The sequence below is a fragment of the Neomonachus schauinslandi genome, chromosome 13, assembly GCF_002201575.2.
Source record: "Neomonachus schauinslandi chromosome 13, ASM220157v2, whole genome shotgun sequence".
Classification (NCBI taxonomy): Eukaryota; Metazoa; Chordata; class Mammalia; order Carnivora; family Phocidae; genus Neomonachus; species Neomonachus schauinslandi.
The window spans coordinates 81,654,240-81,798,418 of record NC_058415.1 but is presented as its reverse complement, the minus strand read 5'-3'; the positions used below and the strand labels follow the sequence as shown (position 1 = coordinate 81,798,418).

General features: G+C 40.2%; 5 protein-coding genes, 1 non-coding gene and 1 pseudogene across 9 annotated transcripts in view; 5 read left to right on the top strand and 2 right to left on the bottom strand.

Annotated features, from left to right (window-relative positions):
- Positions 1-16,946, bottom strand: part of RABGAP1 (RAB GTPase activating protein 1) — a 155,411-nt gene extending 138,465 nt beyond the window's left edge. Inside the window, exon 1 of one of the 4 annotated variants that reach the window (XM_021691691.1) lies at positions 16,819-16,946. The gene's annotated coding sequence lies outside the window, so the exon portion shown is untranslated. Of the gene's footprint in view, positions 1-8,249; positions 8,803-13,674; positions 13,740-16,818 lie in introns of those variants that run through there. The other 3 variants (XM_021691689.1, XM_021691692.2, XM_021691690.1) reach the window with 3 other exon arrangements.
- A 7,176-nt stretch (positions 16,947-24,122) lies between these two features.
- Positions 24,123-32,075, top strand: ZBTB26 (zinc finger and BTB domain containing 26). Its single transcript, XM_021691538.1, has 2 exons — positions 24,123-24,162; positions 30,559-32,075. The coding sequence occupies exon 2, from the start codon at positions 30,569-30,571 to the stop codon at positions 31,892-31,894; it is 1,326 nt and encodes a 441-aa protein (XP_021547213.1). The 5' UTR covers positions 24,123-24,162; positions 30,559-30,568; the 3' UTR covers positions 31,895-32,075.
- Positions 32,076-35,916: 3,841 nt separating this feature from the next.
- ZBTB6 (zinc finger and BTB domain containing 6) lies at positions 35,917-38,836 on the top strand. The gene is made up of 2 exons (XM_021691494.1): positions 35,917-35,958; positions 37,325-38,836. Exon 2 carries the CDS (start codon positions 37,334-37,336, stop codon positions 38,603-38,605), a length of 1,272 nt encoding a protein of 423 aa, XP_021547169.1. The 5' UTR covers positions 35,917-35,958; positions 37,325-37,333; the 3' UTR covers positions 38,606-38,836.
- A 4,651-nt stretch (positions 38,837-43,487) lies between these two features.
- On the top strand, positions 43,488-90,072 carry RC3H2 (ring finger and CCCH-type domains 2). Its single transcript, XM_021691200.1, has 21 exons — positions 43,488-43,594; positions 50,602-50,899; positions 53,891-54,008; positions 56,956-57,189; positions 64,196-64,371; positions 67,978-68,178; positions 68,665-68,797; positions 68,911-69,029; positions 70,714-70,826; positions 77,660-77,968; positions 82,189-82,403; positions 83,220-83,653; positions 84,248-84,418; positions 86,645-86,791; positions 87,121-87,334; positions 87,789-87,873; positions 88,141-88,222; positions 88,306-88,440; positions 88,692-88,799; positions 88,896-89,044; positions 89,681-90,072. Exons 2-21 carry the CDS (start codon positions 50,669-50,671, stop codon positions 89,874-89,876), a joined length of 3,570 nt encoding a protein of 1,189 aa, XP_021546875.1. The 5' UTR covers positions 43,488-43,594; positions 50,602-50,668; the 3' UTR covers positions 89,877-90,072.
- On the top strand, positions 68,466-68,577 carry LOC123326575. Its single transcript, XR_006541191.1, has one exon. It is a non-coding gene; the product is annotated as a small nucleolar RNA SNORD90 (small nucleolar RNA).
- Positions 90,073-105,450: 15,378 nt separating the features above from the next.
- PDCL (phosducin like) lies at positions 105,451-113,726 on the top strand. Its single transcript, XM_021691506.1, has 4 exons — positions 105,451-105,467; positions 106,919-107,095; positions 110,479-110,660; positions 112,413-113,726. The coding sequence occupies exons 2-4, from the start codon at positions 106,924-106,926 to the stop codon at positions 112,962-112,964; spliced, it is 906 nt and encodes a 301-aa protein (XP_021547181.1). The 5' UTR covers positions 105,451-105,467; positions 106,919-106,923; the 3' UTR covers positions 112,965-113,726.
- An 11,586-nt stretch (positions 113,727-125,312) lies between these two features.
- On the bottom strand, positions 125,313-126,260 carry LOC110581850 (annotated as a pseudogene).
- Between the last annotated feature and the right edge of the window lie 17,919 nt (positions 126,261-144,179).

Below are 144,179 nucleotides of genomic sequence, written 5' to 3'. Positions count from 1 at the left end.
ATTATTCCAGAAGCTATGCTCTTTCTGTCAGATTATGATACCTTTCCAATGCCACAAATCTGGGCTTTGTCCCAAAACCCTCAGTATTGGGTTTTGGAGAACTAGTATTTTAGGCAAGGTTTTTCATGCTTAATTAGATTTCCATTCTTTTAAATTGTGATTAATAGGATAGCAAAGTGCCTCGGAAAGTTCTCTAAAGCTATGATCTGAGATACTGCTTTCTATAGTACTCTGGACTCAAAAAATAATATACTTTGGTATTTAAACACTATGAAACTGAGAAGACTTGTCCGACGCAAAGTTCAACCTATTTCCTTTGAGGAGATGACAGGAAAATACACTTTATAAAATACTATTTGTTTTGGCACCTGTAAAGAACTGAATCACTCAGTGGGAATGAGGTTTATCAAAACATGCAGTAGTACAGGAAAAGTTATACAAGATTCCCCTTCTCTGGCCTCCACGATAAAGAGGTGTCCCAGAACTTGGTGTACTCCTGGCAAAACTGTATTCATAATCTCTCTCTTGAGACCACAAGGGGTAATTGTTTTGTTTTTAATCCCTACTTATATCATTTACCACAAGAAGCCTCCTACTGTAATCCTTCATCCTTCAGACTGCAATTCTAGATCTAAACCTCATGGATAATAGAGAACAAGCTTCTTCCCCCAAATATCCTGCACTACCATCTCTCTTCCTACTTTTCCCCATAATATCCATCACCATTTGACACACTTTATGTTTTAATCATTTGTTTTTAAATATCATGTAAGCTAGAATCTAAGTTCCACCAGGGCAGAGATTGGTGTCTGTTTCATTAACTGCTGTACCTTATCACCTGGAACAATGCCTGGCACATAGTAGGTGCTCAAATATTTGCTAAAAAAATTAGGATAAATGGCAAATAAAGATGGAAAAGAGCAAGAGGCACCCAATGAAAAGATCTTTTACTGACTGACAGTAAGAACAGAAGTCATACTTGTAATGGTAAAGCACACAATTAAGAGAAAAAACCCAAGTTAGAATACTGGTTGCACTACCTAATAGTGTGAGCTTTGTCATAATAAGCCTTAGTTTCCATAAGTGAAAATGATGTACTATCTACCTCACAAAACTATTATAAAAATTACTAAGGAACACATGTACATCTCATTTAATAACAATCATAAAACATTGTAAGCACCCAATAGTTATAGCTTTTTAAGCTAACTTCCAATTTTAAAAGAATTAACTATCAGGGCACCTGGGTGGCTCAGTCAGTTAAGCATCTGCCTTCAGCTCAGGTCATGATTTCAGAGTCCTGGGATCGAGCCCTGTGTCAGGCTCCCTGCTCAGCAAGGAGTCTGCTTCTCCTTCTCTCTTTGCCCCTCTCCCCTCTCGTGCTCTCTGTCTCAAAAAGTTCAATAAAATCTTAAAAAAATAATAAAAATAATAAAAATTAACACGTATCAACTGATTTTGGTAATTCAGTTTAGGAAACACAATACTAGGACAAAAATATATAGCTTTCCTATTTTCCACATTCTAATTTCTTTATATCTAAATAAATGTGAAGGAATACTCTGAATAAAAAAATGTTTTATCTTTGTATAATACTTTACAGATACTAGAACATACACATTCTTTATCTCATTTTTATCATCCTAACAATTCTATAAGGTAGACAGAGTAAGGATGTTTATCCCATTTTAATAAGATAATATACATATATGCACCCTGGTATTGGTAGGCACCAATTACTTCCTTCTTTTATACAACTGACGACATAGACCCTAGCATGTCTAGTTACCAACAGGGCCAGATTGGTGAGTCAAGTTCAAGGATGTTTCCTTCTCTGTCTCCTTTAATAAGTCAATAAGTCACTTTTGTTTAATTATGCAGCCTCCTGCATCAAACCCAAAAGTTCAATTGTTATATTTTTCATAACTTCTTTCATTACTTTTATCCTTATTGAGATATAAAATATCCCTAGAGATCTTCTGATTGAAGATTAGTCTCACGGGGGAGCCTAGCTGGCTCAGTCAGTAGACATGGTCGGTAGACATGTAACTCGATCTCAGGTTGTGCGTTTGAGCCCCATGTTGGGCACAGAGATTTAATAAAAAAAATTTTTAAAAAGGGGTGCCTGGGGACACCTGGGTGGCTCAGTCGGTTAAGTGTCTGCCTTTGGCTTAGGTTATGATCTCAGGGTCCTGGTATTGAGTCCCACATTGGGCTCCCTGCTCAGCGGGGAGCCTGCTTCTCCCTCTGCCTGCTGCACCCCCTGCTTGAGCGCGCCCTGACAAATCTTTAAAAAAATAATAAAATATGAGCGCCTGGGTGGCTCAGTCGTTAAGCGTCTGCCTTCGGCTCAGGTCATGATCCCAGGGTCCTGGGATCGAGTCCCACATCGGGCTCCCCGCTTGGCGGGAAGCCTGCTTCTCCCTCTCCCACTCCCCCTGCTGTGTTCCTCCTCTCGCTGTCTCTCTCTGTGTCAAATAAATAAAATCTTTAAAAAAAAAAATTAAAAAAATAAAATAAAATAAAATAAATAAAAAATAAAAACAGGTGCCTGAGTGGCTCAGTCATCTGAGCATCCAACTCTTGATTTTGACTCAGGTCATGATCCTCAGGGTTGTGGGATGGAGCCCTGTGTTGGGCTCCATGCTCAGTGTTGAGTCAGCTTGGGATTCTCTCTCTCCCACTCCCTCTGCCTGCTGCTCCCCCAGCTCGTGCTCTCTCTCTCTCAAATAAATAAATCTTTTTAAATTAAAAAAAAAATAAGTCTCATGATGTCGCAACTGTTTACAAAGTTTTTGCCTAAATTTACTGTTTTGCTCCCTAAGTGACAAATTGATGCTTAACTATGTACTTCTGCAAAGATCATGGCAAATAATGCACCTCAGTCTGCCAAAAGAAGATTAATTTCCATTCTCAATCTCCTCTTTCTTAAACACTTAAGAGACCCAGCTAATGGAGAGTAAAATGGAGAAGAACTGGGGCGCCTGGGTGGCTCAGTAGGTTAAGCATCTGCCTTCGGCTCACATCATGATCTCAGGGTCCTGGGATTGAGCCTCATATCCGGCTTCCTGCTCAGCAGGGAATCTGCTTTTTTTTTCCTCTTTCTCCCCAGCCCCCCCCGCCCCTCCCCACTGCTTGTTGTTTCTCAAATAAATAAAATCTTAAAAAAAAAAAAAAGAAAAGCACTGCCCATGATAAAGGCTCTTTTGATAGTCCTTCAACAGCAGTGGGCTCTTGGATAATCAGTGTTTACTTTTAAAAAACTTGAACTCTTTTTTTGGACGGAGTACTATCAGATATTTGTATTGTTTCTAATTACTAACAGAGTAACATAAACAGTGAACTTGCAGCGGCATGAATTTGCTAATGTGCAATCAGTAGAGGCAAAAATCCCAATAAGTGACCTACCTAAAGTGATAAAAGAGGTATGAGTGATACTTGTAATTGAACTTGACATGCTTGAGACAAAATGTGCTAGTTCCCAGCCACTATTCTAGGGCTCTAATTCATCTTTATTTCCTGAAACTCTTTCTTCCTAAAGTAGTATTAACTGCCTCCACCTCTACCACTTTCAATAGGACACTCCAAAGAGCAGTCCCTCTCAAAAATCTGGCTCCTCTATCCCTCACCAACCCTTACTGAACCTCCTCTTTTAAAAACTTAATTAAAACTCATCTGTGGGGGTGCCTGGATGGCTTAGTCGGTTGAGCGTCTGCCTTTGGCTCAGGTCATGATCTCGGAGTCCTAGGATCAAGCCCCATGTTGGCTCCCTGCTCAGCAGGGAGTCTGCTTCTCCCTCTCCCTCTGCCCCTCCACCTGCTCCTTCTCTCTCTTGCACACTAATAAATAAACAAAACACCTCATCTGTGGCCCTGGGTATTTTGTTTACCCTCTGAGCGTCTTTTTAAAAGGAAATAAATCAGTCAAGGTCAGTACAAACTTTCAAAACCCAAAGAATTTTTTTTCAGTTTTCATCATCTTCTACCGCTGAAATAAATGAAAATGCTGACCATTTCTTTATTCTAAAACTTTTTTCTTGCTTCCATTTTCTACCTCTACCTTTTCTCAGCTGTCACTTAGTTTCCCTTTCTTCTGACCTTTTTTTTTTTTTTAAGATTTTATTTATTCATGAGAGACAGAGAGAGAGGAAGGCAGAAAGAGAAGCAGGCTCCCTGTGGAGTAGGGATCCTGATGCAGGACTCGATCCCCCTGGGATCATGACCTGAGCTGAAGGCAGACGCTTAACCAACTGAGCCACCCAGGCACCCCTCTTCTGCCCATTCTTTAAGTTCTACCCTGCTCCTCTTCTTTTTCCACTTTTCCCTGGCTCTCTTATTAGCTCACACAGTTATGACTTGTTTTTTCTTTTGGTATGCTGACGATACTCAATAGCTCTCTCTCTCCTCTCTAATTCCATATGGGTATTTGTTACATTTTTCTTTTCTTTTTTTTTTTTTTTAAGAGAGTGAGGAGGGTGAGGGGAGGGGCAGGGAGAGGGAAGAGAGAATCTCAAGCAGGCTCCATGCCCAGCACGGAGCCTGGCGCGGGGCTGATCTCACAATCCTGAGATTATGACCTGAGCTGAAATCAAGAGCGGAACGCTCAATCGAATGAACCACCCAGGCACCCGTGTTTTCCTTTCTATTTAGTATTAAATGTCTGACATGTGCCAGGCACTATGTATAATGTTATGGTGAGGAGTAATAGGTAGTCTTGACCTAGGATAGGCTTACAGTGGTACAGAAAATGGGACAGATGAACAGGTAATTATAATATAGTGCTTGGTATAACAGAGGTATGCAAAGGATGTATACATAGGATAGCTCTGCTACATGTGTTCATGACCATCTCAAAATCAATTCCATGTAAACCTGTCAACCACACAAGGACATTCCTTCTTCCTCATAGGTTCCCTATCCTGGTTAACAACCATTGATCCAAGACAGAGATGTCAAAAAAGTCCTTGACTCATTTTCTCATTCTCCCCTGGAACACTAATGGATTTTAGTTCCAAAACATACCCCAATCTTATTTTTTCTTTGCCATCCTTCATGTCACTGACTCGTGAGTACTTCATTCTCTTTCAACTTTGCTAAAACATGGAGGGGCAGAGGGAGAAGCAGACCTTTTCTAGACTCTCTCTAGTCATTATCAAAGTCCTGTAGCTAATATCTCAAATTTAGATCTGATCATATATCCCACCCCTTCCTCAAAACCTTTGACTGCTCCTGACTGAAAATAGAATAAAATTCAAACTCTCTATATCATTAGTCTTCAAAATATGGAGACAATCTATCATTCTAGTCTTATCTCCTTCTATCAAACCATACCAGAAACGCACCAAATATGTCATGCATTTTTATGCTTTCAAGCCTTTGCTCACATTGTTTGCTAATATAGGAATATGTCTTCACTTCCCCACGTAGTCCTTCTCCCTCACCAGCAATCTTATGGTACAATCAAATATCCAAACTCCCCCCTTCCCTTCTGCAATATTCACTATTTCTCTCTAGGGCTCCTAAGGTTTTTGTTTGCTTTTTAATTCTATCACAAAATTACAGCATTTATCACACAGTAAAATATCATACCTCTTCCCTGCTCCACTGTATTGGTTGATCACTCATTCCAGAAACAATTACTAAGTACAAACCACTATAGTAAATGCTGGGAATACAATGAGCACAGACAGTCCCTGCGAACTATCTGTGGACTGGGATCTTGGATTTTATTCATATTATCTTTATATCCTTGTTTACTAGCAGCACTAAATAATTTTGGTTGAATAATACTCTTTAATCAGTGTTTAACTGGTAGGAGGACAAATGACAAATCTGCTATACTACATGCATGTGACTTGGGGATATGGATATGGATGGCAACTAGAATAAAGAGACTCAAAAAGAACTACCTTTGAGTGTGCCTCCCTGACTCTTCATCAAGTTCCCAACTGTCAAGCTCAAAACCAGTTAACATCGAGTCAGAAAATATACCTGAGATTCCCTTTGGACCAAAACACTCTCTTACCACTTCCTTCCTAATACCCATCATTTTTGTTGCTCAGCCAGTGAGCAAATGAGTACAGCTTTAGGGAATCTTAAGGGGGATACTTAAGTCATCTTGCTAAATATAAAGAGATAATAGTTATTAGTTCCTACTGCCAATTATATGGCCAACATGGTACTAAAAAGCTTTATATGCATTATTTCTAATATTCACACAAACTTTGACAGATAGATATTGACTTCATATGACAAACAAACTGAGGCTTAGACCGGTTCAATAACCTGCTTAAGTTCACAGATAAAACTGTAGGTGCCTCTGTCCTTTTCTGGAATGCAGCTCTTCTCCTTGGTGTCCTTATCTCCATTCTCTCCCCATTCTAATCCACTCTTTATGTTAGATACCAGTTGTATCTGTCTAAAACACAGATAAGATTACTCTCTATTCAGAAAAAGACAAAATAGGAAGGAAGAGAATCAAGTCTCAAAGATGCTGTAACAGGCCAATTCCTCTCGGTTTGTAACCCTTTAAAATCAAACGGCGTACAAAGAAGTTTTTTTTTTTTTTTAATAACACTATATTAATCTCAGCTTTTTCTTTTTTCCTTGGCTCAGATGTTTGTTTCCCTGCACTGGTTTTCACATGAATTTCTCACAGCCTAGCCCTGGGAAGGGTGGAACAAATCTAACAAAACTCAATGGAAAATCATCCCTTCTTTATAAAAATAAATTCCTTTCCACCACTACTAATTGCTAAACAATAGATTGTCTTTGTTGAAGTCTAACGCTGAATTTGGAGGCTGTTTCTTTGAATTATTCTAGTGAGCTAAGAGAACCATATTAATTTAAGCCTTATGAATAATTTCAGCTTCGCTTAAAAAACCAGAAACAAAAGAAAACAAAACAATCGTCTTGGGCCTACAGCACTTAAAAGCAAGAAAAACCAGCTTACCTAAAAGTCATCATCAGGCAAATTTTAACCTGCAATGCCTGTGACAATTTACTTCAACGATAAAGTGATTCTTTTAGTTCAATTCCAGATAAACTAAAAAGGATAACTTAATTATAGGAATACAGAAATTTGTAAGATAGAAGGGTTTACTTTTTTTTTTTTAAAGATTTTATTTATTTATTTGAGAGTGAGAATGAGAGAGCATGAGAGGGGGAGGGTCAGAGGGAGAAGCAGACTCCCTGCCGAGCAGGGAGCCCGATGCGGGACTCGATCCTGGGACTCCAGGATCATGACCTGAGCCGAAGGCAGCCGCTTAACCAACTGAGCCACCCAGGCGCCCCAGAAGGGTTTACTTTTTAAAAAAGACTTTAAAGTTTCAATCTTGTTAAATTGTGGTTAAATATACATTACTATTTTAGCCATTTTTAAGTGTACAGTTTTGTGGCATTGAGTACATTCACACTATTGTGCAACTATCACCACCATCGACCTCTAGAACTCTTTATCTTCCCCAACTGAAATTTCCTATCCATTAAACACCAACTCCAATTCCTCCAGGCAACCAACACACTATTCTTTCTCTATGAATTTGACTATTCCACGTACTTCATAAAAGTAGGGGAATCACACAATATCTGTCCTTTTGTGGCTGGCTTATTTCATTTGGTACAATGTCTTCAAAGTTCACCTAAGTTATAGCATGTGTCTGAATTTCCTCTTTAAGGCCGAGTAATAGTCTATGGAATATACGTACTAAATTTTGTTTATCCATTCATTGGACAATACAAATTGTTTTTTCTTAAACATTTATGGGGGGGGGCATGTTGGGCTCCATCCCAAAACCCTGAGATCATGACCTGAATCGAAATCAAGATTAAGATGCCCAACTGACTGAGCCACCCAGGTGCCCTGGTTAATACAAGTTTTTAAAGTCCGACTGTAACATGATATGATCTTTAGGGTAAAACTCACAAAATTAGTAAAGGGCCCAAAGAAGACAACTAGTATTTCCAGAGTTACTTCTCACTTTGTCATAATAAAGCTTTATTAAAGTTAATAGTCTGGTACAATATTAAAAAAATGAACTCCTTGGTCCTTCTGGATGTGACTTAACCGATGTTGTAGCTTCAGTTTTCTCATATGTGAAATGAATGAACATTTTCTATTCTTTTGTGATTGGGAGTAATCAGGAGGGGGGGGGATGCCAGGTGCTGTCCAATTCTAATCCATGATGTAAGCATATTAGTTCCATTTCCGCAAATGAAGAAACAGAGTCTCAAGAGGTAGTAGTAGCTCACCTTCAGTCATATAGAAGTACAGGACTTGGGATATCTATAAATTTCTGATTCCAATGTTCACACTCCCCTATATCTTGAAAGGTACAAGAGGTTAAGAAGAGGGGAAGAAATGCACATAAAACAATTCATTTAACTCTGAGTTAATTATTTGAATGCAGTACTGTTGACAGCTAAAAATAAATAAATAAACAAACCATGTAGGTGATTTCCCCATGTTCCTGTGGATATTTCAGGAAATACCACTTTAATTTTTTTCCAGAACTCAAGGTATGCTGACTTTATGCCACCTCAACACAGTATCTCCAAAACTAAATATTTAAATTATTTGGATGCCATTTCCACACTAGAAACCTACCTCTGGGAACAATAAAAGTTAGCTCATTCACAAAGTCAGATTATATGTCTGACCTCCCTAGTACAGATTTGAAAAAAAAAATGTTTTTTCTTTTTCTGGAACAGATTCCTAAAGCATAATGATTTATATTAGTGTTTTGTAAATCTAAAATATGAATATTTTTAAAAATTTATTTGAGAGAGATAGACAGTGACAGAGATAGCGAGAGAGTGCATAAGCAGGGAGGAGAGGGAGAAGCAGGCTCCCTCTGAGCAGGAAGTCCAAACAGGGAGCCTGACATGGGGCTGGATCCCAGGACCCTGGGATCATGCCCCAAGCCAAAGGCAGATGCCCAGTCGTCTGAGCCACGAAGGCACCCCTAAAAATGTGAATATTTTTAAGCAACACAGGATTGTCCAAGGACTCTCCCTCATTTTAGGAAATTAGTCAATATAGTTCCTTCTCATCCACAGTGAAGAAAATGAATCTATTCCACTTAGAATATCAACCTGTCTACACTTCAATATGAAATGTTTATATTATTCATTTCTCCTTAAACTATGTGAATTTAATGCCAAACAAGCAAATTATCTGACAGATGATCAAAGTCTAAGAGAAATACATTAAATATGGCTTCTCTTTTCTATAACCCTCACCATCCCCCTTTTTAAAAGATTTTATTTATTTGGAAGAGAGAACACAAGTGGTGGGGAAGGGCAGGGCAGAGGGAGAAGCAGACTCCCCGCTGAGCAGGAAGCCTGACTTGGGACTGGATCCCAGGACCCTGAGATCAGGACCAGAGTCGAAGGCAGATGCCCAACGAACTGAGTCACCCAGGCACCCCCTCTTCTATAACCTCTTTTTTATTTTCAGGGAGAAGTGTGTAGGCAAACCACAAATGTTTGGCAGATCCACACCTGTTTTCTGCACCTTCTGATATAAGGTAGCCAGAATTACACAAGGGTGGTGGGACATGGGACAAGTGTGTTGAACAGGGGATGGGCAAACAATAAACATTTCTTACACATCTTCATTCACAGCACTGGAATAGGCACTGTGTGAGAATATTAAAAAATGCACAAATATTAAGTTCCACAAATGTTTTTAAACCTCTGAAAAGATTGTTTCTCACAACCAAAAGCAAAAAATTAAGATTTGTTCCTGCTAGGGAATAATTTTTGTAAAGAAATATTGGCTTTTGAGGGGCACCTGGGTGGCTCAGTCGTTAAGCGTCTGCCTTTGGCTCAGGTCATGATCCCAGGGTCCTGGGATTCAGCCCTGCATTGGGCTCCCTGCTCCATGGGAAGCCTGCTTCTCCCTCCCCCACTCCTGCTGTCCTGCATTCGCTATCTCTCTCTCTGTCAAATAAATAAAATCTTCAAAAAAAAAAAAGGAAAAGAAAAAGAAATATTAGCTTTTGAGGTTAGAGAGAGTTCAGATTTTTCAATTCAGAGAATTCAACAGGTAACTATGATAAGGATATAACCATTTCTCTTCTATAGATATACCAGAGGTCTATTCATAGAAAATCGTGTGTCACAGAAAAAGAGATTTACATGACATGTTCCTACCCTTACATTGCCAGAATCCGTTTATCAGCATACTTCAAGGGTGTAAAAGAGTTTATTACCTCTACAATAAAAATATTAAAATGATTAACTCATGGCTCTTCCCAGTAGTATTATACAAATGCCCAACATTTAATCCAATTTAGCCTTGCATGCTGTCTCTTAATACCCATGATGATACTTAAAATATGCTTCCAAAGAAAAATTCTGCACATCAATTCCTTTTTCTGATACAAGGGCCATCTTCAAAAAAAGGAAAACAAGATTATAACCACAGGTTGTTGGTTTTAAATAACAAAATGTATAAATAAGGGAACATATAGTAAATTTTATATATCATATATAAAATAATTTAATGTATATTTATAATTTTGTATAATATAAATATTACATATGAAATATAAAATGTTATATATTTATAATTATTTTTATATAATATAATTATAAAATATACATTTTGTATACATATAAAATATATATGAAATAATTTTTATATTATAATAAATTTTATATATACACAAAATAAATCTTTAAAATAGTCAAATTATTGTTAATCTTTACAGTTAATAACATTTTGTTAAAGTTATCACAGGCACTAGTTTGCTAATGTACCTAAAGAAATAACAGATTTTAGCACGGAGAAAAATGTATTCCCACATAGATTAATGGATTCCAAGGAGTAGTGATTTGTAACATAAAAAGCTGATGCAACCTTAATTGGAGATATGTAACAACCATACATGAACTCTTATGAGAGATGTGGACCTCCCAATCTGGCAGCACAGCCATACAATTAAGAAGATACACCTCCTGCTTTAAAGGCATGGTCATATATACTATTTAATATCAGGTATGAACTTAAAAATAAGAGCTTTAGTTTTACTGTTTAGTGATCCACAAAAAAAAGGAATTTGGGGGAAAAGTCAGGCCTGATAAAACTCTACTGTGCTGGAAAGAACAATCTTCAAGAGTCTCATTGATCTACCTCAGAGATACTGGTTGCTTTGAAAAGAGGGAAACCTCCAGGCTAAATTCTATACACTAAAGTGTTCGTCGTGACTTGCAAACTGCCATATTTGTTCAGTTTTTGTATAGGAAGAGAAACAAGGCTGTTAGCGTCAACAAGAGTGGTTATAAGTTTAAATGTATATCCAGTATTGTTTTGACTTAAAAGTTTTCTAAAGAATCAAGATCTCTCAGAAACAACACAGAACAGGAGATGCGGGGTGGGGGATGGAGCAGGTAACCAATTTATGTAAAAAAGAAACAACTTTTAAGTTGATACCCACTGACTTTGAGTCCTTGGCCTTGGAGTTTCTTTCTTTGGGATCTAACTATGGAAAACCAATAAAACAAGGCAGTTGCATACAAAGCACCCAAATGTCAGCCAAACCCTTCTTTATGTATGTTGGTTAAATCAGCACTTCTTCGATATTTGAGTTTTAACTCCACGAAAGATTATTTATGAGTTCATTTATTCCACATGCTTGAGAAATCTAATCATACCTGATTATACTGAAAACTACAAAGATATTATGGGTAGCCTATGTCAGAACTTCAGCACACCACTGTCTGTAAAGACACTCAACAGTAGCACTGATTTAAACTAATTATTTTCTGAAGCCTGTACTCAATGATCACTTGTTAAAACAATCACTGTGAAATGATGAGACCTTCAAAGTAGGTTACACATTAGCTGGAAACATGCTCAATAACAATGACTTCTTAAAAAGAATGTGGGCTGTAAAGTTCAGCTGGAAATGTACGCAATAAAAGAAAATGACTTCTAAAGAATCTGGGCTGTAAAGTTGAGATATATTTGGAGAAACTCATGTCTCTTCATGTAGGTAATGTGAACAATACACTTCTTTCAATATGTAATGTAAAAGATAGGAAACAGGTGTCTTCACTTTTATAGTGTCCCACTAAATTACCATTTAACCCAAATTAAGCATGTGTAAACTGCTAATAAAATACTACGCCAATAAGACCAAAATGCATAGAGTTGGTAGGTTAACTATCCAAACATATACCTTAACACCAATGACATAAGTTAATCAACTGTAAACTGAGTTATAAGATTGAAACAATGAAAAGAAGTGCACTACAACACAGCAGTTCAATTTTAATTAGTAATTTGAGTTAATTTGTATTAACTCAAAATTAATTTGTACATGTGAATTTTAAATGTTACTAGTAAATACAAATCAATCATGGATGCAAATATAATGCAATCTGAGGTCTATAAAGAACATAATGCTCTCCCACATTCATTTTCAGTTTTTGTAAGTAAACTCTACTTAAAAACCTTCAATATATATAAAATAGCACCCTATACATGTTGAATTAAGGCCAACAGGTCCTTCGTCTAAAAAAAAAGTTAAATGTATACTTCCTTGGCATCTAAGCTTTTTTTCAACTTTTCTAACATCAGTTTAATGTGATAAACACAGTGCAATTCACCCTCCATTGTTTTCTTTTTAAATAAACAAAGCAGCTGGAAACACATTTACTACACTATTCCAGTCACATGTACATGAACACAGGTGTTTATATGGATGAAAAAATATCAAATGAACGGTGAAAACCTGCCCCTGACAGTTTTCCCCCCAACTAATGAAAACCACAAAAGCCAAAAGATTTCAAATTCAAGTTGGAACACGATTTTAAACTAAGCACTAGTAGCATGATCACTTAATACGGTCTTCTAGGACATTTGCTTCCATGATAAAGTAATCCCCGAGAAAGCTTAAATACGGAGATGCCTGTAAAAACAGGTGCAGATGCTAACAGTCATTAGAACAGTAGCGACCAAAGTAGTACTAGGCAATGGACAGCGAACTATTCCAAGTCTGGGATTATCCTCTGGCTCAACACCAACCCTGAAGGTTGCTGAGAATCAAGACATAGCAATGAGGTATTGGGAGCAGATACTTAAAGGACATGGGGAGAGTGAGACACTTTAACTGCAGGTGGGGAAAATGAGACAGAAGGATCAGTACAAGTTGGCAGGCCAGCAATAAAAGAAAGCAAGTCTTTCAAATTTGGCTCAGCCCAGGAAGCTAGCTTGAGGCCCAAGCCAGCTGAAGTCACAAATACAGGCCCAGCTGGCAATGGGGAGAAACTGAGGCCAGATTCCCAAATAGGACTTGGCCCCAAACATGAAAGTCAAGAGACAATCCGGCTTTGCCTGGGGTTAGAGGGACTGCCGCCAGCGCAGGACTCGGTAGACAGACACCCACCCAGACAGGGGGAACCGGTTTGGGCAGGGGCTGCGAGAGCGTTCCCGCCTGCGCATGCGCCCTCTCCCCTCCGCCACAGCTCCCCCTCCGCCACAGCTCCCCCTCCCCCCAATCACGGCTCCCCTCAGAACCCGGCTCGTCGAAGGAGGTGAGCGCAGTCTGGCCGGCCCAGCCCCGCGGGATAAAAACACAGCCTGGCCCCGAGCAAGGGCTGTCACAGGATCCCCCGGGGCTTGATGGATAGGATGGTGGGAGGAGGAGGAGGGGAAACGCGGCCCTACCCGACCCGCCGTCTCCTCCTCCGCCGCCCGCCGTTCGCCGTTCGCCGTCCGGGAGGCTCCGCCGCCTGGGCCTCCCCAGCCGCCCTGCCCCCGCCCTCCCCGCCCCCTACTCACGTGAGAGTAGCTTCTTCCGCCCTCCGCCCCGCCTCCCGCCCTATTTCATAGGCCTGCTGCTAAGCCGAGCAGCCCCATTGGCCCAACAGGCGGCGAGGGCGTACTTCCTTTCCTCGAAGCTCCACCTGGGCTTTTACCCTGCCACGGGAGTCTGCGCCTGCGCCGAGTGTGCACTCTTTAAGGTGGAGTAGCACTGTGATCTGTGTTTAGACTTGGACGGGCAGTGGCTCTGTGACTGCCTCAGGGACTGGAAGCAGGATGGCAGCGGAATCAGGCTAACTAGCACCTGTTACGCCTAAAAGGAGGTACACATGCAAAGACCACTGGTGCTACAGCAAGAAATCTGCTCACCTTTCACGTTCAAGTACTATTTCAAAAGCAGCCCTTAACAGCGTTACTCAACTCACCTGGCCTTTATCGAAGGCGTGCATTATGATAGGTCTTTTTATGGGTATCTCATTGGCTTTACCACAAACCTGTGAGAATGTTCGATTTTTCTCATTTTATAAAGGAGTCCAACCTAAGTAACAGTTCAATCCAAAAGTCGAAAACTTTTGACTCAAGTCCAAGGGCCACTGGCTGCGACACAGCTGCCTTGAGGTACTTGATACACACAGCCCCACGTTGCGGTATAGAGGTTACTTAAAAATAAAATCTTAAATCATTCAAAAGGGATATATAGAGCAAAAGCAATGAGATTTAAAGTCCTGAATGAATTTACAATGTAGTTGGTAACAGAAACAATGGCTACTAAAGGTGCTAATAAGTCATAACTTATAATTCTACAGCCTATCCCTTACTCTTCCCCTTTCTTTATTCAAATAGCCTATGCTCTTTTCCTGGTGAATGAGTCATGTAATGTTTTCCTGTGCATAATGTATCCAAATCAACCAGAGAAAACACAAAAATGTTGTGCTCTGTTGCAGTCCTTTATGTGACTTGTCTACTATTACAATAGACTTGGCTGCACTCCCACAGGAAAATAGCTTTGTTCCTTTTCTCCTTATACAGTTACATAATAATACACACCCATTTTAAAGTAGTAGTATCAAATAATAGATGCAGTATTATGAAACCCCCTGATATCCTGATGCACTTTTAATATGTTGGTGACTATACAATCAATGATTCTTTGATTCATATGTATACACCAAATATGTATGTAAATCTTAACATAAATTTTTTAAATAAAATTTTATTACAGATTGTACAGTATATGCCTTGGAGAACAGAAAACAGAGACAAGCTACAATAAAAAATAAAACATCACATTCCCACCACCAATGTTAATACCATAATGCATATCCTTCTTTGTGTGCCAACATATTGTTCTGTAAAATGAGATCACATGGTTTAGCAATCTGCTTTATTCAATTAACAATATCTACTTTACCATTTCAGTATATTTCCCTCACATCTAATTCCTAGATCACATCCAATTTTCCATCAACCTGAAAGTATTTTTACAGTTGGCTTTCCCAAATCAGTAATATTTCAATTAAGTTTTCCTCTCATCTATTATCTACTATAATCAAATATTCTGTTGATTGAAATATATTTTTTTAAAGTTAGTTTTCCTAAATCAGTATCCAATCCAGGACCACACACTACAACTGGTTGTTCTATCCCTTAAATATTTTTTACTCTAGCACTTAAGAAAAATACTAAGATACTGGCTTACTGAAGAAATCAGGCCACTTGAAGTGCAAAATTTCCCACTCTCTGGATCTGAATGATTGCTTCCCCAAGAGGTTACTGAATTTGTTCCTTTAGACCTGGTATTTCCCAGAAACTGGAAGTTCTATTTCAAGGCTCAATAGATTAATGTGGTAAGTTGGAGCCAGAATGGGAAAATCCACGAATGCTAAAATTAAAAAAAGGAAATTCAATCTATAAACCCATGGGTGCCCTCAGAGGTTTTTAAGGACAGTGCCAATATCAGATTTGGATTTTCTAAAAGATTATTCTGGTAGCAGTAGAAAAGGCAAAATGGGGTAAATGGAACAGTTTAGAGGCCGACTAAGATCAGAAAGATTTGAACTAAGGCAGAAGGGGATGGGGTGGGAGGGAACAGGGTTCAAGAGACATATGAAAAAGAAATATCTTCAAGTTTGCTGATTTTCTTCTGCCTGCTCAAACCTAATTTTGAATCCCTCTAGTGAATTTTTCATTTCTGCTATTGTACTTTTTAACTTCAGAATTTCATTTTGGTTCCTTTCATAATTTCTATATCTTTAATACTATTTCCATTTTTTTTTCATAGTTTTTCTGACTTCATCCATGTTTTCTTTTAGCTCAGTGAGCAACTTCAAGACAGTTGATTTAAAGTCTCGTAAGTCAGATGTCTCATCTTTCTCAGGGAAGGTTTCTGTTGATTTATTTTGTTCCTTTGAACAGGCCATACTTTCCTATTTGTATGCCTTTTGATTCTTTGCTAAAAAATGGACATTTGAATCTTATGTGATAACTGTGGAAATCAAATTCTCCCCCTATCCCAGGGATTGCTGGTTTTTGTGTGTATGGTTTGTTTTGTTTTGTTTTGTTTTTTTAATTGTTGAAGGGTATCTCTATGCCAGGAATCAGGATCAGCCTAAGGTGAAAGCTTAAGGTCTCCTCAGTTCTTTTCTGAGCCTGCATCTTTTCCTGGTTATACACAGTGGCTTTCTAATTTTCCCTATGTAAGTGGTTGCTTCTGAATGTCCTAAGCCTTAAATTTCTGGCTCCCAAATGGGGTAAAAGGGAAAACAAACAAACAAAACAGAAGCTGTTCCTTCAAATCCCATAGAAGCCAGCTCAGCCTATGGGGGCTGAAACAATGGCAGTGACTCTGTGCCTGAATCTCAGAACTCAAAAGGCATAATCAGCAATCAAAACACAGAACTCTGGTATTTGGTGAACAAAATTCTTATTTCCCACCACAGCTCCAGCAAGCCACACCAGGAATGTGAACATGGCTGCCTGCCACAGGGCTGAAGGGTAGGAAGCAGGGAGGTGCTATCATGCTAAAGGCTGACATTGACTGAAACTAACCTCAATTTACCAACCAAACTTTCTCCTGGAAGGTGCAAGAATTCAAACAGACTCCAGAGTTACTTCAGACAGTTTCTGCCAGTACAACTGTTGTCTAGGTAGAGAGATGGATTCCTTGTGCTTCCTACTCCATCTGAGGAACAGAAAGAAAAGAAAAAAAGAAATGTGAACAGTGAATGGAGTTTAAGGGATCTGTGGGACACTATCAAGAGAAACAACATACCACTGTGGGAGAAAGAATAATAGAGGTGCCTGGGTGGCTCAGTCGGTTAAGTGCCTGACTCTTGATTTCTGCTCAGGTCATGATCTCAGGATCCTGGGATTGAGCCTTGCATAGGGCTTCACGCTCAGCACATAGTCTGCTTGAGATTCTCTCTCTCCCTCTTTCCCTCTCTTCCTGCACTTGTGTGCACACTCTCTTTCTCTAAGATTAGTGAATAAATCTCAAAAAAAAAATAAGATTCAAACTGTAGAAAGCCAAAGAAAAGAGAGACTCTTAAAAGCAGCAAAAGAGAAGTGATTCTTCACATACAAGGGATCCTCAATAAGATTATCAGCCAATTTCTCATCTTAAACCTTGGAGGCCAGAAAGCAGTAGGTTAATATTATCAATGTGCTGGAAGAAAAAAAAAAAAAAAACTGTTGACAAAGAATTCTGTATCTGGCAAAACTGTCCTTCTAAAGTGAGGGAGAAATTAAAATAATCTCTGATTTTAAAAAAGCTAAGGGAGTTTACCACTAAACCTGGCAATCAGAAGTGCTATAGGCAATCCTTCAGGTTGAAATAAAAGGCTGCTCAACAGTAATTTGAAGCCATACGAAGAAATAAAGATCCCTAGTAAAGATAAATGTGTGGGGAATTATAAAAGTATTATTATAATTCCAGTTTGTAACTCCACCTTTTATTTCCTATATGATTTAAAAGACAAGTGCAGGGCGCCTGGGTGGCTCAGTTGGTTAAGCGACTGCCTTCAGCTCAGGTCATGATCCTGGAGTCCCGGGATCGAGTCCCGCATCGGGCTCCCTGCTCGGCGGGGAGTCTGCTTCTCCCTCTGACCCTCTCATGCTCTATCTCATTCTCTGTCTCAAATAAATAAATAAAATCTTTAAAAAAAAAAAAAGATCCCTTGTTTAAAATAAATAAATAAATAAATAAAAGACAAGTGCATTAGATATTAATCTATGTTATTGGGTACAGAGTGTATAAAAGATATAATCTGTAACATCAATAACAGAAAGAATGGGAAGAGCTATACAGGAGAGGTTTTGTATGCTATTAAAGTTGGTATCAATTCAATTAGATTGTTGTAACTCTTTGGTGTTAAATATAATTCCCATGACAACCACAAAAAAAATACCTATAGAATATTCACAAAAGGAAATAAGAGGTGAATTAAAACTTTTCACTAAAAAAAAAATCAAATAAACACAGAAAAGGACAGTAATAAAAGAAATGAAAGGCACAAAGGCCTACAGAAAAGAAATAGCAAAATGGCAGAAATAATTCCATCCTTAGCAGTAATTACTTTAAATGTAAATGGTGTAAACTCTTCAGTCAAAGACAGAGATGAGCTGAATGGATTTCAGAAAAAAAAAAGATCCAACCATCTATGGTCTAGAAAAGACTCACTTTAGATCCAAAGATATAAATAGGTTAAAAGTGAAAGAATTTTTAAAAAGATATTCCAGGGACTCCTGGCTGGCTTTAGTTGGTAGAGCATGCAACTCTATCTCAGGGTCCTAAGTTTGAGTCCCATGTTGGGCCTAGAGCTTACTTTAAAAAAAAAAAAAAAAAGTTCCGTGCAAATACTAATCAAAGAGAGCTGGGGTGGTTATACAAGCGTCATACAAAATAGACTTTAAATCCAAAAAAAAGGTTACAAGAGACAAAGAAGGACACTATTTATTAATAAAAGGTTCAATAAAGCAAGATTATGTAAAAATTATAAACATTAACATACCTAGTAAGAGACCCTCAAAATATATGAAGCAAAAATGACCAGAATTAAAGGGAAGAATAAACAGTTCTACAATAGTTGGAAACTTCAATACTCCACTTTCAATAATGAATAGAACAACCAGATAGGAGATAAGTTAGGAAACAGAGGAACATCCTGAGAAAACAACTAAACCTAACAGATATATACAGAACAGTCCACCCAACAACAGCAGAATTATTTTTACATTTACATGGGACATCCTCCAGGACAGGCCATATAATTAGGCCACAAAACAAGCCTCAATAGATTTTAAAAGACAGGTATCATACAAAGTATCTACTCCAACCACAATGGAATGAAGTTAGAAATCAGAAACACAAATACATGTAAATTACACAACATGCTCTTAAACAACCAATGGGTCAAAGAAATCAAAAGGGAAATTAGAATATATGTTAGAAATGAGTGAAAATGATGACACAACATACCAAAACTGATAGAATGCAATGAAGGCACTGATCAGAGGGAAATTTATAGTTGAAAATGGCTACATTAAAAAAGAAGAAAGATCTCAAAATAATACCCTAACTTTATACCTTACAAAACAAGAAAAACTAGAAAATAAACCCAAAACTAGCAGAGGGAAAGAAAGAAAACAGATGAGAGTGGAGATAAACTAGAAAACAGAAAAAGAGAAAAATCAATGAAACTAAAAATTGTTTCTTTGAAAAGAACAACAAAATCAACATGCAAATAACTAAAATCAGAAATGAAAGTGGGTATTACTTCTGACATTCCAGAAATAAAAGGATTATAAGAGAATGCTATGAACAACTGTATGCCAACAAATTAACTTAGAAAAGAAACAAATTCCTTGAAACATATAAATTAAACTGATTCAGAAGAAATAGAAAATCTCAACACACATATAACAAGTAAAGAGATTAAGTGAGTAATCAAAAAACTCCCAACAAAGAATAGTCCTGTCCCAGATGACCACCAGAGAAATGTACCAAACATTTAATGAATAACACCAGTCCTCCTCAAATTCTTCCAAAAAAATTAAAGAGGAAATATTTCCTAACTCATTCTATGAGACCTTCATTATCCTGATACCAAAGCCAGATAAAGTCATCATAAGTAAGTTACATACTGATATCTCCTATGAATATAGATGCTAAAATCCTCAACAACATTTAAGACAATCAAATCCAACAACATATTAAAAGGATTATTCGCCATGTCAAAGTGGGATTTATCGCAGGAATGCAGCATGGTTCAACATAAAATCAATCCATGTAATATATCACATTAATAAAACAAAGAGAAAAAAACACGATCATCTCAATGGATGCAGAAAAGACATGTGACAGACCATAATGCTTTTCATAATAAAATCTCTCAGAAAACTAGTTATAGAGGGAAAATTTCTCTACACGATAAATGTATTTGTTAAAAACCCACACTGAACACCATACTCAATAATTCAGCTACCCCTCTAAGATCAGGAACAAGTCAAAGATGTCTCCTTTCACTGCTGCTATTAAACACTGTACCTGAAATTCTAGCCAGAACCATTGGACAAGAAAGAGAAATAAAAGGCAAATTGTGGAGAGGAAGAGGTAAAACTATCTCTATTCACAGACAACATGATTATATGGAGAGAAAACCTCAAAGAACCCACAAGAAAGCTACTAAAGCAAAAACAAAACAAAAATTCAGCGATGTTGCTGGGTATAACACCAACACACAAAAATCAGCTGTTTCTACACACCAGCAATGAACAATATGAAAAGGAAATGAAGAAAGCAATTCCATTTACAATATTATCAGAAAGAATACCCTGAAAGCTTGAAAACATTGCTGAAATTAATGAACACCTAAGTACATGGAAAGACATTCTGTATTCACAGGTAGGAAGACTTAGATTTGTTAAAATAGCAATGCCACCCAAAGTGGTCTACAGATTCAACACAATATCAAAATTACAATCCTTTTTTCCTCAGAAATGTAAAAGGTCATCCTCAAATTTATATGGAGTTTCAAAGGGCCAAAACAACCTTGAAAAAGCATAAAGTTGGAGGACTCACACTTCCTCAAATGTGATAGAACAGAGAGCCCAGAAATAAACCGTCACATATATAGTCGAAGGTGTCAAGACCATTCAAAGGGTAAAGAACAGTTTTTTCAAGAACCGGTGCTGGAAAAACGATATCCACATAAAAAGAATATGAAGTTGGGTACAGCTGTGGTGACTATTACACAACACTGTGAACGTACTTAATGCCACCGAACTTTACACTTACAAATGATTAAAATTATAAATACTGTGTTTGACCACAATAATACCTTTCCCCCAAGAAAAAAGGAGCCCAGCGAGCAACTGAATTGGCAATGAGAAGGAAAAGGACTCTAGAATGATGATCAAGTTTTCTGGTCGGCAGGACTGCGTGGATGATGCCGTTTACCAACCAACCTGTGGTCTAAGGGCCATAAGAAGCAGGTCTGCATTTGAACTTGAGATAATTAAAAGGTACATTAAGATTGGGCCAACCAATTGGAGATGTCTTCTGTGCAGCTGGCCCTGGAGCTCAAGAGACCAGTCTCGGCTGGCGAGAGTGATTTCTGAATGGTCAGCACGCTGTAGGTAACGGAAGCCACGGGAATGAAAGAGATCTCTGGGAAACACCAACATCCAAAAGCGAGGGGGAGTAAACCCCCTTCTGCTTTCAGGGCCCCGGCTCCGCGAGTCCACATCCCTGGGCGGGAGGGTCTTACCAAGGCTTAGTGCGGAGGCACCCTTCAAGCCCACGCGGGCAGCAGGCGGCGGAGGCCCAGCTCCAGAGGAGCCGCTGCAAACAGGCGAAGCGCGCAGAGCAGAGCCCGGGACGCGAAGGAACCGCCACACCTTCGAGTCGCCGGCGAGGAGCTCGCAGCAGGCTTCTCGGATATTCTGCACCCTTTCCTCCGCGCGCAAAGTCCCTCGCCGGGCCCCGTCACCCTCCGACTCTTCCGATTGGTGGAGAGGACCAAGGGACCTGGAAGTTGTTTTGTCCGGCGAGGGCTGCCCTTCCGGTTCCGTTGGGTCCCCCTTTGGCTCGGGTTCCCTGCCCCTCCCCCTTCCCGGAGCCCCGAGGGGCCGGAGCTCCTGGCGGTGCCGGATCCTGACGGTGGCCTTCCCCCGGGTCTGTAAGTGCGGAGGCGGCCGGAGCGCCGGGCAGGGGTACGGGGTCTCTCAAGAGGGAGCCCCCTTGGGGCCCTGGATTGGCCGGGACCTGCTCTGGGATGGGGGCGAGGAGCTGGCCTAGGCCCGCTGGGACTTAAGGAACCCTTGGTCCGGCCCACGCTGTGCCCCGCCCCTCTCCCTTCCTTGCGTCTGGAGTCGGGAGCCTAACTATGCCCCAGGGACCTCCTCCTGGGACCCCAGCCGAGGGCCCAGCAGTTGGCTTGGACGCCTGACTCTGGCATCTTGTAGGAAGTGCCAGAGCTGAGGCCCTGGCAAGGCCTCAGTGCCGGCCCGCTAGGCTCACTATGCGTGCTGACCGAGGTTACCCTTTTGCCAGGGTTTCCCCCAAATCGGCCTCTGGCCGCAGCACCTTTTCTATTACTGGCGCTATGCCAGGTACTGGGGCTTCTTAAGATACCCTTCCAGTTTTCCAGGGTCAAGTTTGGGAGCCAGATATAAACATAATTGCTCCTGCGATTTATGTATCAGTCATATATGTGTGAACTACCCAACGAGCAGTTGCTAGGAAGGCTGAAGAAAGAAAGTGAGGTCTGAATTATACTTCTTGGAGAGGATAAAGTGGAGAGGAGCTTTTCAGGCAGAAGGAGGAGTTTGCAAGGCTCTGAAGGAATGACTGAGCGTAACTTGGGTGTGAAGAGGGGGAAATTGGGGGCTCTGGTGCGTAGGATGAGATACGAGGCTGGGAAAGTAGGCTGAGGTCCAGATAGTGGAAGGTTTAATCCTAAAGGAGATGGGTAGTTTTAGAAGAGTTTTAAGCAGGAGACTTACACAGTCAGATTTGCACTGTAGAAAGCCATGTTGTTCTAGAAGTCAGCCTATAGAAAAGAAATGTCTATAAGCTGATTATGGACACTTCAACTAATGTCTGGGTACTCTTACTGGAAATTCTTTTGAAGGAGTAATGGAATCAGCCTAGTGAAAGTTAATGAAGGCTTAAAATGGAGTTATGACAGTGTTACTGGAAAGAAGGGAGGTATGCTGGAGTGAATGGTGTGAAAACTCTGTAATAAATTGGATGTTGAGGGAGAAAGAGATCGCAAAGCTGATTCCTAGGTTTTAGGCCTTTGGCATTTGGAGAACGTTGATGCTATTATCAGCAATAAAACCATAACCTTGTATATTACAAATTTATATTTTTGGACATGTTTAATTAAAGTTATAATGGAACAGCCACATAAGACTGTCCAGTATAGAGTTGGAAATGCAAATCTGCAGCTTAACCTCAGTGCTGTGGCTAGAGGTAAAAGTTCGAGTCACTGGCATAGAAGTAGAAGCTGTAGTAATATTTGGCATCAGGAAGGAAGTATTGAGAAAGATGGGAATATTTTGGGGGAATGGTTGCATTTATGAAGCAGAAAGGGGAATGAATTTGTGGGATAGCAAAGACAGAGGTAGGGGATACATATAAAAGTACAGGGTTCCAGCAACCAAGAAGACCCAGAATCAAGAGAAGGGAATTTTGAGGAGGGTCCATTGAGACAATTCATGCAGAGCATTTGGGGAATGAGAGGGGGGAAAAAAAGATTGCATTTCCGTAGTAAGAGATAATTAGTGGGGCACCTGGCTGGCTCAGTCAGTAGAGCATGCAACTCTTGATCTTGGGGTCATGAGTTCAAGCCCCATGTTGGGCATAGAGATTACTTTTAAAAAAAGAGATCATTAGAGACCTTTTCAAAAGCAATTTTAGTAGAGTGATGAGGTCACGATTTATGAAATAATGGAGACCTTAACTGGTTTGATGTTAAATGAGAATGAGAAAAGGCCACATGTGAAGTGTTTCACGAAGAAAATTGACGGGCTTTATTTGTTTATTCACCTAACATGCTTATCAAGCACATTCCAGACACTGTTCTAAGCTCTTTTAAACGTTAATTTAATTTTTAACTTCCCATAACGATGCTATGAATTAATATTACTATTTGACAGATGGGAAAAATGAAGCACAGAAGGGGTTAAGTAACTTGCCCAGGGTCACACAGCTAGTAAGTGGTTGAGCAGGGTTTTCATCCTAGGAGATATGGCTCCAGAATCCATAGTTTTATCCACTGCACTAAGCAGTGACTGAATGTAGGAGTGAAAGGAGTGGGAAAAATTTAAGCAAAGATAGGTTCATTGATAAAAAATGGAGAGGCTTGGAAGGAGAACCTAATTGAGAAGGTAAGTAATGGATGTATGTTTATATTACATATTTGTTTTTTATTTCTCTCTGTCTTATATCCTCTTCCAATCAATGCCACTTTAGGTCAATTTCTTTCACAATTAGGTCAATTTATGCCATGCTTTCATCTGTCACTTACTATCTATAATCAGGTCTCCTCTTCAGCTTCAGACTCATATCCAACTAGCTAATAAATCTTCCGCTTCATGTCATGTAAGATTCTCTGACTAAACATTTTAAAACCAGACCCATGATCATCCCCTCCAATATTCCCTAGCTTATTGAGTGACACTGTGTCAAATTAATCCAGTCATTCAAATCAGAGGTCTTGGAGTCATCTCAAACTATCCTTTCTTGAACCCCTCTTGGTCACCAAGTCCATCAGTTCTTTGAAATATCTCTCAAATCTGGTTTCCTCTCTCTGTCCATATGATTGTTGTCAGTATTCAGGCCCTCATTATTTCGATCTTGATCTGCTAGAGTAATAGCATACTACAGGTATCCTTGCCTTCATGTCCACTGTTCTTAGAGCCATTCGCCATTAATTTTTATTTTTGACTTACTGAGTTTTAGACAGTGCAGGAGTTTAGACATCACACATTTCAAGCAATAGAATAGTGGCCTAGGGCAGGTATTGTTGAGTAACTTGAAGGAAAGTTAAGTTTGGCCAAGGTTGGCCATGAGGATGGAGATTTAGGGATTTTTTTTTTTTTTTAAATAGAGCATGTAAGTAAAACATGGAGAAACCAGATGGGCTTTCTGAGAGGAAGTAAGCTTTGAAAAAACAGCAAAAAATCAAGGACTAAGTTTTGAGAAGGATATACTTACCTTTACACAGTTTATTGGACCTTGAAGAGCAAACAAGCAAAAGAATGGTGGAAAGCTGAGGCCAGTAGTTAAGCAACTTGGCCATTTCTGTACAACAGTTTAAAAAGAATGAACTAGATCTCTATTCAACATATATAGCTGTCAAAAACAATATGTGAAAAAAGAAAGTTGCCAAACCGTATGTATAGTTTATGTGTAAGAAACATAGTCTCATATCTTCTGGGGCTAGGCATATAGAAGTATTGTTTTTCAAATGGAAGGAAGGAGAGTCAAAAAGGACCAAAGTTAAACTCAGTAGTAAGTGGAAGATGGTTGGGAAAGGAGACTTTTACAGTATCTGTGATGTTGAAAAACTTTCCAGGAAGGATATATTTCTGTATATATTACTTATAGTTAAAAGTAAAAACAAAACAAAAGATTGATAACTTGGAGAATGTTGTGTCATGAAAGTTACCCAAATGAAGAAAAAGATTGAGGTTTGTAAAGAGAAAGGTTGTGGTGTAATGCAACCTTTTTGAAAAATGGAGTATGGTGTTAATGAGAAACAAAGAAAGATTTCCAGGTAGTTATGAGTGCTAAGTTGAAAGATAAGGGTACTTTTATGAGGTAGATGACAAAATAGACTGACCTTTAGCTTGGGAGTTTATTATGTAGAATAGAAAAATTTTCCTTATAAGTAATTAGAGGTATTTGAAATAAGAAACTTGGGTATTTTCTCACTGCCTGTAGCATAGCAGTAAACATTGTCCAACTTAGAATATCCACTGATCCTTTTTGGTTACTCCTGTTTGAACAAGGGGAAATTTTCAGATCAGTTGGCACATTTGTTACAGAGATAATTATGAAAGAACTGTATAAATATAACAAAGAGAAAGTGATCTTAAGTGAGAATATTCCTATTACATTGATGTTTGAGAAATAGGTCATTCAAAGCTTGCTAATAGGGGTCCGTGGGTGGCTCAGGTCATGGTCCCAGCAGGCAGCCTGCTTCTCCCTCTCCCTCCTCCTGCATGCTCGCTCTCTCGCTCTTTCTAGCTCACTCTCGCTCAAATAAATAAATAAAATCTTTTTTAAAAACTTGCTAATAGAAACTTGGCAGTATGCAGATTTAATTGCAGTCACCTAGGTAATAGATAAGGGCCTGAACCATGGCAATGATAGAATAGAGAGAGAGAATTTGGAAGTCATTCTGAGGAAAGAATCAACAGAATGTGGTGACCAAGTCTCTATTCTACCTGATAAGTTCTTTACTTTCTTTCAGTTACTCAAAGCTCTTCTATAATCTAGAATTATGTGAGTTATTTTTATGAAACTTATGAATAACTGCTACTATACTTAGAAGTTAATTACAGTTATTTGCAATGGCATTCAGATTTAGTATAAAAATATAAATACACAAAAGATGGTAAAAACATAAAGTTAAAATAGGTGAGAAACAAAGGTTAAACAAGGATAAGGCAATAAAATGCAATCAAGAATATGTCTAGTACAGGGGCACCTGGGTGGCTCAGTCGTTAAGTGTCTCTGCCTTCGGCTCAGGTCATGATCCCAGGGTCTTGGGATCGAGCCCCACATCAGGCTCCCTGCTCGGCGGGGAGCCTGCTTCTCCCTCTCCCACTCCCCCTGCTTGTGTTCCCTCTCTCACTGTGTCTTTCTCTGTCAAATAAATAAATAAAATCTTTAAAAAAAAGAAAAAGAATATGACTAGTACATAAAAGGCTTACTGTTAAAGTCCTCTAGACTGGACACAAATTTGGCTTTACATCGTACTCTTTGTTTTTAAACAACCTTTTATTGAAGCATAACTGAATACACAAAAGTATGAAAAACATTAAATGGACAGCTGAATGGATATGAGGAGGGAAGTCTGAACAGTTACACAGTTAACATTATTCATCAGGTAAAACTTCACCTAGTCTTATTGTTTCATACATGGACTTTGGCATCATGTAGCTTGGGCCCAAGTTGCACCTCTAATACTTAATACTTTCCACCTCTCATAAGTTGAGCAAGTTACTTATATCCTCCAAGATTGAGTTTCCTCATATGCAAAATGGGGATGCTAATAATGCCTACCTCCTAAGGATTTTGAGGATTAGGTGGGTCAATTTAGGTAAAGCACTTAGCACTATACCTGGGACATAGCAAGGATTCAATAAAGATTAGCTATCCTTTTTCTTATCATTAAGCCAGTTTATAAGAAACACAATTATTCTTTTTCATTTTGACATTTTTACAAGTAAAAAAAAAAATTGTTTAAAATTTGGTTTTACATTGTCAAAACTATTTTGGTAACAAACGCTAGAAAGGAATTTTCCCCAGGACACTCAAACGAGGGCCTCTCTATCATAGAACAATAATAATTTCATAGGGGACGTTAAAGAGTTAATTATTCTGCTGGTTTTTGTTGAATGAGCTGTGTATAAAGTAACACTTGGTCCTTGCCCTCAGATAACTAATACTGTATTGAAAAGAGAAACTGGTGGCAGGAATCGATTAAAGGGATAAACTATGTGGTCCAGAAATAAGAGTTTATCAAAGACAGCCAATAGAGTGCACTGACATATATTAGGCAAAACCTCTTAAACAGAACAAATTTTACTCACATTCTTGGACTATAGCAGAGAAATCAAAGCAAGCACTTTCCTGGGGTACCTACTTGTTGGGCTGCTCCCACTGTTAAGTTTCTTGAGACTGATTGATAGGAAGTACTCCAGCTCCTCATCTTTAGAGCTTCAGGGAACAATTATCCCTAAGGATAGTTTGTCTAAAGCACTCTGAGTATTATCATCCTATAGATGAAAGGAATCAATGATCATTTTTGTGTGTGTAGGAAAATACTAACCTGAGGGTCGACTGAGGACAAGCTAAACTCTAAAAAAGAATGCCCCTTTTGTTTGGCCACTTGAAACAACAGTCATTTTTATAACTTCTGGTTATAAATCAGGGCCTTCACTGTTTCCAGAATGAATGTATGAGGCCACTGTAATTGCCGAAACTAACCAGTGATAATACAGTTTTGCTGCTTTCTTTATTGATATGTTTCTTGTATCTCCTAGATTTTTCCTTTTTATTTGATATTCACCATCTTTTCTCTGATGCTGCATTTGCTTCTCTATATCCTTCCTTTCTCATCTTTATTGTGATTATTCATTACCTATACATTCAGAATGCCATACAAAGGAAAAGCTTATAATTTCTGTATGTCTGTTTTTGTTAATAAAGCATGCCATTTCTCCCTCCTACATTTCACCTTTCTTCCAGTGACATTTTCATTCAGCTGAACTCTTAAGTTTGGAACCTTTACACATTCCTTTTTTTTTTTTTTCCATTCTCTGTATCTAGTAAATCACCAAGTTCTTAAAATATCTTTTACTATTTTTTCTTGCTCCTTATTCCCATTTTCATTCCTTTCTAGGCTCTCATGGCCTCAGACCCATAATGCTTTTACAGACTCTGAGCTGATCTTCCTAACAGCAGGTCTTCCTTCCTTCCACTGTCAAATTCTATAGGTTCAACAAACACAAACTGAGCACCTGCCGTATGTTTAGTACAATATTAGGTGATGGGAAGACAGACCAGTTTGAACAGAAGAGGGTCTGGCCAGTAATGTGGCTGTAGGAAGTAGAATTTGAAGCAAAAGGAAAAAGTGTTTTGTCCTAGAAGATGCAGGTTCCCAGCATTAGCCTCATTGAGTGAGATGGAGATGTTTCCCTCAAATGCCATGAAGCTTGCAGTTTGGAGGGGAAGGAACAAGTACTTAAAATATTTTGAGTGTTACGGTAGAAGTGCTATGCTATGGGTCCAGTAGAGACAACTGTTCTAGTCTAAGAGGTTAGATAGGGGCATCTCAAGAAATAAAGGAGCGATGGAGCACCTGGCTAGCTCAGTTGATAGAGCATCACACTCTTGGTCTTGGGGTCATGAGTTTCAGCCCCACATTCGGTGTAGAGATTACTTAGAAGAAAGGAAGGAAAGAAGAAAAAAAAAAAGAGAGAATTAATTAATTGTACTAAGGCCTGGAGTCAATAGAGTGCTGTCATGCACCAGGCACTGAGCAGTATGAGTAAGACCTGGACTCTGCTTAAGGAGCTGGTGTTCTATGAGCCTTGGTCAGTTACTGTTACAAAAGATAGAAGATTATAAAGATTGGGCTTCAGGATCTATATGTGGCCAATTACAGCTGATTGTCTCTTGTGATTCTCAGCTATGGAGTTGATAAATGCACAAAGTTCAAGGTGAATTTATTGATGCACTGAGATTGTAGAGCTGTTTTTCAAGGGTAGAGTTGATACACCTACTGATCTTCCAGAAGGCTGGTATATAAACATTGTGCCAGTTTATTATTTTTACAATGACTGGTGGACTGGAATTATCATGTTCACATAGGTAATTCATCCTTCCCTTTAGAGAGAAACATGGGAAGACAAATTATCAGAAAATCATTTAGAGAGTATAGAATCAGAACATAGGAACTTTCGCCAAAGGAATTGCTATATAAAGGGACAGATAGGGAAAGAGTTTGGCATACACCTTCTCCATGGTTGAATGGGTTATGCCAATGTTTACCTTAATTATTACTTGGTTTATTTCATTAGTTTATCCTCAAAGGTTAGTCTTCATCTAGGAGACAATGGGAAATCACAGAAGGATTTTAGGCAGGGGTTGGATATAATCAGATCGAGTTTTTTTGAAAGTTGACATTTGGTATAGAAGTTGGATTAGAAGGAACAGAAGCTGGAACCCAAGAAACATTTATGAACCTGTTCTAGTAGTCCAGTTGATGAGTAATGATGGATAAACAGGAATAAAAAGAAAGAACAGAATCTATAAGCTATTAATTTGATTGACTTTATTCCTACTCAGATTCCCACCAAGTGCCTCATGTTTTTTCTATATAAAATATTTTATTTACTTTCTATATCAAGAAATCTTGCTTGAGAGTTTAGATTTGTCCAAAATGCACAGGATAAAGACCTGTGCCTTTGACACTGTCTGAACATTGTTCCTTTAAGTCAATTACTTTCAGTTTATTGCAGAAATGCTTGTATGAATAAATGCACATCAGTTTAAATAGAAGAGATTTACCCAGGAAATGGGGCAAGCAAGGTCACTGCAGTTCTTTAAAATAGAAAGCAAAGGAAAACATTTTGTCTTTGAAGAAGCAGGTTCACAGTATCATGTTAAAGAAAATAGTTACTTTATTACTTGTTGGGATGTTTTTAGTTTGTTTTTGAAACCTGATCGAATTCTCATTTGAGAAGCGAAAAAATGCTCTTAAAGTAGCTCAAGCTCTATTCTTGTATTAAGTATCTTAAAAAGTTGAATGGATGCCAAACTATTTACACTGATACAAGTCTACTCCTTAGGTGCAATTGACACTTGATGTGGAATAATTTTTCACAGCCTTTGAAAGCTGTTACACTAGCTTCCTCTTTCAAGGAAAATCTCATTTGGATACATACGAAGAGATATGACAACACAAATTGTTTTTGGAAGGAAAAATCCAGGTATCTTAATTGTTTGAATTTTCTTAAATTCATCCTTTTTACATTTCTGTTCTTTAGGTCTGCCAAAATGTCTGAAAGATCAGATCTCCTTCACTTCAAGTTTGAAAATTATGGAGATTCAATGTTACAAAAAATGAACAAATTAAGAGAAGAGAATAAATTTTGTGATGTTACAGTTCTCATAGATGATATTGAGGTACAGGGGCATAAAATTGTGTTTGCTGCAGGTTCCCCCTTCCTAAGAGACCAGTTTTTACTGAATGATTCCAGAGAGGTGAAAATCTCCATATTGCAGAGTTCCGAAGTGGGGAGACAATTGCTCTTATCCTGTTATAGTGGTGTGCTGGAATTCCCTGAGATGGAACTGGTCAATTACTTGACTGCTGCAAGTTTTCTTCAGATGAGCCACATTGTAGAACGGTGCACACAGGCCTTGTGGAAGTTTATAAAGCCAAAACAACCAATGGATAGTAAAGAGGGATGTGAACCGCAGAGTGCTTCTCCCCAGTCAAAAGAACAGCAGGGAGATGCCAGAGGCTCCCCAAAGCAGGATTCACCTTGTATTCATCCATCTGAAGACAGTATGGATATGGAGGACAGTGATATTCAGATTGTTAAGGTAGAATCTATTGGGGATGTATCCGAGGTTAGAAGTAAAAAAGATCAGAACCAGTTTATTTCTTCTGAACCCACTGCTTTACATTCATCAGAGCCCCAGCATTCCCTGATAAATTCAACTGTGGAAAACAGAGTAAGTGAAATAGAACAAAACCATCTCCACAATTATGCCCTCTCTTACGCAGGCAGTGATAATATCATCATGGCCTCAAAAGATGTCTTTGGGCCTAATATTCGAGGTGTAGACAAAGGCTTACAGTGGCATCACCAGTGCCCAAAGTGTACCAGGGTGTTTCGTCACCTGGAGAACTACGCCAACCATTTAAAAATGCACAAACTCTTTATGTGTCTACTCTGCGGCAAGACTTTTACTCAGAAAGGCAACCTTCATCGACACATGCGTGTGCATGCCGGCATTAAACCTTTCCAGTGTAAGATCTGTGGGAAAACCTTTTCTCAGAAGTGTTCCTTACAGGATCATCTTAACCTTCACAGTGGAGATAAGCCCCATAAGTGTAACTATTGTGACATGGTTTTTGCACATAAGCCAGTTTTGAGGAAACATCTTAAACAGCTGCATGGCAAAAACAGCTTTGATAATGCCAATGAAAGAAATGTGCAAGACCTCACAGTGGATTTTGATTCTTTTGCATGTACAACAGTCACAGACTCTAAAGGGTGTCAGCCACAGCCTGATGCAACACAGGTCCTGGATGCAGGTAAACTGGCCCAAGCTGTCTTGAACTTAAGAAATGATAGTACTTGTGTGAATTGAGTAGGGGCTTTATGCTTTCAACTTAGAATGGACTGAAAACATGGCAATAGTCTCGAGTCTTTTTAGGAGTGATTTTGCTAGTTTGACTTCTCCAAAGCCTCTGTGCGGGTTATAGGGGTGAGTCAAAGCACTAACAGACCAGGCAACTTACCACTTGGAGTGGTCTTGCCTTCCTTTTGCCCTCTCCCATTTTGTGTTTTGAATTATTTATCCTGTGATGTCTGTTTTCCTTTTTCAAGGAGTATTCCATTTGTCTACCTAACATTGACTTTTGTCTTAGACTGAAACTATTTTAGGCTTTTCACTGGGCACATTCTGAAGGTACTAATACGTTAATAACATCACCTACAGTCCACTAATAGATGCTATGCTAAGAGAAGTGAATAGTATTTTTCTTTGGCAAAAAATAGGCTGAGATATAAATGCTTTTGGGCCTGAATATGTGCTAGAACTTCTGGTTGCCTATTGTTAATTGCCTACTGATAATGAATCTGCCTCCTACTATTTGTACTTGTCGTGGAGCTGGTATGAAGTATTTTGGGTTGTTCTGTACTCTTCAACAGTATTATGGCCCAACTTCATGTCACTGAGTAGTTCACATAGACCAGAGTACAATCTTTTCAGCAAGATGGATCAGCATGAGGAACATAATTAACAAAGGATAGAAGTACAGTTGTACAATAGCACTTACATAGGAGTTCTTCCCAAAAAGAAGCCAAATGCTTATAATTAATGTGTAACTTCTTGTGGATGTTTTTAAGTCGGGATTGCTCCAGGCACACTTAAAATGTGCTAAAGTATAATGGTCTCTCTAAAAAGGGGCTATCTGGGAGTCCATCTCTGGACTTTGTGTTAGAGGCTAGCCATCAGAAAGGTGAGTTTGGCCTTCAGAGTTTTGTCTGGTGTAATGTAATCTCTGAATTCTCATTTCTTCCTGTACTCCAGTTTCTAAAATGGATGAAAAAAAGTGGATCACAGAGGAGCAATCAGGCTTTTGCATTCAGATATTCCTATAAAGGTACACAGTCCCATCTTGCCATGTTTTATAGATCACTAATACAAAATTGATCTTCCAAGATGGAAAAACACAATTGTTTTTTCTAAAGCACATGTTAGAGTTAAGAAATAAAATTTTGAGTCTCAGTAGCTTTTGACTCATGAGTTAGATTTAGGTAATAGGAGTCTTAGAGTCCTTAGAGAATCTTAAGAGATCATCTCCTCCACCTCTTTTTTTTTTAAGTTGGGGTATCCAACGCTCGAAGAGGTGGCCTTGGCCAAAGTAGAGAAGTGACTAAGAATGAGCTAATGTCTTCTAATTTCTCACTATCTCTTGGCTTAAAAAGATTTAGTACATGATCAAAAGTATATTAACAAAAAGCTCCCAGTTTGTGCTTCACTTTTGGGAATCCCTGTTGGCTTTTTGAGACAGCCCGGATTTGGCAAACAAAACATCACAGGAAGGATGTGTTTTTGTCAATTAATTATTTTTTGGTTAGAATGAATATTACATTCTTCTCAAGCAAGTGACTGACTTGCTAGGTGGTGGTCAGGGAGGGAAAGGATGAGTAAGAATAGTGTGAGAAGGATCCAAATGTGAAACTGATTTTTGTCTGAAAGCAGTGTTTGTTTAGTTTCCATCAGGATTTTCTGGGGTTTTTTTGAGCTATGAGAATGCATGTACAGATAAACCAAAACTGAAGTTTAACTTGAGTAATCACAGGGAATTCTTAAAGTTGTTATAATTTGATGCATTGACATGTGAATCTGATTTGAGCTATAATTTCTACCTTTTGTTAAAACACTTACAATGAGAATAAAATTGAGTGATAAGATTAATAGGTATCTTATGCCTAAAGTCACTCATTTTTATGGTCTAATGATGCTACCTAGCATTCTGATTTTTATATTATCCAGCCAAAGAGTACCAATTCTATGCAACAGTGAGACATTAATATGTTAACCAATACTTCTCTGAACATCATTTCATCATAGGGAAATTTCAAGTTGGAGTGCTTCCTTTGCTTACATTCATGTCCTGTTTTTGTTACTGGTTTGAAGACTAAAAGGCGTGGGTTCAAATAAGGTTGGTCTCTTTGGTTGGAGACTTTCTGGGTTCATTCAGTAGTTGAGAAGCTACTCAATTATTGGGCACCTTTGTTGCCAGGCACTATGCTAGATACTGAAGATATGAAGGTAAGATTGCTGAAGTCCCTGCCCTCACAGAGCTTATACGGTCTATTGTAGTCTTAGATAAGGCGATTTAAACTAGGAATAATAAAGAAAATGCCTTGCTTCCTTTGATCACTTAATCACATAAAATCAGCATCTTGATGGTTTTTTATCCGTAAAACTTCCAATTCCCACCTTTTGCAACTGCAAACCACTGAAGTGATTTAGTCTCCTCCATTTCTTGGCTGGAGAGGTGTTCTGTTTCTGTGAGACATTTTCTTAATTTGGTGGGACCTGACTTTTCTTCTTTGTTTATACATGTTTCTTAGATTGTATTGCAAAGTGCTCAAGTTAACTGATATCAACTACATTTTATAAGGGAAGATGACTTTCAAAACTAGTCATATTCTTATAGAGGAGTAAATTTTTTAAAAATCTTAGTCATTCTGCATTTGTATTTTATGGATCCCCAGGATAACTAAAAAGGACTCTCTTTACCATAGTTTGGTTTTTAAAAAATTACCACGTCACCGTTATTTATTTATTATTTAATTTTAAAGACAAACTCCAAACTGAAGTGGCTCTGAGGTAAATCAGATGTGGTTTTGTTTTAGTTTATTAGAAGATCTATAAATGGAGGGTGACCAATGTCACCACTTCTAAAATATTGTCCTAAACAAACAAACCAGAATATTTTATTTCAGCTGGTGAATAGCTGTTCTAAGTCTGTTGTATGTTAGACATACTATGAACTACCTCTTCACTTATTATGGGGAAGTTTCCTTAATAAAAGTGTGACAATTAAATCTCTGGTGTCAGTGGTTTCTTTTCTCTCTCCCTCCTGCTTTCCTTTTCAGTTGCCTAAATTTGAATAAGGAAAGCTTTCTTCACTCCTCTTGTTTAAACACATATTAATCAGGCATTCTGAGCATAGCTTCTGAAGCAAATCAGGTTAACTAGAAATTGTTAGTAGGGTCAATTACTGAGGGGGTAGAGCTACTGCTTTTAAGAACTGGTTCAGACATTCCTTCATTTAGCAAATATTGATGCCTACTCAGTGCTAGACTTCGGTAATGCAAAGATCGTAAATCACTGTCCTAAATACCTCCGCCCAGATGGGTCACAGATTTCAATACAGGTATGATAATTGCAATAATAAAGGCAGCCAAAGGGCTTACAGGCTCCCAACTGGGGGCCAACTAATTCAAGGGCAATTCAGGATGGCTTCAGGGATGACGTGATTTATGAACGAGATTTTGAAGGATAAGTGGGAGGAGAGTTAGGGCACGTGGGAAGAGGCAGCCCCAAGAGTTTAGATAGGCCTGGGTTTGCCTAGAACTGGCGGGGGGGCGGGGGGGGGAGGGGGCCGGGGGACGGTGACGCCACAGATGGGTGAAATGAGATCCAGAGGTAGGGGCCAGATCCTGATGGTCATTAGCTAGGAAATCTCGAATGCCGATCCTTATGGCGGTCTCCTTTCCTCTGCCACCTTTTAAATTGTAGATGGCCCAGTGAGGAGAGAACCCGGCCCGTAACAACCCATGAGGGCCTCCCAGTGGTCCCGTTGCAGGGTATTCCGATGGACGCGCTGTACCTCAGCCTCACAACCCGTCTGCGATACGGACGCTGGGGAGAACTCACGAAGGGGACGGCTTGCGTGCCGAAACTGGGGCAGGAGAGATGGGATTTGCCGGAATACGGGTGCCTCTCTGCCATTCCAGGAGCGGGGGTTGTGAGGAAGGGAGAACGTCTCAGGATGTCCTTCCGGGACGCCAAGCGCACCCCAGTGAGGAGTAAAGCTAGTTGACACCGGATGTGTTTCCTCCCAGGCTAAGTCCACCTTCCGGCCTGGGCCGCCGCTGCTGCGGAAAGCTGGGCTCTGGCTCTCTGAGTCGGTGAGTGAGCGCGTTGGAGACGGGCAGGTGGGGAAGCCGGAAGAGGAGGAGGAGGAGGTAGAGGGCAGCTAGGCGCGGACTGGGAGGCTACCCTGGTGCTGCGACCACCTGGCCGACAGGGCCTATGGGAGGCTTACTCGGGAAGACCCGTGTGTGGTTGAGTTGCAGGATCTTCCAGGCCACCTTGGGTCCCGATCAATTCAACAGATGTTCCCTCCGCTGTGCCTGCCCCTGTGCTCGCTGCAGAAACTCAGAGGAACCAGGCACCTTTTCGTGGTGCTCTGGGAGCAACTGACTCTCTGTTGGGGAGACAGGAGGGGGAGTCACAGCAGTCTTAATTGATTTGGTTCTGAAAGGAGCCAAATCACTAGCTGGAAAGAGGAAGTGAAGTTTTAATGTAACATGTACAAAAGTGTATTCCGGTCTTCTTGCCTGGGCAATGGTGAAAATCTCAATGTCGAAGGAGCTTTGATGAAAAAAAGAATAGAGGATACAAAGATAAAGCCTTAAAGATGGTTAGGACCAAATAATGAGGGATCTTGCATTTGCTAAGAAGGGTAAGCTGTCCTGGAGGTAGAGGAGAGCAATGGAGGATTTAAAGTAGAAGAGGGGGGCTCCTGGGTGGCTCAGTTGCTTAAGCGTCTGCCTTCAGCTCAGGTCATGATCCCAGGGTCCTGGGATCAAGTCCCACATTGGGCTTCCCGCTCAGCAGGAGGTCCGCTTCTCCCTCTTCCTCCGCCCCCTCTTCCCACTCGTGTTCACTCTCGCTAGTGCTCTAGCTCGCTGTCTCCCTCTCAAATAAATAAAAAGATTTTAAAAAATAAAGTAGAAGAGAGAAATTTTTTTTAAAAGTTTTGAAAGATGTTAATTCTGGTGGCACTTAGGAGGGTAGGTTGGAATATGGGAGAGTGTGGTATCAAGGAAACCTGTTGGAAGACCTTGCAATAGTCCAAGGGAACAGAATGAGGACCTGTAGTAGTGATGGAGAATAGGAAACTTGGAGATTACATTAAAGTTTCTAATGTGAGAAACTATGTTAAGTCCCCTTAGTAGTGGGTATTAACAGTGTCTTGGACCACAGAACAGATAAAATTTAGCCAAGGAGAAAAACAGAAACCATTAAGTACAACTCAGTGTAATAAGTACTGTAAGAAAAATATGAAGAACAGGACATGAAGTCAAAAAGAAATGCATTTTCATTTTCTCAGTTTTGAGATGGTGGTATAGGAGTTCACTCTTTGCACCTAGATTAGAATTTGAATTTTCTTTTACCCAATTCAGGTTTGGGATTTTTTGTTTGTTTTTACCATCACAATGTAGGAAAGCATTCCCTTTTACATCAACGTTTGTGTTTTATTTTGCGTAGATTGTGACCATGGCTGCTGAATCCGATGTTCTGCACTTCCAGTTTGAACAGCAAGGAGATGTAATCTTGCAGAAAATGAATCTCTTGAGACAGCAGAATTTATTTTGTGATGTGTCAATTTATATTAATGACACCGAGTTCCAGGGACACAAGGTGATTTTAGCTGCTTGCTCTACTTTCATGAGAGATCAGTTTTTACTCACACAGTCAAAACATGTCAGAATCACCATCTTGCAGAGCGCAGAAGTTGGCAGAAAACTGTTGCTCTCTTGCTATACTGGAGCACTTGAAGTTAAAAGGAAAGAGCTTTTGAAGTACTTGACTGCTGCTAGTTACCTGCAGATGGTTCACATTGTGGAAAAGTGCACAGAAGCTTTGTCAAAGTATCTGGAAATTGATCTTTCAATGAAAAATAACAATCAACATACTGACCTGTGTCAATCCTCTGATCCAGATGTTAAGAATGAAGAAGAAAATTCAGATAAAGACTGTGAGATAATTGAAATTTCAGAAGATAGTCCTATAAATATAGATTTTCACGTAAAAGAAGAGGAAAGCAATGTTTTACAGTCTACAGTAGAGTTGACATCAGAGAGAAAGGAAATGAAGTCACCAGAGCTGTCTTCAGTAGATATTGGTTTTAAAGATAATGAAATTTGTATCCTCCATGTGGAATCTATTAGTACTGCTGGTGTAGAAAATGGGCAGTTTTCTCAGCCTTGTACCTCTTCAAAAGCAAGCATGTATTTCTCTGAAACACAGCATTCACTGATCAATTCTACCGTTGAGAGCAGAGTGGCAGAAGTTCCTGGGAACCAAGATCAGAGCTTATTTTGTGAGAATACTGAAGGAAACCAGGGTACAGTGAATGAAATTCAGAATCTGGAGGATGCTTATTCACTGAGGCACCAGTGCCCCAGGTGTCCTCGAGGATTTCTTCATGTTGAAAACTACCTGCGCCACCTTAAGATGCATAAGCTGTTCTTGTGCTTACAGTGCGGGAAAACATTTACGCAAAAGAAAAATCTCAACCGGCATATTCGAGGGCACATGGGCATACGGCCCTTTCAGTGTACTGTGTGCTTGAAGACATTTACTGCTAAAAGCACACTTCAGGACCACTTGAACATACACAGTGGAGATCGCCCATACAAATGCCACTGTTGTGACATGGATTTCAAGCACAAATCTGCCCTCAAAAAGCACTTAACCTCTGTCCATGGCAGAAGCAGTAGTGAAAAACTACCCAGGCATGATCTCAAAAGGCAAAATCTACTATAATTAGAACCACACCTTGCTACGTAAGCCTTATATAATTCTGTTAGGCAAGTTTTTCTACAGAAATGCAGCATCTGTTATATTGCATCCCCCCCCCCATCTTTGGGTCTTAATTTTGGTCTGCCTACACATGTTATTCTTTCTGAACTTCTACTAACAGTTCTAAAGTGTGGGAGACATGATAAAGCTAATGGGATGCTGTCTTATCTCATATAGTATATGTAAGTCCCAGTGGTATATCTAGAGAAATAATGTTCCTCTCTTAAATATTCTTGACTCTAGTGACAGAGGATCCAGCAGTATTTCTAGATTCTGATTTTGACTCTCTAGATAAATAATGTACGTGTAAAATCCCAACCACATAATAATTTTAATGAATTAGGATAACAGGAAGAGAAAATAGACTTAAAAACATGCTGTAATCCATTATTAATTCTTTGTAGGACTAGTGAATTTGTTTTTTTTTTAAACAAACTGCGGTTGGATTCTAAAGCTAAGCACCAAGGTACTTGTTTTAAACTGTAAGGGAACACATTTCAAATTCACTTGGGAGTAGTAGAATTTCCTTCTACATGGGCTAATATTCCTTAAAATAATGGTTCCATGATTTTTTAGTATACATATTTTAGAAATGATTAATCAAGCCCAAGTTTCTTGATTTTATTTCATGAAGTTGTATTTAATAATTTTTTGACCAGTGAAATTATACCACTGGCATGAAACTCTGAAAATTTTCTTTTAGAAATATCAACTTTACCAAAGATACTCTACTGTTTCCTTTTTAAAATTTATTTCATTTTTATTTTTTAGTTAACATATACTAAAACTGACCTTTGTTTTTGGTCTACATTTCCATGAATTTTAACACATGTAGATTTGTTCAACTGCCACAGCAGTCAGGATACAGAACATTCCATCATCCCTAAAAACACCCTTATGATGCTCCTTTATAATCAGCTCCTCCACCTATCTTTAAATACTGGCGACAGTTGCTATTGCTATAATTTTGCCTTTTTTGGAATGACATGAGTGGAATCTTGTAGTATGTTCCCTTGTGAGATGATTTTTTTTACCACACAGAATGCCATTGGATTCATCCATGTTGTTGTGTGTATCCATAGTTCATTTCCTTTTTTACTTTGAATTGGCAATATATACTATCTTGCTGCCACTAGATGAACAGTTTAAATATGGTTGGCTATTAGTGTTCTCTTAATTATTAACTTTTTTCATTTACATTAATGCAATTTGCATTTACCACATGTTGACAAAAACCCTAACCATCCCTAGAGTTTTATTCTGTATTTCCAGAAATGTGCCAAAAGCAAAACCATGACTATATGGTTATTTTAGTGAGAGTAATATTTCTGATTGTGTTATGAGCCATTGCTCTCTGCTATCCCTGTGTACAAATAACACAAAACTTTTGTTGTCAAAACAAAGATTAAAATCTATTGCAGGGCAAATCATACTCTCTAAAATGCAGGAACTACTCTTAAAGAAGGCTGACTAGATGCATCTTACTTTCAAGTTGTTCTATTCCTCCTCTACTCACCTCAGCTTTATGTAGAATTTCTGTTATACTTAGGTTCTGAAGCCCTTCCACATTTTAAAATGTAATATACTTTGTACCATTTATAAGAATTTTGTGATTGATCACACGTTGATAGTTATAAATGTTAAATATCCTTTTTGTGATACTTTTGTGAAAAACATATTCTCCATAGAATTTTAACTCTGGGAGACACTTTAAGGAATCCACCTCTCATCTTTGATAAGAAAACCAACTTCATAACCCCCTCCCTCCCCATGTCACTTGTTAGTGACATTGGACAGGTCACCTCTCTATCAATTTTTCTTAAATTTATGTGTGAAACAGTAACTTTGAACTTGGTAATTTGTAAGATAATTTCCAGGTCCAAAATTCTATGATTTTATACTTAAATCTCCCTGAGTTTCTAAGGACAGAGAAGAGGGGAAAGCAAGAGAGGAGAGTTTTGTGTCTTTATGAATGTTGCTATCTGAGTATTACTTTGGAGACATAATTTTTCTAAAGTAAATAGTGTTTTTCTTCCACTGGAGAACATGATAGTTCAGCATTTAATTTTCTTTCCCATTTGACCTATGATTGGCCACTTCTAGGTATGAAAACATTTCCCTTTCAGAAATAGTTTGTGCTTGAAGTACTTTTCTTTTTTTTTTTTTTTAAAGATTTTAGTTATTTATTTGACTGAGAGAGAGATAGCGAGAGCAGGAACACAAGCAGGTGGAGTGGGAGAGGGAGAGGCATGCTTCCTGCCGAGCGGAGAGCCCAATGCGGGGCTCGATCCCAGGACCCTGGGATCATGACCTGAGCTGAAGGCAGTCGCTTACAGACTGAGCCACCCAGGCGCCCCTGAAGTACTTTTCTTATTTTTGTTTCCTAGGATGAAATTTTTTGGGGAAGGGATGGAGATGGGAGGGAAGGGTAAAAGAATAGTAATAAACTGTTTTTTTAGGCATTGGTATCTACTATCCTTGATGTTTGAAAAAAATTATGGTTGAACTATGTTTAAGTTTTATGTGTGCCTTGTAAGATTCTTGTGACATTTTTTGTAAGCACTTTGAGATATTTGCTTGGGGGGGGAGCGGTTGTTTTGTGCAAGTGATGGTTGTTATTTATTTTTATTTATTCCTGTCCAGTAGTAGCACAGAGTGATCTCAGAACATTCCTAGGACAGTTTCTGTTTGCATGATGTATATAAACAGTTCCGGGAAAATGGAATCTTTTTAAAAATGCAGGTATGGCAAAGTAAAGTGTTGAATTTATTCATTTAAAACATTCACTTTTAGTTGTTTGTGTTTCTGATATGATGGGGAAAAATGCAACATGTTTGAGTTCAGCCTCTTCATTTACTGCATTTATGTATAAAGGATCTTGGAAAGGTAGTTGTTACTTTGGTATAAGAGAAAACCCGTGCTGTTTTTCCTTGGATGTAACTATTCTATATCTTTACATAAAAAAATAAATAAATAAACTGGAGATGGGAATGGAGAACTTTGTGTTTTGTCTACGTCTCTGAATTTTAAAGAAGGAAACTATTTCTTCTGACCATTCATTCAAGAAATATTTACTGAGTCTTTACGTAGTATTAGAAGTTAGATACGCAGACCAAAATCCCTGCTCTCATGAAACTTGTATTCTAGTGGAAGGAGAAAAACAGTAAACAAGTAAAATCAGTGTATATGAAATTTTGAAAACAAAGTTGGAGAAAATAAAACGGGGATAGAGAGTGCCAGGGAATGGAAATTGGGATTGTAATTTTAACTGTGATGGTCAGGCCACCTTTGAAAAATCTTAGCAGACTGTCATATACACTGTGCAGTAGAATAAAACAGATACATATATATTTGTGTGTATATATATATAGGTCTTTACAGTTTATAAACTACTTGTTCATATGTTTTTTAATTCATAGTGGATATATTTTCATACATGCCTTTGTTGGACATCTGGTTTCACATTGGAAAGTGCCTTGAGTTTAATTACAACTCATGGCCATTTTCTTAATCTGTGTTTTTCAGTTTCTAAGTAACAGAGTACGTAGTATCTGCCTTTTAGGATTATTTTGATGAATGAAATAAAACTAAAATCAATAGTAGAAATGAAATTTTTATTACCTTACACAGGACTTGGCACATGGTAAGCACTTCATAAATGCTTATTCCCTTATTTCTTACCAGGCTGTTTCTTCATATGTAAAAACATGATAATTTCTGCTTTCCAGTTTGCTGTGAAAAATCATTCAACAAAATTTTTTTTAAAGACTTTATTTATTTGACAGAAAGAGACACAGTGAGAGAGGGAACACAAGCAGGGGGTGTGGGAGAGAGAGAAGGCTTCTCGCTGAGCAGGGAGCCCGATGTGGGGCTCGATCCGAGGACCCTGGGATCATGACCTGAGCGGAAGGCAGACGCCTAACGACTGAGCCACCCAGGTGCCCCTCATTCAACAAATATTTATTGAGATATTAATTGAATTTTGATCCCTGCCAGCTTCTGAGGAGCTTTCTTTTTATTTTTTTTATTTTTTTTAAGATTTTATTTATTTGCGAGACAGAGAATGAGAGACAGAGAGCATGAGAGGGAGGAGGGTCAGAGGGAGAAGCAGACTCCCTGCTGAGCAGGGAGCCCGATGTGGGACTCGATCCCGGAACTCCAGGATCATGACCTGAGCCGAAGGCAGTCACTTAACCAACTGAGCCACCCAGGCGCCCGGAGCTTTCTTTTTAATAAAGAGATTTGTGTTAGTGCCTGCCAAGCAAATGCTTTTCTTTTTCTTTTTTTTAAATAGGGAGTTTGCTTGGCAAATATGTGGAGGGATTGAGGAAACGGGTCAGTATTAATTACAGGACAGTGCATAGAATATAATACAGATGTATCAGATTATGCTCAATGGAGACCACTTTTTTCACAAGGAGAGTCAGACACTGCCTCACATCAGTGTCTAGGAGGCTGGCTCAAGACGCTGATGAAGGTGCGGGGAGTTTCCCATCAACCCTTTCGGCTTGCCTAAGCTTCCTAACAGCACCTCCCACAGTGCTCCGGGGCTCCCCAGTCACGTGACAGGGGTGGTTAGACTCGACCAGAGGGAAGCTGATGCGCAGTCCAGGTGGCGGGGGCTGCTACTCTTTCCTTCCACCTCCTTTACTCCCAATCCTGCGTGATCTCGCGTGAAAGGGGGAGTATCTTCTCGCGAGAGCTAGGTCGGGATCCCTCCAGGACCGCCTCCGTGGAGAGGAGGAGGAGGCGGAGGCGGAGGGAGGAGGAGGAGGCCCCGTCGCGGCCTCCGCCGCCGCCAACGGGGCTGTCCCTATAGCTCCCGATGGAGTTTGAGGTCGTGAAACCGCCGCCGAGCTCTGCCCCGGCGAGACGAGGCGCCTCCGTCGCCGAGCCGCGCCGTCGCGGGGCTCCCGGGAGCGGCCCTTAGCGACCCCGCCCGGGCCCCCACAGGTAGGGCGGGGGCGGGCACGATGCGGCTCGGGCCCTAGCTCGGGTCCCTAAGTCCTCGGCGGTCGGGCGGGAGACCGGTCTCAGCCCGGGGCCTGTGTGCTGTCGTCGCCGGTGCCCTGAGGGTTGGGAACTGAGGGCCGCACCTGACGCTCGGACAGGGCCCGGAGTCCGGGGCCTACGGAGGCCCCTCTCTCTGGTAGGGCTTTTTCAATACCGAGCGCCCGGCGCAAATGGCCACCTCCCTTCGACACCGGCGGAGGGGAAGCCTCTGACCCCTGAGGAACCTACCCAAGCAGAGGCCAGGGTTCTCTCTCCCTTTTCTACACCAGTTGGCAAGAGGGGTTTTGGAGGAGGTCCTCGAAACCAAGCCCTCTCCTAGCTTTTCGGGTTTCTGTCCTGGGGCTTCCCGAGATCCCAGAGCAGGGATGGTGGAGGCGATCTGAGTGGTAAATAGGGACCGCGGCCAAACAATGCCCTGGGAGGGCTTAACCTCCTGGGAACGAAATGGCCGGACCGGAGTGGTTGCACAGTGGATGTGACGGAGCAATGGCATGAAACACGGCCAGGGAATTCTGCTGTGGCTTTCTTCTTTCCCTCTTTCATTTTTCCTTCTTGGGGAAGCCTCTTAAGGAGACTCTTCCACCATCTTAGAAGAATGGTAGAAAGCATCTTTGTTTCTCAGAAGCAGCTCTACTTTTCTCTGCCCTTAGCTTTCAGGAAGGGAGAACATGAGAGTAGCTGTCATTTCCATCCTTCTAATCACAGAGGAGTTTAAGATACCGGCAAGGTAGAACCTTGACACCAAAATAGTCTCAAGTAATCACTGACATGAAGTAGATCTAATCTCGTGATTCCCAGCCTGTTTTATTTTTAAATAACCACCTAGGTTCCCTTCTTTTAATTCCTACTCTCTCTTTACCTGGGCCCCTTTTTAATTCCTACTCTCCCCCCAAACCGCTGTGACTAGAATAACTTTTTATTACAAAGTGCTTAAGTAATCTTTTTTCTATTTTTGTATTAGTCTATTAACTTCCAATAGGAACTTTTGATTAACCCGAGAATGCAAACGTTGCTACTACACTGATATAATTTCACCCAAAAGCAAAGAAACAAATGTTTTAATTACCCTGTGCAGCCTTTTTCTAGTTAAATACACAAATTTAGTTAAGGCTTTTGAAACATTAAGAAAAGTTCATGTATTTTGCCATTATTACCTTCTTTTACTATCTAAAAAGCAACACCACTGTTATAACATCCTTTTCCTGTGTTCATTCCACATTAGTTTTTGAAGGAATAGAGGCCATTAAATCCTGTCAAATTTTTTAATGTTGCTATTATTAATTTGGAGATGCATGTTTTCCAAATTTTAGAGTTTGGAAAATTGCTAGAAGGACAAAATGTTAAGCGTATATTCCAAACATGTTTAGAAAAAGCAGATGTTAAAATTCAAATTGCCTCCTATTCTTTGAAGATTTAATTGCAGTTCTGTTCATTAGTGGATCCTTTGAGTTACTCCTGATCTGTTATTACTGTTGTGTTGACCTGACATATAAGACTTAATGTCTTTTGTTCATATGTTTTCATTAATTCACTTTCTGCTTTTGTAATTTGCTATATCTTCCAGTCTGAAAAAGCTAACAAGAATTCTTTTGGGGGGAAGTATTCTTTTAACACAAAATTTTGTGTTCAGAAATGAAACTTCGAAGCTATATGCAGTATCTAAGAATGCTAAATAAACTTATAACAAGGCCTTATTATAATAAGCACTTATTGTTTTGGTTGGACTGCATTGAAGTTTCACTTTCTAGTTATTGAAAAAGGAAGCATGTGGTAAAATAAAGCGAGCTGAAAATCAAAAGTAATGTTTTGCATCCAGTCTCCTAACTGTTGTAAGTTACATCTTTATATTTCTCAGGTTTTCTAGTTTTATGAAAACTTCTTAAGTGTGGTTGTGACTTTCACCTCAAATTCTTAATAAAAGTTAGTTTTGATTATTACTTTATAATTTTAAGTACTCTGGAGTTGCACTGTCCCAATACAAGCCAATAGCCACATGTGGCAATTGAGCACTTGAAATGTGGCTAGTGTGAATTGAGATGTGGTATCAATGTAAAATAAAATACACACCAGATTTCAGAGACTTAGTGCAAAAAAAAATAATTAAGCTACTTTAATAATTTTTTATATTGATTACATGTTGAAATGATACTTTGGATAAATTGGGTTAAATTCTATTATTAAAATTAATATCATCTGTTTTCCCTTTTTTAATATGAATACTAGAAAACTTTAAATTACTTGTGGCTCACATTGTGTTTTTATTAGACAGCACTGTTTAAAACAGCACTGCTCTTCTGAGAAATAAATTACCTGAATAAAAGTAGGCACATGAAAACCAAAAATTTCCTGACAGTATCATCTTGCAATCAGAATAATCAAAAAGCTAAGGACTTTGATAATATGAAGAATAAAGTTATCCAGTGGCCATTATTTGATAGGCAGAAGTGAGTAAGTTCTGTCTCAAAAATAAATATTGTTCATATCTTGTCATCACCAAAGCAAAACTTTATTGGATATGCTAATTAAAATAGAAAATTATCCCATTAGTGTTACACTAGAAGACATGGGAAATTAAATCTTATACTGATTAAAAAACTGAGTTCAGGCTCAGGGTGGATTTAAGAAAAAACTTGAGTCCTGTATCTTTCCTAACTTATACTAAAGTCACTTATAATAGCAGTCTTTTTTTTTTTTTTTTAAAGATTTTATTTATTTATTTGAGAGAGAGAGAATGAGAGAGAGCACATGAGAGGGGGGAGGGTCAGAGGGAGAAGCAGACTCCCCGCTGAGCAGGGAGCCCAATGCGGGACTCGATCCCGGGACTCCAGGATCATGACCTGAGCCGAAGGCAGTCGCTTAACCAACTGAGCCACCCAGGTGCCCCTATAATAGCAGTCTTTAAAACTGTACTTCAGTTCCTTTTCCTCCAGTCCCTTCAGTATGTTTGAGTGCCGAGTTTTAGAGTTTGCAGATTATTTCCATTGGTTTTGTTTGCTGTTTTATAGGCTAAGGTCTCAATTGTACCTGATGCTTTAAATAATAACTTTTGAAGTCCAAAACTGATTATTTGTAAGGTTTCTGAACTAAGAAGTACTTTTCAGTACTTTTCATTTCAGGAGCTTAAATTCCTCACATGGATGAACTAAAATGAAAACAATGAATGTCTTAATTAACAGACTTGAGCCCTAATGTCTAGATTTTTATGAAGAGAATTGTAAAATACTAGATATTTTTTATTATACAATAGTGAAAGAAGCATAAACTTTATTCTGGCACTTTAAAATCAGGTGGCATAGTCCAGAGCTGGCTGCATAATGTCATGGTGGACTAATAACAAAAAATGAGAGTACTTAGCTGGTATGCAGTTTGCTCTTAATAAAGCAATGCATAATTTGCATCATATCAGAGATGTCTATTAATTACTCTTTCTATTTTACAAGTTAGTATTCATAACAAGGAACTTACAGCCTGGAAAATTACTTGAGGAAAATCTTTAAGGTCGCACCTATAATGTAGTGTTTCTTCTCTGCTTTATCTTGTTATTCTTCTTCAATTTTACTAACTAGTAACTGAAAGTTACTTCATTATTATAAGTAATTTAATTAGAATGTTTTTTTTAAATAGTCTCTTTATGTATTTAGACTTGTGGGCTTTTTGTTTGTTTTGAGTTTTGCTTTTTAATCCATTTTATCTCACTTTGAGATGTTTTGGGACTATCTTCAGGTTTGATACTTGACTGTTAACTCTAAGTATTATTAGCAATTTAGAATTCCAGAGAGTCAAGTAAGTTACTATGGAATTAATACAGACAATAGGCTATTTATCATTTTTGGTTATAAAAATACTTCCTAGGTAAATGTTTACGAAGTGCCTTTTTTATTTTTTTTTAAATGATTTTTTTTTAAAGATTTTATTTATTTATTTGAGAGAGAGAGAATGAGAAAGAGCACATGAGAGTGGGGAGGGTCAGAGGGAGAAGCAGACTCCCCGCCGAGCAGGGAGCCCGATGTGGGACTCGATCCCGGGACTCCAGGATCATGACCTGAGCCGAAGGCAGTCGCTTACCCAACTGAGCCACCCAGGCGCCCCACGAAGTGCCTTTTTTAAAGAAATCAAAGTCAAAAAAAAGGAAGAAATGAAAGTCACTTTTGCCATCCCGAATTAAAAATTTCAGTGGACTGGGCGCCTGGGTGGCTCAGTTGGTTAAGCGACTGCCTTCGGCTCAGGTCATGATCCTGGAGTCCCGGGATCGAGTCCTGCATCGGGTTCCCTGCTCGGCGGGGAGTCTGCTTCTCCCTCTGACCCTCCTCCCTCTCATGCTCTCTGTCTCTTATCCTCTCTGTCTCAAATAAATAAATAAAATCTTAAAAAAAATAAAAAAAATTTTGGTGGACTATATAAGCTGCTTCTGTGTTTTAGATAAAATTTTATTTTGTCTTTATCTTAATTGAGGAATCTAAAATTTATTGATAATGGTACTGAAAAAAACATTTAAAAAAAAAAACTTTTCCTATGACTTATTATATAAGGAGAATTTAGTACATACTTTTCCTGTCAGAAAGTTAGACTCTGACACATAGCAGGAGAATTTGGCAGAATTACTGACCAATTTTGGCAGAATTTTTCTTTTTTTTTTTTAAGGTATTCAGTTTCTATTAGAAATTAAAGTTCTCAGTATTAATTATATTACAGCATCTGGTGTTTGTAGACCTAGAAACACATGGGAGATACTATAACATAAAACTATCCAGTATATTCTGGAGTAGTTTGAAATACTTGAAAACTAACACGTGAAAGAAAATATGAAAGATAGCATTTTTATGTTTAGTTCAAACTTAAACGGCTTCTCCCACCCCCGACTCATTTACTAATGTAAAGCATTTCAGGGTGATCTTAGAAAACGAAATGAGGAAAAAGTGTTTCCTACTAGTTTCCTATTACACAGTGTGATACCCTAACCCACAAAATTAGCATTTCCAAACAGGTGGCCATTATGAAAAAATAGATGCAGTGTCTTGTTTTGATAAATATTTTATTAGTTCAGGTTATTAACTAAATTAGGCCTCTCAGTAGATTTAAGATAAAATGCCTTCTCCCTCAGAAGCCTTTTCTTGTATAATCCTACAGCCTAGAAAACTGAACATTTCAAATGTTAAATAGCTTCAAGAAGTGATGTGTTCACCTGTTCAGTGCTCATCTCTAAAGTTGGAAGCAGACTAACTGGGTTTAAGATTGATGGCATTAATAGATGTGGCAATGCAAGGGTAAAAAGTATAAAATAAGTATAACTTGCAAGATTTGGCTAGTTTAAACATAAAGATATTAGATACTTTACATTAGAACTGTTTGAGGAGAAATTTGTACAGGGTGCTTTTTATATAACAAGCCCTGTGATTTATTTACCAAGATATTTTTTGAAACCTTAGTTTTTGTGAACATAAAAGCAAAATAAAAGCTAACAGAATTCTTCATTTGGATGTGGGGATATTAGAGAATCAGTTATATACTTTTCTGTCTTGAATCTGACTATAGTCTTAAACATCTAATTTCTGTGGAACTAAGATATTTGGATTGGTAAACATTCTTATGAAATAAAGTAGTGGCTATTCAATTGCCCTAAATACCTAGATATCTGTTCACCAGAGAACCTTTGTCAGACTTATGTAAGTTTTGAATTGGAAAATATGAAAAATTTGTGAAATGTGGAGTGTTCAAGTTAGGTATCTAAAGATTTTAGAGTGCAGTATAGTTTTTTTTTTTTTTTTAAGATTTTATTTATTTATTTGACAGAGAGAGACACAGCGAGAGAGGGAATACAAGCAGGGGAATGGGAGAGGGAGAAGCAGGCTTCCCGCGGAGCAGGGAGCCCGATGCGGGGCTCGATCCCAGGACCCTGGGATCATGACCTGAGCCGAAGGCAGACGTTTAACGACTGAGCCACCCAGGGGCCCCTAGAGTGCAGTATAGTTTTGATGCCAAATATTTTATTACAAATCATGGAATAAATATTTTAATCTTAGGAAAAAGAATTCTATCATTTTTTTCCATGTGCCTTTTAATCATATGTAAAGATAAAAATTTATATTTTGCTTTTTTTTTTCTGTTTAGAATTATTAGGTGAGAATATTGCTTTATTCTTCCATATCTTGCTCATTGGACCTGACAGTTTGGGGTTGTGTATCTGTATACCTCTCTCACTAAAAGATACGTTTTGTCAAAAGTATTGTAGGGGACCACATTCTAGATTTGTAAGACAATTTTTTTTTTTTAACTTTGGCACTGTATTTCTATATTTTAAGGTTAGCATCTTTTTTTTTTTTTTTTTAAATTTTTGGACAAACTGCTCTGTCATCATCATCTCATATACTTTGATTTTCAGTACCTTTGTTAGCCTCTTAGTCAAATCTTGACCAGAGATTTCCTCTTTCGTGAAGCTGCCAAGTTGAACATATCCTTATCTGACTTGGTCATTTCAGGTGGCTGTTTCTTCACACTTGACTCACTATAATATTCTTTGGATCAATAGTTTTCAAAGTCCAATAACCCTTAGACCATTTTTTAATATATTTGGCGGTAGTAGCTATCCAAAAAACCCAAGCAATCCAAAGTAATTTGTGTTCCTAAGAATGAAACGTGGAAAGTTAATCTACTTATTTGATGTGGTCATTAAGAAAAATACATAAAAGCTTTGATAGTCGACTATTCTTTGAGCAGCCAATATAAATATGTTTAGTTGAAAAGGACACTATACAGATATTGTTTCTGGACAAAATTTCAGAAATTTAACAAATTCAGCAAATAGATTAAAGAAAAAGACATCCAAAGCATATAAAATTATTCAGAGTATTTTAGGTTTTGAAGCTGTGATGGTTGACTTAAGCAGTTAACTCTTAAAAGGTGAATGATGAATATTATGTGGGTTAATTCTTACTTTTGTCCATTTCCAGCTTACAAAACACTACACAGCAAAATAATGATCTGCTAGACTGCTAACCCGAGCATCCAGCTTCCACAATGCCTGTGCAGGCAGCTCAATGGACAGAATTTCTGTCCTGTCCAATCTGCTATAATGAATTTGATGAGAATGTGCACAAACCCATCAGTTTAGGTTGTTCACACACTGTTTGCAAGACCTGCTTGAATAAACTTCACCGAAAAGCTTGTCCTTTTGACCAGACTGCCATCAACACAGACATTGATGTGCTTCCTGTCAACTTTGCACTTCTCCAGTTAGTTGGAGCCCAGGTAAGCTTTCAAGGTTTTACTAATTTGGTGTATGTAATAATTATAGACCTTTGTTCATTAAGGGGTACAAAGTGTGTCTAGTGATACTTGAGACCTCAAAAAACAGTATATCTGATGTCATGATTATATTCTGCAAAAATTTTCTTTAGATAATGTCATAAATCCTTATGCAAAACCATAAATTCCATTATAGTTATGTGCTTCTTTGTGTTCAGTGCAGTGGTCAAAATTTATGTTTATAATTTATTTTGGTGGATAAGGAACATTTTTTTTTTAAAGATTTTATTTATTCATTTATTTGAGAGAGTGAGAGAGAGAGAGAGAGAGAGAGAGCACACGAGAGGGGGGAGGGTCAGAGGGAGAAGCAGACTCCCTGCCGAGCAGGGAGCCCGATGCGGGACTCGATCCCGGGACTCCAGGATCATGACCTGAGCCGAAGGCAGTCGCTTAACCAACTGAGCCACCCAGGCGCCCAGGATAAGGAACATTTTTAAATAAGCATATTCATTAGGTGATATGAAAAGAAATATATTCAAAGCTTTGGCTAGATACTAATCAACTGGGACCCTCAAATGGAGGTTTTGGAGTCTTTTTTTAACTTCACTTGACTTTCAGGATAATATTACAAATGAGAAAGTAAGGTCTATTTAGGGATGAACCAATTTCCAGAGTATCAGTACCAAATTCTTCACAGTTTCTTATGCTCATGTGTTATAAAATTAATATTTCTTGTTTATAATCATTTTACTGAAATCAAACCAAGACCCTAGACTTATAATAATTTCCATTTAATAAAGTCTTACTTTGTTAGGTATGATAGTAAGTATTCAACAACTATTATTACTAATTCTTTCCATAGCTCTTCAGATAGTTATTTGCATTTTACAGGTAAGGAAGAAGATGAAATTCTGTACATCATGCACTATATATTAAAGCAAGAAAGGACTTTTCTGTTAAACCACTTCTTAGAAAATTCAGTGAATTAAAAATATCCCATTCTTTTAGTGTCTTGATATTTGAAGTTTTTCTTTTAAAACATATTTATTTTCAATGTTCATAATCCAGTTAGACACTGAAATCAAGATGCATCTATAATCAATAGTATGTCATAATTGGCAGCAGTTTTTCTTTTTTTTTTCAATATTTTATTTATTTATTTGAGAGAGTGAAAGAGAGAAAAACAGCATGAGAGGGGATAGGGTCAGCGGGAGAAGCAGGCTCCCTGTGGAGCCAGGAGCCCAACGTGGGACTCAGTCCCAGGACTCCGGGATCATGACCTGAGCCGAAGGCAGTCACCTAACCAACTGAACCACCCAGGCGCCCGGCAGCAGTTTTTCTTAATGGCATGTAAAATAACAGTGCCTTTTGCAAAGAGTGCCATCTTAGATCCCTAAATACTATACTAGCTACCTGCCATTTATTTAGCGTCTGCTATATAGGTCAGGTATTATGTTTTGTCATTTATAAATGTCCTCTCAATTGGGCTTAATAGCCTACAGGCTTATACAGTGTGATTTCTGTTACCTTTAAAGCCCCACCTGCTACTACTGACGTCATTCTTTCTGCTTAAGCTATATTGCTTCCTAGCCAATTGTTAAATATGTCAAACATGTTCCCACCTGAGGGATTTGGTAGCGACTGTTATCTTTGCCTAGAATGTTTATTACCTCTCCTCTTTCAAGTCTTTATTCAAATGTCATGATTCCCAAGGAAGCCTATCCTGACCACACCTGTTAAAATTGCAGCCCCTCTTCAGCACTCCCAATCCCCCTTATCCTTGCTGTGTAATTTTTACTGATCACTTTCTATCATACTACGTATTTATTTATTATGGTTTTTGATTTATTGGCTCCATCCTCTCTCTTCACGAGAATGTAAGCTCTCCAGGGGCAAGAAATTTTGTCTGTTTTGCTCACTGATAGTTGTCTAATGCCCAAAACTGTGTTTGGAACATGTTAAGTACTCCATAAATACAAGTATTTTTTTAAAGATTTTATTTATTTATTTGAGAGAGAGCAGAGGGAGAGAGTGAGCACACGAGTTGGGGGGGAAGGGCAGAGAGAGAGAGGGAGAAGCAGGCTCCCCACTTGGGCAGGGAGCCAGACACGGGGCTCAATCCCAGGACCCTGGGATCATGACCTGAGCCGAAGGCAGACACTTAACTGAGCGCCCTAATATACTTAATAAATACAAATATTTGTTGGATTAAATGGAATTTTCATAGTGGCAGTATGAAATAAGGATTTTCATCTCCATTTTTCAAATAGGAAAACCATGAGTTGGAGCAGTTAAGTGATTTACTCAAGATCACTCATGGAAGTGGCAGAGCTGCAGTTTATGCCCAGCTTTTGACCTTTCATTAAGGTCTTGGAGCTCCTGGGTGGCTCAGTCAGTTGAGTGTCTGACTTTTGACCTCAGCTCAGGTCTTGATCTCAGGGTCATGAGTTCAGGCTCCACATTGAGCTCCATGCTGGGCATGGAGCCTACTTAAAAAAAAAAAAGTACTGTGTCTTGTGGTGTTTCTATTCTACAAAAAGGGGACAGACCATTATCAATAAATATAATAAGTAAATTACATAGTGAGAAGGTGCTAAGTACTTTTTTTCCAGTTATCTTGAAATACCTTTTTTTAAAGTTGCAAAAAATAATGTACAGAGAACCTGTATAACTTTCTGCAACTTCCCCTAATGTTAATATCTGTCAAAATTATAGCATAGTTATCAAGCTTAAGAAATTAACATTGATACAATATTATTAACTACTTGCTGCTTTTTCCATTTATTAATACACCAAGCCCCTGCTATTGAGTATAGTAACCTTGGTTCTTGGAAAGCAGTTTGGCTAGGTGTTTGGCTTTAATTTTACTTAAACTACTTTGATGTATTGTCTCTGTATTATAATTTTTATACTCACCAAGATTATTATCAAATATATAAATAACAGTTCCATGAGCTGGATGAATGTATTTCCTCGATTTTTCTTTGTTTTTAGGTACCAGATCATCAGTCAATAAAGTTAAGTAATTTAGGTGAGAACAAACACTATGAGGTTGCAAAGAAATGTGTTGAGGATTTGGCACTCTACTTGAAACCACTAAGTGGAGGTAAAGGTAAGTTCATAAAAAGTCTTTTTACTGGTGAGCAGGATTTGGTAATATACCCTATTAAATTTTGAGATTTATTTTTTTAATTTTTTAAAGATATTTATTTATTTGACTGAGAGAGAGAGCACAAATAAGCAGAGCAGCAGGCAGAGGGAGAGGGAGAAGCAGGCTCCCTGCTGAGCAGAGAGCTCAATGTGGGTCTCAATCCCAGGGCCGTGGGATCATGACCTGAGCCGAAGGCAGACGCTTAACCGACTGAGCCACCTAGGCGCCCCTAATTTTAAGTTTTAAAAGTTTGGACAATTCTTGGAAACTGAAAATAACCAATATTGTTACTATTTTAAGAATTCATCAGACACTACATACTGAGATTTCTGCAGTTTGTATTCATTAAAATAATAGCAGAATATTAATTTTAATAAGTCCTACTAAGACAATTTCATGTATTCATTCAATCATTCAATTTTATTGAGCACTTAGTCGTGGTTAGGGTCCCTGCCTTCACAGAGCCCACAGTCTATTGGGGGAGATAGGCATATAAGTGCAATAAATTATTTTAAGTGTTGTGACAGAAACGGATTTCTATTTTGTTCATCATCACATACCCAGTGACCCACGCATCATAGATGAATCTATCAAGTATTTATTTTATATCTGCTCTGTGCTTTGCACTGTTGCAAATATTGAGGACATAGTGATTTCCTTGAGAAACTTAGTTTATCTACCTCATTCATTCAGTCATTCATTTACTGAACAGATATCTAACAAGCATGTACTAAGTGCTGGGCACTATTTTGGTATTTGGCATACATGAGTAAAATGCTTGCCCTTATAGCACTTAAGGTTTAGAAAAGGGAGAAAGTATAGTAAACGATAAGCATAATAAAAAATTATATAGTATGTTACAATTGATAATAATACATTTAGAGGGATCAGAGATGTCAGGGTGAGGGGACAAGGGCAGGTTGCAATTTTACAGAAGGTGGTTAATGTAGGACTCATTAAGAAGGTAGCTTCTAAACTTGAGATGAAAGAGGTGAGATAGTTAGCCATGTAGATTCCTGGGAAAAGAGTGTGCCAGAGAGGCAATAAGGATCGAGCACCTGGGTAGCACAGTCAGTTAAGTGTCCGACTCTTGGTTTTGGTTCAGTTCATGATCTCAGGGTCCTGAGATTGAGCCCCGTGTCAGGCTCTGTGCTCAGCAAGGAGTCCGCTTGGGATTCTCTTTCCCTCGTAGTCTTTCTCTCTCAAATAAATAAATCTTAAAAAAAAAAAAAAGTTCCAGAGAGGCAATAGCAAATTCCCCAGGGCATGCCTAGTATCTTCAAAGAACAATAATAGGAGTGTGTCTGGAGCAGTGTGAGTTAGGGGGAGAGCAGAAGGACATAGATGAAGGAAGTGGTAAGACCAGATAATATGCAGACTTGCAAGCCATTTTAAAAACTTGAGCTTTTACTGCAAGTGAAATTGGGGAGTCACTCTAGGGTTTTAAGCAGAGGAGTGACACAGTATGACTAATGTTTAAAGGATCTCTCTAGTTGCTCTCTTGAGAATGCGGTGTAGAAGGGCAAGGGTAGGAGCAGGGTATTGGCTTATAGGCTAATGGGCCAACAGTAGCAGTGGAGGTAGTAAGAAGTGAATGGCATGCGTATATTTTGAAGGTAGAGTCAAGAGGATTTTCTAAATTATTGCGCGTAGGGTATGAGAGAAAGAGCAGAATCAAAGATGACTTCTGGGTTTTGGGGTCTGAGCACCTGGAAAAAGAGATTGCCATCAACCTAGACAAGGAATACTGAAGGTAGATCAAGTTTAGATGAAAAGATCAGGAGTTCAGTTTTAGTCATATTATGTTTGAGGTGTCAAATCTTCATTTGGATGCTATTGTGTAACCAATGGATATATGTTAAGGAATGAGGTATAGAAACTGTACCTTTGGGAGTCATTAACATATGGGTAGTATTTACAGCAATTAATAAAGTTGGCTAAGATCATGTACATGATAAATGTAGATAGAGAAGAAAAACTGGGTCCTGAGGCCCTTTAACATTAAGAAGTTAGGAAGAAAAGATGAAATCAGAAAAGACCTGGAATAAAAGGAAAGAAGAAAAGCAGGAGGGTGTAGTGTAAAGAAAGTATTTAAAGGAATTAGGAGTGGTCATCTGTGTTGAGGGCTGTTGAAAGGTCAAGTAAGGTAAGGACCGAGAATTGACCATTGACTTAGCAGAGTAGAGGTAATTGTCATGATGGGCAGTTTTGATGAAGTAATAGTAGCAACAACTTGATTGGAGTAGGTTTTAAAGATTGTGAAGCAAGGAATTTGGAGATATTGAATCTATATTCAATTACAATACAATATTAGAGAATTTGCCACAAAAGAGAAGAAAGAAATGGGGCAGAGCCGGTAGGCAAAGAGGGATGAATAAAAAGATTTATTTATTTTTAAGATGGATGAAATAACAGCATGCTTGTTTTTATTGTATGCTGACGGAAGCAGTCAAATAGAAAGGGAAGAAGTAATGATATGGGAGAGAGGAAAGAATTGCTGGAGCATATCTGTGAGTCAGGGAAAGGGATTATGATCTAAGAGCTTGCCATTAAGTTGTATTTCTAAACGTCATGTATACAATAAAATTTGAGCTGTTATTAATCATTACTTTTGACTAAACTTTTCATTAATTAACTGGATGAAGAACAGACTAAATAAACCCAAAGTACTCTCTTGAGAGACACATGCAACCCAGAGAACAGGATACCTAAATAAAATTTGAAGTAACTGCAAATTAGACTCCTATTACCACAGAATAGTAATAAACAGAATCAGAATACTCCTGTTGTTAAAACAGTGGAAGGACTCATTACAGATTATGGCTTCATAGTTAAGTATGGGTAATGAAAAGTAACTTGTCCTATTTAATAGAAAAAACTTTACTTTGTTTCCTTTCTCTTTTTAAAGGTGTAGCTAGTTTGAACCAGAGTGCACTGAGCCGTCCAATGCAAAGGAAACTGGTGACACTTGTAAACTGTCAATTGGTGGAGGAAGAAGGTCGTGTCAGAGCCATGCGAGCAGCCCGTTCACTTGGAGAAAGAACTGTAACAGAACTAATATTACAGCACCAGAATCCCCAGCAATTGTCTGCCAACCTGTGGGCTGCTGTCAGGGCTCGAGGATGCCAGTTTCTAGGGCCAGGTAGGATAGATCACTATCTTGTCTCTCTTACTATCAGGGCGAGAGGATCCCAATTTCTAGAGTTAGCTGAGAATCCCCAGACTCAACCCATCTTAGTTATACACACAAATCTTGACATAATTAAAGATAAACCAGTTTTTGTAATCATAATCCATGTGATAGTACTGTAACATTTTAGAATAAATTTCTCATTTAATCTTTAGCAGCCTTCAAAAGAAGTGACACAGATCCGCTTTCACAATTTAAAGAACCGAGTTAGAGGCCTAAGATTATACAGGTAGTAAGTAAAGGAAAAGTAAAGTTTTTTTTTTAATAAAAAAAACTTAAAAATTGTCTTTAAAACTTGGAAAGCAGAAATTACACACACACAAAAAAATCACTGGGGTTGAGGCCTTCATAGTTATTACCATCCAAATTCTATTTAAAAAATCTTTACCTATAACAAGGTTATGAATGAAGTACACTTTTCTGTTACCTTTTAGAGCTTTATTATTTTACCTTTCTGATTTAGAACTATAGTCAGGTAGAATTTTGTGTGTGAGTGTGTGTGAAGGAAACTTTTTAAATAAGTGACATTGGGACAACTGAATAGATGTGGAAAAAGATAAAATTGGATATATTTCTTATACACCATAGCTACTTAAATTCTGAGTAGGTCATAAATATTTGTTATTAAAAAATACGTCATACAACTAATAAAGAATACAAGAGTGAATTCCTCTATAACTTAGTATAGGAAACACTTTTTTTTACTCCAAATGCAGAAGCAGTAATAGAAAAGCATGGTAATTAACATAACAATGTGCCACTTAGTACTCCCACTGTTACTGGATGAAAGTACCTGTTTTCCCACAGCCCTGACAACAAAATATACTGTCAAACTTTTTAATTCTGCCAATCTGATACATGAGAAACAGTCAATATAATTTTCGTGAATATTTCTCTTGATATGAGAAACACTGAATATATTTTATATGTTTGAGGGCCATTTACATTACTTTTTCTCGTGCATTTTCTGGTTATATCTTTTGCCAATTTTTAAATTGGGTGGTTGGTATCTTTCTCTGAGTTTTTAGACATACCTTACGTATTAGTTATATTAGTCCTTTGTGATAGAATACAAACATTTTTCTAAGTTTGTAATTTTTTTACTTTGCTGATATTTTCTGTGATGCAATTAAAAAAATATTTAGTCATATATCAGTCTTTTCTATTACTGCTTCTGCATTTGGAGTAAAAAAAAGTGTTTCCTATACTAAGTTATAGAGGAATTCACTCTTGTATTCTTTATTAGTTGTATGACGTATTCCATGATTCATTGTTTGTAAGTGGCACACATTTTAAAGAGAGATATTCCACAACGTCTACCAAAATCACCTATGCACTTATTCTTGGGCCTGACAGTTCCATTTCTACAAATCTATCCCAAAGATACAGCAAAAAATACAGAATGCATAGTTATTTTTTTTTAAGTTTTTATTTAAGTAATCTCTGCACCCAGCGTGGGGCTCAGATTCACAGCCCTGACTAAGGCAGGGCTGTGAATCTGAGCATCTAAGCCATGCTCTTCTGACTAAGCCAGCCAGGTGCCCCCAGAATGCATAGTTACAAAAGCACTATTTGTAACAGCAAACATCTGGAAGCAACCTGAATGTCTATGAAGAAGACACTTGTTTAATAAACAGGTATATCCTTTGAGTGGAGTACTCTGCAACTGTCGAAAGGAATGAGGAAGATGTATATGTTCTGCTAGGGTGTGATCTCTATACGTTAAAAAAAAAGCAAAAGGGGCACCTGACTGGCTCCGTTAGTGGAGCATGGGACTCTTGGCCTCAGGGTCATGAGTTCAAGCCCCATGTTGTGTGTAGAGCTTACTTAAAAAAAGAAGGAAAAGAAAGAAAAGAAAAAAACAGGTGCACCTGGGTGGCTCAGTCAGTTAAGCGTCTGCCTTTGGCTCAGGTCATGATCCCACGGCCCTGGAATCGAGCCCCGCATCAGACTCCCTGCTCAGCGGGGAGCCTGTTTCTCTCTCTCCCTCTGCTGCTCCCCCTGCTTGTGCTCTCTCACTCTCTCTGTCAAATACATAAAATCTTTAAAAACAAGAACAACAAAGTGCAGAATAGTGTGTTATTATAATATTTTTTATCTAAGAAAGGGAGATAGAACCATTGTCTACTTTTGTTTATATTTTCCAAAAGAAACAATGGTAGGAGATACTTAAAAGTAATAAACTTATATAGAGGAAGGAGGCACCAAGAGAAAGCAGACAGGACAGAACTAGACCTTGTTGAATGTACCTTGTTTTATACTTGAGACCCATGTAAATGTTCTATGTAATTATAAAACAATTTTTAGTAAAAATAAATTTTAAAAGTTTAATTAAAAAGAATAAGACACAATACCTAAAAACAAAAAATTTAAAACTACATTAAGTTGGTAGCATATTCATCAGGAATGAATTATTACAGGTGACTTTGGAACACAGTGTTTTGATTTTTATATCCCTAGTGGGATATATAATCCTAGGGTATAATCAGGCACACAGTAGGATAAAGCAAGTAAGTAATTATGTTAATGCCATCAGGAACCAAGATTTTCAGCATTTAAAGGAAAAGATATAAGTATGAAATCAGGGCACTGGGTGGCTCAGTCAGTTGGGTGTCTACCTTCGGCTCAGGTCATGATCCCAGTGTCCTGGGATCGAGCCCCATGTCAGGCTCCCTGCTCCTTGGGGAGCCTGCTTCTCCTCCCTCTGGTCCTCCACCCCCTCTCATGTGCTCTCTCTCTCACTCTCGCTCTGTTCTCTCTCAAATAAATAAAATCTTTTTTAAAAAGTATGAAATCAAAGAATTTATGTAAGAACCCTGTAGTTTTAAATTTGAATTGTCAATGTAAGTACAGGCTCATTTACTTTTCTGTCTCTAAAAACACGTATTCCCTAGATCTGTCCACTGAAAGGGCTTAGAAACAGTGAATAGCCATAGCACCCAGATTATGACTCTTAATAAATACCATTGCCCATTAAAAAGAAGCAGGGCTGTTTAGTCTTTAGATAATGCCATATTCCAGTTCTAGGATAGCAAGTACGAGTTGAGCCTGGGAATTCTTGGGCTAGAAAGCAAAAAAGCTATCAGAGATCATTGGCATCTTGTCAGAATTAGAAGTAAATTTGAAAGGGCTTCCACTGGCCATGAGTGGCACAGTTCGAACACCAAAATGAATAATGACTGTAATGGATTGAAACATAAAATATATGAAAATCCATGATTTTGTAATGATGGTACAGGAAAAATTAATCGGTTATCTTTGGCAGTTGCTAAATAATGCCAACACATTATTCTAGAAATTGCAAAAGAGTAGAATAAAAATCAAGCATGTTTTTTCTGCCTTTCCTTTACAAACTTTTCAAGGACAGTTTCTCAGGGTGTTGAGTGTAGCTTCCTCTTTTAGCAAAATTCCAGCTAATAAATTTAGAAAAAAAGTGTCAAAAGTAGAAAAAAAAGTGTCAAAAGTAGAAAAATCACACATTTACAACCACAAATGAATTAGTGGGTCTACACAAGAATTATTAGTAGCTATTAAAACCATTAGATGTAAGGTTGCTGGGAAAATTTACTATAGATGCATGAGGCCTGAACACATTGATCATTATTACTAAACCCACTAACATTACTAAAAATGAGACATCTAGGCCTTAAGTATCTCCTTATGTAATATACGGAATAACAAGTATGGCAGAAAAAGAAACAAAACCTCAAAAAATAAAAACTCATTCTGAATATAATCAAGCCTATAGTTTACATGAAATAAGGAGGCTAAATGAACATATTTAGAAATACTATAAGCACAGGGCGCCTGGGTGGCTCAGTTGGTAAGTGACTGCCTTCGGCTCAGGTCATGATCCTGGAGTCCCTGGATCGAGTCCCGCGTCGGGCTCCCTGCTTGGCAGGGAGTCTGCTCCTCCCTCTGACCCTCCCCCCTCTCATGTGCTCTGTCTCATTCTCTCTCTCTCAAATAAATAAATAAAATCTTTTAAAAAAAAAAAAGAAAGAAAGAAATACTATAAGCACAAAATTAGCCAAATCAAGAATGTCGGGAATTGTTTAGAAAAATGATTGTTTCTTCAAAAAATTCAGAGAAAACCTGAATTTTCTCCTAAATGGGAAAGTGAAGGGTAGTGGGAAGCTAGTATAGTTTGTTTTTTTTTTTTTTTTAAGCTGAAAGGCATATTAACCAAAAGCAATATGGACTTTATTTGGGTAATTACTAAAGAAGCCAAGTATATAATAGAAGAAATTTTTGAGACCGTGGGAAAAAATTCAACGTGAACTGGATATTAGATGATAGTAAGGATATATATTACTTTTTTAGAATGTGATGATGGTGTACAATTTTTTTTGAAGTCCTTACATGTTAGAAATATATAATGAATTATTTAAGGGTGAAATGCTATGTTGTGTGGGATTTACATCAAAACACTCCAGCCAAAGCAAACTAGAAGAGTGGGTAAGAACTGGCAACAGCTATCTTATGGGTTCATGTGATCTCTACTTTTACGTATGTTGAAAATTTACCATAATACAAAGTTAAGTTAAAAAATAATTTGAAAAATTCACATTTATATGTAATTTAAAAATGCTGTTTTTGGATATTTCCTCATATTTATTTACCTGACCCAAGAAGCACTAGATAAGGTATCAAATATCCTTTGTTCTACCACTCAACAACAAAAAGACAACACAACGTAAAAAAATGGACGAAGGGCGTGAATAGACATTTCTCCAAAGAAGGTACACAGATGGCCAAAAAGAGCTTGGAAAGATTCTCAGCGTCATTAGTCATTAAGGAATTGCAAATCAAAATCACAATGAGATATCACTTCACACCGGCTAGGTTTGCCATAATCTAAAAAATGGAAAATTGGTGAGGATGTGGGTGAAACGTGGGAAGCAGAACGGTGCAGCCTCTGTAAAACGACTTGTCGGTTCCTCGTAAAGTCAGAGTTACCGTATGACCCAGCAGTCCCACTCCTTGTGTATATATCCCAAAGAACTGAACAGGGATTCAAACTAATGCTTGTACGCCAGTGTTTACAGCAGCATTCATCACAGTGGTCCAAAGGTGGAAGCAATCCACACGTGCATCAGCTGATGAATGGATAACCAGATGTGCTTTGTCCATAAATAGAATATTATTCAGCCACAGAAAGAATTGAAATATATAAAATATTTTTATTTCTATATAAAGTCAGCATAAAAATTAAAAAAGGATTGAAATTGATATATGCTACAGTGTAGGTGAACTTCAGTAATATTATGTTAAGTGAAAGAAGCCAGGAAAAAGGTCACATATTCTATGATTCCATATATTTGAAGTATCCACAAAGGTAAATCCATAGAATCAGACTGCAAGCTAGTGGTTGCCAGAGGCTGGAGGTAAGGCTATGGTAGGTGACTGTGTAATGGCTGTAGGTTTCCTAGATAGACCTGATGGTTGTTCATGTGAATTGTATTCTCTAAAGGGGTTAATTTTATATCAAGTTTACCTCAATTTTTTTAAAAAGTCCTTGGTACAAGTACAGTTTTGCTGCTATCTAGTTGTGAACCTTGACCTTAGTGCCTCACTTGTAAAAGGGTTTTATTTTTATTTTTATTTTTATTTCATTTATTTTTTTTACGGTTTGATTTTTAATCCAGATTCTAGATGCGCTCTCAGTTTTGAAGTTCCACTGTTTTAATTGAGAACCAATGCACTTTTAACTTTTAATTTTAAAATAATTTCTGATTTACCCAAAAGTTGCAAGAACAATGCAGAGAATTCCTGTATACTCTTTATCCGCAATCACTAGTTTTTAATATTTTGTTATATTTGTTATGTTATTTGCCCTTTTCCTCTTTTCTGAACCATCTGAGAACAGGGTGCATATTTCAGTGCCCTGTTATCCCTTTATACTTCAATGTATTTCCAAAAAACAAGGATACCGTCTTATGTAACAACAGTACGTTCATCAAACTGAGAAAATTTAACCTACATACCATACTAAAATCTAGTTCATATTCCGATTTTGTCAATTATTCCAAAAATGTCTTTAATGGAATTTTTCTTTCAGAATACAGTCCAGTCCAAGATCACTTATTCTATTTATTTGTCATCTCTTTTTAGTCTTCTTTTATCTGGAACCCTTCTTCAGCCCTTCTTTGTCTGATGTTGTTATTCTCCAAGAATACAGGCAGTTGTTTTTTTTTTTTTTTAAAGTTTTTTTTTTTTTTTTAGAAAAATCCCGCGTGCATAAGCATGGGGGAGAGGGAGAAGCAGGCTCCCCACTCAGCCGGGAGCCCGACGTGGGGCTCCATCTGAGGACCTGGGATCATGACCTGAGCCAAAGGCAGATACTTAACCAGCTGAGCCACCCAGGTGCCCCTACAGGCAGTTATTTTATAAAAAATTCCTTAATTTGAGTTTGTCTGATATTTCCTCATGATTAGATTCAGATTATACTATATACATCCCTGGCTGGAAAACAACATAAATTAATACCTTCTTTAGGTATTGCATCCACAGGTTAATACCACTTTTAAATCGTACAAAATTGTTGTCAGGCAAAGTTAACAGTCCCAAGCATTAAAGAAAAATTACCATTTACCATAAGGCTACTATGTGTTCTTTATATGTATTTAATATATCAGTATCTCCATGTATTTTGTAAATGAGGATTTTTTTCTTTGCACTGTAACATTATTGTTATCTAGTTGATTATTAAATATCTGCAGGAGATATGTTTTAAGTTCTGTTGATTTATGTTCTAAATGGTTGTTTAGTAGAAATTACATTTTGTTTGATTGCTTTTTAAGTAAACTGTATTTTTGTATGTGTGGTGTCCTCTTTTTGTGCTAATGAAATACAGACTGTGGATAATGGACCGCCATGAACCTAATACCCAAAGAAGTCTGACAGACATATCTGCAGGGTTTCTCATTTATTGTGAATTCATGTTTCTCACTTCTAGCTATGCAAGAAGAGGCCTTGAAGCTGGTGTTGCTAGCATTAGAAGATGGCTCTGCTCTCTCAAGGAAAGTACTGGTACTTTTTGTTGTGCAAAGACTAGAACCAAGATTTCCTCAGGCATCAAAAACAAGTATTGGTCATGTTGTGCAACTACTGTATCGAGCTTCATGTTTTAAGGTAAGTAGCAAGCAGCCATCTAGACATTACATGCCTTTGTATGAGATAGAGGCTTTCTGGAATGGATGTTACCTGGTCTAGAGGCTCCAGGAATGCAGAATGCTTCTAAGAGTTGAAAGGAAACTTTGTTTTCCTTCTGCATTGTTTGCATCTGTGATACTACCTGTTGAGAATAAACATGTGAAGGTGTCAGTAACAGAAAACAGAGCATAAGGAAATAGTTTGGTAAACTTGACTCTTGGGATAATGAATGTAGACTAAAGAAGTCTAATTCAAATGAATTTCCCATCTTAAAAGGGAAAATTATATAAAAGAACGTAAGAAGTTGGTTTTTCAATTTCCCATTGTTATTTTTATTTTATTCCCTGTTGTGATTAGATTATGACCTTTAATCTGAAGATGGCCTATAATGTTGCCTTCAGGACAAGAGAGTGAAGAGTTGAGGTACTTGCCCCACTCTGCATTTAGGAGGTGTGATTTTTTGTGTGTGTTTTGTTTTGGTGGAGAAGACAGAAAAACCCCAAGATACTTAGAAATGTGGTTGCGTTGTCTTATAGACCTGTGCGTGGTTACAGGTACTGAGAGAGGTGGAAAGTAGGCTGAATCCTTAAAAGTTTCTGCATGTTACAAGAGTAGGGACTGCTGGCTGGATCTTGAGAAAAGCCCAGATACTTGGAACTAGAAAAGTCCATTGGCTTCTATAAAAGTAAAACATCAAAATTTGAGAGCCAAAGCTATTTTGCTGGTTTTATAGCCCACTAGTGAAAACAGTACAGACAGAAAAAAACTTTTCGGCAGACTGCTTAGTTTGAAATAACAGGTAATTGCTGATGGAAATATGTTCAAATGAACTCACTTATCTCCACTAATGAGGCTTGGACACTATCTCCTTGATAGTTATAGTGCTTGATTTTGTGCCCTTAAGGGCAAAAATAGAAATGAATCCCTGGTTCCTCAAACATTATGTTTTTGGCTAAGCAACCAAATTACAGAGATCATTTATCGTCCTCAGGTGACTGACTAGGTTCTCACACTGTGTATTCCTGATTTAATGTGTTTTTTCTCTCATAGGAATCGTACTAATTTGTGGTTTATGATAGTCATCTACAGTTGTTTCTAACATCTGATATTTGAATAACACTAGTATAGAAAGTGATTTCAATTTTATGCTCTCATTTCATCCTCACTGCACTCTAGTTTAAAATGTTAAAGCAGGGCGCCTGGGTGGCTTAGTCGTTAAGCGTCTGCCTTCGGCTCAGGTCATGATCCCATGATCCTGGGATCGAGCCCTGCATCGGACTCCCTGCTCAGCAGGAAGCCTGGTTCTCCCTCTCCCACTCGCCCTGCTTGTGTTCCGTCTCTCGCTGTGTCTCTGTCAAATAAATAAATAAAATCTTTAAAAAAAAATTAATAAATAAAATGTTAAAGCAGTGTTTAGATTAATAAAAGGATAACGTACTGACTTAACTGCCAAAAGGCCTCTCTTGGGTGTCATTTACTCTAGTAAAATCACAATTGTCAAAGGTCTTTCCTTGATTTTATAGGCTTAGAGATGTGAATTTTTGTGGGTGCATACAGTAGATTCTTTCTTCAGGAATAGAACACCCTTACCAAGGTCACCCACAATGGATGATCTGTTTTATTAATTTGTAATGAGAAGTGCAATTCTTACATGACTTAAATCATCATATTGTAGATATTTTCCTGCCGAAGATATCAGACCTTTGCTTGAGTAGCCTGGCTTCAGCGCAAGGGAGTTAATCATTCCAACATTTGATGCAGTGATTCCCAACTAACGATCTACATCAGAATTATTTATGGGTTTTTTAAAAGTATACAATCCTGGGTCCCATCCCCGGATATATTCTGATTTGGTGTATCTGATGTTGGACTTGAGCATTCATACATACTTTTTAAATCGTGTGGTCTTCAAAGCCAGGAATTGTGATTACCTGAAATTGTAGTTTTTAATGCTTCACGGGTGATTTTGATGCATGGTAGTGAGAACTTTAATATGACCATGCTCTGTTAGCCACCTGTGTATGTCTTTACTACTCAGGTGAATAGATGCTTATGCTGCCTATGAGGCACCCTTGTAGCCTACGTGGTAGTTGGGTGATGCTACCGTTGTCTGGTTCTTGGGTTTCTTTCTTCTGTTTTTTAGGTGGTTAATTTTTTTTTTTTTTTTTTTTAAGATTTTTATTTATTTATTCATGAGAGACAGAGAGAGAGAGGCAGAGAGAGAAGCAGGCTCCCAAGGAGCAGAAAGCCTGATGCGGGACTCGATCCCAGGACCCTGGGATCATGACCTGAGCCGAAGGCAGACGCTTAACCACTGAGCCACCCAGGCGCCCGGTTGTTAATTTTTTCTTTTGTTTCCTCAGTGTTTCTTTAAATAGGTTGAAGTAGAATATAGATTTTGGGGACTTCTAAGTTACTCTGCTCCCAAATTATACCTAAGATTATGTTTAGAATTTTGGATGTCCCACACTTTTCTCTAATGTAATTACATATTCCCAAAGAGATTTTGAACTGATACTATTAATTCTCAGATGGTAACTTGATTTTCCCATCTTCATATTCTTGGGGTCATATTATTGTTGTCTCATATGCCAACAATAGAAAGAACCAGTGAGGTGGTTTGGAGATATTTTCATTTTGCCAGTGAGAAAATCATGATTTTGAACAGTTTGAATGATTTGTTCATTCTGAATTATAGAATCTGTACTAGTCCTAGGTATTCTGAATCCTAGCCAAGTTTCAAATTTCATTGTGCAAGTTTTAGATAAATGATATCTATTGTGGAAATTATCTAGTCATACACTTGCATGTTTGGAGAATTAGACAGTTTCAGTAGGGTATGTGAAACTGGAAGCTTTTGAATTTATGTTTTTTAAATGACTTAAGTCAGGTACAAATTAAAGCTGTATAAATACCCTAATGATCATTTTTGTGGTGATAGAAAATTTCTTAATCATCACGTGGCAGTGCTAATATATGTCTACCCATTGGACTGATCTCTCATTCCTCGCTTAAAAGTCCTCAGTGGCTTCCCATTCCCTTCAGCATAATATATAAATTTCTCACCATAGTTTATAAGGCCCTCTATGATTCTTCTCTAGCCTCTTAGTCTTTAATTCTATGTGCTCTGCTCTTTCATTTTTCTATTTCACCACTTGCTACTCTTGTTAGGATTCTGTTTCTTACCTGGAAACGCCTATTCATTCTTCAAGACTCAGTTCATGCGGCCTTCAAGATGGGGAAGCCTCCTCTGTTATCCCTTCCTTCTCCCCCAAGTCAGATTTAATTGCCTTTCCTTTATGTTGCCATGGAGCATTATAAGAGCACGTATACTATAATTTTTTGTTTACAAGTGTCTTCTCTATCAGCTGCTGAGTTCATTGAAAGAAGGAAAAACTATGTACTGGGTTATGTAAGGTCTGCTTTGTTCCAAAAAGAGTCTGTGATAAGGACATTCTCCTCTTTGCACCTTCTTTTGTCTGGTGTCTGATATCTGTACTCTCCCCCACCAAAAGAATTGATTGGAGAAGGAGGGAGAGCAGACCAATTCTGATGGGGTTTTTTTTTCTCCTTTCTATTTCTTAGGTTACCAAAAGGGATGAAGATTCTTCTCTGATGCAGCTAAAGGAGGAATTTCGGAGTTATGAAGCATTACGCAGAGAACATGATGCCCAAATTGTTCATATTGCTATGGAAGCAGGACTCCGCATTTCACCTGAGCAGTGGTCTTCACTTCTGTATGGTGACTTGGCACATAAATCACACATGCAGTCTATCATTGATAAGGTTTGTGAAATTAGTGATGTTTGTTTTATGTCATTGCTGTTACTTAGAAGAGCATTGCAATCATCTAAAGGAACTAAAGAGATAACTAGTTGGAGATTCCTGTGTTTTAAGTATCAGACTGTGTATTATTTTATCTTTATTTCTTTTTATTATTTTTCTAACTTTCAAAATAAACGACGGGAGGCAATAGGGAAGCACATATAGGATAGTAGCATAAAAGCAGCCTGGCTTTCAGAGTCTGTTGTTTATCTGTGTTTTGACCCCAGAGAGCTAATATAGCTTATAATAAGTAAGTTTTCTAAGTGTCTAATGATGAATTTCATAGGGCAGATTCTGAGGTGAAAATTTCATTCATCATTGATAACTCCTACTATGGAATCTGAAGGCACTTGAAAACCTGTTTAGTATGTTGACTAAATGAAGCATTTGAATATAGATGTGTCATAAGAAGCAGAGTAAAAGCCATTCTCTTGTCTGTTTTGTTAGCTGCAGTCTCCAGAATCATTTGCAAAGAGTGTCCAGGAATTGACAATTGTTTTGCAACGAACGGGTGACCCAGCTAACTTAAATAGACTGAGGCCTCATTTAGAGCTTCTTGCAAACATAGACCCTAATCCAGGTATGTGAAAAAATATTTAGTTGCTTATACTTTTTCTGCCCTTGAGGTAAATAACACAAGAGAATTACTGCTAACAAATTCTTCCCCCCCATCCCCTTGACGGCTTATTTTAGATGCTGTTTCACCAACTTGGGAGCAGCTAGAAAATGCAATGGTAGCTGTTAAAACAGTGGTTCATGGCCTTGTGGACTTCATACAAAATTATAGTAGGAAAGGCCATGAGACACCTCAGGTAAGCACATTCATTGCACTTCTAACTGCTGTTACCTCTTAACAGAGCTTCATCCTGAACATCTTGAACAAGCTTTTCGGTTAATGGACTTCTTACGTGACTCTGCTCTTTTAGGTTTCTATTATCTCTGTTCTTTTGAGAGAAACTCAAGTTTTAGTATACCTGATAAATAATTCATAGCATGGCACAACCATGGGGAGAGTATTTTTTTTTTAAGATCTTATTTATTTATTTGACAGAGACACAGCAAGAGAGGGAACACAAGCAGCGGGAGTGGGAGAGGGAGAAGCAGGCTTCTGCTGAGCAGGGAGTCTGATGCAGGGCTCAACCCCAGGACCCTGGGATCATGACCTGAGCCGAAGGCAGACACTTAACGACTGAGCCACCCAGGCGCCCCCATTGGGAGAATATTTTGAATATGAGTTCACTGTCAATGTTTTGACCAAGTATAGCTCAATGATTCCTTCCAGATATTTTGTCTAATTCTTTTCTAATGTAGGGAAATCGTCACTTTTTTCTCCATTGCTCTCGTACAAATGAATATCTGTTTGTAAATGTGTGGAGTTAGAATTTTTAAAATATTTGCAATGTACTTTAGAAGGAGTTGCTTAAGGCATAATCTTTTATTCTAATAATTATGCCCATTTATTACGTCACTGTGAGCCAAGTTCCTATGTTCAGTATTTTATTTATATAATTTCTAATCCTCACAGCCACCTGCAAGATAATTGCTGTTCCCAAGCTAAAGTTTAAAGAGGTTAAATAACAAATCTAAGGTCCTGGTGACAGTAAGTGACAGAGCTGGGATCAAATCTACTCCAAAGTGATCTTTGCACTCTTTTACCCTTATTCTATTAGAAGACATTATAATATTCAAACATTAACTGACAGATAAATGTTTCGTCTTTATTAAGGTCACAGAAATTACAATGCCATCTTAAATTTTGATGCAGTTATAGCTGTTATGATGAGGCTTTTATATTTTGCCTCATTGTTTTTATGAACTTAAACAGCTCCAAGCCTAAGAAGAGAGCTGTACCCTCAAGCTGACAAATAAATTAGTTTCATAAATTTTCACTTTCAGGGGAAATTATATTCTACCTCTCCTGGGAAAGTTTTAAGTGGACAAAGCTTATGGCTTTTTTTTTTTTTAAAGATTTTATTTATTTATTTGACAGAGAGAGACACAGCGAGAGAGGGAACACAAGCAGGGGGAGTGGGAGAGGGAGAAGCAGGCTTCCTGCCGAGCAGGGAGCCCGATGTGGGGCTCGATCCCAGGACCCTGGGATCATGACCTGAGCCGAAGGCAGCCGCTTAACCGACTGAGCCACCCAGGCGCCCCAAAGCTTATGGCTTTTTAAGTGCTTTTTAAATCATTTGTTTTGGTATCATTTTAAGACAGCAATGAATTGAGGAGAAAATCTTGTATTTTGGGGGGCATTATGTTGCCTGACAAATAAATAGACATAACATTTGAACCAGTTTCAGATAATCCCCAGAAGGAATATTTAAAATGGCAGTTCAGAGTTACCCTGTGTAATGCCTAATGGGAAATGGTGGAATGGCAGTTGCTTCAGCACAAGAATTACTTCTCTAACATGAAAAAGAATTAAAGCGGTAAATCATAAAACTCTGAAATCCCAAGAGTCCTCACTTTTCCACACACCGATTTTCTTTTTTGTAGCCTCAGCCAAACAGCAAATACAAGACTAGCATGTGCCGAGATCTGCGTCAGCAAGGAGGGTGTCCCCGAGGAACAAATTGTACTTTTGCCCATTCTCAGGAAGAGCTTGAAAAGTAAGTTATGAAAATTCTTTTTCATATGGGTTTAATTTGGGGTCATTATGAAAGTGTCCTGTGTAGTCTCAAAGTTTATGGTGGGTTTTGCAGATGTGATTAAGTTCACATTGTAGAGTTCCTTAGATTGCAAGATAATCTTTTCTTTTGAAACTATACCTTCTCACTTCTGGGAGCAAGATTAACATGATAAGTGATTTAGAACCTTATTCAAGGGTCATACTTTAAAGCATTGTATAGCTGGAATCCATGTTTTTGTTAAGCACCTGTGCAGAACAAAACACCCCTCCGTGCAATCTTATTTGTCAGGTTCAGTTGAAGATAACGGCAAAGTCCCAGGTAAAACAGTACAGCAGATACATTTTCTTTTTATGGCTTTTGGTCTTTTTAGCATAGGTATTGTCCAAGTTTCTGTTTTTTGTTTTTTGGGGTTTATTTCTTTATTTGAGTGAGAGCGAGAGAGAGAGCTTGAGCTGGGGAGAGGGGCAAAGGAGAAGGAGAGGAAGAAGCAGTAGTTGTCCCATCCCCCTCCCTCCGAGCAGGGAGCCCAGAACCTTGAGATCATGGTCTAAGCCGAAGGCAGACACTTAACCAACTGAGCCACTCAGGTGCCTCTGTTGCCAAAAAATTGATTCCAGCCTTTCTATTGAAGCAACCTGTGTATCAACTCTTAGTGGACATCTCCCTTTTGTTTTTAGACACTTGAAGCTCAAATTGAGCTAATTTTCTCCTCCCATACATCCTCTCCCACCTTTCATTCTGCTCTCCCCCAGTGTACTGGTTCAGCCAGTTATACATGTCATGTTAAAGGCACCATCTTTGTCACCTTTCATCTGCTTGTCTTACTTAGTCAACAAGTCAGTTCAGCTTCCTGCCTGTATGTTTCTCAATTCTTCTTTCCATCCTTATAGTCCAAATTATCATCCCCTTTTCTTGATCTGTGATTGCCTTCTAACTAGTCTTCTTACAGCTATCGTTGCCTACCCCCAAACCCATCATTCCCCACAAAACAGGGAGAATTTTGTACATTAAGCTCATTGCAGATAATGAGAAACAGGTGGTTTCTCATACCCTGTGGATAAAGTTATAAAATCTAGATTGTGGACCCTGCATCATCTATATGCCTACCTTTCTGATCTCATCTCACAGTGCTGCTGAATATATTTTATACTCAGGCCACGCTTACCTTCTGACAGTGCCTGGAATGCATCATGTTCCTTCCCACCTTAGGTCTTCTACGTCATGTTGTTCCTTGGGGCCTTGCCTTTGGAGCTTTTCTTTTGCCTAGCTTATCCTTCACTTTTTTGGGGGGTCTTCCCAATATTACATACTAAACCAGGTTCCTCTTTATCATGCTTATCAAAATTATGGTTAACTTATGGTAAATTTTATGTCAAGGTCCAGATAGTAAATATTTTCATTTTGGCGGATCATGCAGTGAACTGTCACAACCGCTCAATTCTGCCATTGTAGCAAAAAAGCCACCATAGTGCATAAAACGGGCATAGCTATATACTTCATTTACAACAGGCAGTTTTGGCCCACAAGAGGTAGCTTGCTGACCCCTCATCTATTGACTGTCTGCCTTGTTGCTGTGTAAGCTCAATGGACTGTATCTATCTTGTTGATTACGGTCTCCTCTCCTCAGTTGCTGGCACTGGGCCCTGTACGTAATGAGCTCCGCAGCAGCAGCAATATGATAGGTGATATGTGTGTGTGCATTAAAAAGAAGAGTAGAAACATGCTTCTCTTCTCTGTTTTCCCCCCTACTGGAAGAGCCTAGAGAGGTTATAGGAGTCCTAAGACAAAAAGATGCTGTTTGCACCCAGTCTAAGCATCTCTGTATATAGAGTTTTATATTGGGCTGGTTTTTGAGATTCTAGGAGATCTATTGAGCTTGCCCATACCTGAAATAGAGCTTCTTAGCGAAAGTAGAACTTTTTAGGGGACCTTGCTTGGGTGTACTTAGACTTAACAAAGTCAGAGGAGAAACTGTGATTTCATTGCCATTCGACCCATAACTGGTACCCCAGCTGAAGATCCGTTTTATCTCTTACGTCTTCAAGCTGGCTTTCTACTCTCCATCTCCATTACCTACTTCAGAATTTTATTATCTCTTGTCTGAAATTATAATAGTAGTAGTATAAAAATAATAATCATAGCCAAATTAATTGGTCTCATTTGGTGTCAGGTACCATTTTTAGTGTTTCACATGTGTTTACCCAATTTATCAATTTAGTACTCTAATGGCCTTTAACCTGGCATCTCCTTATGTTCAACCTGGCTATTTCATTGCTACCAAGATTTTCTTTTGCAAATAAGCATCTAATCATGTCCATCTTCTGTTTTACATTCTAAATTGGTTCCTCAGTATATCACAGGATCTGGTCGTAATCTAGCTTTCCAGTCTTACTCTACCTTTTGCAGTTTTTATTTTTTTAAGGTACATCTTGTTAATCACTGTTTACTACTACACAAATTCTTTCATTCTTTCCCTTGCACATGTTGTTCCTCTATATCATATGCTTTTCTCTTCTCTATTTGGAGAGCTCCTATTCCTAGGCATACTCCGATGTCAGCTTCCTTCTGAGGACTTCCCTGACTTCCCAGGCAGTCAGTGTTAGTTGCTTCCTTCACTGTGCCGGTGTAGTGCTTTATACTTTGTAACATCCAGTTCTCTTGTCATACTGCAATTATTTATTTGCATGTGTGTATTTTCACTGGACTTCATTTATCCTATGGGTAATTAATCTTGATATTTTCTTCACTTAGCAAGTATCTGATACGTAAATTCAGTATATTTATGTTGAAAGAGCAAATAATCTATAATTCCTATTTCCAGCCAGCCTCACAGTCTCTGTTGGTGTGTGAAAAAAGAAGAAAAAACAGGATGATACCAAGGATTAAGGAGGTGGAAGATGTCACTACCCTACTGGCTAAAAAAATACATGTTGCTACCTATCTCTGAGTTTTTGAGGGTAGAACCTTTGTCTTATTTCACATAATACACCAGGAGCAAACATTTGTTTTACTTAAATAAATTTTACTCCAGCCTGCTTTAACTACTATGCATCTCTCTAACCAAACTAAATGTAAATTCCCAACAGTCTCCTGAGTATTAGAATTGTGTTTCCAAGAGTTGCTGCATTCTGGAGAGTGTCAAAAGCCTGGGATCAACCAGTTCAACAGATATTTATAAAAATGATTGTTAAGTGCCAGGTACTATTTGAGATGCTTATAGTGGAGGAAGAGGAACAGTAAACATGTAAATACAATTTCAGTTACTGATAAAATACTTTAAGAACGTCTGAGGTGGAAACAAACTTGGCATGCGTGGGAACTAGAAACAAGACCAGTGTGTCTGGAAGATGGAGAATGAGAAGAACAACAAAAGATAAGATTGGAGAGGTAGGCAAGGGCCAGATCATACTGGCTTTATGGACCATGGTGAGGAATTTGGAAGCCATTGTAGTGTTTTATTCAAATAACAATGATGAGGATTTTGGTTTTTTTTTTTAATCTTATTTATTTATTTATTTTTAAAGGTTTTATTTATTTGACAGAGACACAGCTAGAGAGGGAACACAAGCAGGGGGAGTGGGAGAGGGAGAAGCAGGCTCCTGGCTGAGCAGGGAGCCCAATGCGGGGCTTGATCCCAGGACCCTGGGATCATGACCTGAGCTGAAGGCAGACGCTTAACAACTGAGCCACCCGGGTGCCCCAAATCTTATTTATTTTTTAAGTAAGCTCTATGCCCAACATGGGGCTTGAACTCAGGAGCCTGATCAAATCAAGAGTCACATGCTCTACCAACTGAGCCAGCCAGCCAACCCGCAACAATGAGATTTTAATTTTGTCTTAGAAATGTCACTAAGTGCATGGCTGGAGACCAATTAAATTACTACAGTGGTTGAGGCACAGGATTGGTATCTTGGTCCTAGGACCATAGTAATGAAAATGATGAAAAGTGATCAGATTGGGGATGTATTTCGGAAGTAGAGTTGATAGAACTGATAGATTGAATGTGGACTTTAAAAATCAAGAATGACTCCAAGGTTTGGGACCTGCATAACCAAGTAGTGTATTTTACTGAGATGGGAAATGCTTTTGGGGTAGAAAATCAGTAGTTTGTTCTCTTGGCCATACGAAGTTAGAGGCTTACTCCACATTCATGCAGCAAATATTTATTGAACACCTAGTATGCACAGGTACTGTATGATGTGCTGAAGGTAGAGTGGTGGGTAAGAAAGGCAAAAATCCTTGCTCTCATGGGGCTTACATTGTAGTAGAGAAGATTGACATAAAGCAAATAATTAGAAAGCATGATATTTGGTACTGATTTGTGCTATGAAGAAAAATAACACAAGGTATGGAGAAAGAGAACGATTGGGAAAGGGGAGATATTTTAGATAAGATGGTCTGGGAAGGTATCTCAGAGGATATGACATGTACGGAGACACCTGAATGAAGTGATGATGCCCTAGAACAACAGATCGTTACAGGAGTGGAGTCTTTGCAAAGGCAGATGGGCTTGGGACCTGGGGCTCAAGTGGAGATGGGCCCTTGGTAGAACCCAAGCGGCAAGATTGGCCTGAGTTAGGAGCCAGGAGCTCTTCATCCCTTTTTCAGAGGAGCATGTGGTTACAGATGCAGGAAGGTTACTGGCCTTGGTGGTGAAAGAAGTAATTCTCCTCTGGTTTCAACTGTTTTCTCTGTGAAGTGGGAGGTGGTATCATCAGTGGTGGAGGAGCTGTGGAGAGTGGAGGTGGAAAGGATGTTAGAGATGGGAAAGTGAATTTAGTAGAGAAGTGTATTAATGTATTGCTTGGCCATTTTAAATAATTGATCATAATTTTGAAGGGAGTCTAGAGAGCCATGATGGCATAGTTTTTCTCCACCAACATTCAGCTGCCAGGGAGCAGGCCCAGAATAAGAGAGTAAGTGAAGAATCAGATTAGGGTTTTACCAGGTGAGTTCCAACAGGGGGAGTTGAAGGTACTTACAAGGGAGGAATTAATGGTAGATAGTGGATTCAAAGCTGGGTGAGGCAGGGAGTGAGTACTTCAGGGAGCTCAAAGATGATTTTAAAAGAATAGGAAATAAGTGGCTGTTTCAAGCGTGAGGGCCAGATCCTAAGTCCAAGTCTTTAGCTTCCTAGTTGCTAGAAGTCCAATATGTATCCTGACTTGTCACTTACTTTACCTCCCTTGGTTAAGGTTTTACTTCTTACAACTCTTCTCTTTTAAGGTACTCACAATTAAACCTTTTGTTTTTTGCCTGCCAGAGTAATCTTAAGGATAGCTGAGATTTGTCCTTTGAGGATGGAAAGCAAGGAGCAGCTGGGTATTTTGTGCAAGAACCTTTGAGATGAAGAATGAAGAGCAGGTTTCAGAGAGCATGTTGAGGAAAGTGCAGGCCCCTCCACATCACCAAACTGCCTTTCTAAAATATAGGTCTGCTTGTACCCTACTCATAATCAGTGGTTCCCCAGAATATCTCTGAGATGACATATGTAGATTGGCTATAACTGTTGTCTTCTTTTTTTTTTTTTTTTAACTTTGGGTTCTGTCACTGCACCCCCAGCCAGTCTCGTCTGGGGACACTTGTCTTTTATTGAGCTCCACATGCCTCTGTCAGTGTGTGTGTGTGTGTGTGTGTATGAGAGAGAGAGAGGGAGAGGGAGGGAGGGAGAAGAGCAGAATTGAATAATGAGGCTGTTTGTAGATATTGAGGGACTGAAAGGGAGGGATTGTGAAGGCATTGCTCATCACTAACGCTATTTATATTTAATTACCATGTTTGATTATGTATAACATTAATATCAGATTAATTTAGGCTTATGTAATTATGACTTCAAATGTGTGTAGTCGTTTTTCTTTTCATGTAACAGTTGTTCATCACTTTAAAGTATTAGAGGAAATATTGACTAGGACTACATTATAATGAAGTTTTTGAATTGTACAAGTGAAACAAATTTTCTTAAATCGACTCCAAGATCAAATTGCTTTATATATTAAGAGTGTTATATTTGACCACTATAGATAAAACCTTGAAATTAATATCGGAAAAGTCTTTAATCCAAATCCTTTTTACTTCAGGCATAAACTTAATCTGAAAAATATAATACTAAATTTCCATATTTTGGTATAACGTTTAAGAATGAGTTTTGGTTTCATAATTTTTTTAATTTATATAATGCTCATCATTTGGTAATAACAGAACTTTGCCAACTTTTTCATACCTTTTCTCTTCATTTTGCATTGCTAAGTAAATTTGGTATGGTTCCTTTCATTTTTTTTTTTTTAAAGATTTTATTTATTTATTTGAGACAGAGAGAATGAGAGACAGAGAGCATGCGAGGGAGGAGGGTCAGAGGGAGAAGCAGACTCCCCGCCGAGCAGGGAGCCCGATGCGGGACTCGATCCCGGGACTCCAGGATCATGACCTGAGCCGAAGGCAGTCGCTTAACCAACTGAGCCACCCAGGCGCCCGGTTCCTTTCATTTTTATATAATGTACTGTATATTCCAATTATATAAAATTTTCAAAAGAATCTCTTCTTATTCCCTCAAAAGGTTTCTTTGAATACATGTGTATTTTGCTTGCTGTATTAATTACGTGCCTACATATATGTTTGTGGAGGGGCATATGTATTTTCATGTGGCATCTATCACAGCAGAGTTTGATGTAGACTGTATTTGATATTTAGCTGAAGAAACTTTTCTTTAAAGCTGTTCCTCCTATTTAAATCTTTTCCCATTGTCTTTTTTTTTTCTCCTTTCAGGGTAAGATTTAGTGAAATATTCACTGATATGTTGATTGTTTTTGAAACAGGTATCGATTAAGGAACAAAAAGATCAATGCAACTGTAAGAACATTTCCTCTTCTAAATAAAGTTGGTGTAAACAACACTGTCACAACCACAGCCGGAAATGTCATTTCTGTCATAGGAAGTACTGAAACAACGGGGAAAATTGTTCCAAGTACAAACGGAATTTCAAATGCAGAAAACAGTGTTTCCCAGCTAATCCCACGTAGTACTGACAGTACGTTAAGAGCTCTGGAGACTGTGAAGAAGGTGGGGAAGGTTGGCACTAATGGTCAGAATGCTACTGGGCCTTCTGCAGAATCCATCACTGAAAAGTAAGTATTAGGTAAAAATGGTTACTTTGAGTTTTTTAGAAATGCTTGAGTATTTTTATTTATCCCAAGGAAAAGAAGTTAATCAGAATTTTTATGCAGAATGTTTCACATAGTAGAAAAAGCACTAAATGCCAAAAAATTTGAGTTTTAGTCCTGGTTCTGCAGTTGAATAGCTCTGTGACCTTAGAAAGTCACTTCAGCTCTGGGTTTTGTTTTCCTCGACTATAAACTAAAGAGGCTGGGCCAGAATTGGTTTTTGGTTTTTTTTTTTCCCACACTTACTTCTTTGAACTATAGGATTGAGTCCATAGAAGGGCCGGAAAGGAACTAAGTAGAAACCTAAGCAAGGTGAGATGCTGAGCCTCCAGCCTCTGCTGCAGTCAGAACAGTTCCTCTCTGTACTCCATAATGATGTGTGGTAGTTAAGAGGGGCCTCTTGAGAGCCGAACTCTCTGGGTTCAAATTCTGGCTCACTGTTTTCTAGCTGTTTGATCTTAGGCCAACTAATTGGTCTTCCTCGGTTTACTCATCCATAAAATTTGTACAAAAATAGCAACTACTACATATGTTGGTTGTGCAGATTTGTGAATTGTTAAGTGTGATGCTTTGAACAGTGCCTGCCCAATAGCACTCAATAAATATCTGTTGTTGTTATTATTATTACCAATATTGTTGGGTTTCAGCATAAGAAAGGGTTTTGGTGCTTTAAGAAAAAAGTTTTACAACTTTCTAACAATCTGAAAAGTTATTTCCACCTCTAAAATCTCATGCTTTGGTATTATTGTAGGGTCTTAAAATCTGAGTTTTAACATGTTCAGATTTTGTTGCCCTTGTCAGTGTTTATTATATGCCTTCTAGAAAATTATATGTAATATGATAATGTAATACTAGGTAATTATATGGAATATTGAAGAGACCAGCCCTTTAGAACTGAAAGTTTTGTTAGGGACTGGTTAAAATAAGATTAGATAGATAGGTTGGCACCAGATTATGGAGACCTTGTGTTACATATATGTTTAGAAAACGAACTTTTGAAGGGTTTTGGCAAGGTAACGTAGAACTGTTTTATAACCATACAGTGGAATGTATTCAGCCATAAAAAAGGAGTGAAGTACTAGTACATACTACAGTATGGTGAACCTTGAAAACTATGTTAAGTGAAAGAAGCTAGATATAAAAGGCCATATATTACAGAATTCCATTTATGTCATTGTCCAGAATAGGCAAATCCATAGAGACCTAAAGTAAATGAGTGGTTGTCGGGCTGGGGAGTGAATGCTAACAAGGAGAGATTTCTCTCAGGGCTGATGGAAGTGTCTCAGGATTAGTGGTGATGGTCCTTGTACATCCTTGTGAACATACAGAACATCACTGAATTGTATACCTTCAAAAGGTAAATTATATCTCAGTTTTTTAAATGATAAGACTAGGGAAAAAACTTTGAAAAATTTTAATCAGGGACGCCTGGCTGGCTCAGTTCGTTAAGCGTCTGCCTTCGGCTCAGGTCATGATCCCAGGGTCCTGGGATCGAGTCCTGCATCAGGCTCCCTGCTCCGCGGGGAGCCTGCTTCTCCCTCTGCCTCTGTCTCTCTCTCTCTCTCTCATGAATAAATAAATAAAATCTTAAAAAAAAAAATCTAAATCATTCATTCAAAAATTATGGATATTCCACGTACCCAACACCAGCCACTTGGTGGAAATGTAATGAAAATGAACTAGATAATACTACTCCCTGCTTCTAAGATGGGACTTACAGTGTGGTTTGGGATGCAGATGTAAACAGACCACACAATATATTCTGAGAGGTACTATAATGGAGTTGTGTTCCAAGTATTATTAGAACACAAAAAAAGAATACCATTCTGCAGGAAGTCACTGTGGAAGGCTCCTTAGAGAATACCTGGCTAGTTCCAGAAACATGGATAGCTGGGAAGGAAGGACTCCTCAGTACAGGAAGCATCACAGGCAAAATCATGTACGCAGGAGAGGCATGCTGCGGAAGAGCCTAGAATCCTGAAAGTCCTGTAGGCTACAGCTGTAGGAATCTAGCTGCCTGACTGGAATGTGACTGAAGGCTAGCGTTTTCCTTAAGTCTGATTTTTACAGATAGTTTGCACGATTTCATGAGGCTATGAATCTATGAATCTTGTCATGGATTTTAATACCTTTTTGCTGACAAGTCTAAAAATTTGCCATTTCAAAGTACTTATCCAAATTTTATAGTATATAACATTTTGATATGGAAGGACCAGAAAACCTGTGTAAAGCACATTGCGTAGTGCCTGGAATGTGCTCAGTAATTGCTCAATAAAAGTTAGTATATTACTGTTATAAGGAAATCCTAATTATTTTCCTTGTTGCCTTTAACTGCAAAGAATAAACATAGCCTTAAAATATCTTTAAACTGTAAGTCAGTAAATTTGTATCTACTATTATTACCCACAGTTCCTTAGTTATTTTCATTTTACACATAGAAGTAAACATCTGCTAGACTAATCTGCTGTGTTAGACTTAAAAGCAGCCCATACTCCTTGTTTATATTCTAGCTTTAAAAGGGCTTCTCTAGTTTGAGAAAAACCCTCTACTCTACTTGGGATGCAGCATACTGAATTCCTGCATCATTAACAAGTGCATTTTCTGGAGCCACCACATATCTAAGCTCTTAAAGTTGGACTTTTTTTTTTTAAAGATTTTATTTGAGAGAGGGAGAGCACAAGCAGGGAGGAGGGGCAGAGGGAGAGGGTAGAAGCAGACTCCCCACTGAGCAGGGAGCCCAATGTGGGCTCGATCCCAGGACCCTGGGATCATGACCTGAGCCAAAGGCAGATGCCTAACTGACTGAGCCACCCAGGTGCCCTAAAGTTGGACGTCCTTCTTAATAGGACATAAGAAAGCCATGATGAGATCCTCTGGAGCTGATTGCTTGGTGACTCAACAAAGAAAATCCTTTGTTTAAAAAAAAATAATAAGTTTATGTATTCAGTTTAATGAGTAACCATATATTGGCATTTTGATCATTCACTAGTTATTTACTGACTACCTACTATGTGGCAGGAACTGTTTCATTTGTTCAACAGATATTTACTGAGGAACTACTGTGTGCCAGGAATTCTTGTAGATATAACACTTAACAAAAATCTGGAGAGACTGCAATTAACAAACTGGACAAAAATGAGGCCCCTGGGTGGCTCAGTGGGTTAGGCATCCAACTCTTGATTTTGACTCAGGTCTTGATCTCAGGGTTGTGAGATTTAGCCTCACGTCAGGCTCTGTGCTGGGTTTGGAGCCTGCTTAAGATTCTCTCTCTCTCCCTCTGCCCCTTCCTCCCCAAAAGGACAAAAATGGCCTTTTCTCAAGGAGTTTACATTTCAAAATGTCTATCTAGCTCTTAATAGAACAACCTTTCTTTTACAGTCTGTCTTCTTTGTCCCAAAGAATTCTGGTGGACTGCAGTGGGCCCTTGAACAACACAACCCCTGTGCAGTCCGAATTTCGAGTGCAAGTTTTGACTTCCCAAAAACATAACTATTAATAGCCTACTGTTGACCAGGGGCCTTACCGATAACATATTGTTGATTAACACAGATTTTATAGGTTATATATACTATGTACTGTATTCTTGCCGTAAAGTTAGCTAGAGAAAAGAAAATGTCATTAAGAAAACATAAGGAGGGGTGCCTGGCTCAGTCAGTAAAACATGCAACTCTTGATCTCAGGGTCATGAATTTGACCCTCACATTGAGGGTAGAGTTTACTTAAAAAAAAAAAAGTATTTAAAAAAAAAAGAAAATACATTTATAGTACTGTATTCATTGAAAAAAATCTGCATGTAAGTGGACCTGTGCATTTCAAACCTGTGTTGTTCAAGGGTTAACTGTATATTGCTTCTGTTGAGAACTGAGTAATTTTTTTTTATTTTCTCTAGGAAAAATATGTTGTTTAAGAATGAGTAAAAAGGGATTGATGGGTCACATTAGTGCCTGGGATTTGTTTGCATTTCTTTTTGCCTTCACCAGAATATGAGATCTGTTACTATGATTCTATGAATGAGCAGTGGAAGGTGGCAATGAAATTCATTGCCTAATTTTTCGCTATGGAAGTACCTAAAGTTTTTCCTATTAGTGGTTTCACTATATAATTTTATGAAAAATTCCTTCTGAGGAAGACAACAGTTAACAGACAGTGATTTATTCTTTGTTCTTGATAAATTCTCTCTCCAGTAAAATTGGCTCTCCACCCAAGACTCCTGTAAGTAATGTAGCGGCTACCTCAGCTGGGCCTTCTAATGTTGGAACAGAGCTGAATTCTGTGCCTCCAAAATCCAGCCCATTTATAACTAGAGTACCAGTATATCCTCAGCACTCTGAAAACATTCAGTATTTTCAAGATCCAAGGACTCAGATACCCTTTGAAGTCCCACAGTACCCACAGACAGGTAAGTAATTTTAGATAGTTCTAAGAAAAAAAACTGTAATATAACATTTGTTGTCCTTAGGTAAGTAAGTGAATCACTTAATCACGTACCTAGAATATCTACATTAAGAAATTAATTGGGGTGCCTGGGTGGCTCAGTTGGTTAAGCGTCCAGCTTTAAATCTCAGGTCAGGTCTTGATCTCAGGGTCATGAGTTAGGCCCTGTGTTGGGCTCCTTGTTGGGTATAGAGCCTACTAAAAAAAAAAAAAAAAAAAAAAATTAATGCTTTGGACTAAGTTTTCTTTCTGCCCTAAGAATTGATGATTCTACATGTCAATAGTTTTAAGATTCTCCTTCCTATGCATCAAATTTAGGGTCCATGGATGAACTTCAGGGAGTTTTGTGAATCCTTTGAAACAGTTTGCAGAATGTTTGGCTTATATATACTTATGTATAATTTCGGAAAGACAATGCACAACTTACATAGATTTTGAAAGCTCTTTAATCTCTGCTCCCCAAAAGTTAGGAGTCAATAATGTAACTAATTACTTAATCCAAAACCTGTGGCAATAGATGCCCTAGAAGGAAACTTACCAGCCATCTGTTAATAGCTCTGTCTTGGGTTTTTGAGGAGCAGTTTAACAAAATAGTGAACTTTAATGATTTTCATATAGTAGTTATGTCTTGAAAGTATGTAGTTTCTTTCTAAAGCAGGGGTAATTAAGGTTCAAAGCTTACTTTCTTTTCCCACATTAAAGGCTGCTTTAGACTTAAACCTTTGTAAAATGTTGGATTTTACTGAGATTACATTAAGTATTCCTCTTTCTGATTTTCAAGGCTACTACGCACCCCCTCCAACGGTGCCAGCCGGTGTGGCTCCCTGTGTTCCTCGCTTTGTGAGGTCCAGTCATGTTCCAGAGTCCTCCCTCCCACCTGCTTCTATGCCATATGCCGATCAGTACAGCACATTTTCCCCTCGAGATCGAATGAGTTCTTCTCCTTACCAGCCCCCTCCTCCGCAGCCATACGGACCAGTTCCTCCAGTACCTTCTGGAATGTACGCGCCTGTGTATGACAGCAGGCGCATCTGGCGCCCACCGGTGTACCCGCGAGACGACATTATTCGGAGCAGTTCCTTACCTCCAATGGACGTGATGCCCTCGTCTGTTTACCAGGCGTCCTTGCGAGACAGATATAACTCACTAGATGCATATTACTCCGTGGCTTGTCAGCCACCAAGCGAGCCAAGGACAAGTGTGCCTTTACCAAGGGTAAGTGATGACGGAAATAGGAGAGCACTACTGTCATGTGGTGGGTAAGAGCCTGCTGTCACACACAGGGACACCACCCTGGTACCGTTTCTGGCTCCTCCACTTATGAATTGTGTGACGGACAGAAGTTACATGACTTCTCTGTGTCAGGTTCTTCACGTCTGGTGGCAGTGATAGTAGTACCTACCTCATAAGGCTGTTGTGAGGATTAAATCAGAAAAAGCCCTTAGAATGGGACCTGATACATATTAATGCTCAATAAATGTTATGCTTGGATAGGAAACTGAGGGCCAAGTAAAAAGAAATCTCCAAAATAGGACAGAGCCTATTTTCAGTAACCCCATGTAGGTAGAAATGACTTCCCTAAACCAGAAAAACTGAGTGCTCGGATATTACTTTTAACATCACTGGACTCAGTATTAACCCTTTCATTTAAATGTGTGGAGAACAGACTAAAGTGACTTCCCTACGGTATTTTTTCTTTTTTTTGGTCCCAACGATATAATAAACTGTTAACATTATTTCCGCAGAGCATAGTTAAATTTATTTACTGCTCCCTAGATGATTAAGATTGTTTCTTTTATCCCCCCTTAGGAACCTTGTGGTCATTTGAAGACCAGTTGCGAGGAGCAGATAAGAAGAAAGCCAGAGCAGTGGGCACAGTACCACACTCAGAAAGCACCTCTTGTCTCTTCAACTCTTCCTGTGGCAACACAGTCACCAACACCACCTTCTCCTCTATTCAGTGTAGACTTTCGCACTGATGTAAGAAAGGTCTTAATCACTTCATGTTGCAAGGACAGGTCAGACACCTGACCTCAGAGCACTCCTTCAAACCAGGCTTAGCTGTGTTGGCCATTTTGCAGTGGTTTGGTGTGCAGTCGAGTCTGCTTAGTTCCGTGAACACTGAGCATGTAATGAGCAGTACAGTTAGGCATTGTCAGACTCAGAAGACCATGAAATCACAATCCTCTTCCCACCAAGAATTGAGTCTTTCCAGCAGTGTAGTTCTCATTGTTTTTCTGGTTTTAATTAATAAGATGTATATCTACCATTTATTGAGCACCTACTTGTGCCAGGCACTGTACTAAGCATTGACATAATGCTATTTTATTTAATTCTCACAAAAATCTTAGGGGGCAGGTATTAAATCTCTATTTTTTTTTAGGAATCTTACTCAGAGAAATTAAGTAATTTGCCCAGGTAGTAAATCTGGCAGAGGCATTTCTTCCCTACTTCACAAAAGGTGCAGAAATGCCTACTGTTTTATTTGTGCAGTTTTCCGTCACTGTTAACTGTTGTTCTTGTTACAAAACAAGTTTTTGTACTAGGATCATTTCAGTGTGCCCTTTGCCCTTTTTTTTTTAGTATTTTTTTTTTTTTAAAAAACCTTTTTTTTTTTTTTTTTTTTTTTTTTACTTCCTCTAGTTTGGTTTATTTCCCATTCCTACAGGCTCTAATATAAAAAACTTCTTAAAATCTTATTATGAAAAATTTCAAACACATAAAAAGTAGAGAGAATAGTATATAATAAACCCCATGTACCCATCACCCCTAATTATCTGCTTAGCCAGTCTTGTTTCATTTGTACAACCCCTCTTCCCTCTGTATTATTTTGAAGTAATCCTAGACCTATATTTTCATCCATAAGTAGTTCAATAAACCATTGAATTTTTAAACTAGATCCAAATTTCTCATCAAACTTAGACTTCTTTAGGGCACTTGGATGGCTTGGTTGGTTAAGCATTCAGCTCAGGTCATGATCTCAGGGTTCTGGGGTCGAGCCCCTTGTTGGGCTTCCTGCTCAGTGGGGAATCTGTCTCTCCCTCTGTCCTTTCCCCAACTCGTTCTGTCTCTCAAGTAAATAAATTTTTAAAAAATCTTTACAAAAAAAAAAACTTAGACTTTTTCAAAGCAGCTAAACATCTTGACAACAGTGTAATATGAGTTGCCACTTACTTGATACAAAAATGTATTTACATTTTTTTATACTTTACTGTAAGAAATAAGTATTTCCCTGGGGAGCCTGGCTGGCTCAGCCGGTAGAGCATATGACTCTTGATCTTAGGGTCATGAGTTCAAGCCCCGCATTGGGTGTAGAGATTACTTTAAAAAAAAAAAATTATTTCCCTGACACTCAGCTCAGCTGTTTGCTAGCAATATGACTTCGTATAAGTAATTTAACCTTTTTGGCCTTGGCTTTCTGTATCTGTACAATCAGTAAACTAGATTTAATGATTATTACAACTTTAATATTCTGATCCTATAATAATTTTGACAGTCCCTTTAAAATTTGTCCACTTCTAGTTCCAGAAAGCTGCCTTTGAGTGTTGTTGTTTTTTTTTTTTTTAAATCCTGCGTGGTTTATCCGTTATATTCCCATAGTTTTTTTTTTAAGATTTTTTAATTTATTTATTTGACAGAGAGAGACAGCAAGAGAGGGAACACAAGCAGGGGGAGTGGGAAAGGGAGAAGCAGGCTTCCCGCCAAGCAGGGAGCCCGATGCGGCGCTTGATTCCAAGACCCCGGGATCACGACCCGAGCCGAAGGCAGACACTTAACGACTGAACCACCCAGGCGCCCCTATTCCCACAGTCTCATGTTGGTCTTTTCTCAAGAGAATGATAAACTACCACTATGGACTGTGGTGTGTGTATGTGTTTTCTTTTGCTTTTTTCATTTTTTGGAGTACCTTGTCCATATTTGAGGCATGCTGTAAATATTTGTTGATTGGTTTTGATGGTATCGGTCAGGAGTTTCTTATGAGTACTGAAAGAACAAAGTAAAAACAGAAGTCATTCTATTTTCTATTAATGAATAATGTAAACACAAAGAATATAGATACTACTTGTTACTAATGACAGTTTTTTATATTAATTATGGAAGGTTTAATTGTTCAGTATGAAGTCCTGTATATTCTATAATTGTTACTTTGTATTAGTTACAAGTTTGATTTGTACCAATTGACTATGCCTTTTTTTTTTTAATCAGTTCTCTGAGAGTGTGAGTGGTACAAAATTTGAAGAAGATCATCTTTCTCATTATTCTCCCTGGTCTTGTGGCACCATAGGCTCCTGTATAAATGCCATCGATTCAGAGCCCAGAGATGTAATTGCTAATTCAAATGCTGTATTAATGGTATGATTTGGGGGGGCGGGGGGATATCATGCATGTTGACTGAAGTTTTAGAGTGATTGAATGCTTTCGTCTTCATATTGTTGCTATATAACTCCTCTGTAAGCAGCAGAGTTATATTTAGGTAAGTCTGAAATAAATTGCATTTGATGTTTAAATTATTTGAGCATAGTTCGGTGGTTTAAAATAGATGTTGGATTACCATTGAGATCTATAGCTAGTGTTAAATTTACCAGAAAACTTAATTACATGTCTTTTGAAAGCATTAATCTGTACTACTAGCTGAAGTAATTGCCAGCAATCCCTTTATTGATTTTCTTTGGTTTATGCAGGACCTGGACAGTGGAGATGTTAAGAGAAGAGTGCATTTATTTGAAACCCAGAGAAGGACAAAAGAAGAAGACCCAATAATTCCATTTAGTGATGGACCTATCATCTCAAAATGGGGTGCAATTTCCAGATCTTCACGTACAGGTTACCATACCACGGATCCTGTCCAGGCCACTGCTTCCCAAGGAAGTGCCACTAAGCCTATCAGTGTATCAGGTAATCCCCCTTTAACTAATACTGATATGTTCTAACACTGTGCTTTTTAATCCTCATTTTGTGAGGTACAGAACATTTCCCTCCATTAATAATCCCAGAAAACTCAGAATTACATGGTTTAGCCAGAAGAATATGGCTGGTTAGATAAAATAGAGATCCTTTCTTAAAAATATATGTTCACAGGGCACCTGGATGGCTCAGTTGGTTAAGCAACTGCCTTCAGCTCAGGTCATGATCCTGGAGTCCCAGGATCAAGTCCCGCATCGGGCTCCCTCCTCAGCGGGGAGCCTGCTTCTCCCTCTCTCTCTGCCTCTCCCCCTGCTCATGCTCTCTCTCCCATTCTGTCTCCCAAATAAATAAATAAAATCTTTAAAAAATATATATATATATATGTTCACATTTATATACTGATTTTTCACTTTTGTGATCATTATTTTTTTCTGCATTTCTATAGATTATGTTCCTTATGTCAATGCTGTTGATTCAAGGTGGAGTTCATATGGTAACGAGGCCACATCATCAGCACACTATATTGAACGGTAATGTTACTCTTAATTCTCTTGGATTCTCTATTCTCAGACTGTACGTTATCCTCAGAGTATAGATCCTACCCCCCAATTATTCATGAAGTATGCTTTGATGATTTTAGCTATATAACAAATTTCTGAAAAAAATTTACATTTGGAATGACAACTGAAACTTTCAGGGTTGATACATTACTGAAAACACATATGGCATATGGCCATTACTGCTTTAGGTGCTTCCTGATTTCACTTTTATAATTGTAAACATGTTTCTCTTTAAAGGGACAGATTCATTGTTACCGATTTATCCGGTCATCGAAAGCATTCCAGTACTGGAGACCTTTTGAGCATTGAACTTCAGCAGGTAGGCTCTGTGTTGCTCAGCTTTGAATTCTTTAAAAATGGCAGTTAGAAGCTAACTTTACTTTTTTTTTTCCTTTCCTGTAGGCCAAGAGTAACTCATTGCTTCTTCAGAGGGAGGCCAATGCTCTGGCCATGCAACAGAAGTGGAATTCCCTGGATGAAGGCCGTCACCTTAGCTTAAATCTTCTAAGCAAGGAAATTGAACTGAGAAATGGAGAGGTAAAGCTTCTCCCAGCTTCATGCTTAATGTATTTGCTGGTTGCTGTTGTGTTGGTTTCTGCCATTACTTAGTGCATGTTAGTGTGCCTTTTTATGGTGGATGATTGCTTTTAAAACTCTGAATAGAAATAAAATTGTAGTACCAGATTTCTTATATAATTCTTTATTTCAATCATTGGGATTCCCATTTTAATCTAAAAGGGAAACCCCAGCCTCCACAGGTATAAAATCAGCATTTTTCTTAATTACAGAGTGATTATACAGAAGATGCAAGCGATACTAAGCCTGATAGGGATATTGAGTTAGAGCTTTCGGCACTTGATACTGATGAACCTGATGGACAAGGTGAACAAATTGAAGTAAGTACTACAATTAGTATTTAGGAGGCTTTATTCCACTGGAAATGAAAGTATAAAGTGCTTTCATAGTGAAGGATTAACATTTTATTTTCTTAGGAGATCCTGGACATACAGCTTGGTATCAGTCCTCAAAATGATCAATTGCTGAATGGAACAGCAGTGGAAAATGGGCATCCGGTCCAGCAGCACCAAAAGGAGCCACTGGAGCAGAAGAGACAGAGTTTAGGTGAAGACCATGTGATTCTGTGAGTGTTAGATAGATAATTCCTAACCAGTGGACATAGGCTCTGAATATTTAAAGAGAAATAGATGCAGTGTTAAATGCATTTTTGGCTTTATCCTGCAAGGGGAAGACTCTGTGTAATAGGACAATGATTGGGTCAGTCTGGATTTTTAGGAAAGAAGAGGTAAATTTGAACAAACAAAGTAGCCCACTTAAGTCGCCTGAAACTTGCTTTTCGTTGGGATGAAAGTTTGTCCTCATGCTCCAGCATCAGGTTATACTTCTCAGTCTGGTAGGCAGATTTCTAGATGGCAAAATGGAGAATTAAAACCTAGATGTAGGGTTTCCCTTTTTAATAAATTCATGTTAAGATATTCTTGGATTTAATATTGCCATTTTATATAATTACTGCCAAAAATATGGGTTAGTCTTGAACTTGATAGTTTGTTGGCCTTAAATTAACCAGTACTTTAATTTTTTTAATACGATTTTTGGAAAATGGAACTTTTTTAGTGAGTGCTGATACTTTTTAGTGATAAAGACATGCTTTTGCTAGGGGCTCTTAAGGTTGTTACAACTTGTATTAAGCATGTATGGTTGTTCTTTAAAGTTTTCACTTAAAGCTAATTTGTTTTCAATGTCATTTATTTTCTCCCAGGGAGGAGCAAAAAACAATTCTGCCGGTAACTTCTTGCTTTAGCCAGCCACTCCCAGTGTCCATTAGCAATGCAAGTTGCCTCCCCATCACCACGTCTGTCAGTGTTGGCAACCTCATTCTGAAAACTCATGTTATGTCTGAAGATAAAAACGACTTTTTAAAACCTGTTGCAAATGGGAAGATGGTTAACAGCTGAAAGGAGGTTCATCTTTCAAATTTGTGACCATACCATGGAAGCATTTACACTAGCTTTTTATATATATAATATATATTATATAATGTATATTTTTTTTAAAAAAAGATATTACGGGGGGCATCCATTTCCTGTGGACTCTTTGATACTTCAAGCCCTCTTGCGTTAGCATTATGAAAAAAAAAAGAAAATTTACTTTACTAGGGTAACACGTTCACTTTCCAGAGGTGATTGGAATTTGGACATTTAACTTAAGCTTCAAGCAGCTTTTTATGAGTTTGTAGCAATCCGGTGCAGTAACTGAGCCATTTCCTATTTTAAATGGCTTCTATAGAAAATTAACAACTCAGTTATTAAACTAGCAGGATCCTACAATGATACATCTAGTGAAAGTAGACTTAATTAACTTATTTATTTCTATTTTATGTTTTGCTGAGAGAAATTTCCATCTCATTCCAGCTGCTTTATTTATCTTTTTCATGGGACTTTGCATGGATTTTTTTTCTTTTTCTTTCTTTTCCTTATTTCTTCCTTTCTTTCTTTCTTTTACTTTGAAGAGTGGAGTTAGATGTTCTTACCATAGAATTTTACAGGGTTATATACTAGCTTTCTTTACTGCATTATATGTAGGAGTGTGGTGCAGTGCTTTTATCTGTAGCATTGAAATTTTTTTAAATTTTCCATTTTTCAAGAATAGTTTCTGCTTTGTTAATATTTATACACAGGCTACTTGTTGAAGTAAGTAATTAAATATATAACCAAGTGCCTAAGTCTTTCAGCTGATGTACTAGATATTAAATTCTCCTAAGTTATGCAGAATCGTTTTTACAATTTTGATAAATTATGCACTAATGTAATGGCAGTTTTTTAAAATGCAGATTTAAGCCTGTACATTATTGAATCTGATGACTTGGCAAAAGAATCAGGTGCTTTCAGCTTTCTTGAGAAAACCCTGTATGTAGCGTTTGCACTGACTAACAAGATGGTATTGCTGGTTTTTTGTTTTTGTTTTTTTTTTTTTAATTTAAACTAATTAATTTGGATGTTCATTGCAATATCTTGGTTAAATATTGTTTATTGTTACTTCATGTTGGGGTTAATTTTCCTTGTTTTCTGACTGTTAGGTTGATAAGACTATGAACCATGTAATAATAGAACATTGGCTAACCTTTATTCATACTTAGAAACATGAATAATTTCTGCCCTGCTAAATGTGACTGAAAAGTGTTTGGACCTGGCATCTGGAAGTATGCAGTATGTTCAACCAGCCATGCCCCAGATTTGTGGGAGGTATTTTACTGAAACCTAAATTTCAGTCAACATTTGGAAACAAAAGCTGGGCATTCCTTTCTGGTGATCTTACCTATAGTTTGTCTCTTTGTTTTCCCCCTGGTTTCTTTGAGATTAGTTTGACTTTTATTATTATTTTTTTAATTAACTTCTGTGAAGTTGTTTACTCTGAAAATTGTACTGGAATATTTTAAGCCAAGCTGATCTTTCACCAGGTGTACTGTATGTAAGGGCTTTTCCTGCTAGCAAGATGCTTAAACAGGATCATGTTATTGGTCGTCTGAGCTATTTAGTTGTTTTACAAAACCACAGCATTGTATCAGATAAGATTTTGATAAAAAGTTTTGTGCACATTTCCAGGGGCGGGAGGGTTGACATTTCCCTGAAATTTCTTGATCAGAATGAGTAAATACTGGTGTTTGATACCTGTCTTAATGAACATGCTCATAAGGTGACTGATAAGTTGTAAATATACCTGAGAAACAAAGGGGTAGTTTTGATATTCTGGTGTCAGTATGGAAGATCTTACACATTTATTTAATATTCAGATGTATGAAGATGTTTGTTTGTAGCCTAACAGCACAGTAGCCTTGACTTCGTTTCCTTCGGTTAGTACTGTACCTTTTTGCCATGGCCAGTGCTCCCTCTCCCTACAAAACATTTTATTTATTTCACTCTGTAACCTGAAATGAGTAGGAACAAGAGTTTTAAACCATGTTACATTAACTTATTTCTGACATTATAAATTAGCCTAGGATATTACAGGAACATGATTGTTATATAATTTATATCAGAACCCTTCTATAAATATGCGCTTATTACATTTAAAATGCTTCCAATGTACTTTATTTGCTGTTTGTATTTCCAAAAAGGATATGCAAACCAGTATGTCTATTTCATGGATATTTAAATAGTGAGATCTTCCATGTTGAAGGTAATGTATTTTTTTTTAAGATTTTAAAATTGCTATTTTGTTACAAAATAGAGACCTATTAACAGTTTGAGAGCTCCTTATGTGCCCTCAGGGAAAGAACCCTCTGTGCAACAGAACTACGCAAAACATCTTCAGCACGTTCTGAGGGTGAATATATACTACATAAATTGATCTTGTGTATTTAACCTTATCTTTTTAATTTTAAAATTGAAATTTTGAAACTTGGTTGTGCTCTGCTGGAGGGGTTTGGGATAAACTGCTTAGGTGTTTGCCTACTTGTCCAGTGAAATTACATTTGCATCAGTGTATGTATATACCTGCCAGGTATGTCTCAGAACATTTATATTAAAATAATGCTTGTCTTGCAGCAGGTGATCCCATAAAACAGTAACTCCCTGTTCTTAAAAACTTACTCTCGTTCTCACTAACAACATAGGAATTGTTTCTGTGTTGGGATTATTCTGTATTGCATCCTTTATCTGTGTAGTGACCATCTTCTGTTTCTCATGGTGGGTTTCACATAAGGAAAGACATTGGTTCTCTGCCCCTTTAGAAGAAAGAGCAATTTTTCTGATCCTTCTTCAAAAAGTTACTCCCTGATGTCATGGAGGAAAAAATATATATATAAATCAGACCGAGGATGTGACTTTTTAAAATTGGGTGCATTCCTTGTCATTTGACCCTTTTACCAACATGTTGTGATGTACATATGTTTGAAATCAGTATATAAGGCAATAGAGGAAAGGTGTAATGCTGGTAATTAAACTGCATATGGTGCCTGTGGTCTAATTAGGAAAAAGTAGTCTGAGGTCTGGAAAGTGGGAAAATGGTGGGGCGTTTGTTTTACTTTTTGTGTTTTTGTTTTTCCATTTCTGAGTCCCACTCTGAAGGCCGTGTGCCTCATTCAGGTTCTGTGAATGTAGCCTCAGTAGTTCTCTTTTGTAGTGTCCAATTCATTTTCTAAAACCTGAGAAAATGATGTATGTATTTCGTCTAGTTGGTACCTGAGCAGAGCAGATTCCCTTGCCTTTCCTGCCATGACTTCCTTTCGGTACCATCTGATAAGCCAACGTCATGCGTGGAGTTTGTGTGTTAGAATTTTCAAGAGAAGGTAGTACTTCACTGGGTCAGTGCACTGATTTTTTTCCTAGTAGTTATTTACTCTCACAAGAGAATAAAAGAAACCTCACCTCCTATATGAGAACTGAAATACCCCATTTGTATGGATCTAGTCACTTTCACTCAAATTTCGAGTTGATTCAAAGTATATAAAGCACATCCCAATTTTACATGCTGCCTTGAGAAAATCACAGGATGCACAGCAATTTCTAGGAATTTAAAATGGGATCATTTAAACATTTGAAAACATTGTTCTAAAAACCATCTAGCTTGCTCTTGCATCTTAGATGTTAAAGCCCATGTTGTTTGGTTGACGGGTGGAATTGTAATGATCAGGTTCAGCATATGATTTTAACTTTGAATCTGAATATTTCTTCCCTAGCCTCTCTGTGTCGTTTTCTGAGCAGACTGTCACCAGTATTGGTAACTGAGCAGTTAAAGGGAAAAGTTGCGTTGCAACTATGTACTAGTTTCCTGGGAGAACTTTCCTTGTGTTTTAGTGATTGAAGAGTATTGATGGGATCACTTACTGTAACTCCTTCATAAGAACCCCTTCTGCAAGCAGAACACAAATGAACGTGCTCAAGGAGTATCCCATTTTCTGGATAAATTGAATACATTTGCTAGTTATTCCTTCATACTAGCAGTTTCTTTGTATCCCTTTGCTGGCAAGGGAATACAAGGAGTCAAGGCGACTGATGAGAACACCCCACATTTGAGTGGAGTCTTATTTCTACTCCAAGAGCAGTTATCTCCCCAAATCCGAAATTGGCAACTTTTTCTTTTTTTAAATAAAATTTTAAAAATATCCTCAAACCAGTGGAACATAGACACTGGCTGCACTTAGTACTGCCAAAAGCCAAGGTCATTTGCATATACTCCATCAATCTGTCGAGAATTAGGCCTCACTTTATAACCCAAGGCATGGAAGTGCATGCATTCTCTTAGCTGGGCAAACAATTATACTGTAGTTGTGATACAACACACGTGGCTTCTATTTGTACTGCACATACCCACTGTACAGCCACTGGGAGTGTCGTGGTTAGCTTGCAGCAACTGCTGTCTGCATTTATACTGTTCATTGCATATTCTTTTCCCTGGAAGTGAAAGAGAAATGTTTTTCTTGTTGCATTGATTACATTTTATAAATTTGCTTAGCTGGAAAGTTCGGGAAAAGAGGCCTGTTTGTCAATTGTACAACCGATTGTGAAGCTCTAGTGTGAATATTTTTACGTCTGTATTAGACATTTTCTTTGCAAATCTATTGTTCGATTGAAATGTAAATGAAATTAAAGATGGTGTACACCCATCATGTAAAAAGCAGGCACCATCTCTAAGATGGATTTAATGCTCATTTTTAAGGCATATACTCAGCTTCTATTTAAAACTATAATTTAAAATAATTCTGTACAATGAAATGGGGAATATATATGGGAATAAATTCTATTCCATTTATTTCAATTTGAATTCCAAATTGTAACGTTTCCCTTTGTGCTATAGGAATAGGATTAAATGGGGCAAGGCTAGGATTTATAAGGCCTGTATATGGGGGGAGGGCAGAGATGGAACAATGAGGGTTGTGATGATAGTGAATAGCAAAGAGTGAATTCTGTGTGTTTTTGCTGTAGCACTGAAGTGAAGAGATATTAGCTTTGGCTGTTCACAGAATAGAGCATCATGATTTTCAGTGTTTGAGAGAAAATTGATGGAAAAGTTTGCAGTACTTGACATGTATTTGCATGCACAAAATAAAATTATTTGTCCACCTTAAAAGTTGTTTTAGTGTCAATATTAAGTTCATGGTGCATTTTAGTTATATTGATATCCTTGGTATACTTCTTGGCTTAAATAAGCTACCAGGATACTCCTTGAGATTTAAATAATCACCTGCCTTGGGGTGCCTGGCTGGCTTAGTCAGTAAAGCATGGGACTCTTGATCTTGGGGTTGTGAGTTCGAGTCCCACATGGGGGGTGGGTTGTACTTAAAAATCTTTTTTTTTAAAGATTTATTTATTATTTGAAAGGGAGGGGCAGAGGGAGAGAATCTCAAACAGACTCCCCACTGAGTGTGGAGATCCATGCGGGGCTCAGTCTCACAACCCATGAGATCATGACCTGAGTCGAAACCAAGAGTCAGGTGCTTAACCGACTAAGCCACCCAGGCACCCCTAAAATTAAAAATCTTTAAAATAAATAAATGAAATAAATAAATAATCACCTACGTCATGCATACATGCCTGGGAAGGATCTCAAAGAATGAATAGATCAGGGAGGTTGAAATATTTTGTAATCCAATCAGTCAATTCAATTATTCAAATACAGATAAAGTACTTTCTATATGGCAGATGAGGACATAGATAATACTAGCAGATCACAATCTAGGGGAGGAATGAAATAGGACAAATTCATAAATAACTAATGTGTCATAGAAGTACAAAGACACTTCTGTGGAACCTCAGAATATGAACAGATATTGGCCTGAGTGGATTGAAACACCATTTTCACTGGGCCCTGACTAGTTGTACTCACTCACTCAGCTGATACATTTTAAGCCCCAGTGTGTGCTGGTCATTAAGGTTAAAGGTCAATAAAACACGAACTCTTCCTCTGGAAGTTCATAGTGTGGAAACTGGGAAAGACAAATCTGAATCAGCAGCTGAGGGGAGCTATGTTCTAATGTAGGCTGTATGGAAACTTGAGAAGGGACACTATGGGGTAGTGGTGGTGAGCCAGGGGAGATGCTTCTTTGAGAAATGATCCCTGGCTAGACTTTGTAGGCTGAATAATATGTCACCAGGTAGAGAGAGGGAAACACCTACTCTACCTTCACAACAATCCACTCTGTATCTTAACAGTCCTTCACTGTAGATCTTATGATCCCTATTTTGTATCTGAGATGTTAAGTAACTTACCCAAGACCTCCTAGCTAGAAAGTAGTGGAGTCCGAATTCAGGACTCAAGTCTGTTCTACCTCCCGAAAGTAGTGATTGATGGTGGGGGTTGGAACTGTTTTAGCTGTATTACAGTGGAAGGAGTGTTTAAGGAATAGCTTAACTAACTCTTAGAGCACTTACCATATTCCAGACACAGTTCCAAGCACTATAGGTATATTAAAATCTAGGACCATTTACTGTCACTGTTTTACAGATGAGAAAACCAAGGTAGACACCTTAGCAAATTTACCTGAATTTACATGGCTGGATGAGGTAGGTAGGGATCTCTATGAAGGACATTGAATATCATAATAAAAAGACTTAGGGAGTCTTGGAAGTTAGATGATCTGAACAATCTGGGGTTTAAGAAAGATCACTTTGGTGGTAGAGTGAGGTGAAGCTGGAGATAGACCACCAGCAGGGAAGCCAGGTCAGCAGTCTAGGTAAGAAGTGTTCAGAGCATGGCCCAGCAGGGATGGAGGGAGAGGTGGATCTGAGAAGCAGGAGAGAGCAATTGACAGGATTTGTTGTAGAGAGAAGATACTAGAAATCTACACATTACAGTGGATCAGATTTGGCTTAGAGTCCCAGACCTCATTGCTGAGAAGAGAGCCGTATTTGTGAGACGTGTAATATTGTGTAAGCCCTGGAGTGACAACATAGATCAGGAAGAGGAAGAACCAGGGATAGTGGATCCAAGCAAAGGAGAGGAAACTTAAGGAAATGAAAGTCCAGGAAGATTTTATCTCCTCTGTTGTACCTATTGGAGTAATGAGCATGCACCGTAACAAAGAGGACGGTAAAAACCTTAATTGAAAGTTCCACAGTGCAGTGGTTCCAAACTTACTTGCATGGTGCAATCACCTAGGCATTCTTTAAAAATCCCAAAGCCCAGAACATAACCCCAGACGGATTAAATCACAATCTCTGGGGGTGGCACCAAGGCATCTGTACTTGTAAAGCTCCCCAAGTGCTTCCAATGTGCAAAAAATTGGGGAACCACTGCTGTAATGAATGAAAATGGATTTGGGACCTGTCTTAGCCGAGGTATTAAATAACATCCGTTAGCAAATGTTCAGGCCCGTGTGGTTCTCGGAGACATTCAGCAGATATCTTTATGAGAATCCACTACGTAAGGCCTAAAGGATACAGGAGTGAGCTAGTCCCTAACTTCATGAAACTTACATTACAGTTGGAGGCATAGACAAAAGATAAATGAAAGGTGAATTTAGATCATGAGGAGTAATACAACCAGAATGAATATAATACAACCAGCTGATGAGATATTGTAAGGTGGGAGTGGTAATTCTCAGGACTGTGGACAGTTTCAGGCAGAGCAGGCTGCCCAACATCCCTGTCTGGATCCCTGATAAACATCTCAAACTTAACATGTCAAAGACGGAGTGTCTGGGATTCCTCCACTCCCCAAACTACACCTCCAGTCTCTCCCCCCTCCCCTGTTTCAGTTACTTCCCCCTAGATCACTGTCCCTCCCACTTAGTCCAGCAACAAATCCTGCCAGTTCTACCTTCAAAATATATTCAGAATTTGACTCCTTCTCACCACCTAGGTCTGAGCCACAATTATCTGTCACCTGAATTAGCCTGAATGGCCTCCTGTTCTCTCTGCTTCTGCCCTTGCCTCCCTTCAAGCAGCTAGAGTGATCCCTTTAAACTGTGAAGTCTGATCATTTCACTCCTGTGCTCAAAACCCTTCAAATGCATCATCATCAGAGTGAAAGCCAAAGCCGCTTCTCTGGTTTTTTGCTATGGCCGCACTGGCCACTTAGGTGCTCACCACGCCAGGCGTGCTTCCATCATAGGGCTTTTCTGCTTGTTAAGGATAAAGCCTTCCCCCACCCTCACTGGATATCTTCATGATGAGATATTCCTTTTCTTAAGGTCTTTACTCAAAAGTCAACCTCAGTGAAAACTGGATGGAGAGCCATGGCAGGGGATGGGTTACCTATTTAAACTAGATATTTTAACCCAAGAGACTGGGTGAGTTCAACTGGGGTTTTTATTTCTTTCAAACTTTATATTCTGAAGTAATTATAGATTCACAGGAAGTTACAAAAATACTAGAGGACCCATGCACCCTTCACACAGTTTCCCCAATGATAGCATCTTTCATAACAGTACAATAGCAAAACCAGGGAATTGACATTTGTAACAATCCACATACTTTATTCAGATGTTATCAGCTTCACATGCACTCATTTGCATGTATGTGTGTGTGTGTAGCTCTTAGCACATAGATTTGTGGAACCACCACTACTCCCAAGATAACAGAACTGAAAAAAAAAAAAGGTAACAATGTTCGCTCAATGATCCCTCATGCTACCCCTTTACATTCATATCCATTCCCCTCCCTTATCTTCATTCATCCCTAAGGTCTGGCAACCACTGATGTGTCTCTCTCTATATAACTTTGTCATTTTGAGCATATTGTATAAATGAAATTATACAGGATGTAACCTTTTGAGATTGGCTTTTTTCACTCAGCCTAATTCCCTTGAGATCCAACCAAACTGTCACATGTATTAATAGTTTGTTCCTTCTTATTGCTGAGTAGTAAATGTACCACTTTGTTTAAACATTCACCCGTTGAAGAACATTTGGGTTGTTTCAAATTTTTGACTATTATAAATAAAGCTGCTATGAACATTTGTATACATATTTTTGTGTGGACATACGTTTTTTGTTTCTCGTATTTTTTTGAGCAAATAAATTGGTGTACTTGGGCTACCTCTGAAAGAAATGGATAAATTGGACTTAGGTAGTCTTAAAAATGGACAAATTCCTTCAAAGTACAATTTACCAAAACAGATACAAAATCAAAAGGAAAATTGGAATAACTCTTGTATTAGTTATCTATCGTCACCTGACAAATTACCCCAAAACCTAGTGGCTTAACGTAACAGCCTCTATTATCTCACAGTTTCTGTGGGTCAGGAATCTGCGTGTGACTTCAATGGGTCCTGTGCTTCCGGTCTCACAGGTGTTGGCTGGGGCTTCAGTTATCTCCCTACTCACCCGGGGAAGTGTCTGCTCCCAAGCCTACTTCCTGGATTGTTGGCAGGATTCAGTTCCTCTCCAGCAGTTGGAATGAGGGCCTCAGTTTCTCGTTGAAGGCTACCCTCAGTTCCTTGCCACTTGAGCCCCTCACAATCAATATGGTAGTTTGGCTCATCCAAGCAGCAAACAGGAGGAGCCTGAGATGGGGAGGGGAGGGTGGGGACTGGCGGGGGGGGGGGGGGGTGGAGAGGGGATGGGTAGAGAGGTGGGGAGCAGGGCGCTGTAAAGAACTCACAGTCTTTTGTAACCTGATCTTGGAAGCACCATCCCATCTCTTTTGTCATTATTACTTAGAAGCGTCATTTGGTCCAGACCACAGTCAGGAACTGGTATAGCTCCCCAAGACCCCCACCTCCTGTTATTCATGCTCTGTGTAATCCCCTTCCCCTACGTGTGGACTAGACCTAGTGACCTCTTGATCTCTAGACAGGAGACAGAAACCGTACAGGGCAAGTTTAATACAAAGAATTATTAAGATTTAATAAATGAATGAATGTAAGATAAAAGGAAATTCCATATGGAACCCTATGGCTTAGAGGAATCCATATGGTACCCTACCTAAGGAAGGACATACTTGGAAAGAGGCCCCCTTACCAAGACTGTGGTACGGACCTCAGTGCAGAAGGTGAAGTTCAGCCCACCACACAGCAGGGAAGTCTGCTGATGTGTCCAGGCTGGAACTGGTTGCTGGCCAGCAGAAAGCAAGTCTCTGGACCACAGGTGAGCTACACAGGAACCCATGGAGGTAATGGGCACCAGTGCAGACAGGAAACCTTCAGGTGACTACATATGTAGACAGCAGGTCTTGAGGGCACCAATTTTCATGTTGACAAGCCCACGGGAAAATTATTGCTAGACCAACCAAGGTTACATACGTATAAAAAGTACAATACATCATATCCAAATTGGGTTTATCTCAGGAATGTAAAGTTAGTTTAGCATATGAAAGTCAATCAGTGTAATCCACCATATTAACAGAATAAAGGTTACATCTGTTATAAGGTCTCAAAAATTAGCGGAGCTCCATTCTGATTGGCTTATAGAGATTAAAAATATATATGAAATAAGAAAAACTCAAATATTTCTAAAAAAGAGGAAATTTGGCTCCATACACTTAAGTGTAAGAAAAAAATGTTACTAAAGCTGCGAAAGCAAAGAGGTTTTCTGATTTTTCTCAAATCCTTTAATCAAAACTCTAAAAAGAAATGTAATTGCTCCTTAAAGACAACCCAACATCTAAAGAAAATTTCAGTTAACAAAATTAAAGCCCTCACTAAAGATAACACTTTTAAAACTTAAAGAGAAATGTATCTAAATATTATATAAGGAAGTATTACTGATTTTATATTTATTAATACAAGAAGAAAAGGCTGTTTAATTTCTAAATAAGAAAGACATTGAATTGCCACAGACTGGCTCCATACCCCCAAAAAAGAGGGAAGGAAGGGAAGGGGGGGGGGAGGAGAGTGGAGAGAGAAAAGAAAGAGAAAGGAAAGAAAAAGACTAGTTATTCCAAACAGTGCTCATACTGCTTAATGTCACCCCAAACTGTCTCTAGACTTTTAATACTTCTATAAGAAAAATCCCAGTCGTTTAGGCATCTGACTTTGGCTCAGGTCATGATCTCAGGGTCCTGGGATGGAGCCCCACCTCTAGCGCCCCGCTGTGGGGCTCTGCACTCACCAGGGAGTCTGCTTGTCCCTCCTCCCTCTTCCTCTACCCACCCCCATTGCGTGCTCGCGCTCTCATGAATGAATGAATGAATGAATGAATGAATGAATAAATAAATAAATAAATAAAATCCAAGTGAAATGCCTCGGTGGCAGAGCTGATTAAGCCTCCAACTCTTGATTTCCGCTGAGGTCTTCATCTCAAGTTCTTGATCTCAAGGTCATGAGACTGAGCCCCGCCCCTGAGTTGGATTCTGCAATTAGTGCTGAATCTGTTTAAGTTTCTCTCTCCCTCTCCCTCTGCCCCTCCCCACCCCTATGCTTGCTCGCTCCCGCGCTCTCTTTCTCCCCCCTCCCTCTTAAGTAAATAAATAAATCTTAAAAAAAAATCAAAAAACCAAAAAAACCCAAGCGACAGGGACAAATTTGTTCTAAATTTACAAAAATATTGGTGGGAAACACAGTGGAAGACCAAATCCTGTTTTATGTCTAATTATCATCATCTGGAAAAAGTCTAAGGGTAGAGGAAGCCTCGAAACCCATGCCTCAAGGCATTTAAGAATTTTTATATGAATTTCATTCAGTTACTTCAAAACTTCAAATATGTTTAATAACAGTTTGTAAATCTTTTGGTTGGATCAAGATTTTCCCTTGATAAAAGGCGAATGCTTTAATAGTCACAAAACAGCTATGGATTTTGTCCTCCCGCTAAGAAATACTTTCAGTATGCTCTATGGATCAACAAACAAAAACCTTACAGGTAAAATACTTTAAGAACTATAAACTACTGGGGGGCCTGGGTGGCTCAGTCGTTAAGCATCTGCCTTTGACTCAGGTCATGATCCCAGGGTCCTGGGATCGAGCCCCACAACAGGCTCCCTGCTCAGTGGGAAGCCTGCCTCTCCCTCTCCCACTCCCCCTGCTTGTGTTCCTTCTCTCGCTGTGCCTCTCTGTCAAATAAAATAAATAAATTAAAAAAAAAAGAACTATAAACTACTAATGGGAGTACCATTAGACAGAAATGTCATTATCCACACCATCCCCAAATTCTGCTACGCTGAGCAGTCCTGTTGAATATTGTTAGGTAACTAACTCATATATACAGTCACTCCTAACAGATGCAAACTATATTCCCAACAAGGACACCACTAGATATATCCCTCCATCATATACAACCAGGAGAGTGAATATATTAAAAGAGACATCATTGAAAATCAGCCTTAAAACTGTACCAGAAGGGACAATTTCAGGTAGTATTAACTACAAAAAAAAAATTATTATTATTATTTTTTTTTTTTGAGAGAGAGAGAAAGCACAAGCAGGGTGGGGAGGGGCAGAGAGAGAGGGAGAGAGACTCCCAAGCAGGCTCTATGCCTAGCCCAGAGCCGGACATGGGGCTGATCCCACAACACTGAGATTATGACCCAATCCATAATCAAGAGTCGGATGCTTAACTGACTGAGCCACCCAGGTACCCCCCAAAAATTATTCTTAAACTCTAGAATATACACATACAAAGTTATATATAAAAAGTCTCTCTTCCAGGCCTGACTCGCCTCTATCCCTTGAAGATAACTATTCTATTTCTTGCACATTTTTTAATGCTTTTCTTTATGCAAATATAAGCAAGTAACACTTTTTCGTTTTTTTTTTTTTATGCAAAAGGCAGGAAACTAATACATAATGTTTTCCACCACCTTGTTTTTTTTTTTTTTTAAACTAAATACTCTGTTCATGCAAGTATATTGATAGGATGAACTTCCAGCATTGGAATTTCTGGGCTAAAAAAATATAACAAGGTGTTTATATATTTTTTATACTACTGAATATATTGAGCCAGATTTTTCTGAGAACTTTAGCAGGTCATTCACTGTTCCCTAAGTTTTTTTTTTTAAATTAACGTATAGTGTATTATTAGTTTCAGATGTAGAGAGTTCAGTGGTTCATCAGTCTTACGTAATACTCAGTGCTCATTCTATCACGTGCCCTCCTTAATGTCCATCACCCAGTGACCTCATCCCCACACCCACCTCCCCTCCAGCCACCCTCAGTTTGTTTCCTATGATTAAGAGTGAAGGTATATATTTTTGCATTATTGACCAGTATTTCTCATCTATAAGAGTTGTATCAATTTACACCTCACCAACAATGCATTCCCCACAGTCTTGCTGTGATCAAACTTTCTGATTTTTAACAATCTGAATGGTGGAAAATGGTATCTGAGAGGATTTTTTCTTTTGGCGATGAGAACCAGGAAAGCATAAAAGGCTGTAGAAGGCAAGCTTGAATATGCAGGGGAGACAGGAGGTAATTGCAGGAAGAGTCTTTTACCAAGCTAGAAGAGTGGGACCCACTGCATCAGTGACTCATTTAATAGGTACAGATGCAGGAGGTTGTTGGTACGTTTTGAAGGTGGACACGAGTGTAAGTCTCTTTTGATTGCTTCTGCTTGTTCTGTTTGTTTTGAGGAGTCCTCAGCTCCTGACTGCTTCTGTTTTTCAGGCGAAAAAAAGAACCAAGATCGGGGCGCCTGGGTGGCTCAGTTGGTTAAGCAACTGCCTTCGGCTCAGGTCATGATCCCGGAGTCCTGGGATCGAGTCCCACATCCGGCTCCCGGCTCAGCGGGGAGCCTGCTTCTCCCTCAGACCCTCTCCCCTCTCATGCTGTTTCTCTCTCTCTCTTTCTCTCAAATAAATAAATAAATAAAATCTTTAAAAAAAAAAAAAAAAAAAAGAACCAAGGTCATAAACTGAGCCAGGAGAGGGGAGAGAGCAGTTGAGTATTTGAGGAAAGAGATGTGATTTGCTCCTCTTAGTGAATGGGAGGGTAACCTGCCTAGAGAAACAAGGATCTTTGGATAGCACTAAGGATTACAGCCTTAAATTTAAAGTGAAATTTTTTTATTAAATATTTTATTTATTTATTTGAGAGAGCGAGAGCACAAGCAGGGGGAGCTGCAGAGGGAGAGGGAGAAGCAAACAGAGGGAGAGGGAGAAGCAGGCTCCCTGCTATGCAGGGGCTGGATCCCAGAACTCTGGGATCATGACCTGAGCCAAAGGTAAATGTTTAATCAAAGGAGCCACCCAGGCGCCCCCAAAGTGAATTTTGAAGGACAAAGCACTACCAGGGATGAAGAAGATCCTTGCTTCAGGGAGATGTCAGAAAAACAGAACTAAAAGCAAATGCATTCACCTAGCATTCATTTAACAGATATTTATGGGGAATCTGCCTTGCAGAGGCTTTGTTGCTGGGTGCTGGCTTATCCCTTAAGGCAGATCACAAGCATCCTCCAGTTGGCTGGCTGTTCAACACACAAATCTGATTAAGGTAAGATTATTCACTCTGCAAACAAAAATACAAGTCACCGCAGGATCTCCATAGGATGAATTGTTCTTAAATTTGGGGAGGGGAGTTCTCATTTTTAAAAAATATTTAAATATTTTATTTATTTATTTGACAGAGAGAGGGAACACAAGCCGGGGGAGTGGGAGAGGGAGAAGCAGGCTTCCCGCTGAGCAGGGAGCCGGATGCGGGATCCTGACCCCAGGACCTGACCTGAGCAAAGGCCGACGCTTAACGACTGAGCCACCCAGGCGCCCCAGGGGAGTTCTCACTCTTGATAGCCTGAACCAACAGCTTCTTAGGAAAATGGGCACATATACCAATTTGCAGACAATTTCAGGTGGTCGTAGGACCACAAGTTGAGGATATCTCCCTCAAATTAGGAGCCCTATTTTAGAGTGTATTGTTTTAGGGTATTTTGGATGATTCAATTTGCACAAAGCTTTCTATTAATTACTTCATGGGTGTGTATTGGACACCTTAATAAGGACTCAATTTGAAATCATTTTAGGCTTAAAAAAAAAGTTGCAAAAGTAACATGGAATTCTCCTATATTCTTCACCCAGAATAGTCAAAGGTTAACATCTTACATAACCATAGTACAATTATCAAAACTGCTGATACACTATTATTGTTAATGGACCTTATTTCATCAGTTGTCCCTTTCATGTCCTTTTTCTGTTCCAGGACCCAATTCAGAAATTCACACAGCGTTGTCGGGGACCTGGCTGCTGCTTCTTTTTTAATGCAAGTCTGTGTGTTTTTGGGCAAAATATTTAATGTCTCTGAGTCTGTCTTAAGGGCCGCGATGTGATTAAGAACCAATAAGGAACACAGGTGGAATGGCTTCAGAAACTTCAAAGATAACCAAACAAACTTTTCTTATTATTAAAAACTAGGCACGTACAGTGTGACTTTTCGTTTAAATCAAAACAAAGCCAACTGAAGAGTACTACTGCCGTCGAGGTGTTTTGTCCCAAAGAAGGACCCGTAGCATTCCCCTCAGCCGCCGGAGGAGGCTTCCCCTAATTGGGCAGCGTGCGTCTGCCCGACCGCGGGAAGGCCGCCTCATTGGTCCGCGCAGTCGGGACTCCGGCGGCTTTTCTCTTAGTGCTCAAGGCGCCGACCCACTTCTCTTCCTCCTACCGAGCTCACCCCTCCTTCTGAAGTGTCCGGAGCTGCCCGCCGGAAAGGATCCGGACTGAGCTAGACGGGGTAACTGCACTGAGGTCAGTCGGGAAGAAGCGGCGGGCATGGAGCACGGGTGGGAGGTGATGTCTGCGCGTCCCCTCGACCCCCACGGCCGCCGCGATTTCCCTGCCCCGCCTCCTCCTCTGGTCCCACCTCCCTCAAGCTCCCCCAACGGTTCCGCGCGCCCCTCCGCCACCCTTCCGCTGGCCCCGCCCTCAGCGCCCCTCCGCGACCCCGCCTCCTCCACCAGCCCTTCCGCTTTTCCCCGCCCCGACTCCTCCCCTCAGAGGCCCCGCCCTCCCCGCCGGCCCCGCCTCCTTCAGGCCTCTCCACTGGCCCCGCCCTAGCCGCATCCTCCTCAGAGGCCCCGCCCTCACCGAGCACACCTCTGCCAGTCTCTCCGCCCACCCTGCACCGCCCGGGCCACTCCATGCCTCTTAAGTTTGGTTCTGGTCCCCCGCGGCCCCCAGCCCCCCGTAGCTGCACGTTTCTTTCGATCCGCCCTGCCTTGTGTGCCCCTTCTCTGACTCCTAGGGTCTCGCATTCCCGCACCGACCCTGCCTGTCTCCGTATGTGCTTAGTGAACGCCGCGCAGGCCTTGTGCTGGACCTTGGAGGTCCCTGCTTTCAGGAACCCCTTGCCCCTTGGGAGAGCCACTTTGTAACGGAGTTTCACAGGCCCGGTGATAAGTGTTTAATGAAGGAAGCATAGTATTACGATGCTTAGGGGAGGGACTAGAGTTGGCACCCTTCCTCCTGGAAGGGCAGGCTGGCCTCTGAGGAGCTAAGCTGTACCTTTCTCCCCAAGTGCCCTTGGTTTCTTCTGATGCAGTCTTGGCTCTAACCATTGCCCTTTAAACTCTTGGGAATTAGAAAGATCTTGTCAGGGGCCCATCTTTTAACCAAAGTTGGTAGGGCTTTCAGAGCCCATCCGTCCTCACCGTTAAGTGTGTGTTAGGGGCAGTTGGAGGCAAGGGACACATGAGTGATTGATTTAAACAAAGAGTGACTCAGCATAATAGTCTTGATGCTGCTTTTTGGAGTTTTTCCTGAGGATTCTTACCCAATTTTCAATTACCCAGCAGTCGTAGTTGATAGGAAAACCTAAAAGTATGTGGAGGTAAAACCTCCAGCCAGTAAGTAGATTCCTCCAAGCCAACAGGCCAGTACAGGGTATGGTGTACGGAAGACAGTGACTCACACCTTCCGCGTCTTGGAGTCAGGCACCCTGGGGTCTGATCCCAGCTTCACCATTCGCTGTAAAGCTTGGCAGAGAAACTTCCCTTGTCTGAGCTTCAGTTTTACCTTCGACAAAAAGAGCGTGATTGACCCTGTCAGCCGGGATGATGGTATGGATTTGTTGAGATCCTGCTTATGAAAAAAATCACTTTTCGGGTCTTGTAAATTGTAGGATCTCAGCATAAGTGAGCCCCTAGTCTGTGTCTGTCTGGTTCACACCAACAAAGAGCCTGATCCGTTGCCTCTCTTAGGCACCATGACGACCCTGGATGACAAGTTGCTGGGGGAGAAGCTGCAGTACTATTACAGCAGCAGTGAGGGTGAGGACAGCGACCACGAGGGCAAGGACGGAGGCAGGGCGGCACTGGCCGGGAGTTCGACACCTGCAGATGCTGAGTTGGCGGGCGAAGGCATCTCAGTTAACACAGGTACTGGGAATCCCTGAGCTCTGGGATCAGCTTTAACAAATGTCCATTAAATATGTATCAGTTAGAAGTCTCCTGATCACTTCTAATTACAGTCTCACTTCCAGAGAGAGCCTCGAGTCATCATGTCCCTCTGCGTGCTTCTAGCCATCTCAGTGCACAAAGCCAACAGGTGTGCACAGCGTACGTAGACTGCGAACACACGCAGTTAACACAGACGGCCTTGCTTTTGCATTTGGCTTCTCAAATTAATAGTGGTTTGATATCACATAAGTCATAGGTATGCATATAGTACATGGTGGTATCCTATGTGGTAGTATAAACTCCTAGAAACAGCATATTAATACTTTTACATTTTCATATTTCCAAATTGTGGCAATTGAGGTGGCGTTGTTTTATACGTAACCAGCAGTATGGTTTTCCCCATACACTTGCCCTCCTGCTGTGTTATCAGAGATCTCTGGGATCTCTGCCTCCTGGTGGATGACAAATGGTAACTCATTGTAGTTTTACTTTCTTTTTCAAGAGGGATGTTGAGCCTCTTGAACTTTAAGAGATATTTTCATAGCCTTTACTCATTTTTAAAAATTGGTGGTTGGTCTTTTTCTTTTTAGGCAGCTATATAGTAAGGAAACTCATCTGTGTTATGAGCTGTAACTATTTCTACCAATTTGTTGTTTGTCTTTTGACTTTATGTTCTTTTCCTGGCATAAAACTTTTATGTGTCTGAAAGCATTATTTAATACTTTCTTACTTTTTTTTCTTACTGAAAGGGTCTTTACTCAGGATTATAAAAAGATTCTCCCATACTTTTTCTTGGTATGTTCATGATTTCGTTCTTTCTTTCTTCTTTTTACACTTAAATATTGATTCATCTGGAATTCATTTTGGTGCAAGGTATGTGGTAAGGCTCCCTTTTTGTCTTCATATTGCTACCCACTGGTTTCAACACCATTTAGTGAATAAACTATCTTTTTCTCTATTGCTTTGAAATGTCAGTTTTATCATGTACTGAATTCCTGTCTCTATTTGTGTCTTTAGCTGCACTTTGTAGTCTCTTGCATTGATTTGTCTTTTATTGTGCTATATCACACTGTTTTTAATTACTGTATTACAGGTTTCAGTATCTGCTGGGGCTGGGTTTCCCTCAATACTCTTCTGTGTCACCATTTTCCCAACTTTTTTTTTTAAAGTAGGCTCTGTGCCCAGTGTGGGGCTTGAACTCACAACCCCAAGGTCAAGAGTCACATGCTCTACTGACTGAGCCAGCCAGGTGCCCCTTAACTTTTGCTTTCTTATTTTTCCAAAACAAATTTAGGGGCATGCATACAGGGGAATGCATTAAATATATAGATTAATTTAGGGTTAATTGGCACCCCTGTGATATTGGGCCTTCCTGGTCAGGAATATGGTATTGCTTTTCCATTTAATCAGATCCTTCTTTGTGTTTCTTGGTAGAATTTTAAAGTTTTGTTGTTGTTTTTTTTTAAGATTTTTATTTATTTGACAGAGACACAGTGAGAGAGGGAACACCAGCAGGCGGAGTGGGAGAGGGAGAAGCAGGCCTCCTGCTGAGCAGGGAGCCCGATGCGGGGCTTGATCCCAGGACCCCAGGATCATGACCTGAGCCAAAGGCAGATGCCTAATGACTGAGCCACCCAGGTGCCCCATCTTCATGTAGATTTTTATATTTTTTTCCTGCGGTAACAGATGACCTCCAAACCTCAGTGGCTTATGATAGTGAAGGTGTATTCCTCAAAGCTGCTTGTGTGGGTGAGCAGCAGCCTGCCTCTTCTTCATATATCCTGTCATTATAGCGACAGGGTTGAAGGAGCAACCCCTGATTGGGACATGCCTTTTCATGACCAAGTCTAGTGAGCAAGAGAGGACTCATAAATCTTTTGCTCAGCGAAATAAGTCAATCAGAGAAAGACATGTATCATATGACCTCACTGATATGAGGAATTCTTAATCTCAGGAAACAAACTGAGGGTTGCTGGAGTGGGGGGGTGGGGTGGGAGGGATGGGGTGGCTGGCTGATAGACATTGGGGAGGGTATGTGCTATGGTGAGCGCTGTGAATTGTGCAAGACTGTTGAATCACAGATCTGTACCTCTGAAACAAATAATGCAATATATGTTAAGAAAAAAAAAGATAGCAGGAGGGGAAGAATGAAGGGGGGAAATCGGAGGGGGAGACGAACCATGAGAGACGATGGACTCTGAAAAACAAACTGAGCTTTCTAGAGGGGAGGGCGGTGGGAGGATGGGTTAGCCTGGTGATGGGTATTGAAGAGGGCACGTTCTGCATGGAGCACTGGGTGTTATGCACAAACAATGAATCATGGAACACTACATCAAAAACTAATGATGTAATGTATGGTGATTAACATAACAATAAAAAAATTAAAAAAATTAAAAAAAATCTTTTGCTCAGAATCTATTGGCCAAAGCAAGTCACATGGCCAAGCCAAACATCAGTGAGCCAGGGATGCATATACTCATCCCATAAAAGGTCCTGCAAATCACATGGCAGGGATATATAGCATGGGAGCAGCGAGGCTTGGGGGTAACTTGAATAACAGAACAACCTGCCACAATCTTATAAAAATCCATACAGTATAGGGGCACCTGGGTGGCTCAGTCGTTAAGCGTCTGCCTTCGGCTCAGGTCATGGTCCCAGGGTCCTGGGATCAAGCCCCGCATCGGGCTCCCTGCTCCGCGGGAAGCCTGCTTCTCCCTCTCCCATTCCCCCTGCTTGTGTTCCCTCTCTTACTGTGTCTCTCTCTGTCAAATAAATAAATAAAATATTAAAAAAAAATCCAGATAATACAGAATGTATGAATGTAGAAAGAAAAAAGTAGCCGTTCCGTCTCACTAGTCCCCTTGGATCCCCCTACCTAGAGACAGCCTCTGTTAACTGTTGACATTTCCTTCTAGTCCTTTTTCTATGAACATACAAAGGTACATGTGCATAAGCAGATATCTGTACATATATATACATACACATACAATTTCTTTTCTAAAGATTGGATGACTGTCCCATGATATTGTTCTGCATTTTGCTCTTTTTTTTTTTTTTGACCTAATATATTTGAACATCTTTCATGGCAAGAAACATATAGCTACCTCATTCTTTGTACGAGTTACCTTATTTTCCTTTGAGTAGATGAATCACGATTTATTTAGTGCCCCTCCTGATGTCGGGCCTTAGCTCGTCCATTTAATTACGCGACCATGCCGCAGCGGACGTCACTGTGTGGGGGCCACGCGAGCCTGTGTGCATGTCCCCGTGCAGCCGATGGAGCAGGCTCTAGCCGGATGTGAGCTGGCCCGTAATCCTCTGCCCACTCTTCTTGGTCACCTCTACATTCACCCCCCACTCAGGTCCAAAAGGGGTGATAAATGACTGGCGCCGCTTCAAACAGCTGGAGACAGAGCAGAGAGAAGAGCAGTGCCGGGAGATGGAAAGGCTAGTCAAGAAGCTGTCGATGACCTGCAGGTCCCATCTGGATGAAGAGGAGGAGCAACACAAGCAGAAGGACCTCCAGGAGAAGCTCAGTGGGAAGGTAATTAGCAGCCCCTGGGCTTTTCTCAGCGCGGCCACTGGCTTCCCGTGGGGGTGTGTCTTCCGTTCCGAGTCCGGTTTGTCACGGGTTAGGTGAGGTCGGCATCTCTACCTCACAGTGCTCTCTGGGTGCAAAGCCCAGTGCAGTGCCTGGCCCATTGACAGTGCTCAGTAAACGGGAGTTTTCTGTCCTTTATTGAGGCCTTGGGCCAGGAATAACCCTCTGAGGTTGGTGGCATTATCCCTGTTTTACTGACAATGAAACAGATGCTTCGAGAGGAGAGGGGCCTTGGCTCAGGGCATGCAACCAGTAAATGCTAATAGGAAGTAGGAGTCTCAGCCAGACTTTTTTGCTCTTTCCATGATTCTGCTCTGTTTCACCTGAAGCCTGTTCATGAGAATTTAGCAGAACAAGGCAACACAGTAGAAGCAAATGGGCAGATATTTGCTTCTGGAAGATATTTGGGACTAGGCCCCTGACTCTCTTATTTCCCCCATATCAAAAGGATCATCTAATCCCCTCACCTGCCCTCTGAACATGGATGAATGTCTAGGAGTGCCTGAGATCATTTGGCCATGACCCAAAGCAGCTCTTGGCTGGCAATACCAGCCAGGATCAGGGAGCACATAAGAGGATTGAGTGAGGAGTCATTTGCCTGGAGCAGGAGGAGGATTTCGGGGCAGGAGACTTTCTGACCATAATGGCTCAGAAAGAGCCACTCTGGCAGACCAAGATAGACAGGAGAGTTGGGAGCTGGGGGGAAGGATGGTGCTGGCCGTGATGCAGAACTGTCCATTCTGATCTACTGTTGTTCCCTGGCCCACCCTCTAATTGGTGCTGTACTGGGCAGAGCTAGGCTCCGTTCCAGGCCAGGAGAAGGAAGATACTTTTGTAACATAAGCTGGCTGCAGGGCAACGTGCCCACTGCTCACAAGGCTTCCTTATACTGAGATTAGAGCAGATGAAGCAACATATCACATGACCACATGGGGCAGTTGAGAGAAGCTGTCTGTGTCCTGCTGGGTTGTGTGCTGTGGAACAGAGCTGGAAAATGGCTCAATGCCAGAAACTGGGAAGTTAAGCAAAATATGGCACATTATGTGTAATTCTAAAAAAAAATATTTAGAAATGCGAGGAAATATTTATGATGTAATGATGCCAAATGGCAAAAGCAGGTTATGGCTTAATTGGTACACCCAACAGCTGCTGTTAAAAAAGCAAAAATGATTTCAGCTTGCAACTGTAATAAAGAGCAACATCCAGTTTTAGAGAGTGTATGTGACTGTGTGTGTGGGGAGCATGCAGAGCAAGAATTGCAAGTGTTCTTTTTGAAATTCCTTAATATTCTGTTGTCTTTTTACCAAAATTGACATAGTGGATAAAATAATTAATCCACTGTCAAGACTGACCAGAAGAAACACGCTCATGAAGTGATATTAACCGCCTTTTTGGATGGAGAGGCATCGTAACGCAGTAGTTAAAAGATTGGGTTTTCTAAAAAAATCTAGTTTGAATCCTGAGCTCGTACCTACGTGAACTGGCGCCAATAATCTCAAGTCCTCGGATCTCATTTGTAAGATGAGGGCAATAAAAGTTCCCTCCCGGTGGGGTTATCGTAAGATTTCTGTGGGCTTTAATGCGTACAGAGCACTTAGCAGGGTTCCTCACATCCCAGACGCGTGGGGTGCATACTAACTATAACCGCAGAGTTGGGTTCATGTTGCGTCTGCTCACTTTGCGGTCGTCCTGCAGATGACTCTGAAGGAGTTTGCCATGATGCATGAGGACCAAGATGACGAAGAGTTCCTCCAGCGGTACCGGAAGCAGAGAATGGAAGAGATGCGGCAGCAGCTTCACAAAGGGCCCCAGTTCAAGCAGGTTTTTGAGATCCCCAGTGGAGAAGGGTTTTTAGACATGATTGATAAAGAGCAGAAAAGCACCCTCATCATGGTCCATATTTATGAGGACGGCATTCCGGGGGCCGAAGCCATGAACGGCTGCATGATTTGCCTTGCTGCTGAGTACCCAGCTGTCAAATTCTGCCGGGTGAAGAGCTCGGTTCTCGGGGCCAGCAGTCGCTTCACCAGGAATGCCCTCCCTGCCCTGCTGATCTACAAGGGAGGTGAATTGATTGGCAATTTTGTTCGTGTCACTGACCAGCTGGGGGAAGATTTTTTTGCTGTGGACCTTGAAGCTTTTCTGCAGGAATTTGGATTGCTCCCTGAAAAGGAAGTCTTGGTGCTGACGTCTGTGCGTAACTCTGGCACCTGCCACAGTGAGGATAGCGATTTGGAAATAGATTGAACTGCTAGTCTAATTGCATAGATTTCGCATTGTTTGGGCTGGAAGACACATGGCTGTGTATTTATTTTTGTCCCTTCCTGTGTTGTGTGGCTTTTCAGCTGTTCTTTGTAGTCCCTTTTAGTATATGTAAAGTCAAGAAATTCTTAGATTCCGTTGGAATGCTGAATCACCTTGTGGCTAGCAGTAAAGTGACTCAAAATTGTATAAACAGGAAGCCAGGCTTTTGAACTGTTTACTTAAGATTCTCCAGCATGACATCTCTGTTATTGTTTCTAGTCAATATTTACATAGCATCCTAAAGACAGCGTCCTGGAAATTGTCTTCAGATGATCTCAGAGGTCTCTGCCAGGCCTGGGAGTATAATTCTATAGTTAATGTGCTCTTTGCAACATAAATTGTGTGTCTCCTTCATCAGTGATCATAAATTATACTTACTTGTAATCAGATCCATAGTCTTGGAAGGCAGTTACGTTTTTACCCTAGACCCTGTTCTCTACCAGGGTCTCGTGTAAAGGTTCCAGACAGTGTACGTTTGCCCATCAAGAGGGGTGACGTCTGCTGCTGGAGCCCGTGTCCCACTCAAGCCTTATTCAGTCTTGAGTAGGAGGGAAGGCTGATGCTGACTGCCCTCCTGATGCTGGAAGGCCGGCTTAATTTAGAAGTCAGAGCTGGTTCGGAGCTGGGAAGCCTTTTTAAAGGAGGATCTTTCAATAAGATACTCCTGCTCGTTTCTTTGTCTTTCTCTTACTTAACAATGTAACTTTTTGTTGTAATGTAGCTTTTTAAAAAGCTTTTTTTTTTTTTTTTTTTTTTTTTGCATACTGGAAGCGTAATATTTAACAGAGGAACATTTGCCAAAATACGGAAGTGAAAATAAGAAAGTTAGAATAATATCTAATCCTATTGTCTAGGGTAAAACACTATTAATATTTTGGCATATATCCTTCCATTGTATTGCCTTTGTATATGTAGACATTTGCTTGTGTTTAAACAAAACAATGGGATCATTCTGAACATACTGTTTTATAGTATGGTCAGCTAATATAGATCAAACTTTTTTCATGTTATTAAGTAATCTGCAACATTTTTAAAAATGGTCATTAATATTTCACTGTGTAGTTGGTGCTGTAATTTGCTTGGTGATTGTCTCTTAAAAGGAAAAAGAGCAAAGACTTTTTACTACAGAAGTAATAGGTGTCCATTGTAGAAAATGTAATAAAAATTATTAAGCTAAAAAAGAGATTTTAAAAGTCCTACTATAATTCCGCCAACCAAAAATTATCCACATTATCATTTTTATAGGTATCCTTCTAGTCGTTTCTATTTGTAGTCTTATTTATAATAATGATTGTCATTTGAATGTATTTCACTTGTTTTTTTACTTAAAACAGTATAATTCTAAGGTCAGGGAAAATGTAATCTGAATTAAAAGATTAACTTTAAAATTCATTTTTGCTTTTTCTGGTTATTCAGGAGTGGACTAACTGTAGAAGGGTCTTGAAAATATCTGTTGTGGTTTGTCAGTAGGAAGAAAGTGCATGGTTTATCTGCTTTAAAAAGCTCACTGTAGAAAGTGTAGAAGAAGCAGAGACAACTGTTGTCAATGTTCCTGTTTATTTCCCTCAGTCTTTTTTTCAGTATTTTTAATAACATTGAGAGCTTACTGGATTTAGTTTTGTGTTCTATTTTATTTAATATTATATCATAAATACTTTGACCTGTTATAAAAATTCTAAATAAATAATTTTTAATGGCTTCATAATACTCCATCATATGGATATACCATGATTTATTTGACCAGTTCCTTAATATTGGGTTTGTTTTTTTTTTTTTTGAGAGAGCACACATGCATGGGTGGTGGGGGAGGGGTAAAGGGAGAAAGAGAATCTTAAGCAGGCTCCACGCCCAGCACAGAGCCTGATGTGGGCCCGGTCTCATGACCCTGAGATCATGATCTGAGCTGAAACCAAGAGTTGAACGCTTAACTGACTGAGCTACCCTGGCGCCCCAGTATTGGGTATTTAGATTCCAGTTTTTCATTAAAACACTTAGCATCTTTGCATTTGGGGCTGTATTTTGGATTGTTCTCTTAGTATAGATTTCTAGAAGAGGAATTCTTGGGTGGATGGGCAAGAACATTTACAGAATAGATTTTTTTTTTTACGGTTTACTTATTTATTTGAGAGAGAGACTGCCATAGCAGGGGGAGGGGTCGAGGGAGAGAGAGAATCCCAAGCTGACTCAGCACAGAACGCAGGGCCTGATCTCAAGACCCTGAGATCACAACCCAGGCCGAAACCAAGAGCCAGATGCTCAACCGACTGAGCTACCTAGGCGCCCCACAAAATAGCGTTTAGAAAACATCTTCTGTTCCTATTGGAAATGAAAATAGCCACTTGCAGAACCTTCACTTTGCCTTTCAAGAACAGAGATTCTAGAATAAAATGAACAGAAGTGGAATGGGGAAATCCTCAAGTATTAAATCTCTTACTCAGGTAGCAGAAATAGCACGGTCTTGGGAGTCAAGAAAGATCCGTGTTCGAATCCTGTCACTGGTGTAGCTCCTAGTGAGGTACCTAGGCTTCTTTTTTTTTTTTTTAAAGGTTTTATTTATTTATTTGAGAGAGAGGATGAGAGAGAGCACGAGAGGGAAGAGGGTCAGAGGGAGAAGCAGACTCCCCGCCGAGCAGGGAGCCCGATGTGGGACTTGATCCCGGGACTCCAGGATCATGACCTGAGCCGAAGGCAGTCGCTTAACCAACTGAGCCACCCAGGCGCCCCAAGAACTCACTTTCTAATAGTATTTTTTCTTTTTCTTTTTTTAAAGATTTTATTTATTTATTTGAGAGAGAATGAGAGAGAGAGCATGAGAGGGGGGAGGGTCAGAGGGAGAAGCAGACTCCCTGCCGAGCAGGGAGCCCGATGCGGCACTCAATCGCGGGACTCCAGGATCATGACCTGAGCCAAAGGCAGTCGCTCAACCGACTGAGCCACCCAGGCGCCCGGTACCTAGGCTTCTTGAAGCTCAGTTTCCTCACCTCTGCAATGGGAACGGTATGCTTCATCTCTTCGGTCATAGCGGTTCTCAACATGTGGTCCCACAGCAGAGGCGTCAGCCTCACTGGGAAACTTGTTCGAAATGCAGATTCTCAGGCTCCACCCCGGACCCACCGCATCAGAAATTCCGGGAGTGGCCCAGCACACTCTTTCCAAGTCCTCCAGGTGACTCTGAGGCTTGTTCAGGTGTGAGAATCACTGATGTATGGATTAAGATAATGACAGCAATGATCACAAACCAGCTTATTTGAGTTAGGGAGGGAAGGAGTTGAACCCAAATGCTCAGAGCTCTTCTCTTCCTCTTCATGTGAGTCTCCTTTTTAGCCATGGCATTGAGGAAAGGAAAGAAACTGCTGCTTGTCTATCACAGACTATGTCCCTGTAGTATTCCAGATTTCACTTTCCTCCAGCACGAGAGTCCCACGCACAGGCTCTGTTTTCTTCCCAGTGCCTGGCACGATCATTGTTCACTCCAAGAATAGTAGGCTAACATTTACTAGCTTTGTGAGCCCCTCTGTGCCTCAGTGTCCTCGTCTGTGAAATGGGGATGAGGAACGTGAGTCCTTTCATATAAAATATTCAGAACACCGCCTTCAAATAAGTTTTTATCATCCCCAGTGCCCACTACTGTGCCTGACTCTTGCTAAGGATCAATAAACATTTAATAATGAACATTGTTCGCTAACTGAACATAATAAATTAAAATAAAATAAACCACTGAATACCAGGAGCCTTGTTTCAAGGTAGGAAATAAATAGTAACTTTTCAGACATGAAGAAACCAAGACTTAGCAGGGTTAAGTGACTACTCCAGCTTATGGACAGGGCAGGGTATAAAATCTGGTCTGTATATTTCCAAAATTTATACCATTTCCAATGTCGTGTTAGTTCTGCGTGGAGAAAGCAAATGACCAAGTGACAGTAAAACAGATCAATTTAAAAAACAAAAAGTGGGGGCACCTGGGTGGCTCAGTCGGTTAAGCGTCTGACTCTTGATTTTGGCTCAGGTCATGATTTTGGGGTCCTGGGGTCCAGCCCAGCATTCGGCTCCCTGCTCAGTGGGGAGTGTGCTTGACGATTCTCTCTCTCTCTCTCCCTCTGCCCCTCCCCCTGTGCCCCCACATGAGCTCTCTCTCTCAAAGTAAATACATAAATCTTAAAAAAGATAAAAAAGAAAAAGTGAAGAGAATAGATTGGAGAAAGAAAATTAGGGAGCGAATTTAAAGAGAAAAAGGAGTTAAGCTGGGTGGAGCCCGGGTCCCCTGGTCCTGCCTGTGTTTCACATCAGAACCTCCACCCAGCCGGGCTGTGGCTGTGACCCACTGAGGGGTCCTCCCCTCCCTGCCAGGACTCCACAAAGTCCTTCCCCGCAAAGCCTGTCTGGTCTGTCCCCCCAGAACCATACTGCCCACCCATGTCCACTGCAGGTGGCAATGATCCAGAGAACAGTGAACGTGAACTCTAGCTTTCCTGGCAGCCAGCTGTGTTCCCTCAGACAAGGCTCTTCCTCTCCCTAGGCCTTAGTTTCCCCATTTGTAAAATAAGAGGTAAATTATATGCTCTTTTAAGACCCGTCTGGCTCTCAACTTTGATGAATTCATGCATTTTTAAAAATCACCTTTTATTTTGAAAACTACAGGAAAATTAAAAGAATATTACAGTTAATACCTGTATACCCTTCACTTAGTTTTACCAATAACATTTTACTGCTAACTTGCTCTATCTCTGTTTTTTTGTGGAACCTTGATAAGTCTTTCCTGTCTCTTCAGGAAGAAGCAGTCACACCATTCCCGGTGCTTCTATGGGTTATGACAACATTGGTTAAGAAAAGTTTTGAGGGGGGCGCCTGGGTGGCCTAGTAGGTTAAGCATCCGACTCGTGATTTCGGCTCAGGTCATGATCTCAGGGTTGTGAGATCGAGCCCCATGTAGGGCTCCGTGCTCAGCAGGGAGTCGGCTTGAGATTCTCTCCCTCTCCCTCTACCCCTCCCCCAGCTCACACACTTTTTCTCTTTCTAAAATAAATAAATAAATCTTAAAAAAAAAAAAGTTTTGAGGGCTCAATGCCGTGGCTTTGCTTTCCCACCTACCTAGTGGGATAACAGTAGTTTGCGTGACAGGCCCATGAATTAATACCAGTAAAGTACTTGGCACTTTGTTTAACACATAGGAACGTCTCAGTAAGTTATCTTCTGTTGTTTTCATGCTATCATTTTGTATTTAGTTTAATGAGAAACGTAAGGTTTTCCCTAAGTGTGAGATGTGGAAATCCTGGTGGCCTGAATGAACTTGTCTCCTTTTCCTGTAGGGTAACCCCATCTTCAGCATGTGTGGTTGCCCCAGTTGAATTGTAAGTATTTGTTTACACAGAATACTATGAAGTATTTGGGGACAGGGTCTGTATCTTGTCATTTCAGGTTTCTGATCTGCGTTGATGGAAGCGCATGTTGGCTGCTTAAGTGGGGAAAATTGCCACGGCTGAAGTAGGCTGGAATTCACATTAAGGTAGAAGGTTCTCTGTTATATTGCTTTTCCAGAAATGTTACATATTTTTGGTCAGAGGTGTACTACCTATGCTCTCTGAGAACCAGATTACAAATTCAGATTAAACCCTCAGCCGGGCCAAAGCCAAGAGGAAATGCCAGGTCTAACTTGGTTTTGGCCACATGGTGGCAGCAGAGGAGAGGGAAAGAATAGTTTTGTTGCTGTTGGTAAACCCAGCCGCAGACTTCGGATTTAGGGGCTGGAGGTGATGTCTACCACCATGTACTAGTCATTTTAGAGAATTTGTTTTTAGGAAAGAGAACCAGAAAGTATTACATGCACACCCTTTATTAATGAGTAACAGAGCAAACAAAATATTATTTGATGAATACAACATGCATGCACTTAATTTTCATATTATGGTCAGTTAAGGATGAAAAGAGGAAGGCAGGGGGCACCCACGCTAGTGAAGAGTCCCAGGCTCCCTAGTTCAGAGCCCAAGCTTTGTGTTCAAATCCCCATCCTGCCGCTTATCCCCAATGACTTCTTGTCCCCTACCTTGATGGTGCAAGTGACCAACATATATTGAGATTTGCTAGATGCCAGGTCATTATTCTAAGCACTTAATTATTTACTTATTCATTTTTTAGTTTTAATTTAATTTAATTTTTTAAAAGTAAACTCTACTGCCAACGTGGGGCTCGAACTCATGACCCCAAGATCAAGAGTCACGTGCTCCACCAAATGAGCCAGCTAGGCACCCCTATTCTGAGCACTTTATATGTATTCTCATAACAACCCCAGAGAGATATTATTATCCTCGTTTATAGTTAAGTAATTTGCCTGAGGTCAACCAGCCAGTGAAGAATAATGTCAGGACTTAATGCCCAGGAACTCAGAGCTCAGAAGTCAGGATCTTAGTACTGTTTGGCAGGCTTGCCTCTGCACAGGCTATGATGATGTCCACCCAAAAAGGCTACTGGGAAGAGATGAGGGGTGCCTGCCCCGTGGTGGGTGTTACGGACTGAGCTAACTAAGACACTGATTCCTAGTAATTTCTATAAATTCAAGAGAGGAGAGAGAAATGGGATACCTCAAACTTATCTGGAAGGAGAGTTGGAAAGAATCACAGAATCCTCTGCCCTCTGAGGTTCATGGTAGACCTTGCTGTCCATCTTTTCCAGAATTGTGTATTTCCTACAGCCTTTGTGTTACCTCTGAACACTTCCCACTAAGCACAGCCTTTCTAAAGGCAAGGATGCTCTCTCCCTTTTAGCAGTCTCAAGTTTTATAGGATTTAGGGCCAGGATTCTGTGAGTGTGCCTTGGAGACCACCTGCATCAAAATCACCTAAGGTGCTTATTTAAAATGCGGTCCCAGCCCTCACTCCTGACCCACTGATGCAGGATGTCTGGGGGTGGAGGGTAGAATATGCATTTTACATAAACAGGCCAGGTGATTCTGATGCATGGCAAATAGATTTGGAGTAAGAATGGGGTGAGGGGAGGGCTTTTACTATTCCTCAAGTCAGCTCAGAGCCAGATCTCCATTCAAATACTGGTTCTACTGCTTTGTAGCTTGGAGCCTTGGGCAAGTTACCTCCCTGGGCTGCAATTTCCTCATCTGTAAAATGGGGATAATAATATGTGCTGCACAGTATTTTTATGAGGATTAAATGGTCTGATGAATGCAAAGCTACCAGCACCCAATCTGGCCTATCATTAAGTAGCTTCCTACCTTACCATTGTGGTTTCTGAGGTCTGTGGTTACCAGATTTTGTGATGTGTGTGGTGATGGTCTTGGTCATGGTTTCACCAAATGTCAGTTGTTCTATGGTCCTTGGAGAGGAAGGGGTGGAAATGGTGTCTCTCTGTGTGGGGGTGGGGGTGGGGGTGGAGGGTAGGGGGGTGTCTGGCTACTTGCCCAGCAAGGGGTTATTTGATTAGTTTTGCTCATCTTATTTTTCCAGCCTTTGTCAATTTCAGTTTCCCTTCCCATAAGAGAGGAGCTGACCGTGTTCCAGTGTGGTTTGAATTTGAGTGTGGGAATGAGCATAAAGTCTCCAAAGAAAGCAACCAAGAGATGAACCTGACTCTGTACAAAGAGAAAGTGGATTTGGTTGTGAGATCTGAAAGGGGGAGCCCTGACTCCTACTTCCAGGTGCTCCTAGTCCAGTGGAAAAGCGTTAACTCATACTCTCAAAGAATCCTCAGTAGATTCATGTTCAGGACAAGAGCAAACAGAGAAAGCAAGTATGCCTTGGTAGATCAATCCTTGGGACATTTTAGGGGCTGGGACATGCTGTGTCGGAGAAAAAGGCAAATATCAGAAATAACTCTGGGAGCTTCATCAGCTTGCTATTGCTATGTAACACATCATCCAAAAACTCAGTTGCTTAAATCATGCGTCATTGATTTTCACTCCTGTGTCTTTGGGACAGCTGGGTCCTGCTGATCGTGGCTGGGCTGCTCTTGCATCTACAGGTTGGATAGGGATTCGAGTTAGATGACTCTGTCCCATGTGTCCTTCATCCTCCTCTTGTGGCCACTGGGCTAACTGGACATGTTCTTCTCATTGCAATGAAAGGAACACAAGAGAACAAGCCCAATATCGTAGCTTCTTTTCATGCCTGTGTCTTGCCTTCTAATATTCTATTGACAAAGCAAGTTGCGTGGTTGAACCCAGAGTCATGGAGGGCAAAGTTATGTGGCCAAGGGCATGGGTTCAGGGATGGGTGAACTGGGGCCGTTGGTATAATTGACCAGATTCCTCCGTGAATTTCCTCAACTCTCCCTTACTCTGATCTCAAGTCCTTGCTTCCTCTTTGATGCTGCTAAGGCACTTGTACCTGTCTTCTGGCTTGGATCATAATCCATGCTACTGCTATAGCCTCAGTCACCAGGCATGTGGGACCTGTGAACTGTGTGCGTAGTTCTGGTGCCTGGTAAGTAATAGTAAGAGAGAGAGAAGACAGCAAACAAGGGCAGAAAATAGGAACCAGCGACAGGAACGAGAAAACAGGAGAAGCACATAAAAGTAAAGGGAGTGGAAGAAAGAAACTGGAAGAGATGTGAATAGGGTGAGTTAAGGGATCCTCTGAACTTGAAAAGGAAAATTACCCAGAGCAGGCCCAGGCCAGGAGGCCCCAGAAGACGGAAAGTTACTCACAATAAGCTAGAGATAACCAGAAGCTCCCTACTGGGAGCAAGAGATAAGCAGCCCTTTCTGCTTCTGTAAACGGGCTTCCCACCACAGGCTCCCCGCACTACAGTCCTCGCCTAAAGCAGCCCCGCCCCCCAGTTTAAAACCACCTGCCAGCAGTCAGCACAGCCCTTGGAACCTGACTGCCTGCAGTCCCCTATAAAAACCCTATAACCCCGTTGCCTGGGGTCCAGAACTTCAAGCATGGGCTCCTCCGGGTCCGCCGGCGTAAAAGAATCCGAGTCCTCCTACTTCTCCCAAGGGTCACTTGGTCTCTGGCCGGTCGGATTATTTTTCCCCAACAAACTAAGCTGCTGGCTCTCTCAGTTTCTTGGAATATTGATCTATCCCAAGTATTTTAAAGCAGCCATATCCGCATTGAGAAAGAGCCTTGTGTTCTTATTTTTCGTGTGTAGTGGTTGCATTTTCCTGGCGGCAGCCCTCTCATGAAAGATTAGATAGGCTTATAGAAATTTCCTTTGTACCCATAGAAGGAGTAATCAATTTCCCATTTATGATTGGAGGCTCTTTGACCACTGAGATCTCTCCAGTTGCGGCACATTTGAAATGAAGGCTGCCTTGCTTAATGCGTGAAGGTTACATTAGAAGCAAGGGTGTAGGGCAGACTCAAATTCTTTTCTTGAAATGCAATTGTTTGTTTTTTTCTGGATAAGGTGGGGTCATAGTGCTCCATGTTATTTTGAATAAACTGAAAAGTTGAAAATATTGATGCTGGAAGGGTGGGCTAGATTGATTTTGAAACGGCCGGAAGTCGTTTCAGGACAAACTCAAGAATATGGTGGGTAAGCAGCAGGTTTTCGTGTGCAGCGTAAAGACTTCCTGAAGAGGGACTGCAAACCCCTGTGAGCTACAGCAGCCTCACTGAGATAAGCATAAGCTCTTCCTGGGGAACAGCCTGGGAACAGAAAATATAAGCATTTGCATATGCTTATTTTGCTTCAGGTATTCAAAATTGGTCTCTTTATATTTCATGTGAAAAAGATCCAGGGGAATATTCTTTAGTGGATTTAAGAACTCCCCTGCAGTCTTTCTGGAGATGGGGGAAAGATTGATCCTCTTGTCTTCAGGCCAATGTTAGCTGCTAGGTCTACCCAAAGTAAAGCAAGGGTAGGAGTGGGTTGGGGATGGGGCCCAGGGTCCCACATGCCTGGTGACTGAGGCTATTTACATGCCCACCATTCCCTTCTCTTGCCTGTCCTACTGGGGGTCTGGAAGTGGAAGACCCTTCTAGGGTGTGACCAGCTCTTTGGGATGACCAGGGCAGGGCTGGTGGCCCAGAAGAAGGAAGTATTGGTAATCTCCCAAACCTCACTGCATCCCTTTCCCCTTATGCAGCAACATCACCTGGAAGAAGATCAGAAGACAGACAAAGCAAAACATATCACATACATATTCTCTGTGCCAGGTTCTAGAGACACCGAGAGAACTCAGACAAGGTCCCTCATGTCAGCTCATAGGGTGAGTCAAGGTCCCTCAGGACACACCCTATTCCCTAGGTTAGGGCTGATGGTGCAGGTGTGGAATGGTTGATGAGCATCATGACCAATACCTTTGTGAAACTTTAGAGAAGGCAGAGGGAGGAAGTGGGTCGTGAAGCAAGGGACAGGCTATCGGTAGAGTAGCGAAGAACGGGCATCACAGCACGAGCAGATGATCTGGGGAGCGGGTGGGAGGAAGAGGGACCAGGAAAGAGTGGCCTCAGTGTCATCATAGGGCCGAGCTATGGGGTCTGATGGGCTGAGCAAGGAAGCCTGAAGTGTGTGAATTTGGGCAGGTCCCTTAACCACTCTGGGCCTCATTTCCCCAGTTTATTAAATGAAGGGATTGGATTAGATCGAGGGCCCCTCGGGGAGGTGGAGGAGAAGCATCAAGGAGGTAGAGAAGGTGTCTTTGACTCTCACCTCACCTAGACTGTGCTGCTTTTTCCCCCCTTCAGTTTTATATATGTTTCTGTGTATGTTTATTAGAAAAAAAGTGTTTTTAAAAATTTTGGTTTTGTTTTGTTTTGCTAAAACTGCTAAAGATCTTTAAGCTCCCTTTTATTTTATTTATTTTTATTTATTTAGATCTAAACAGCAAAGTGTAGCAGTTCCAGGACCAGGTGGTGGCAGGCTTGTGAGTGGGAGCTGGAAAAGCCCTTGGGTAAGCCAGGATTGCTACAGCCTTCCCCCTCCCTGGAAGGGAAAGAGCCTGAAGGGAGAAGTGGAGGGGGGAGGGGTGGGTGTGGATTTCTTGGAGAGATGTGGACATTAAAAAAAATAAATCTATTTAAAAATTGGGCATATCATGAAGACTTTCAGACCCCAAATGTGTCCTCACCTGAGCGAGTGCACCTGCCCCGGTCTGGGATTTCTTCTTGCAAGTTCTTCCACTGAGACCCCCAAAGCTGGGGTCTAGATTCTGTGGGGCCCTGTTAAAATGCACCTGAGCAACTCCAGTAGCAGAAGCGCTTGTTCTGGTTCTGTGAGCAGCTAGCCTGCCATCTTGGAGACTCAGAGTCCACATTCGTAAACTGGCCATAAGAATACCCTAGCTTTGGGCGCCTGGGTGGCTCAGTTGGTTAAGCGACTGCCTTCGGCTCAGGTCATGATCCTGGAGTCCCTGGATCGAGTCCCGCATCGGGCTCTCTGCTCGGCAGGGAGCCTGCTTCTCCCTCTGACCCTCCCCCCTCTCATGTGCTCTCTCTCTCTCTCATTCTCTCTGTCTCAAATAAATAAATAAAATCTTTAAAAAAAAAAAAAAAAAAGAATACCCTAGCTTTGTGCGGGTAAAAGCAAATGAAGTGCTGGCACATGATAAAGACTTAAAAACTACCTCTTCCACCTGTCCCTACTGCCTGTAGCCCATCCCTTCTTTCCTGCTTTGCTTCATTTCATGAACTTATGGTGCATGCCCACTGCATGCACCTTCTACAGAATTCCTGGTGTAGCCAAACAGGTGGCATCCTAGTAAACAAGTACAAGAACAAACAATTTAAAATATGGACAGCTTCTAAATGCTTATTAGCATAAAAATACAATCATTTATTCATCTCAGATGTCCAGAGTGCCTCCTGCCTGTCAAACTGGGTGCACTGGGAAAGGTCAACCCCTTGATGCATGGGTATGTGAACTTTTATCCGTGTCCCAGACGGTTGAGAAGTCAACTATTTGGGAATACATAGGATGTGATAGAAAATAAGGTGCCAGTCCCCCCAAAGCAAGACCTGGGGCTTTGCCCCCTCCCTTACAGGTCTGGGTGGTAAGTAAATGGTAGCATGCTCCCTAAGTGCCTGGGAGTGAGTGTTGGAAGAAGGAATGATGAGGCAGAAAGGGCCCAAGGTTTGCCACCTAAAAATTATGTAAACTTGGACAAGTCAGTTCTTGTTTTTGAACCCAGTTTCCTCGTCTATGAAACTGGATCATAATATCTGCTCCCCTGGTTTTTGTGGGAATAACGTAAGATCAGGCAAGGCTCTGCTTCATAGTGGGTGCTTGGAAAGTGATCGATAGCTATTATTATGATTTTGGAAAAAGCACAGAACAGATGATCACATTCATGAATTGTCCCTGTGGGTGATGCAGACTGTCCTCGTTGGGGTCTAGGGCTTAGGAGTCAGCAACTGAGATCCTTCGTCCAGTGAAAAGGGCTCAGAGTGCGCCCTGCACATCGCGGTTCCGGAGGCTGTAGATGACAGGGTTTAGCATGGGGGTGACTACGGTGTACATGACAGTGGCCACACGGCCCCGCTCTGCCTCATACCGGGATGTGGGCTGGAAGTAGACTGTGATGACTGTCCCGTAGAAGAGGCCGACCACTGCCAGGTGGGAGCCACAGGTGGATACAGCCCAGAGCCTCCCAGATGCTGAGGGCAGCCCGAGCACTGCAGCTGCAATGGCCCCATAGGAGGCCAGAATGAGCAGGAAGGGAGTGACCACCACTGCAGCACCCTCAGTGAAGATGAGCAGCTGGATGTGGCGGGTGCAGAGCAGGAGAGCCTTAAGAGAGGCTGGTGGTCACAGAAGAAGTGGGGCACTTGGGGGGAGGCAGAAGGATAGGCGGGCCATAAGCAGGCTATGCAGGAGGGAGTGGAGGTGGGACACCAGCCATGCGGTCCCCACCAGGGCTGTGCACACGGCCCGGGACATCCTTGTGGCATAGTGGAGAGGCTGTCGGATGGCCACGTAGCGGTCATAGGCCATGGCGGCCAGGAGACAGCTATCAGTTCCACCCAGGGCAAAGAAGAAGTACATCTGGGTCAGGCAGCCAGCTAGGAAGATGGAGCGGTCGTGGGCCAGCAAGTTGGCCAACATCTTGGGGACAGTGACGGAAGTAAAGCAGAGGTCAGCAAAGGACAGATGGGCCAGCAGGAAGTACATGGGTATGTGCAGGGCTGGACTGGCCCGGATGGCGGCCACAATGAGTCCATTACCCAGGATGCCTGCCACATACAGGCCCAAGAATAGCATGAAGAGAGGCCGCCGCTGTCCAGGACTTGTTGTCAGTCCCAAAAGGATGAATGGGCCTCCCTCTGAAGACTCATTGGCAGCATCCATGGCTGGGCTGGTTTTCCCTTAAAACCGCCAGGGTTCTTTCTACTCCTGGGTCGTTTCCCCAGTGTCTAAGGAGAAGGGTGAAGGGCGACTACATTTCTCAAGGCTTCCTAGCAATGGGGAAAATCATGGGTTTGGAGTCAGACAGCCCTGGTATTACACACAGGTGTGACTGTGGGCAAGTCATGTTACCGCCCCAAACCTTCTTCCTTTCTGGCTTTAGGTTTCCCATCTGTAAGATGAGGGAGCTGAACTAGGTGATCTTCTAGGCCACTTCCAGCTTGGATACTTTGTGATTTTAAACAAGGACAGAACAAAAGATGTTGTCCAGGATAGAGGCTGGAGCAGGAAGAAAGTATGGAAGAAAAGACCGAGAGAGGATCAATACAGCAGGTAAGAGCTCTGACCCCCAGGCACTTATTTCAGCAAAGTAAGAATGGGGGGAAACAGAACAAAACAAGATGGGAGGGAGGAACACATGAAAAATAAAAATCCCAAATCTGAGTGCCACATATTCATGTAGAAATATAACTCCCAACGCCTAGACCCAGAACCCCGAGGATAAAGAGAAAAACCCCATACCTCAGGAGGGCATAGAGCACAGGGATCTAATTATATTCCGATAACTGGACTGCCTTCAAGTGTTTCACTGGCAGCAGATGATAGAACACAGTCGAGCACTATCTTCAGATTCTGAAGGAAAAAAAATATTTTGAACTTTGAATTCAATATTAAACCAAAATAATAATCAAGTGTGAGAGAAGAATAAAGATATTTTCAGACTTGCCAAAAAAACAAAAAAAAAGAACAAAAGAACCTGGATGATTCCCCACATACCTGGAGAACTTTCCCCCTGAAATCAAGCACTTTTTGAGAATCAAGCTAATGCCCAACCCTTTGTGAGAAACTTGCACAGACAGACAGATGCACCTGCCAGATGGCAACTTGTTTTAACGTCTCCCATTTTTCCCCCGTCTGAATCTCATTGCAGAAATCTTGAACAGTTCTTTAAGGGAGAGTCTTAACAGGAGAGGGGTTTTAGGACACAGGTTTACTGGAGGCTTTGCTGAGACCATTCGTGCAGGGGAATGATCTCCTAATTTCTTCCTGTGTCCTTCTCTATTAAAAATAAATAAAAAAATAAATAAAATAAAGGCCCTCCCTACCCTAGTGTCTTCCTTTTTTTCCTCCATTGGGTAAGAAGAATGTTCTAGCTTTGGCTCCCTGTAGAGCATTTTCTCGAAGTCCCAATCATGTGCCACCTTGGGACATGGTCTCCACATGGGTGGGGTGGAGAGAAAGGAAGAGACTCTGTGGGGAACCTATCGGAGTTTGAACCCCATTCCTCTCCACCCCTGGCCTCATCACAGCCAAATCAGGGGGAACTGGAGAGGGGATCAGGTGGGAGCTGACATTGGCTCTGGCCATGCTCCATCTCTCCTTAGTTCCTGCTTTAACTCCTAGGGCCCATTCTTGTCCTGCTCCTCTGCATGGAGGGGCTTTCCAGGCAGAATTCAGGGACTTGGCCTTGCCCATGTGTAACTGAGTCAGGGAGACAAAAGAAAAATCTGTCAAAATTATGAACTCTGGGTAGATGAAAATCCCAAGAGCATTGGGTCAGAAGGGTCCAGAGCGACGCCAGGCTGAGAGCACTGTGGTTACCCAAGAGGTCAGGGCTATGGCATTCCCTCTCCTAACCTTGATTCTGCCTCTGGATGTTGTAATCTAAACACAAAGCAGTCTATTGTACTGGACCAAGTGCTAATCTGAGTATGTTCATAACTGCGAATGAAATACAAATGTACCGATAACCATCTTGTACCCCTAAGCTTTAGGACACATGAATCATTATCTATAACCCCAAATAAATCTTAAATTAAGACCCAAGACATGTCAATTTGATACTTAAAATACTCTTCTTATGTCTCTCATCTAGTTCTGAACCTAGATTAACTGCAATAATAACTTTAGACTGTGACCTAAACTTATCACAAACCTTATCCACACATCAATTTAACTTATCTAACGGATCTCTGATATGGACTACACTCTAACCCGAATGTACTCTAGCAATAAAAGTGAAACCTGAACTCTAGCCTTAATTTGTCCTGTACTCTAAAACTAACGCTCAATTATTTCTTTTTTTTTTTTTTAAAGATTTTATTTATTTATTTGACAGAGAGAGAGATAGCGAGAGCAGGAACACAAGCAGGGGGACTGGGAGAGGAAGAAGCAGGCTTCCCGCAGAGCAGGGAGCCCGATGCGGGACTCGATTCCAGGACCCTGGGATCATGACCTGAGCTGAAGGCAGACGCTTAATGACTGAGCCACCCAGGCGCCCTCCTCATCCATTCTTTGGGCTCAATATTTTTTTTTATGCTTTATGATCTCCACCAACACAAATTCTTCTTGTGGTTCCCCTAACACTTCACATTGTTCCTCTAGCCTGAAATGTCCAGCCTCTTCCTTGTATACCTGAAAAACTCTTTTTGTTGCAGAACGAGCTCAATATCACCTCCTGCAGGAAGCCTTCCTGCCTCCGCTGCAGAGACGCTGTTGCCCTCTGTGTGTTTTAGAGATGCATATACAAGAGCATGTTGTGAGACTGACGAGGAGATGTGATTGTGTGTGATGCAGCAGCAGACTGGAAGCAACCAGAGGCCGGGGCCAGCCATGGAGTCAGCACTCAGGAAATGAGATCCACGTTCTTAGGGTGGGCCGAGGCATAGGTTTTTTTTTTTTTTTTTTTTAAGATTTTATTTATTTATTTGACAGAGAGAGAGAGAGCACAAGCAGGGGGAGTGGGAGAGGGAGAAGTAGGCTGCCCGCCAAGCAGGGAGCCCAATGTGGGGCTTGATCCCAGGACCCTGATTCTGAAGCCATCCACCAGAAATCCCAAGTGGTGAGGATTGGTACAGATACATTGGCCCCTTCCATCTGAGTGACTGAGCCATCCAGGCGCCCGGGCATGGATATTCTTTTTCTGTCAGTCAAACTATACAGGCAGCCCATCAAACTGTTGACTGGAAAGGTCCTAAAAATACCACCGGCAGAGCCATGGGTGATGGCACTCAGATTTGGGACGGGCTCATGTAGGCTCCCTCTAAGTTATGGGTATTTGAGCACCTGGCACAGAACAGAAAAACCACTCAGAACAGAACCAACCCAGTTGCACCAGGAGAATGGGATGACTATCACTGGAACTATGTAGTCATTCTGTCACATTAAAGGATAGTACTGACCGGCTGTCCTGGCCGGGTGTTTATTGGGTAGCCCCAAATGGGACCCAGTGGTTGTATGGTAAAAAATTTTGGCTATGGCTTCCACCTGGATGGTTGTTGGGTCAACGCATCCGGGTTTTCCCTGGGCACAGGGGAGAACCCACCCCTTGGTAACAAAAACTGCCCATTTCCCTCTCCTCAAGGCCAGATGGACATGCATTTTTTTTTTTCTACTGGTATGATCATTTTGCCTGGAGGACATTAGAACATAGTTAGAAGCCCTTACTAAATTTACAAGTTTTAATGATGGTCGGTAAACAAGCCTTAAATGACAGTAAAGCCTGCCTTTGCCGAACACTGAAACGTGTCTAAGGAGAAAAGCTGTCCTTCAAAACAGAATGGACTTGGATATTATTACTGCCTGCAAGGAGGCACCTGGGCTACTATGTAAACAGTACGTTATGTGTTCACACCTGATGAGTCTGCTAATGTATCTTTTTTTTCTCTCTCCACTCCCCCCCTTTTTTAAATTTGGGTATAGTTGACACACCATGTTATATTAGTTTCAGGAGTACATCAGAGTGATACAACATCTCTATTATGCAGTGCTCACAAGGGTGGCCACCCGCTGTCACCATACAACACTGTTGCAATATCCTTATGTATCATCTTTATTAAATCACAGGAGGGCACAAGTGAACGCCCTGAGTAAACTGACCCCCAGCCTAGGGGACTTAATAAATCAGTGGTTCGAATCATGGGGTTCTTGGTGGAAAAACACGTTACTTACTTCGGGAATCATTACCTTAATCCGTGTTTTCTTTTGTATGTACTTATACTGTTGCTATGGTATCTGCTTCCGATGCAGCCAAATAGCCACCAAACAGCCACTTCCATGGGGCGAACCCCCTTGCGGACCGCTCAGGGCACACTGCGGGCGCGGAGGGCGTGCGAGGTGCGGGGAGCGGGTCCCAGGGGTGGAGTGTTGCAGGACCGCACGCATGGAGAGGACGTGACCTCCGGCTGACCCTAGCCTCGGCACGTAGCTCCGCCCACTGTTCCCACAGTGGGAGCCATTTTCAAGGACACAGGCTGGAGAGAGCAAGGTGCCGTTGAGGCGCTCTGGACGGCAAAGTGAGCGAACCCCAATGAGGCCTCTGTCTCTACGAACTTCTACGATTCTGGCCTGCGGGTGTGGGTATCAGCTCATCTTGTGGCGCCCGAGACAAGATGTGCCCCGTGCGCAAGGTCTCTTGCTCGTGAACCCTGCCGCCTACCAGTCCGCGTGGCCTGCCCCCTTGCGTGGTCTTTCCGTGTCCTCCGTGTAGGCAGGCCAGTGTGCGAGCCGGCAGGCGGGGATCCTGTCCCTCTTCGCCGCCGCAGCTGAGCCGTGCTTCCTGTAAGTGGACGGTCTGGGTGGGGGTGACTTTCCTATTCCTCTTGATCTTTCATGATACTTTTTTTTTTTTTTAAGATTTTATTTATTTATTTGAGAGAGAGAGAGAGAACAATCAGGGGGAAAGGCAGGCAGAGGGAGAGAGAGAAGCAGGCTCCTGATACGGGGCTCAATCCCAGGATGCAGGGATCATGACCTGAGCCCAAGGCAGACGCTTAACCGACTGAGCCACCCAGATGCCCCTTACTTTGATTTTTAAAAGTAAAAGTAAAATTAAAATAGACTTTTCATTAGACAATAAAACATTATTTAAAAATTTTTTGCTTTCTATTCTACTTGTGCTGTCAGCACTTTGCAATTGTATTTTTGCTCCTCGGTAAGTACTGTGAACTGAATTGTGTACCCCCACCCACCCAAATTCATGTATTGAAGCCCTAACCTCCAATGTGACTGTGTCTGGAGATAGGGTCTTTAGGAGGTAATTAAGGTTATATGAGGTTTTAAGAGCGGGGCTCTAATCCTATAGGAACAAAATCTTGTTCTCTGGCTGCCATGTGAAGACGCAGAAGGTGGCTATCCGCAGGCGGGGAAAAGGGCTCTCACTGGAAACTGACCTCGCTGGCACCCTGATTTCAGATGTCCAGCCTGCAGAATTGTGAGAAAACAAATTTAGCAAAAATACCCCGAAGGTATTTTGTTATAGCAGCCTGAGCTGGCTAAGGCAATAAGGAAAGCATGTTTGATCCCCAGACAATTGAGCGCCATAGGTGCTGTTGACGTGTGTATGTATGGATGTATGCGTGTTTATACGGCCTTTTAAAAACTTTCAGTCTCATAGAATGAACCTCTAAAGTTGGCCTTGCCACATGTGGATTTTGGTGCTTTCTCAACCTTGATACAAAGGCAAGTTTGTTACAAGGGGTTGGGGACAGTCTAGCTTTGTTAGAGGCTCTACTGTAGGATAATCTAGGACAGTACCTCAAATGCAGAAACCATTCTGAATGCCTCTAGACATAATCTCTGGAAGAGGAAAAGTCATTGATTAATTTTTGAAGTGAAACCAACCTTGAGTTACGGGGAAAATCCAATGTGGTCATGAAAAATGATCTTTTCTTGTGCATTGCTTGATTAGTTTGGTTAATATTTTGTTTGGAATGTGAGTCTGTATGTGTTAATGAGACCTGACTGCAGTTGTCCTTTTGTATGAAGACTGTCAGCTTTTGATTATTAAGGTTTGCTCACCTTGTAAAGGGGTCTTGTGAATGTCTCTTATTTTTTACTATCTGGAAGAGTTTTGTAAGGCAGAAATTAATTCTTTCTTGGAAACATTTTTGCACACCAACTCTCTTGTTTTTGCCATCTGGCCCGGGAATTTTCTTTGAGGAAAGGTTTTAATGGTTACAGATTTATTCAGATTTTAAATTTCTTTTCACCTCAGGTTTTAGTAAGTTATATTTTTATAGGAGTTTGTCTATTTAATCTAAAATTTCAAATGTATTAGCATAATGTTATTTATAACATCCTCTTATTTTATTGTAATATCTGAAGAGATGTGACTATATTTTTCCTGTTATTGGTAATTGGTGGGATATTTTCTCAGTTTCTTTTTTATTTTATTTTATTTTATTATGTTATGTTAGTCACCATATAATACATCATTGGTTTTTGATGTGGTGATCCACGATCCAATGTTTTCATATAACACCCAGTGCTCCATGCAGTACGTGCCCTCCTTAATACCCATCACCAGGCTAACCAATCCCCCCTCCCCCCTCCCCTCTAAAACCCTGTTTGTTTCTCAGAGTCCATAGTCTCTCATGGTTCATCTCTCCCTCCAATTCCCCTCCCCCCATTTTTCCTTTCCTTCTCCTAATGTCCTCCATGCTATTCCTTATGTTCCACAAATAAGTGAAACCATATGATAATTGACTTTCTCTGCTTGACTTATTTCACTTAGCATAATCTCCTCCAGTCCCATCCACGTTGATGTACAAGTTTGTTATTCATCCTTTCTGATGGCTGAGTAATATTCCATTGTATATATGGACCACATCTTCTTTATCCATTTGTCTGTTGAAGGGCATCTCAGCTCTTTCCACAGTTTGGCTATTGCGGATATTGCTGCTATGAACATTGGGGTGCATATGGCCCTTCTTTTCACTACATGTGTGTCTTTGGGGTAAATACCCAGGAGTGCAATTGCTGGGTCCTAGGGTAGCTCTATTTTTAAATTTTTGAGGAACCTCCACACTGTTTTCCAAAGTGGCTGTACCAACTTGCATTCCCACCAACAGTGTAAGAGGGTTCCCCTTTCTCCACAACCTCTCCAACATTTGTTGTTTCTTGCCCTGTCCATTTTTGCCATTCTAACTGGTGTAAGGTGGTATCTCAGTGTGGTTTTGATTTGGATTTCCCTGATGGCTAATGATGATGAACATTTTTTCATGTGTCTGTTAGCCATTTGTATGTCTTCTTCAGAGAAGTGTCTGTTCATATCTTCTGCCCACTTTTTGACTTGATTATTTGTTTTTTGGGTGTTGAGTTTGAGAAGTTCTTTATAGATCTTGGATACCAGCCCTTTATCTGTAGTGTCATTTGCAAATATCTTCTCCCATTCTGTGGGTTGCCTCTTTGTTTTGTTGACTGTTTCCTTTGCTGTGCAGAAGCTTTTTATCTTGATGAAGTCCCAAAAGTTCATTTTTGCTTTTGTTTCACTAGCCTTTGGAGATGTATCTTGAAAGAAGTTGCTGTGGCCGATGTCAAAGAGGTTACTGCCTATGTTCTCCTCTAGGAGTTTGATGGATTCCTGTCTCAGATTGAGGTCTTTCATCCACTTTGAGTTTATCTTTGTGTATGGTGTTAGAGAATGGTCGAGTTTCATTCTTCTGCCTGTGGCTGACCAATTTTCCCAGCACCATTTATTGAAGAGACTGTCTTTTTTCCATTGCATGTTTTTTCCTGCTTTGTCAAAGATTATTTGACCACAGAGTTGAGGGTCCATATCTGGGTTCTCTATTCTGTTCCATTGGTCTATATGTCTGTTTTTGTGCCAGTACCATGCTGTCTTGGTGATCACTGCTTTGTAATATAGCTTGAAATCGGACAATGTGACGCCCCCAGCTTTGTTTTTCTTTTTCAACATTTCCTTGGCAATTCGGGGTCTTTTCTGATTCCATAAAAATTTTAGGATTGTTTGTTCCAGCACTTTGAAAAATGTCATTGGAGTTTTGATCGGTATGGCATTGAAGGTATAGATTGCTCTGGGTAGCATAGACATTTTAACAATGTTTATTCTTCCGGTCCATGAGCATGGAATATTTTTCCATCTTTTTGTGTCTTCTTCAATTTCTTTCATGAGTGTTTTGTAGATCCTAGAGTATAGAGCCTTTACCTCTTTGGTTAGGTTTATTCCGAGGTATCTTATGGTTTTTGGTGCTATTGTAAATGGAATCGTTTCTCTAATTTCTCTTTCTACAGTTGCGTTGTTAGTGTATAAGAAAGCAACTGATTTCTGTGCATTGATTTTGTATCCTGCCACATGACTGAATTGCTGGATGAGTTCTAGTAATTTGGGGGTGGAGTCTTTTGGGTTTTCCACATAAAGTATCATGTTGTCTGCGAAAAGAGAGAGTTTGACTTCTTCTTTGCCAATTTGAATACATTTTATTTCTTCTTGTTGTCTGATTGCTGTTGCTAGGACTTCTAGTACTATGTTGAACAATAGTGGAGAGAGTGGGCATCCTTGACATGTTCCTGATCTTAAGGGAAAGGCTCTCAGCTTTTCCCCATTGAGGATGATATTCGCTGTGGGTTTTTCATAGATGGATTTTATGAGCTTGAGGAATGTTCCCTCTTTCCCTATACTCTGAAGAGTTTTAATCAGGAAAGGATGTTGTATTTTGTCAAATGCTTTTTCTGCATCAATTGAGAGGACCATACGGTTCTTCTCCCTCCTCTTATTAATGTGTTCTATCACATTGATTGATTTGCGAATGTTGAAACACCCTTGCATCCTGGGGATAAATCCCACTTGGTCGTGGTGGATGATCCTTTTAATGTATTGTTGGATCCTATTAGCTAGGATTTTGTTGAGGATTTTGGAATCCATATTCATCAGGGATATCGGTCTGAAATTCTCCTTTTTGATGGGGTCTTTGCCTGATTTGGGGATTAAGGTAATGCTGGCCTCATAGAATGAGTTTGGAAGTTTTCCTTCTGTTTCTATTTTTTAAAACAGCTTCAATAGAATAGGTATTATTTCTTCTTTGAATGTTTGGTAGAATTCCCCAGGGAATCCATCAGGCCCTGGACTCTTGTTTTTTGGGAGGTTTTTGATCACTGCTTCAATCTCGTTACTGGTTATTGGCCTATTCAGGTTGCCAATTTCTTCCTGTTTCGGTCTTGGCAGCTTATAGGTTTCCAGGAAGGCCTCCATTTCATCCAGATTGCTCAGTTTATTGGCATATAGTTGTTGATAATAATTTCTAATAATTGTTTCTATTTCCTTGGTGTTAGTCATGATGTCTCCCCTTTCATTCATAATTTTATTAATTTAGGTCCTTTCTCTTTTCTTTTGGATATGTCTGGCCAGTGGTTTATCGATCTTATTAATTCTTGCAAAGAACCGACTTCTAGTTTCGTTGATCTGATCTATTGTGTTTCTGGTTTCTAATTCATTGATTTCTGCTCTAATTTTAATTATTTCTCTTCTAATGCATGGCTTAGGCATCATTTGTTGCTTTTTCTCTAGTTCTTTAAGGTGTAGAGTTAGTTGGTGAATTCGGGTGAGGCTTGGATGGCTTGGATGGCTATGTATTTCCCCCTTAGGACTGTCTTTGCAGTATCCCATAGGTTTTGGACCAATGTGTCTTCGTTCTCATTGATTTCCATGAATTGTTTAAGTTCTTCTTTGATTTCCTGGTTGACCCAAACATTCTTGAGCAGAGTGGTCTTTAGCTTCCAAGTGTTTGAATTTCTGCCAAATTTTTTCTTGTGATTGAGTTCCAGTTTTAGAGCATTGTGGTCTGAGAATATGCAGGGAATAATCTCAATCTTTTGGTATCGGTTGAGACCTGATTTGTGACCCAGTATATGGTCTATTCTGGAGAAAGTTCCATGTGTGCTCAAGAAGAATGAGTATTCTGTTGTTTTAGGGTGGAATGTTCTGTAAATATCTGTGAGGTCCATCTGGTCCAATGTATCATTCAAAGCTCTTGTTTCCTTGTTTCCTTGATTTTCTGCTTAGATGATCTGTCCATTGCTGAGAGTGGAGTATTGAGGTCTCCTACAATTAACGTATTGTTATCAATATGACTCTTTATTTTGGTTAACAGTTGGCTTATGTAGATGGCTGCTCCCATGTTGGGGGCATAGATATTCACAATTGTTAGATCTTCTTGTTGGATAGACCCTTTAAGAATGATATAGTGTCCTTCTGTGTCTCTTATTACAGACTTTAGTTTAAAATCTAATTTGTGGGTGCCTGGGTGGCTCAGTTGGTTGAGCGACTGCTTTCGGCTCAGGTCATGATCCTGGAGTCCCGGGATTGAGTCCCGCATCGGGCTCCCTGCTCGGCGGGGGGTCTGCTTCTCCCTCTCCCACTCCCCGTTTGTGTTCCCTCTCTCGCTGTGTCTTTCTCTGTCAAATAAATAAATAAAATCTTTAAAAAAAATCTAATTTGTCTGATATAAGAATTGCTACCCAGCTTTCTTTTGAGGTCTGCTGGCATGGAAGATGGATCTCCATCCCTTCACTTTCAGTCTGGATGTATCTTTAGGTTCAAAATGAGTCTCTTGTAGATGGGTCCTGTCTTTTTATCCAGTCTGCAACCCTGTGCCGTTTTATGGGAGCATTTAGGCCATTCACGTTGAGAGTGATTATTGAAAGATACGAATTTATTGTCATCATGTTGCCTGTGAAGACGTTGTTTTTATAGATTGTCCCTGTAAATTTCTGTTGTAGATCACTCTTGGGGTCTTTCTCCTTTTATAGAACCCCTCTTAATATTTCTTGCAGGGCTGGCTTAGTAGTCACATATTCTTTCAGTTTCTGCTGGTCTTGGAAGCTCTGCATCTCTCCATCCGTTCTAAATGAAAGCCTTGCCAGATAAAGTATTCTTGGCTGCATGCTCTTCTAATTTAGTACCCTGAATAGGTCTTGCCAGGCCTTTCTGGCTTGCCAGGTCTCTGTGGATAGGTCTGACGTTATTCTGATGTTCCTCCCTCTGTACGTAAGGAATCTCTTCCCCCTAACTGCCTTTAAGATGGTTTCCTTGGTTCTAAGATTTGCAAGTTTTACTATTACATGCCGGGGTGTTGGCCTGTTTTCCTTGATCTTAGGAGGGGTCCTCTCTGCCTCTAGGACTCGAATGTTTGTTTCATTCCCCAGATTAGGGAAGTTCTCAACTACGATTTGCTGAAATACAACTTCTAGTCCTCTCTCTCTCTCCACTCCCTCCGGGATTCCAATTATTCTGACATTGGAACGCTTCATAGTGTCACTTATTTCTCTGATTCTATTTTCATGGATTCTGAGTTGTTTTTCCCTGGCCTCCTCTTTTCCCTTTTTATCTATTATATTGTCTTCCAGGTCGCTTATTCGCTCTTCTGCCTCGGTTGCCCTAGCTGTTAGATTATCTAGATTGGATTGGATCTCATTGATAGCATTTTTAAGTTCTGCCAATTGACCTTTCATTTCTGCCCTTAGAGACTCTATGTTGCCATTAATTGATTTCTCCATTCTAGCCATTGTCTTCCCAATTGCTAGCTTGAATTCCATCTCCGACATCTTGGTTATATCTGCATCCATTTATAAATCTGCAGCATAAGTCATAATCTCTGAGTCTTTTCTATTTTGGGGGCTCCTCCTCCTAGTCATTCTGTTGATGGGTGGTTGAGGGAATGTATAGAGTCCAAATTATTGACCAGAACCCAAGCAAGATGCACCTGTTTTCTTGGGACCTTAGGGTTGCTGGCCTCTTGTTTTCCCAGCCTGTCTTCTGCAGGAGGGGCCTGCCGCACTGTTACTCAGGCAACCCTGTTTGGGCGGAGTTGCCCTGCCCCCCTGTGGCAGGGGATGGGCTCATTGGGAATCAGTTTTGGGGGCTTTTGTTCTCTGGCGGCTTTCCCTGGCAGCTTTCTGCGTCTCTTACAGGCATCAGAGCAGAAGAGACCGTTTCCAACCCTCTGCCTCAGAGCAGAGACCGCAGTCTGTTCTTCAGTGAGCTCTCCAGGCCACACCGTCTCCGTTTCTGTCCGTGCTGCTATAAACTGCAGCGGCCTGGGTTGTGCGCCCCTCCGCAGCACCCCCAGTCCTGCCTCCAGGTCGGAGCACGTCTCTGCCCTTTGTGCTTCTAAAACCACCAGCTGCCCCCAGTTCGCACACGCACACGCCCGACCCCCGCTGCTCTGGGTTTGCGCCCCGGGGGCTGCCCTAGAGTCCTTTCCCCGCAGCTACCGGTCTGCAAGTCTGTGCCTGTTCCCAGCGCACGAGGCTGTCGCTCACTGGCAGTGTAGGATCCCCACGCCAGGCACCCTCCCACTGCCGTTTATCGTTTATCCTCCGATATCTGCCCGCGGAATCACGGCTCCCTGCTTCGTACCTCAAAACCAACCACCTGCGATACTCTGTTTGTAGAGATCCAGATCTTCTTACATCTCAGGCTGGTTTCGTGGGTGCTCAGCGTGGTCTGGTAGATGTCCACCTCAATTCCAGAGACCAGTTGAAATAGGGTCCCCTACTCCTCCGCCATCTTTCCCCCCGAATCTCTCAGTTTCATTAGAGGGATATGAGTTTTATTGATATTTTCAAAGAATAATCTTTTAGCTTTTTTGAACTCTTTATTATATTTTCTTTCTATTTCAGTAGTTTTTGCTCTTTCTTTTACTCTTCTTGCATTGATTTTGCTGTTGTTTTTCTAACTTTTCATAATGGGTGCTTAGCTAATATTTTGCAGCTTTTTCTGCTTCTTAACATCTGCGTGTATGCTGTGAATTTTCCCTAAATATTTCATTTGCTTCCCACGTGCTCCCAAAAGCGACATAGTGGTTTTTGTTCACACTAAATATTTTTTAATATCCACCACTTTTTATACTTTGCTACTGGATTATTTCTAAATGTGCTCCTCAATTCCTAATTATATGGGGAGTTTTCAAGTTATCTTTTTGATACTGGTGTTTAGTTGAGTTGCATTTGTGGTCTGTACGATTTCAGTCCTTGAAAATTTGTTGAGATTTGCTTTATGGTTCAGTATATGGTCGAGTTTTTAAGATATTCCTTGTATGCTTGAAAAGAATGTGTTCTCCACAAGTATTGGATGTAGCGTTTTACATAATGTGCATTAGATTAATATTGTTAATTGTGTTTTCCAAATCTTTCATATATCTACTGGTTTCTTTTTGCCTACTTGTTCTATCAGTTACTGGGAGAAGTATATTAAAATATTCTACTAAGTGGGTTTTATCTAGTTCTCTTTGTTGTTCTATCAATTTAAAATGCCTATTTACAGCAATTGTTTTACTAAAAAAATTTAGAACAGTTATATCTTTCTGGCGAATGAAAGATCTCATGCTTATAACATGAACCTTTGTATCTGTAATAATGCTTTGTCTTAAAGTCTAGTTGTTCAATAATGATATAGCTACATGTATTTTTATAGTCTATGTTTTTTCAACTTTGTATTTTCTTTTTATTGTTATTATTATTATTATTTTAATTTAAAGTAAACTCTATGCCACACATGGGGCTTGAGTTCACAGGGCTTGAACTCACCATGCCAAGATCAAGAGTTGCATGCTCTATCAGCTGAGCCAGCGAGGCACCCCTCAACTTTCTATTTTCAATCTTTATGCATTTTTAACTTTTCAAGTACATATTTCACTGAAGGATTATTGATGTATACAGAAAAGTATACAACATTTTAAATGTATGCATTGATTAATTTTTCCAAAACACACACACCGACTGAGCCAGTACTTAGGTCATGTAAGAGAACCTGAAGAGTAGTCCAGAAACCTCTTTGGGTGTCCTTTAAATTACCAGTTCTCTCGTTCCTCCAAAAACAACCCAACTTTTAACTACATTGATTAGTTTTACCTGTTTTTGAACTTTACACATATGGAAACTTCCAGTACATACTTTTTAATCTAAGATTCATTTTACCCAATAATATGAGATGCATCCATATATTTACATTTAACAGTAGTTGTTTTGGGCTGCCTCTGTGGCTCAGTTAGTTACGTGACCAACTCTTGATTTCGGCTCAGGTCATGATCTCAGGGTCAAGAGATCGAGCCTCACATGTCAGGCTGTGTGCTGGGCGTAGAGCCTGCTTAAGACTCTCTCCCTCTCTCTCTCTGCCCCTTCCCCCCTCTAAAAAAACCAAAACTGTAGTTGATTGATTTTCATTGCCATGTAGGATTGCACTGATGAATGTCCTGGAATTTATTTGTCGATGTTACTGTTGATGGATCTTTGAGTTGTTTCCAGCTTCTTGGTATGACAGATAGCACTGCTAAGGACATTTTTATACCTGCCTTTTGGATTCCTCTTGGATATATTGATTGAATGAATCCGGCTCATAGGATAAGGCATATGTCAGCTTTAGTAGATACTGTGAAATAATTCTACTCTTGTACAAATTTACACTTTCACTAGCAATGTCTGAAAGATACTACTGCTTCATATCCTGCCATTACTTGTCATTTTGTCTGTCTTTTCAATAGTAATCATTCTGGTAGGTGTTTGCTGGTATTGTGCTGTGGCTTTAATGGGCATTTCCCTGATGATTGATCATATTGAGAGCTTTTTTATGTTTATTGACCCTTCATCTATACATCTTTTTGATGGCACATCTAGTCTAGCCTCTTGTCCATCTCATTATGAGCCGCCTTTTTGTGTATGTAGTTTTGGGGAGTTGGGAGGCAGCACACGATAGCAAAAGGGTGAGCTTTGAGTTAGAAAGACCTACTTGCGGGCGCCTGGGTGGCTCAGTTGTTTAAGCGACTGCTTTCAGCTCAGGTCACGATCCTGGAGTCCCAGGATCGAGTCCCGCATCGGGCTCCCTGCTCAGCGGGGAGTCTGCTTCTCCCTCTGACTTTCCCCCTCTCATGCTTTCTCTCTATCACTATCTCTCTCAATAAATAAATAAAAATCTTTAAAAAAAAAAAAAAGAAAGAAAGAAAGACCTACTTGCAACACTCTGTGTTCAGCTAAAGTCTCTCATGCTTGGAGTTGTCTGTGAAGTTGGCACCGAGCCTTGGTTGGCTGTGTAGGCACCATCCAAGGAGTCATTGCAGTGTTCTGGTGGTCCCAGTTGAAATTAGAGGACTACTCAAGGCGGGGCTCTGAATATATTCCGTGTTGGATTCTGCATTTCCTTCCTTGCTTTTATAGTTGCTGTCTTTGGTGACCAGGAACAAAATATTCACCGCCGACCTAGCTTTGCCACAGTATCTGAGATATCCGTTTGTTTCAAACTCTATCATTCTATTCAGGAAGGACTGAGCATTGGTTAATCTACTAAAGAGAATTTCAAAATGTTCCTGCCTGCCTAGTTAAACTCCTTTTGAATGTCTCGACAGCTTTAACACACGTTAATAAGAAGATGCAAATTACCGGACTGATCCCTCCCTCCTGATCCCTGTGGCAGCAGGACCAGATACACGTTGTAGAGGCGGGGTCTTAGTTGGGCTGGAGAAAGAGAAGGCACCACGGAGAGGAAAAACCAGGCAGAGGAATGTATCAGGTGTATGTGACAGAACCAAGCTGAGAGACACTTAGCATTTCTTTTTTTTTTTTTTTTAAAGATTTTATTTATTTATTTGAGAGAGAGGATGAGAGGAGAGAGAGAGCAATGAGAGGGGGGAGGGTCAGAGGGAGAAGCAGACTCCCCACCGAGCAGGGAGCCCGATGCGGGACTCGATTCCGGGACTCCAGGATCATGACCTGAGCCGAAGGCAGTCGCTCAACCAACTGAGCCACCCAGGCGCCCACACTTAGCATTTCTATGTGTTAATAAGTGCATGGAACAAAAAACAAAACAAAAAAAGGAGAGAAAACTCTTGCAGGAAGCGAAGGGAACATGTTCAGAAGGAAGACTTGAACCATTTGATTTCCTTCTACAATAATTTGTAAAAAATCATGCACCACGAGAAAATGAGAAGTTTGCCTATTCATATGAACTCTGCACAGAGAAGATTTTTCTATTCTGTGACCAGCAGAAGAGCCACAAAGGGAAAACTGTCTGACATAATATACAGATTCAAAACTTCTTTACATAAAAAAGATCATGAACTTCTAAAAGATGAAGAATTAACTGGGAATATCAGAACATCAGAGTAGACAAAGATATACAATTTTTAATGTACAAGAAGATGCTCTACGGATACTGTTTGATTCTCATAAGGGGCACTTGTTGCTGCCTGTCCCCTGCTCCAGCTGTCACAAGTACCATCGTCCCGTGAGCAGCACATTTTCTCCCAGGGAAACACAGCTACCTGTGCTCCCTTCTTCTCGGGCTGCCAGGACTCTCATGGAGGAAGACCAGATCCTGTTCTGCTCCGCCCGGCTTTCTCCTCAATTTCTCTCCCACTTACACCACGTCTATTTTTTATGATGCTTTACTTTCCTGCCAAAATAAGATTCCCGTCCTCAGAGTTTTTCTCAGGAAAAGAGCAATCATGTTGCACAGTGTCCCCTCAATATTACTACACAAAAAGAAAGATATACAGAAGTCAAAGGGAGACAACTCCTGTTACAGATTAAGTAAAAAGAATATATAATTGTGTGTACAGCATTTCCTCATGAAAGCAGAAGCAAGAGCATTTTGCAAAAGACAGAAAGTAACGATGTACAATATTAACATTGATTGGGGCGCCTGGGTGGCTCAGTCGTTAGGCGTCTGCCTTCGGCTCAGGTCATGATCCCAGGGTCCTGGAATCGAGCCCCACATCGGGCTCCCTGCTCAGCGGGAAGCCTGCTTCTCCCTCTCCCACTCCCCCTGCTTGTGTTCCCTCTCTCGCTGTGTCTCTCTCTGTCAAATAAATAAATAAAATCTTAAAAAAAAAATTAAAAAAAATATTAACATTGATTGTCTTTATTTTTTTTAAAGATTTATTTATTCATTTGAGAGAGAGAGTGCGGGGCGGGGGGGAGGGCAAAGGGAGAGAATCTTCAAGTAGACTCCCTGCTGAGTGCGGGACCTAATCCTACGACCCAGAGATCATGACCTGAGCCAAAGCCAAGAGTCAGTCGCTCAACTGACTGAGCCCCAACATTGATTGTCTTTAAATGGAGGGATGGTGGGTGATGTCATCCTTTTTCCTACTTCTTTATGTTTTATATTCTTATTATAATGATTACTGCAAAAAATATTATTTTGCTTGGAGGCAAACAAAATAAACTCAAGATTAAAACCTGAAGAATCAAGGACTTGTCCCATTAACTAATAACCACTCACTGGCAGAGTCTTAGATCCAATCCCTGTTGTGTGATTTCGGGCCAGTCCTGTGATCTGTATGTGCATAGCTTCTTCCAGAAATATTCTTGTTCTCTTAGTTCCAGCAAATAGTATGTCTTCTTGGTTCAGCTTTCTCTGTGGGTACGTTAGTCCCTATCAATGAATTGCTGCAAAGCTGGGCTTGGAAATGGTCCCTGAAACTCGGAGCATTTGACCCTTCCAACTCTTGTGAGCATTTTTTATAGTTTAGTGGGGGCGTGTTTGTCATAGAGCTACTAACTGGGCTTCCTCCTAGAACCTGAATTCTATCTGATGTCATTCTTTTGTTGATTCCCACTCTCTGGTTTGAATCGGCTTGCACACCTATACCTACTAATTAAGTCACAACCAAGATGGCCTTTACCTTTTCTTCAGGTTGATGAAATTTTTGACAAGCTTCTTCCTGACTTTAGGCTTTTGACCTCATTTTCTTAGAATATTCACTTTAGAAAACTTTTAATTATAAATTCTTTCTCTGCTTCTTTGAGATGTAAATCTTTTTTTTTTTTTAAAGATTTTATTTATTTGACAGAGAGAGAGAGAGAGAGAGAGAGAGAGAGGGAACACAAGCAGGGGGAGCGGGAGAGGGAGAAGCTTCCACTGAGTAGGAAGCCCAATGCGGGGCTCGATCCCAGGACCCTGGGACCATGACCTGAGCCAAAGGCAGACGCTTAACGACTGAACCACCCAGGCGCCCCTGAGATACAAATCTTTTAAAAAGCCTCTTGCCGGTTTCACAACGCAGGAACGTCCCAACTCAACAGATGGGAGTATTGCCTATGAAATGCAATGAACAAGGAAGGAAGCCC

What these genes read in the sequence shown, in the direction of transcription:
- ZBTB26 (XM_021691538.1), top strand. Translation starts at nt 30,569, where the DNA reads ATGTCTGAAAGATCAGATCTCCTTCACTTCAAGTTTGAAAATTATGGA.
- ZBTB6 (XM_021691494.1), top strand. Translation starts at nt 37,334, where the DNA reads ATGGCTGCTGAATCCGATGTTCTGCACTTCCAGTTTGAACAGCAAGGA.
- RC3H2 (XM_021691200.1), top strand. Translation starts at nt 50,669, where the DNA reads ATGCCTGTGCAGGCAGCTCAATGGACAGAATTTCTGTCCTGTCCAATC. An exon ending in TCCAGTTAGTTGGAGCCCAG is followed by an intron (nt 50,900 to 53,890) that starts GTAAGCTTTCAA and finishes CTTTGTTTTTAG; the next exon opens with GTACCAGATCATCAGTCAAT. An exon ending in TGCAGTCTATCATTGATAAG is followed by an intron (nt 68,179 to 68,664) that starts GTTTGTGAAATT and finishes CTGTTTTGTTAG; the next exon opens with CTGCAGTCTCCAGAATCATT.
- PDCL (XM_021691506.1), top strand. Translation starts at nt 106,924, where the DNA reads ATGACGACCCTGGATGACAAGTTGCTGGGGGAGAAGCTGCAGTACTAT. An exon ending in AGGCATCTCAGTTAACACAG is followed by an intron (nt 107,096 to 110,478) that starts GTACTGGGAATC and finishes CCCCCCACTCAG; the next exon opens with GTCCAAAAGGGGTGATAAAT. An exon ending in AGGAGAAGCTCAGTGGGAAG is followed by an intron (nt 110,661 to 112,412) that starts GTAATTAGCAGC and finishes GTCGTCCTGCAG; the next exon opens with ATGACTCTGAAGGAGTTTGC.